The following is a 120,268-nucleotide window of genomic DNA, read 5'->3' on the forward strand; positions in this document are numbered from 1 at the left end:
GCCGATGGGTTCCTTAGAGTTTGCGTTCTCCCTGCAAAGCTCGACACACAAAGTTCTTGCTAAATATCTGGGTGCAGCCATCAGGATTCGAGTTCCTCTGCGCCGCAAATAGGGTCATAACAATACTATACGATCTTGAGCTACGAAGTATTCTAAGTGTTCCTAAATTCTATGCAATCTGAATACTCTAATATGTTTTATTACCTTTTCTTTTCTTATTGTTACTTTCCTTTTTTAAAATGTGATTTATTCAGATTATACTTTCACTTACACTAACACACAAGACAAACGGGTTAACGCAACCTCGTCCAGACCATTATAACACTGTTGAGCAGCCAAGGTTACTGAGAAGTTGTATATAGTTCATGATCATTTACACTGTTCATTGTAATATACCCGCTGGAGTTTATCAATTATAAAGTCATAATCATAGATATAAGAGAATAAGTTGTCAAAACAAACATCAGTTTTTCATGTTCATTACAAAGAGCGAAGATCCAAAATTGTTCAAAGTTAATGATTTTGTTCATGCGTTGACCAGCTGACAGATCAGCTTGAGGTCCTATTGTTTTGATGTTTTTAAATCCAACACTTTTTTTTTCCAGTAGAAGAGATTACGTAAGCAACAACACATAAGACAAAAAAGTTAGTTCCTAGTTTATTACACGAAAATAACACCCTTTAGTGCAAAGTGTACTTTCAAGCAAGTTTTGGAACTAAAAAACAAAATAGTGTCTACGGAATGTGAAATATGAAGATTTTGCGTGGCTCTCAGATTTCGCACTTTCACAGTTGAATCAAATCAATATTAAGATACGCAGGAAAAATCAATTTATGAACGATATCTAGGGGCCACAGGTTTCAGATACTTTCTTTTATTGTACAAATTTACAAATCTGTGAGCAGAAATAACTTGTTTCATTTCATGACTGTTGGGAAGGATGAATTTGAAAAAAAAAAAAAATTTAAAAACAATTGAAAAAGATGTAGATATTTTCAGAAAGCCTTTCAGTGTGTTTTGGAAAAGTAGGGAGACCAGACTTGCAACTTAAATTAATTGAGCTCCAAACTAATGAGACGTCAAACAAATTATTTACAAATATTCCAAAATTAGAGCTCTTCAAGGGAGTTAGTCGACTTACAGTTTTCCAAATCTAATATCTCGTGCAGAGAATTTGTACAATGTTTGCATCTTTATATTTTTATCAGCAGTTTTGAAAAATCTGTGGCAGAAATAGATTGGCGATGAATAGTTCAGTTTACTCTTTAGAATATCTATCTATTTCTCAATTTAAACTATTATCAAAACACTTGCAGCTTGAATTCATATATAACACTTGCTAAATCCTGATAGCTTTAGATTTACACAACTTCTGTATTTGCCTGTTCTAAAAATATTATGGCCCACCAACAATTTTCCTCAAAGTGTTTAGCCCGCTACTAAAAAAATGTTTTGCCCATCACTTGCTGTATAGCGTCGAACAATAATTCTGTTGAAGTCTTCTGCTAAAACAGGTCGGCCACACGACGTCTTGCTAAAATCGAAGACGATCTTACGATGATGACGCTAAATAAAAGTACGCCATACTGTTCCTCACACATGAGTATCGGGCCACACCCACCTTCACTTTATTGAAACTTAATTGGACTTGCACTTTTATAATTATTTTTTTTAGGTAGGATGAATAATGAGCTGTTGACGCCAGCTTAGAATGTCTGAAACCGGCTTGGTCATCGTATAGCGCCCCCCCAAGAAAATTTAGCTGTCGAAAGGAAATACGAAAAAATATATATTTATATCCTAAGTAGTTAAGTTCCCCATTCAGACCTTGCGATCTATAGGGCAGATGATGTTAGGCTTTTGCCAACGGTTAACGAGCAGGGTGTCATGTGGACAGGACAACGACCAACCGCCTTTTTTCCCCCAACTAATATCAGGTACCCATCAGGGCGCTCTATAAATCTCAAATTCAAAATCCCAGTCTTCACTGAGATTCGAACCCAGGACTCTAGGTTCAGGAGCCAAGCTATTAACCACTCAGCCACAGCACCCTCATATAAATGTATAATATATACACACACACACATTTTTATTCATCGTTAGGGTTTTTTAATGTTGAGATCCATCACAGTTATAGATCCGCTGTTGCGTATATGTGCCATTATATAAATCATAGTGATGTATAAATAGTACACATGCTGCAAGGGAAATATGTGGTAATAAAATAATGTGCTAGTCACTCTGGTAATGACAAGATAGTCATTACATGTTTGTAATTAAAAATGTCATGTACAAGAAGCAAGCTTCACTCTGTTTAGGAGATTATTAGGAGAACTTAAAGTGAGTTGTGTACAGTCCAAATGTGCACTTTATTGGAGCTCTGTGTTTTTATACTTTTAGAAAGCCAGAAAACATTATTTTATAGTCAAAGTTCTTTGGTTTTAAACACAGCAAACAATATGTCAACCATATTGATACATACGTTAAATTTTTAAAATCATATTTCAATAGTACTAAATATTATTTTTTAGTAATAATAATTGTATGGTATACTTAGTACTCTTTTTACAAAGCGTATGTCGCCTGACTCTGGTACACAATTTGAACACGTTATTTCTCACACTTTCCATCAAGTTGAAACTTTACAGAATTATTCATCATTCCGAACTTAACATGAACCCATCCAAACAATTATAAATTAGCTAACGAAATAGTGGTCATTTAATATTTTTAGTTCAGATCGAAAGGAAAATAAATCTTACAATATTGAGATGGCTGAAAATGTAAAGTTTTCTTAAATAAGTTTTTAGTATTTTTAAAAAATATTTTGCTTGACTCACGAGCTAGAACTTACAGTGGCTGTTTATCTCTTAGTGTTCGCTTATACCTGTGGTTCTCAACCTGTTGGTCGCGACCCCTTTGGGGGGTCGATTGACCATTTGCCAGGGGTGGCCTAAGACCATCAAAAATTTTGTTTTTTTTCGACTATTTTTTATTTGAAGTTGTTGTTTTTTTTTGTCTTACGATTTCTTAAGTGTTGTAACAGGCACTTTTGTACCATACATTAAAGATAATTTTTTTTTTTTTTGTAATTTAATAACACATTTATTTTATACTAAAAAAATTTACATATTGTAAAATTAGCAAAATCACATTTAGGGTCTATCTAGGCCTATGAACGAAATAAATTTTACTGTCGAGGGTCGATGCCTAGTGGAGATTCGTATAAGGGGTCGCCGAGCTAAAAAGGCTAAGAACCGCTGGCTTATACCTTTACACGAGTTTTTAGGATTACTTTATATACGGTCATTGGGCAGGGGTGCAAAAGGGGGTAGTTATAATGGTTTCTCACTATATTAAAGACACAGGCAAAGCAATAGTGGCTATTTGTATTGATTCTTACATGTATTGATCGCTACAACATTAAAATGTAAAGGGTTGTATTAGTTCTGAGTGTAACAAGTCTTGTGCTTTGGCTTGCGTTTATCTTACTTGCGAGATGTCTGATATTCAGACTTAGGTTTTGTCCTCGTGTGGACGGCTGCTTGGTCGTTTAATAATCGTTTTAAACTATTTTTGTTTTCCGTGGTACCTGGAACCATCCAAAGCCGCCCTGCTAGAGATTCGGGTTAAGATGTAATACTATTTAATTCTGAAGGACTGTCACCAAAGCTGGAAACGGAAACAAACAGATGTTAAGATTTAACTCACAAGTCTTCTAGACTGTACCATGGCTACATTAAGCTCCCTTTCTATTATAAATCTCTTCATCTATACATTATACTTTAAGTACATTGTACAAGTAATAGAAATTTAATAACTTTATAACCAGTTGCTTTTGCTTTATTTTTTATTATTATTTGCCTACTTTTAATTATTTTATTGTTATTAGTAATAGTATTACTCTTAGTGCTAAATAAGAAGAGATTTTTATCGCTTTGACGTGTAAAGTATCTTACATTCTCTATTACATTTAGTGGGAGTAAAATGTCTTTAGAGGATTTTGTAAATAGTTCAAGAAACAGGAGGAGTTTGACATTTGTTCAAGAAACAGGAGGAGTTTGACATTTGTTCAGGAAACAGGAGGAGTTTGACATTTGTTCAAGAAACAGGAGGAGTTTGACATTTGTTCAGGAAACAGGAGGAGTTTGACATTTGTTCAAGAAACAGGAGGAGTTTGACATTTGTTCAGGAAACAGGAGGAGTTTGACATTTGTTCAGGAAACAGGAGGAGTTTGACATTTGTTCAGGAAACAGGAGGAGTTTGACATTTGTTCAGGAAACGGATTTTTGTTTGGAAATAAAGTCAGACGACAGTTTGACACTTTTGGGTGTCTGGTCAGGTCACATTTTGAAAATGTGGCATTGACTGTGAGAACAGTGCCAGCTGTCATGAGAAAATGCGATTTTTCTTTTTTTTTAACGCTTTCTAGTCATCAATCAATAGTTCAGAAAGAAACGTCTTCAGCGGCGGCACCAATGCTTGACAAAAAAAAATGGTCTGGCCTATTTCTAAATGTTACCATTATATATATACATATACATACATACATATATATAACAAAATCCTATACAAATAAAAGAGTACAGAAATGTAATTGTGTTTCTCATTCGTATAATTTGTTTTATGTTGAGAAAAAAAAAAGCGCCCATTCATTCAGATCGTAATGTTGGTCCATGTCCAGCCCATCATTTCAAATACGTCATTTATTATTCTCGGATTCCGAACTTAGGGTACTGGATTCGAATCTCGGTGAAGGCTGGGATTTTTAATTTCGGGATTTGTATGGCGCCCCTGAGTCCATCCACTTACCTGAATTTAGTTGGGGAAAGTAAAGGCGGTTGGTCGTTGTGCTGGCCACATGACAACCTGCTCGTGAACTGTTAGCTATAGATCTTAATATTATCTGCCCTTTAGATCGCAAGGTCTGAAAGAGAAACTTGACTTGTACTTAAAGATATGTCCAATAGAGATAGGTAGAGACGTTCTAGAAACTCTGACCTTTGACCGCTCCCCACACCACGTCATAGCTATTTTTGTTGAGTCAAATCGAGTCTTTTCTCAATTTTGGAAGATGACTTCGCATGCATAAGTTGCTGTTTGGATAACGATTGATAAATAGGTGTATTTTTGTGTCAAGTACAATAGCTTGGCTTTTCCAAATAGGCCGCAACCTTTGGAAAATGCTCCCAACTTTTCCTGCTTGGCAGTCTTCGCCATGATAGGCATCCCAATCGTTTGTAATGATGCTGCCTAGATTATGTAAACTTAACCAACTCTTCAAGCTCTGACTCGCCAAGTCCGACCCTTTGCCTTGTACTCTACTAGCACAATTTTATTTTTAGCCAACATGATGCGGAGGCCTCTCTATCTAGGCACTAGTCATTGTATGCATTTACTTGTATGTACAATTAGTTGACCATTGAGTGTTTTTTTTTAATTTATTTTTTCTCGAAAATACAAGTGCCCGCATTAATTTCTAGAACACTGATCAAAACATGTTGTTGACTGCTTAGTGGTATACCTAAATGTTATAATGCGCCTAAATTGCGTCATACACAATGGCATACACGTGTAGAGGCAAACACATATTGCACCATAAATATCATGTCAGATATACACAAGACAATGTCATCCACATGTAGCGGCATTTATAGCACCATAAATATCATAAGTCATATATACAACTGATAGCACCACAGATTTCATAGTTCAGATATAATATAATACACCTGATAGCACCATAGATATCATAGGTCAGATATACACCTGATAGCACCATAGATATCATAGGCCAGATATACACTTGATAGCACCATAAACCAGAAATACACTAGAGAGCACATCTTATCAGACTTACATTTGAGAGAACTTCATACCATAAATACATAAGACAGCTCTTTATCTTAGATATAACTATAGAGCACTTCATACCAGATATACATTATAGCACTTTATATCAGATGTAAGTAGAGAGCACTTCATACTAGATATACATTATAAAGCACTTTTACTAGATATGCAGTACAAATATAGAGAACACCTTTACAAAATATACCTTTACAAAATATACACAAGAATGCAATTCATACCAGATGACGTCATTCCCTCTATATGCTCCAGAGTGCACTAGATAGCTATATTTACAGCGTCAATGTTTTGCCAATTTGGCGTCATCGCGACACACACTTTGACGCCTTCCAGACTGAACAGAAATGAATTAGTAATAAACTCTTCGCGATTCAGTTGGGCTCTGAATGGAGAAATAAAAGAAAATGTTCGATCAGTGCTAAGGTCTGTCGAGGTCTGAGGTCTTTGCATTTTGAAGCGTTAAGAGAAGGAAGATCGAGATGTAAATATTAGCTGGTGTTTTATAAGCAGATTTCAGCAAATAATGACGTTACAGTTACATTAACTTAAGCACTAGTATCTAAAATATTTTCAACTAGATTTAAAGGCATCCCATGTTATTATTATTATTATTGTAGAAATGAACTACTTTTCATTCTCTTGCACTGCCAGGGTCAAGCGTTGCTAGAGGGGAGAACATGTCATAGTAGTCTCTTTAACAGTGTCCACAGGTTTGCAGCAGTACTGCCCTCTGACTGGCATTGTCTCAGAGATGTTTCACGCCTCAAGTGATTTTGCGAAGTCAGTTGCCACTATCCCCTCGGTTGATATAATAATATGGCATATTGTTATCCTATACAACTTGCTTATTCGCTTGAGTTTTAGGATGTATCTTTCATAGTTTTTTAGTCCTAATAAACTCAGTCCGGCATAGCGGTGACAAAAAGCCTTCTATTTTAGGGTAAAGGTGCCCAGCTTCGAGCCATGCTATGGAACAAGCCTTGTCAATCTTGTCACCTTTTATCATAGCAAGAAATCTTCCGTGTATTGCGTTTTCTTCCCATTGGCTAATCTCATGCCATGTGACATTCAAACAAACATCAACATTAGAATGTTTCAGACTGAGTGGAGTCTCCTCAGTCGCACTTGCTAAAGGGGGAAATTAGTTCATTGCTTGAGACGTTGTTGTTTTTAATCTGCTTTTGACAACTTGCGTCTACACAGTTTGGTAAATGCTCTGCAGTCCACGGCCTCTATCTTTCATAGCCAAGTATAATTGTAAAATGAAAGACTTGGGCAGTAAACAGCGAAATTTCGTTAATAATTTCTTTGTCAATACCATGTAAGTGTTACTAAATTTAATGACACCGAAAGTATAAAGCAGAGCTGGTACAGGCGGTACGCCTAGGCTAATTATTACAGTGATGACGTTTTTACCAGACAATTTTCGTTTGAGTATCTTGGTTAGTCTATCCTTATATCTAGCATGAAGGTTCTCTTTAGTTTAGCTAGATACAAATTACCGATTTAACAACAAATAGTATATGATAAAAATATGATTAGAAAATGTATCAGGGACTATCTCAAACTAACAAGCATGTGTTAGTGTGACGTCATTAAGCATGGAAAAAAAACCTTATCCCATTGTTAGGCTACTGTTATTTTTAACCTTTTTTTACAACTGAAAAAAAAATTATTAATGAATGAAAAATATTAATTAATCAAAATCACTAATCATTTTTTTTTCTTGCTGATGGCTTTCTTGCATGGAGCAGCCGGACTCGAGGTCTTGCCGTCTCGTTCTATACTTCCATCAACGTAGACCATAAGGTCATATCATGTGTGTGAGAGTGAGAGAGGAAGATTGTGTGAGTGTGTGTATTTTGCACATGTGTGTGAGAGTGAGAGAGGACGATTGTGTGAGTGTGTGTATTTTGCACATACGTGTGAAAGTGCTATCCCCACACATCCAGTATCCATATATCGCTATTCCTCACACAAGATTGATCTCCTTGCCACCCAGTCTAAGGTTGATGTTTATTCGGAAGTGCCTATACAAGTTCTCAACAACTTAAAAAAAAACGTCTAAAAAGGAGAACAGCTGCTGCATCCCCCACTAAGCATTGATGGATACGGACTCTGAAAGAACGTCTCATAGCCCTCACGAAATATTTTCAATATTTGCTTTATTATTTTCTTCTGTGCGCTCTAAAAAAAAAAAAATTTTTTCTTGTTACAATTTCCAAGCCTTCAGTCGTTCACAAAAAGCTGCTTAAGTTTTTTTTTCTTTTTATTTCTTTCCCCTCCCTTCCCTTTATTTTAAATGTTTTGTTTTAATAGAAGGGAAAAAAAGGATTGTTTGATTTGGCTAATAAGTTGTTAGAGTGTAAAATAGATCTATTGTGCTGGATTAGGGGAGAAAAGATGTGTGCCCATCGGGCGATATAAGAAACACTACGTGGAGATGGGTTATATAGAGAATGGCCAGCGCTTTGACTCATCATCTTCTGGTTCATGCTGTTGTATCCGTGGATTGAATTGATCCGTGTGGATGGCAGCAGATCAACGCAGCATTAATATGGATACAGCCCACTATCTCCTGGTTATTAAAATAAATAAATAAAGAGTCTGTGAGCAGATCTACGGCCGATAACTCCTTTCTTATATTTTATCGAAGCTAAAGTTTTCATATGATTCATAAAGAAATGCCTGTTGATAAAAAACATTTTATTTGCATGATAAGTGTGGCGCTACTATCTTTGAGAGTTGGTTAATTGTATATTTGTATGTATATTATTTCTCAATAGAAAAGCAAATATGAGAGTTTCATAAATTAAACATTAGAAGTAACAGAAGTGTCATAAGTTACAAACTAATAACTGCTACTAGTAATCAAATATACAGATGGTAATTACTTTTAATCACATTTATAAACTCTCATAATTGCATGATTTTTCTGGCTGATTTAGGGAAGCTGTTCTATACAGTAATGTCACTAGGAGAAACCCGAACACTTTTTAAAATGTGTCCTAGCATATGTCCCTTTAACTTGGTATTTGAATAAGCCAGGGTTGGAATAGCAGCCGCCTTTGGCCTCTCATTGGTGGGGGCCAGGCACAAGACTAACACAAATTTAAGACAAAGTTTGCCAAACTTGGATCAGATCTCAAACTATGTAGAGAGCACTTTGACTCGATGTTGACTAGAGCACTTGGACTCGATGTTGACTAGAGCACTTTGACTCGATGTGGACTAGAGCACTTTGACTCGATGTGGACTAGAGCACTTTGACTCGATGTGGACTAGAGCACTTTGACTCGATGTGGACTAGAGCACTTTGACTCGATGTGGACTAGAGCACTTTGACTCGATGTGGACTAGAGCACTTTGACTCGATGTGGACTAGAGCACTTTGACTCGATGTGGACTAGAGCACTTTGACTCGATGTGGACTAGAGCACTTTGACTCGATGTGGACTAGAGCACTTTGACTCGATGTGGACTAGAGCACTTTGACTCGATGTGGACTAGAGCACTTGGACTCGATGTTGACTAGAGCACTTTGACTCGATGTGGACTAGAGCACTTTGACTCGATGTGGACTAGAGCACTTTGACTCGATGTGGACTAGAGCACTTTGACTCGATGTTGACTAGAGCACTTTGACTCGATGTGGACTAGAGCACTTTGACTCGATGTTGACTAGAGCACTTTGACTCGATGTGGACTAGAGCACTTGGACTCGATGTTGACTAGAGCACTTGGACTCGATGTTGACTAGAGCACTTTGACTCGATGTGGACTAGAGCACTTTGACTCGATGTGGACTAGAGCACTTTGACTCGATGTGGACTAGAGCACTTTGACTCTGTGTTGGCTGGTCTAACTCTGTCTCTACGACGGAAATTGCGAAATATGAATTTCAGTTATTTGTTCATTTAGATATAAACGGCAGGTTTTTAATAAATTGCGCAATTACATTTTTTCCTGTGCCTTTTTTATTAATATGAGACCACCAAATTTACTTCGCCCAGGGTCTCTAATTATCCAAGGCCGGCCCTGAATGAGAAATATGAAATTTAGTTCTGACACAAACTCAAGGAGATCAGATCTTTCCTAATGTAGGGAAGAGACAGAAAATTCATCAGCCTCATTATCACATGACATTATCTAAACCTCTCTGATTGGTCTGTTTAAATCACACGAGGTTCGGCAAGGGGATCAATCTCTGACCACGCCAAGTGGCATAAAAATATGTGTATGTAACAAAGAGAGATTTATTTCATTATTTGCTTTGAAAACCAGAGAGATGATGTTCTTTGAGACATGCTATGAGATGGCTGTATCCATGTTGTCTTGCATGGGGACTTCGGAATGTGATAATATGAGATGGCTGTATCCTTGTTGTCTTGCATGGGGACTTCGGAATGTGATAATATGAGATGACTGTATCCTTGTTGTGTTACATGAAGACTTCGGAATGTGATAATATGAGATGACTGTATCCATGTTGTCTTGCATGGGGACTTCGGAATGTGATAGTATGAGATGACTGTATTCATGTTGTCTTGCATGGGGACTTCGGAATGTGATAATATGAGATGACTGTATCCTTGTTGTGTTACATGAAGACTTCGGAATGTGATAATATGAGATGACTGTATTCATGTTGTCTTGCATGGAGACTTTGGAATGTGATACTATGAGATGACTGTAATCATGTTGACTTGCATGAAGACTTTGGAATGTGATAATATGAGATGACTGTATCCATATTGTGTTACATGGAGACTTTGGAATGTGATAATATGAGATGACTGTATTCATGTTGTCTTGCATGGAGACTTTGGAATATGATACTATGAGATGACTGTATTCATGTTGACTTGCATGAAGACTTTGGAATGTGATACTATGAGATGACTGTAATCATGTTGTCTTGCATGGTGACTTTGGAATGTGATGCTATGAGATGACTGTAATCATGTTGACTTGGGGAATGTGATCCTATGAAATGACTGTATCCATGTTGACTTGGGGAATGTGATGCTATGAAATGACTGTAATCATGTTGACTTGGGGAATGTGATCATATGAGATGACTATATCCATGTTGACTTGGGGAATGTGATCCTATGAGATGACTGTATCCATGTTGACTTCGGGAATGTGATCCTATGAGATGACTGTAATCATGTTGACTTGGGGAATGTGATCCTATGAGATGACTGTAATCATGTTGACTTGGGGAATGTGATGCTATGAGATGACTGTAATCATGTTGACTTGGGGAATGTGATCCTATGAGATGACTGTATTCATGTTGACGTGGGAAATGTAATGCTATGAGATGACTTTTTCCATGTTGTCCTTCTGTCTGTGAAAAGACAATCAAACGCCTTGGCTTTCAAATAGCTCGATGTTAATCATTAAAGCTGATTCCATTGTTAGACTCCTCGGTAACTAAAATTTAAGAGTCTATTGAGTCTGTCGAACCGTTTATTAACATGTTCGTATTCAATATTTATTTTTAGCATTAAATTGCCTTTATCCAAATCCTAGGCCTAACTAAATTACTCAAGGCCTACAAAAAACTTCCTATTGTTATTATTACACCTTTACACCTGTTACCAGGTTAACTGACAATGAATGAAGGTGTTGATACGAAGTTTGTACAGGTTTGGCTTAGTGGATCTAAATAATTTGTCCTGTGTTTTTCTAATGGTAAACTTAAAGCGACTTCAACACTAAAGACTACCGGGTTACTAGCCTAACCTTCAAACCTACTAGAAATGTCTAATTCTATTGCTAACTTTACCATTGTACAAATAAAATCAATCTTAATCTTTCCATATCTTATTATCTACAGTTCCCTTATGAAGAAAATAATTATACGCAGTATACATATAGCGTATGCCTCTATCTTCTATTGTCTATAAGCAAAGTGGTGAAAAAAAAGAAGAATCTTTACTATAGCAAAATATTATTACTCAGTAATATCTATAACATATAGGCCTACAATTTTGTAGAAAGTTTATTTTGTTGACTTGTGACATTTTTCGGATGTTCGTTCAAATTTTGGAGATTATTACATCCAAACCTCCCGCAGGAGGGCGAGGGATGGCGTCGGGCAGAGTTTGAACCCGGGAACATTGAAACCATTGATTAACAGTATAAAGCTCTTAATACAACCAGGTAGTAACCATCCAATACTTAGAGAATAGATTTATTATAGCATCCCGGTCACTTCATCCCCGGTCATTTCATCCCCTGGTCACTTCATCCCCGGTCACTTCATCCCCTGGTCACTTCATCCCCTGTCATTTCATCCCCTGGTCATTTCATCCCCTGGTCACTTCATCACCCAGTCACTTCATCCCCGGACACTTCATCCCCCGGTCACTTCATCCCCGGTCACTGCATACCCCGGTCACTTCATCCCCAGTCACTTCATCCCCCAGTCACTTCATCCCCGGTCACTTCATTCCCGGTCATTTCCTCCCCTGGTCACTTCATCCCCCGGTCACTTCATCCCCTGGTCATTTCATCCCCTGGTCAGTTCATCCCCCGTCATTTCGTCCCCTGATATTTTCATCATCTGATTATTTTAGCTAACAAATTGTAATTTTAAAAAGCATTAAATGAGTAATATTTATTAATGTATTCCTTTTTTATTTAAATGACAAAAGTGTAACACTTTAGATTAGAAAAAAATTAAAATTAAATGCCATTAAAAACTATAAAAATTTAGCATGTAAAAATAAAAAGGTAATGTAAAAAAAGTGTTTTTGTGTTCATCTGCATCAGTAAGATAGATAAGCTATCGATTGTAAGTACAGAAGACGATCCATCGATTCATATTGATGAAGAATGTTTGTTATTCTCTTAGCCAGTGTTGCATATTTCTTCCTTGGACGTTCTTCAGTGCCGGCGCTAGCCTGTAAAACTGATGCCTTGTGCAACTGACTATCCTTTCGTAGACCATCTAGAAACGTCCACATAGTTGGATGGTGGCATGAAAATAGAGATTAGAGAGCGTGATGCCAACCCTCCACAGCGTTATTCGTTCGCGCAACACCACTGATTACGTCCAGGTATTTATTCCATGTACTTGGAGGGAATAAAGCTGAAGCATAGTTATCTCCTCTGCCACGCTCGCTGTCTGCGACCACGTACATAGTTATCTCCTCTGCCATGCTGTCTGCGACCACGTACATGGGTATGCTCGAAGTAGGATAACAGTTCCGGCATCCGATCGTGTTGTGGCATGGAATCAGCGAGTAATTCAAAGGAATCACTAATGTGTTCTTCACGTACATAGGCCAAAGCCGAAAGACATCTTACCATGCCACGTAACTCGTTACAACCGTCATAGTCACTTTTCATGCCCAATTCATTGACTTTACGTAATACAGCTTGACAGAGGTGAAAATAACATCCCGATACTCTGCATGTCTGAAACTTCTCATTAAGAATACAAAGTGGAAGAGGAAACACCATAAACGCATTAGTAATATGTCATAAAATGTCATAAAGAAAGCATTCTACATAATCATATTTTTATATAAAATATTTAATTGGGGATGAAATGACCTGGGGATGAAGTGACCGGGTGATGAAGTGACCAGGGGATGAAATGACCAGGGGATGAAATGACCGGGGATGAAGTGACCGGGGATGAAGTGACCGGGAACCTAGCATCTCAATAAAGCTCACTTTTCGAGTTTATTAGGTCAAAAAATAATAGTAGATTTTAAACGTCTAAAATATAAATTCGATTTAAATGTGAAAGCAACAAATCCTACAATCTACATGAAAATAAAGCTCACAACATTTGTCTCTATCAAATATTGATGCTAGGATTTAACAGACAAACTATTCTAAACTGTAAGCAGCAACATAGTCAATGTACATAGCAACAAATTGCACAAAGACGATTTGGCGCGGTACAATTTGGCACTGAGGCTTTACAGTTGTTTAACAAAAAATTATTTGATCTTTTCATTCACTGCGGTACATCGGAACTTTGATTCCCACGTTTTTAGAAGTACAATCATTTTTAGCGGCCCCCGAAAGGGGAAAAGACGCTATTAGTTTTGTGCGAAATGTCTGTCCGTCTGTCCCGTTTAGATCTCGTAAACTAGAAGAGATATTGAAAATCCGACTTCACAATATTTTAGACCATTCAAAGTTCTGATGCAACGGCTACTTTTTTTTTTCCTGAAAGCGAAAATTCTAATTTTTAAAAATCAATTATGCAAGCAGTTTTTTATAAGAAAAAGCTAATTAGTATGCATTATATGTTATACCTAATTTAAGACGAATAGTAATCTTATAAATATCATTTTCGTGAACTTTTTTTTCTACATAGCGGAAATTTTTTTTTTTTTTTCTTTTTTTTTGAGAATTCGAAAATGAGATTGAGCCTTTTCAAAGAAATTAACTTATTTAGTTCGAACCGAGGGTCCCGGGTTCGAATCTTGGTGAAGACTGGGATTTTCAACTTCTGAGTCTACCCAGCTCTAATGGCTACCTGACATTAGTTGGGGAAAAGCAAAGGCGGTTGGTCGTTGTGCTGGCTACATGACACCCTCGTTAACCGTAGGCCACAACGACAGATGAACTTTACATCATCTGCCCTATAGACCACAAACTAGTTAGGCCAGGTTCACATCTAACTTTACATTCACTTTCACGTATCCTTTGATCTGCGGGACGGTTGGGGCACTACACAAGATCTGTTAACCTTCTTTCTCCATTCTTATCTCTCATTTGTCTTTGATATAATTTCATTAGGATGTTCTTTCTGAAAATATTGAAGCCTACCTGGGTGGACCACTGGTCGTGCGCGCTGGACTGTCGTTTGGATTTATCGACGATCGAAGGTTCAAACCCTGCCTGCTCCCATCCCCCGTCGTCCTGCGGGAGGTTTGGACTAGGAATTAAACTATCTTCAACTCTAAAGGATTATCCGAATTATGTAAAACATTTTACTTCGGGGGCCGATTTTGAGTTTGTGTTTCCACACAAACTGTCTTTTGTAACCTTGTTTTTTTAAAATAATATTTTCTTCCCTAATCTATATTTTAAATCTATATTTGTATCAATCACTCATCTACAAATAATTTAATAAAAAAAACGACTTACACTGAAAACGAAACTTAACTGTATTTCGGTATGTTATTTATTATTTCTGAAATATTTGTACATCATTAAAAGGGGAAAGTGGTGTGAGTGCTGGAACCAGTCCCAAATACCCCCGAAACATGAGGCGCCACTAATGCCATGTTGAAAAAAATGTTTTACATGTTTCGGATGTTCCTTCAAAGTTGAAGATAATTACTTCCTAGTCCAAACCTCCCGCAGGACGACGGGGGATGGGAGCGGGCAGGGTTTGAACCCTGGACCATCGATAAATCTGAACGACAGTCCAGCACGCAAACTGCACGACCAGGCAGCCATGGTGGAGGATACTACCATAGCACAGTTCAGGATGTGACACTGTTCCTAGAAGCCACAAGTTCTTGACCTATATGGTGACTATTGGTGACATGCATGCACTACGCATAACAGCAGGGTTTCTGTCCAGGACTTCAGAGAATGTCAGGCCCTCACTCAAATTGGATGATGATGATGTATTTGTACCTTTTTTAAAAAATATCTTTCCTCATGACAAAGAAAGAAAGCAGTAAATAGATATTTAAGTCGTGAGAAAATATAGTAAGTTTTGAAACGGAATTTTCCACCGCCTATCTTTTTCTTTCTGTTTTCAAACTATCTGTCTCTCTCTCTCTTTCTCTCTCTCTCTCTCTCTCTCTCTCTCTCTCTCTCTCTCACTTTACGTTCTCTCTCTACTTCATCTTTACTTTTGTGAGTGTGTGTTTCCGTCCCTCTCTTCATCCTCCCCCCCCCCTCATAGCTCTACAAATTTCCCTTTCTTACATTCACATTCCATCTATAAATCTGAAAGAAGAGTTTCCTGGACAGAATCTTTGCACGTTCTAGAAATTAGGTCACCCATCTTCGTAGCTTACAGCCTGACGTGATTTAATTTCAGCGCCATTTCTCTGACCTAAATCTGAAACTGGACATTCCCGGACGTCGCATTTTGTGGGGATGCAAGATGGCAAAAAATGTCTTAAATTATTCTGCACGAATATATTCTAGAAAGTATCTTTTTAGAATGAGATGTTTTAGAGGGCTAGTCTTGATCTCTTGATCAACGCAATGTATAGACAGAAGCTAGATATGTTTCTTACTTTGTTGCGCCCTGTAGGACAACATTTTCAACACAGTGAAATTGTGAGATGATACTTTTTAGCATATCGTAGGTATTGTAGGGTTTTAAAGTGGAAGCTTAGGTATCTAGAAATACCCCTGATTACTAAAATTCGCCAAAAGAGAACATGCCCTAAGAAGGGCTTTGTGTCATCCGTCCAGCAAACAACTGCTAAAATATAGTTTTCATGTGAAAATGTTGAGTTATCTGATCAGTACTGCAGCTTGAGGTGGCGTTTATTCAAGGTTGTTTTTGTGAAACCTGTGACTCAGAGACCTGAATATTTCTTAGAAAAAACAACAACTTTTCACTGATCAACGCACACTTGTGGCATAATGGACAAAATAAGATGTAATCTAAATCTACTTGCAGATGAAACCTAAATCTACTTGCAGATGAAACCTAAATTTAATTGCAGATGAAACCTAAATCTAATTGCAGATGAAACCTAAATCTACTTGCAGATGAAACCTAAATCTAATTGCAGATGAAACCTAAATCTACTTGCAGATGAAACCTAAATCTAATTGCAGATGAAACCTAAATCTACTTGCAGATGAAACCTAAATCTACTTGCAGATGAAACCTAAATCTAATTGCAGATGAAACCTAAATCTACTTGCAGATGAAACCTAAATCTACTTGTAGATGAAACCTAAATCTACTTGCAGATGAAATATAACTCTACTTGCAGATGAAACCTAAATGTACTTGTAGATGAAACCTAAATCTACTTGTAGATGAAATATAACTCTACTTGCAGATGAAACCTAAATCTACTTGTATATGAAACTAAATCTACTTGCAGATGAAACCTAAATCTACTTGCAGATGAAACATAATTGTACAAATAAAAAGGATACAGTGATATTTCTATCCATTTACTTTCTCTTTTCTTATATAAATATAAATAATTTTTATGCTATCGCGAATTGTGTGTGAGGTAACCTTCATTCTTATTCTTTCGGACGTTTTTTGTACCTTACAATAGATTCTTTCTTGGAGTTAGTGGAAAAAAAACGTACCATTGCCTACCATTATTTCCGGTATTTAAAACAAATAAAGTGTATATTCTAAGGTATCTACAATGCATTATCCTGCTACTCTTCTATTAAAAGTTCATAAACCAAATCTGCTTTTCGCTACACTTTATAAACGGAGCCTAGAGACTGGAAGAAATTGAAAACTACATTTTTGCTTTAGTTTATTTTAAGGAAAGGGGTAGCCACAAAATCCATTGTAGTTTTCCTTTTCCTTTTGTAGCAATGTGTGGGGAGGGGTAATTTTAAGAAGCCTCTTGGCTACACTCATGAAAGTTTGGTAAATATAGGTTGAGTTTTAACGAAAATGGAGTTTTATCGTCAAAACCATCTGTTGGGGAGTTTTAAACTAAAACCATCGGAGGTGGGGATTTAACTCAAAATCCCCTTAGCTACTCTCTTAGAATTTGGTGACAGTAGTTAATTCCTTTAGTTAAATATTGAAGAAAGGTTTTAAACCTCTGCATGGGGGTTTTAAACTTAAAAAACCCTTTATCTGCGTTCAAAGAATTTTGGGACAGAATTTTGCTTTAGTTTTCTATTAAAGAGGGGGTGGGTTTACCTCAAAAACCGCTGAAGGGGTTTCAAACTCAAAACACTCTGGAGGGGGTTTTAACAGCGTCTGGAAGGGGGTTAAACTCACCCCCCCCCCCTTTTGGCTACACACTAGGAATTTGTGACTGTCGTTTGCATCATTTTATGGAAGAGAGGTGGGGTTTAACTTCAAAACCGCCTGGAAGGAGATTTAAAAATCAAAAGACCCTTTGGAAGCGCTTAGGCAAGTGTGTTTTAACATTAAAATTTCAAGTACAATAAACAAATTAAAGCCAACAAGGTTACAAAGACAGTTTTTTTGGAAACCCAAACTCAAAATCGGCCCCAGAAGTGGTCCACCCAGGCAAGTAAAAAGGCAGGATTCAACATTTACAAGTAAAAAATTAGGTTTCATTATTTACAGGTAAAAGTGCAGGTTTCAATATTTTCAGAAAGAATTAGAGAATGAAATTCTATCAAAGAAAAAAAGAATGGAGAAAGAAGGTTGACAGATCTTGTGTGATGCCACAAAGGTCTAGCTGACAAAGGGATAGGTTAAAGTGAAGGAAAAGTTCGATGTGAGCTTGGCCTAACTGGTATCTTATAATGATTATCAAATTGATTAAGAAAAAAAATTTCTCCCCTTAGTTTAGTTTATTGTTCTATTTTACTCCTATCGCTCTGCAGTTCACGCGATAAAAGGAAAAACTACTTGATCATTGTTGTTTTAAATCATATTCCCTTTATATGCATATAAGTAGCCGTTGCATCAAAACTTTGAATGGTCTAAAATATTATGATGTCTAATTTTCACTATCTTTTCTAGTTGACGAGATCTATACGGGACGGATAGACAGACAGACAAGCCACAGAAAAATAATTGCGTCTTTCCCCTTTCAGTGGCCGCTGAAAAAACAGTACAGAAACCAAAATTTCAGCCCTTTACTGAGGAGAATGTGTAACCCCGAAGCCCCTCTCCGGCTACGTCCATGGCGGATTGGAATTAAAAAGAAAAGACAAAATAATGAAAATTATAAAAAATAAAAAAAATGGAGTACATAGTGTTAAAAACAAAGACTTAGATATTTAAGTGCTCGTCAGGACGGCTGAGTTGGTTTTTATTGTTGTTTTGTTTTAAAAAAGTGCGCATCTTTTTCTTGCACACCGCAATTTAGAGGTTTTCTTTGAAGTTCTCAGAAGACTTTATTTTAATGCGACTCGCTCTGTTTAGTAGTGTGAGGGTCAGAAAGGCAAATGTATGCAACCTTTCTGGAAGATTGTTTTCCAACTATTATATAACCAAAATATCTACTTGAGTAGACATAGAGTTTTATAGATATAGCTCAAATTTACAGAGTAAGACTTGAATTTTTTTTTTCAGAATCCGGATTTTTGTGTAAGCAAGATCATTGGAACAAATGATTTGCAGACAGTGGCATCATTTTAGGGCCACAAACCCTAACCCTAAAAAAAAATCTTAAAAGTTAAAAAAATAATAATTGAGCGCATTGTCAAATGAAATTCTAGTCTAAATGTATGGTGTAATATAGTAAAAGTAAGTAATATCACGTTTTGTCGCACATTTTTGGGCGCGACCGTTTTAGCGCGAGACTTTATATCTCTTTTTTTAAAATAACTTGGCCACAAACCCTAACCATAAGCCTAAAACAAAATTAGGTTACAAAGACGGTTTGTGTGGAAACATAAACTCAAAATTAGCCCCCGAAGTGGTTCAGGTTTCAATATTTTCAGAAATGAAATGAAATTCTATCAAAGGCAAAAAAGAGAAAAGAATGGAGAAAGAAGGTTGACAGATATTGAATGGTACCACAACGTTCCAGCAGACCAAGGGATAGGTGAACGTCAATGTCAAGTTGGTTTTGAAACTAACCTGATATCTGATAATGATTATCTAATTGATCTAATTGTTTTGTAAATGGTAATGCTCTTATTCAAAGCTTCAAGAAAAAAAAATTTCCGTAAGAAAAAAAAAATCCATTTAGTTGAGAGTTCAATGGATATCCTGTCGCTGTGTATTTCACTTGTGCTATAATATGAAAAACTATTTATTAATTTAGTTTTAAATTATGTTCCACCTATATGCATGCTAATAAATTGTTTCTCTTAAAAAACAACAAACATTCTTTTTGTAATATATAACAGAACTTACTTACGAATAAAATTGTAAAAAATAAAATTTGACACAAAATCTAAAACTGTTTGCATAAATGTGTTGAAAATATGGTTTGTACCTTTCTCCGTTACTAGACAGCCTCCCGTGTTTGTTATTATTAATAGTGAATAGTAAAAATGGTGTATTTTTGTGAAAAAACTGCTTGCATACTTGATTTAAAAAATTAGATTTTTCACTTTCAGAAAAGAAAATAGTAGCCGTTGCATCAAAACTTAAATGGTCTAAAATATTGTTATGACTCTACATTACGCACTGTCATTTGGCGCGACATTGTGTACCAGAGGACACGATAGAGAACAGAGGAAGGAAGATGGCCGATGATTAGAGATGTAAACAAGAAGGCCTGAGATGTGATTCTGGGTTTGGCTCTAGATCCAGTTTATAATTGATTATTACACGTTTTATTTTATATTACTTTCGTTGAGGTTGATTGCTAAGTTATAGCAATTGGTGTCAGAAGTGGGATTCTCAACGAAAGTGGGAACAAGGTCTTTGTACACGACCGTTACATCATTTTCTTTTCGGATAACCCAACGTAAGTTTTGGTAGGCCAACGTGAGAAAGATACGGGATGGCGTCAACGAAAACACTTGGTCAGATTTCATTGATAGAACTTAGACGAGAACTCAGATGCAGAGAGCTGAAGGTAAGCGGCAACAAAGAGGCGCTCATGGAGCGTCTGAAGCAAAGCATTATAGATGATGAACAGGATCCGGACACCTATTTATTTGAAATAGAACCCGATACGGCGGAGATTTGGAAATCGATGAAAGAGCATATAAAGGAAGATCTGAAATTGGTGAAGGATGAACTTAAAAATGAATTAGGTAATAAACTTAGCTCTATAAAATCCGTTGTGTTTGTATTGAAAAAGGATATGAACGATTACAAACAACGGAATTATTGGGGGGATACAGTTCCGATAACTCTCAAAACGACCACGTTATAAAACAACGGGAGATAATCTAGTCAAAAATGCAATACTGATTTCTATCTTATAGCGACCCTTTTAGGGAAAATCCAAAACTGGTTTTGTCCTAATAGGGTATCCGACTCAAGTTTTAAAATACATTAGCTATTTCTAGCTAGGTCGGTAAAGTTTTCAATTGCATGTATGATTTAAAAAGTGCAAACACCGCTTTATATTGATTGTCTTTGAAGTTCTCGGAAGATTTTATTTTAATGCAACTAACTTTTTTTGTAGGTGTAAGGGTCAGAAGGACAAATGTAACTAACCTTACTGGAAGATTGTTTTCTGATTATTATATAACCACAACATTTAGATCTAGATCTACTTGAGGAGATATAGAACAGTATAGATCCAGCTCAGATTGTACAGTACTCTTTCACTTTTTATATATCTGTTGATGAGACATTTATTTCTATTTCAGAATCCAGCTTTTATGCCATCAAAATCATAGAAATAAATGCTTTGCAGAGAGTGACATCATCTTAGGACAACAACTAAAAAGAAAAGAGAAAATGCATGAACATTTTAAAAAAAAATGGAGTACATAGTGTTAAAAACAAAGACTTAGATATTTAAGTGCTCGTCAGGACGGCTAAGTTGGTTTTTATCATCTTTTTTTTTTCTTGCACACCGCAATATAGAGGTTTTCTTTGAAGTTCTCGGAAGACTTTATTTTAATGCGATCGCTATATTTCGTAGTGTGAGGGTCAGAAAGGCAAATGTATGCAACCTTTCTGGAAGATTGTTTTTTTAACTATTATATAACCAAAATATCTACTTGAGTAGAAACAGTATCATACAGATATAGCTTAAATTTTAAAGAGTAAGACTTAAACGTTCTCAGAATCTGGATTTTCGGTAAGAAAGATCATTGGAAAAATTGCTTTTCAGACAGTGGCATGATTTTAGTGCCACAAACCCTAACCCTATAAAAAAATATAAAAATTAAAAATAATAGTTGAGCGCATTTACAAAATTCTAGATGCTCTGTATGATGTAATAGAGAATAAGCTGAATGTGACGTTTGGCGCTCATTTTTGGGCGCGACCGTTTTGGCGCAAGATTTTATACAAATCTTTTTTTTTTAATTTACGTCTTTTATATATAAGATGATAAGTTAAGATTACTGCTAATTAGTTACCTATACGCTACGTTTTAAAGTAAGTTTTAAGTCAGAGAGGGAAAGCGAAAGTAATAAAATTAGGCCTACTTTGTGCTACGAACGGAAGAACTTAAGTCACTGATTAGCATGCATGACTAGATTGGCATATGAAATGCGTAGTAGGCCTACGTAATTATCTTCTTTTTTGAAGTAACGTATTGCAATAACGATATAGATGTTTCTTTACACGGGGACATCACAAACAAATACATAGAACAACATCTGCCTTGAGCAAAGCCTCTTCATAAGTGCTAGACTTGGGAGGAATTTATCATTATCTTCTTTCTGTCACAAACCGCTGTGAGCCCACAACCGTTTGTGTGTGTGTAGCAGAACAACCGCAGTCCACTACCATGGCCTTAGTTATTTTGGAAAGTTTTAAGTTTGTTTACTGTTATTTATATTTTAGATCTAATGTCATTATTTATGTTTTAATATATTGTTATGACTCTACATTGCACGTTGTCATTAGGTGTGAGACTGCGCACCATGAGACACGGGACAGAGACAGGAAATAAGTGTGGGAGTCAAAAGATGGCTGATGTAAACAAGTGTTGTTATTATTCGAATGTGTAATTGTTATCCGACTATTAGTCTATTATTAAATTGCTGTTTTTACCTATCACTTTCGTTGAGGTTCTTTGGGCTCGCTGTAGGCAGAGTTACAGCAATTGGTATCAGAAGTGGGATTCTCAACGAAAGTGGGAACAAGGTCATTGTACACGACCGTTACAACATTTTTTTCTCGGATAACCCAACGTAAATTTTGGTAGGCCAACGTAAGAAAGATACTGGATGGCGTCAACGAAAACACTTGGTAAGCTTTCATTGATAGAACTTAGACGAGAACTCAGATGCAGAGAGCTGAAGGTAAGCGGCAACAAAGAGGCGCTCACGGAGCGTCTGAAGCAAAGCATCATAGATGATGAACAGGATCCGGACACCTATTTATTTGAAATAGAACCCGATACGGCGGAGATTTGGAAATCGATGAAAGAGCATATAAAGGAAGATCTGAAATTGGTGAAGGATGAACTTAAAAATGAATTAGGTAATAAACTTAGCTCTATAGAATCCGTTGTGTTTGTATTGAAAAAGGATATGGACGATTACAAACAACGGAATTATTGGGGGGATACAGTTCCGATAACTCTCAAAACGACCACGTTATAAAACAACGGGAGATAATCTAGTCAAAAATGCAATACTGATTTCTATCTTATAGCGACCCTTTTAGGGAAAATCCAAAACTGGTTTTGTCCTAATAGGGTATCCGACTCAAGTTTTAAAATACATTAGCTATTTCTAGCTAGGTCGGTAAAGTTTTCAATTGCATGTATGATTTAAAAAGTGCAAACACCGCTTTATATTGATTGTCTTTGAAGTTCTCGGAAGATTTTATTTTAATGCAACTAACTTTTTTTGTAGGTGTAAGGGTCAGAAGGACAAATGTAACCAACCTTACTGGAAGATTGTTTTCTGATTATTATATAACCACAACATTTAGATCTAGATCTACTTGAGGAGATATAGAACAGTATAGATCCAGCTCAGATTGTACAGTACTCTTTCACTTTTTATATATCTGTTGATGAGACATTTATTTCTATTTCAGAATCCAGCTTTTATGCCATCAAAATCATAGAAATAAATGCTTTGCAGAGAGTGACATCATCTTAGGACAACAACTAAAAAGAAAAGAGAAAATGCATGAACATTTTAAAAAAAAATGGAGTACATAGTGTTAAAAACAAAGACTTAGATATTTAAGTGCTCGTCAGGACGGCTAAGTTGGTTTTTATCATATTTTTTTTTTTCTTGCACACCGCAATATAGAGGTTTTCTTTGAAGTTCTCGGAAGACTTTATTTTAATGCGATCGCTATATTTCGTAGTGTGAGGGTCAGAAAGGCAAATGTATGCAACCTTTCTGGAAGATTGTTTTTTTAACTATTATATAACCAAAATATCTACTTGAGTAGAAACAGTATCATACAGATATAGCTTAAATTTTAAAGAGTAAGACTTAAACGTTCTCAGAATCTGGATTTTCGGTAAGAAAGATCATTGGAAAAATTGCTTTTCAGACAGTGGCATGATTTTAGTGCCACAAACCCTAACCCTATAAAAAAATATAAAAATTAAAAATAATAGTTGAGCGCATTTACAAAATTCTAGATGCTCTGTATGATGTAATAGAGAATAAGCTGAATGTGACGTTTGGCGCTCATTTTTGGGCGCGACCGTTTTGGCGCAAGATTTTATACAAATCTTTTTTTTTTAATTTACGTCTTTTATATATAAGATGATAAGTTAAGATTACTGCTAATTAGTTACCTATACGCTACGTTTTAAAGTAAGTTTTAAGTCAGAGAGGGAAAGCGAAAGTAATAAAATTAGGCCTACTTTGTGCTACGAACGGAAGAACTTAAGTCACTGATTAGCATGCATGACTAGATTGGCATATGAAATGCGTAGTAGGCCTACGTAATTATCTTCTTTTTTGAAGTAACGTATTGCAATAACGATATAGATGTTTCTTTACACGGGGACATCACAAACAAATACATAGAACAACATCTGCCTTGAGCAAAGCCTCTTCATAAGTGCTAGACTTGGGAGGAATTTATCATTATCTTCTTTCTGTCACAAACCGCTGTGAGCCCACAACCGTTTGTGTGTGTGTAGCAGAACAACCGCAGTCCACTACCATGGCCTTAGTTATTTTGGAAAGTTTTAAGTTTGTTTACTGTTATTTATATTTTAGATCTAATGTCATTATTTATGTTTTAATATATTGTTATGACTCTACATTGCACGTTGTCATTAGGTGTGAGACTGCGCACCATGAGACACGGGACAGAGACAGGAAATAAGTGTGGGAGTCAAAAGATGGCTGATGTAAACAAGTGTTGTTATTATTCGAATGTGTAATTGTTATCCGACTATTAGTCTATTATTAAATTGCTGTTTTACCTATCACTTTCGTTGAGGTTCTTTGGGCTCGCTGTAGGCAGAGTTACAGCAATTGGTATCAGAAGTGGGATTCTCAACGAAAGTGGGAACAAGGTCATTGTACACGACCGTTACAACATTTTTTTCTCGGATAACCCAACGTAAATTTTGGTAGGCCAACGTAAGAAAGATACTGGATGGCGTCATTATAAATAGTGTCAAAAATTTCAGACATTAAAAACTTGAAAAAATTGTTCAGAAACAGTGCGGATTGGGTGTTAAAATCGGCGAGGGCATTTTTATACAATGCTGCCCACAAATTGTATGCCATATGATGATGATATCTGTCCTGCAAAGCATTTTGTACTATTTGATAATGTATCGAAAGTATTTTGCTATTTGAATAATTTATTAGATGAATAAAGTATAACACCTGGAATAGTGAATCTCTTATTATGAAAAAAATTCTGCAACCTTAAACATTAACATATACATTTAGATGTACTTGACATTCAATTTCAAGGCATTCAAAGCTGATTCAGCCATATTGTTAGACACGACTTGCTGTCAAAATCATCTATAATAAAGGTACAAAAGTAATAAACTTACAAAGAAAAGCTAGATGATCGACGCTAAACAATGGACCTACCTTTGTATTGATTACTGCTAAGGATAGATTCTAATTATAAAGAGTGAAGAAATTTTGTTACGTTAACCGATACTGCATTCCGGAGACACCATTCCAGGGACAGATGATGATGAAAACATAGTAAAAAACATATATTGAAATGACTATGTTCTGTAGTGACCCCATAGCTGCGCACCAGCGCACGAGAATGGACTAAATGAATGAGGAGACAGGAAGAGGAACTGCGATGAGATTGAGATCAGCCCATAGACTTGTATATTATACTAGACTGGAGAACGGAAATAAATTCTTAACCGCGATTGATTTCTCGGATATTCACGCAAATATATGAAACAAAGCCATTTCTTGTTTGTTTCCCTTGAGATAATGTTTCAAAAATCCTAGATCGAAATAGTTCATGTTGATTTAAATCATCTTATGTACATTAAAATAAATTGATTACCTAGATCTTTCTAGATAATGTATCTAAAAATTGCAAAATAATAATTATGAGACGAGAGTTCTCTTATTTTTGATGTTCAATTACTAGATCTAGATCTAAAAATTAAATTATATGTTACATAGGTTAGGGTTGTAAAAAAAAAACACAGAATAACTTTACTTCTTTTAACTAATTTACAAAACAACGCCTTGATCCAACTTTTTGTAGTGTTAAAAAATCTCCATGTCCAGTCTAGAGTAGTATATATAAGTCTATGGATCAGCCTTGTTTTTTTTTTTTTTTTTTGTGATCTATTTTATTAAACTTTGTATTGTCTTTGTTCCCTCACCGTTGGGTGTCTTCCTTTAAATGTTATAACATTGGTGTCAGAAGTGGGATTATAGGCGACTCAACGAATGGGAGGTAGGCTCGTAATGGCTTCTCCTATTATGAAACAACTAGACCAACTCTTGATTAAAGAACTAAAACAATAACTTCGGTATCAAGGTCTAAAGCTTATAGTATTTTTTTTTTTTACATTTATTAGTCCGAGTGGCATATTACTAAAATGTTTTATAAATTAATCATTATACAAAAATTGTGTAAGAAAAAAAAATCTCTTTATTGTAATAAAATTTTGATTTTGTGGTTGTGGTACATTTCTAGTGTAAACCAATATTACTGTTAATATTTTATTTATATAAATAGATAAACAAGGTAAATTTAAATAGACAAAGTGGTATGCTATAATTCTTATTCATTTTATTTGTGAGGCCTATTTAATTGCAACTCTATATTTTATGTAGATTATGCATATATCTAAGAATTAGCAGTTTAAATTGTATGCTCTTCATGCAGTTCGGAATGCAATTTGTACATTAAATTTTGAATTTCGGTATTTTAGGGCGCCCCTGATTCCACCCAACTATAACGGGTACCTGACTTGAGTTGGGGAAAGCAAAGGCTGTTGGTGGTCGTGCTGCTCGTTAACCGTTGGCCAAAGAAACATCTTAACATCATCTGCCCTATAGATCGCAATGTCTGAAAGGGGCATTTTACTCACAAGGTCAGATACTGCTTTCTCAATCACTTGGAAACCCAGTTTGAATGTCTGCATCTTAGGGCTGGCTACCAGTGACATAGCAATCATGGCGCGAAGGGGTTCAATGAACCCGGGCCCACGGCCATTTAGGGGCCCACACTCGATGGCGTAACAAACATGGGGCCAAAGCCAGAATTATATGTATGCAACATAAGCTATAGGGTTGGGGTTGGAAAAAATAATGGCAATTTTGTAAAAAAAAAAAAAAATTTTAGAAAAATTAAAAATCAAAAGTTTGCTTAAACTATCCTACACGTCCTATTAAACTTTATGAACTTCAAAACATTAACTCGTGTTTTCACCTAGAGTCTGTACACAAGCCGCTTGGACGGTTTGGATTAGAGATGGGAAACGAACCGAACCCGAACCGAACGAACCGAACTCGAACCTCACTTATGACCGAACCGAACCGAACCCGAACTTTGAAACTGCTTGGTACGAACCGAACCGAACGAACCCTCCTTTTCTTAACCGAACTAATTTTGCAATTTTTACATCCCTTTTTATATTTTGTGTTTAAAAAAAAAACTTAAATATTTTATTTAAATTCTAATGATTCCATTATACTTTGAAAACTTGGGAGGGGGTGGTGGTGGTATTTTGAAAAAAAAAAAAGCGGCTCGCTTTGATTCCTATGGGTTTTTCCGTACGTGCCGACTCTCCCCTAACCTTGAATTTTCGCGGGCTGTTTGCAATATTGGTTTTGAGTCGAATAGGCGCCCTCTAATTAGATCTAGATCTAGATTCAAGTTCCTAGTAAGTAGAAAGTTGACATTAAAATATTGTCACTTTTATTTGAGATGGCTGTTAGTTGAGAGTAGAATATTTTTTGCCGATTAGAGAGTGTAGATATAAATAAGTTCATTTGTGTTCTAGTTTAAAATAAATTTTAATTATCTTCTATTAAGTGATTTATTTTTACAAAATTGTGAAGTATTCTATATTGGAATATTATCAGTGGCGTAGCAAGGAAGGGGGAGGAGGGTGAGAAATGTAAAATCCCCCCGGGCCCCCAAAGAGGTCCAGCCCCTCCCGGGCCCCCAAATGATGAAAAATTCCAATCTACGCCCCTGAATATTTTTTACTATTATTCTGTTTTGCATTATTGATCATCAGTATTTTTAATGCAGCGTTTCAAAAACTTTGGGTCCTCTCCCGTGGGTGGGGATGGTTAGTACCATGAATTGGGGGATGGGGAGACGCAACTTCTTGACAAAAAGTGTGTGTTTTTTCTGGTGGCGGTAAGAAGAGGTTAAGCGATTGATTGGTGTTTATGCATTAAGGATGATGAAATTAGCGTAATGCAAATGTGAAACGGCAGACAATCTTAAGACATGAAAGAGTAAAGACGTTGTTTTGTGGTGACCTAGATTTTGTTTAAATATCAGTATATTTCATTAATATTACAACTCTATCTCAAGTTAAATATGTGAATATTGTAATAACAGTTAGGCTATATTGAGTTGTTCACATAAGAACTTTATTTTAAAGTTTATTAAGTTTATATATTATTATAAGGCTTGTCTTCGAGCCCGAAGATTAGTGAGGAATGCAGTTTTTCCCATGGCTGCGCAGGCCCAGCTGTGACCTACATATTTTGCCACATCCAGGGCAAGCATAACCACTGTTCGCAGGTGGTCGATTTAGTTTTTCTTTTCGCGTCTGCGTTTGTCCTCGGCAGCGGATTTTCTTTTGGTCTCAAATGTGTATCCCGCGGCCTTCGGGAGTGAACTCCAACTGACTCGTTCTAAGGCCGCATGCAACCAGCTGCTCTCTTCTATGTCAGCTAAGCAAAGTTGACGCCTAAGCTGGTCTTTGAAGCGTTTTCGTGGGGCGCCTCTGTAACGTCGACCATCTTTTAGCTCACCAAAAAAAAAAGACTGCCTTTGGCATACGTTCGTCTCCCATACGGGATACGTGCCCTGCCCAGCGTAACTGTCGGACCATAAGAAGTCCATCTATACTATCCTTACCGGTAAAAATATAAAACGTTCAATTGTACTAGCTGTTTGTAAGCGACAAACCAGCAACCAACTAACAAAGAGAGGAGGCATCGAAAAAAAAAGTTTTATTTTTATTGTAACTTATCTGAATATTAGTATAATTACATGTTAAAAATTAAAATATATTAAGTGGAGATGTCATTTTATCTTCTAATAAGAGCTTGTCAACTGTAGACTGCTTTTTGCGAGGCGCGTATGCACAATATGGGTCAAAACGTTTTGAAGAAAACATTTTAAAACATCTCCACTAGTGTGATTCTTCTGCATTTTTTTTTTGTCTCAGAATAGTCGAATTTCTTCCGTATATTGCAATTTATAATAGTGACGACTTATGTGTGAAAAAAAAATCCTCGATAGAGACGTCTTTACACCAAGAATATTTCTTTAAAAAGATCACGCCCATTATAGAAGTACGTGCGCAATATGTAGGCCTACCTAGAATGTCCCTTGCATAATTCTATTGGCCAGGTCTGCCTCTTTATTATTAGATTTAATATGGCCCTCGACTTTTTTTTTATTATGATGAATAGTGCGTTCTGAAAGAAAGCACATCGATATTAGCCTTTTTAAAAAATTCGCTTAGCGCCGAGTCACGCCCTGAATTAAACCACTTGCCGACTTGAGCGAAAACCTGCCGCATCTTCATTTCTATCTCCATTAAGAAATTTTTACAACGCTTTAAATGTATGTAGGCAACATTATTTTGGCAAAAGTATTGCCCATAGGCCTATTATATATTGCAAAGTATTTGTTTTATGTAAAAATTCAAATAAAAAAGTTTTAACTAATAAATATAAACCTTATAACTTAATTTTGCTATTACACAATTTCATAACATCGAACCGAGCCGAACCCGAACTTTAGACCTGACCGAACCGAACCGAACCCGAACTATACTCGTCATCGAACCGAACCGAACTCGAACTTAAATCTGACCGAACCGAACCGAACCCGAACTTTAGCAGTCATGTTCGATTCCCATCTCTAGTTTGGATGTAAGGAACTGCTTTCATCAGGTTTATTGTAACGATGTGACGGTGTGTTGGTGATGACGTTTGGCTCCCATTTTTTTGGTTATTTCCCCTATATGTTAATGAAACACATTTGAAACCAAAAGTAAAATCCGCTGTCGAGGACAGTCGGTGAAAAGAAAATCTAAATCGACCACCTGCGGACAATGGTTATGCCCTGGATGTGGCAAAATATTGTTATAACCCTATTCGCGACGCAAATGGGTTAACTGTGTGTGATTAGCTGACATATGTGACACAGGCCAGTAATACAGTTTAGAGTGCTAAATTGAAAGGCAAGTGACAGTACTGGCATGAACTTTGCACGTGAATAGCGCCCGTGTTATGGTCATCTGATCATAGGCCTGCGCAGACCAGAAAGACAGTGTGTAAGAAAGCGGCAGTTCAAGATAGGACACGGAGGAGACCGAGACTGTTAGTCAGCCATGAAGTCGGTCCTGGTGCAGTCCTCTAGTGAAACGTACAAGTCCAGGAAGAGACAGTAGAGTTTATGAGTTTAGTACAGTGATATATTGTCTAACGTTGTAGTAGTTGATTGTGTTGCCAATTGTGTCGTATTGGCTGTTTTATTTGACCCTTTTTAAAGTACCAGATTATGTGGAGCTATTGTTGTCAAGTTCTTGATCCTTTACATGTGTTTAGCAGTGTTTACAGAAGGCCCTATTAGGAGAGAGAATCGTAACAATATGTAGGTCACAGCTGAAGCTGCGCAGCCACGGAAAATATTGCATTCTTCACTAACCTTCGGACAAGTCGTATTTGTTTATAATTAAACCGTTGATAGTATTTCCTTTTTTCTGCTATTTTTTTTTTTAATAAAAAATAAGCCTTTTTTCCTATCACCAGAAATGTATATTAGATATTAAACAAGCTTAGGAAATGTTACTTAGGAAATCGTTAAAGATGTTGACTATTTGTGTTACTTATCTTGGATGATTTGGGGAGGAGATTTATAAAAAAAAAATTAAAGATAGAGCGATAATTACATTTATCATGGAATAGTGACTTATGTTGTTTGTTTTCCAACCGAATTGTTTTAAAAAAAAAAAAAAAACATGATAAGCCTAATAATGACTTAGCTTCATCAACAAGATTGTCAAAACGTACAGACACCACGAACGACTGAGAACGGTGGATGATGTCAACAAGGAGTACATTGAAAAAGTTGACAATTACGGACGGAGATTTTATCGCTTAGTGAATGTTAATTTGTTTACTTTAGCATGCATCAACCTTTCATTTAGCGGTCATCGCGAAGTGTATCGTTTAGGTAACACGAGTAACAACGACAATGTCTTAGCAGTACATGCATTCTTAAGAAAACAAAAACAACAACAAAAAAAAACCCAATCTATTACCTCATCCCCACAGATTCAATGCGATATAAAAGACCTGTTGGACAATGCAGTTTTACACACACACACAAATACTAAAAGAGATCCAATCTGCGCCATTGAGAACCAGAAGTCTGCAACATTGGCTGAACCAATACTCCAAGAAATACAAAACTACCATCTTTCTTTACATTAGGACTTTTAGGTCTTGCGAGGCCAAGACAATAATGGATTTCCAATATGAGCAGACAGTACAGTTGCCTTCTGGCATTGTTTCAACAAAAGCAGCCGCTTGCGCTTATGTTCATTGTGCTAAACAGTACTTCAAGAAGGACTATTTATCTTACATAATACAGACGTTCCTTTAAAAGAAGATGATTACGTCATAAGTGTCATGCATTTAGTCATGCATATTAACCAATGACCTAAATGCTGCTAAGTCACTGGTCTTCCTGGCTATAGTTATAGCTCAGGCAACCCATTCCATGCTCTAATAGCACTGGGGAAGAAGGAGCATTTGTACAAATTTGTCCTAGCATATGGGACGAGGTATGTGTCTTTATCGTTGTGTATTTTATTAGATTTTGTTTTTGTATTGTTCAGTGTTTTATGTATAATTGCTACTTTCCTGAAGGCTTTCTAAATTTAGTGATTTTACTAAAGGTGTTACTCTAGTCAAATGTGAATATTCGTTAAATTTGTTATGAATCTCACTGCTCTATTTTGTGTCTTCAGTGATTCTGTTGGCTGTGTTGTATAAGAATGTCTTTAAGTAAATGTACGATACACACAAACTACTCGATTTTTTTTTGGTCACACAAAATTTCAAAATTTGTCATATTGAGGAGAGGGGGCCAATCAACATTTTCTTGAACCCGGGCCCACGGGTACCTTTCTACGCCACTGCTGGCTACACACACAGCAGAACATTAAGTCCATTTGTTTGACGGTAATTTAATATCCTTTCGTTCGGTAAAACCAATGCTGTCAAGATTATTTCATATTTTTTGCAAACCCTCAATTGGGTATCGGTCCACCGGGAATTTGTTTGAATGCCCATACACGTAGGCCAGTCCTATAGCCAGTCCGCTCATGTTCAGAAATATTATTCCAAGATTATTACTTACTACAATCCTTAAATCATGGAATTAGAACTAGTAGATCTATACTATAGATCTAGAATCTCTTTCACGATTAAAAAAAATATCCTCACTTGAACCTAAAACTTAGCCGCTAACACGTATGATATAGAATCTAGATCTAGAATCTAGATTAATTAAATTAATATAAAATATCAGGTGACCGAGCCTCGCTCGGATTAATAATTTGTTAAGGAAGGATATATACCCGAAGTCATTTTGAGAATATTTTTGTACCAGGTGGCCGAACCTCGCTCTGTTAAATAATTTCGGAAGGATATATACCCGAAGTTATTTTGAGAATATTTTTGTACCAGGTGGCCGAACCTCGCTCTGTTAAATAATTTCGGAAGGATATATACCCGAAGTCATTTTGAGAATATTCTTGTAATTACGAAAATGAACGATCGGATAAAGATTACTAATCTGAAGAGTTGTTTTAGTGTTCTGTTAGTTCTAATTGTAGGCCTAATTGAACATGTCGATTAAATTTAAAGTCTTTTAAGTCCTCCTACAGTCTAGCAGTGATTCCCAAAGTGGTCTATATAGACTCCCAGGGGTCTATGAAGACTTCCAAGGGGTCTACGAAAGTTAAAAAGGGAATTGGGGGTCTATGAGATGTCCACGGGGGTCTACGGTAAAGAATCTCATTTCAGCATGTCGTGACTTTAATTTTGACAATTGGATTTTTTTTTCATACACACCATTTATGATTTGTAACTTAGAAAATCCTTAAAATTTTTATCCTGTTGATTGAATGAAAAATTGTTTAATTTAATAACTAGATCTATATTTAAATAGTGTAGTTTTGTCTAGTTATAACTTTAACAAAAAGAAATGTAGACTGTACAGTGTTAAGTATTTGAAATTGAACCTCATTACTTCCTTGTCAAACAAACGAGTGTTAATGTGCCATTTTTTTATGATGGTATGAAACCACTTAAGCTGGAGGATCATTTGATATGATGCCACCCTGATAGAAAGATAGATGTTTGCAAAACTTTCAAACACTCAAAGATAAAGTTCAGAATACACCCACAAAATCTCTCTTTGACCTGACATTGAGAAGATGATTAGTGAGTGCTTTACTTTATCTCTTTACTTATATTAAAATACTGAAAACCTAACACGATATGCAAATTATTGATTTTACCAGCCGTTGAAGAAATTGTAAAAACTCTTACACAAACTTATATCATTAAAAGAATTTCATGTTTGGGTTTTGTGGCCGATGTCTTTTTTTGCACCTCTTGATGAAGAATGCAATTGTGAAGACATGGTCGGCATTCCCTGGTGACACTCCAAAAAGGAAAATTTCAATGGTCCCAATTTTGAGCTTCCGGAACATATGTTTTCTGATTATGATGTGAAAAATTATAGGTGGTCCTATCGGGATAGTTTATAATAGGTGTCATCTTTCTTGCATATCAAATGAGTCCTTGTCTTCATTTCTTCCTGATAGAGTGCGATGTTCAAGTGTGTATTTGTTTTTTCACATTAGGCAAGTGTGTCAGCCTTCTATTTCAACATTGGAGAACAGCTCTTGCTGTTGCTGTTGAGTTTTACAAGGTCACACAATGTTTTGTACAAAATCTTTTGGATGTTCCTTCAGATTATGTGGATAATTACAGCCTAGCCCAAACCTCCTGACGGGAAATTCGAGCAGGCAAGGTGACCACCGAAATTCAGTCCAGGCCTCATGAGTTGTTTTATTTAGGAGGCATCAGATTTTGTCAAGCTTTGAAGGACTATTTTTATATTGGTCAGGAAAAAAAAAATTAACTTTGTCAAACTTGGCTGATTCGCTAGCATGGTAGCTGTTAGCTCCATTGCTCCTATTTCTTCTCTGTGGTTGTCATAGAGCTCATTAGTTACAATGAACTTTATTTTGAAATTATTTTTTTTTCTCCATTGGGCCATTCATCGAGTATTCCAGTTTCTCCGTTTGTGGTGGCTTTCTGAGAACCATCCATACAAACTCTGACCCATTGGTTGTTAGGGCAATGGATTTGTAGAAGAGTTTACTAAATTCTTGAGCTCTGTTGGAATATAGTCAAATATTTCTTCTTCTTAAATGTAAGTCTTTGCAAAAGCATATTTCTGCAAATAACTTATTTCTCTATACAGCTGGCTGAGTCAACCTTGTCTGGTAATGATTTTTTTTTTATTCAAATAATAATTATGGCTCAATAAATCCACGAAAAACTGCTTTTTGTGAAAACTTTTACTAAGATACTTAAGATACATTAATATTTAATGTTTTGAGGAACTAATTCAGAAAACAAGAAATCCCTATGTGAATTATTATCTCTGTAGCAACGGATGGTGAGCTTGTTAACCTTTAAAAACAAAAAGTTCCCAATGTGTTTAGTGATTGTATGCTATACGTATTAACTGTAATATAATGGGTTTAAATTTGAATTTTGTTAATAAATTTATTTTAAAAATAGATTCAACTAAAAATGTAGTTTTAAATTACTTTTTCACTCCTCGTGTCAGTGGTTATAAATTATTTTAAACAAAATGTGTAATTTGAAACTGATGAATTTTAAAAAAATCAATATAACTTAAGCAGGGGGTCTACGGAAAACCAGAAAACATGGCAAGGGGTCTATGAGACAAAAAAGTTTGGGAACCACTGGTCTAGACAAACTACAGCTCAAGTCCGTCTTAAAGTTTTGCAATCCATCTTTTGCGTAATTGTATTGTAGGCTTACTATTATTGGCTTGGAAGAAAGTCTTTGCAGTGTAACTTCTCTACGTTATAGGGTAAAACATGCACTTAGTGACAAAGTAAAATGGCTCATTTTTTCTTATTAGACTTAAATCATTGCATTAGTTTTCTAAAGAAACGTTTCCGTAGGGCACCTCTGTTACGCCGAATAATATGCTCGTTACCCATACGGCATACGTGCCCTGCCCAGCCTGACTGTCGGACTATAAGAAGTTCATACCGGCTTTTGCCATCCATCCATCCTAGTGGTGCTATGACCTGCTTTTACACATCCCTCCATTCAGATCTCTCCTGGGCTTTCCGTCAACACGCCCTAACTCCAAGCTTTTTACCGAGGTTTATAGTTAAATCAAAAGAGGCTGCAGCGTACGCAAACTCGTTGACCGCTAGATGGATATCATGTTTAGTGTGAGCAAGTCTGTGGCATTTTACGTCTCGAGAGACGATCTTTTCCCTTTGCAACTTCTTGTGTGACTAAAGAGGCCAATCCTTGATACACAGCTGCGATCGCAGGTTGGGCATATATAATCACCAGGCGCCGTTGCATTTTCACCCTTCTTTCTGCTTCTGTTGTGTATGACATCTGCAATCTGTGACCCTTCCTTTATGCGCTCTTTCCATGTGGATCTGTCCAGTGCCACCTCTTCCCAGTTGCCAGTGTCGATTTTGAAGAGCTTCATGTCGCGTTTGCATACATCCGTATAACGTAAGAGTGGGCGACCAGCGGCTCTCCTGCTTTCTATTAGATCGCCATACAGGATGTCCTGTGGAAGTCGACCTACTGGCATTCTACGAACGTGGCCAAGCCAGCCAAGGCGTCTGCTGCTGATAACAGAGCGGATGTCCTGGCATCCTGCTCTATGTAGCACTTCCTCATTGGTTATCTTATCTTGCCACCTAATTTTAAAGATCCGCCTTAGGCATCGGAGGTGAAAGACATTCAGCTTTTTTTCCTGCCATGAGTAGGTTGACCATGTTTCACTTCCGTACAGCAAGGTGCTCAACACACAGGTCCGGTAGACTAGGGCTTTAGTACTGCTAGTCAGCAATATGTTGTCCCAGACTCTTTTCTGCAACCGTGACATGGTGGCCATTGCCTTGGCTACCCTGTTGTTTATGTCTTTATCCAGTAGAGTGTTGTTGGATATGATGGAGCCGAGGTAACAAAAGTGAGCAAGTAAGGCGTAGAGAAGCTGTGTTATGACCATTTCCTTTGTTTTGGTACAGGACAGTAGACACCGAAGCATGAACACATGGTAATAATTCACCAGCAAAATAATAATAATAATAATAAGGCTTGTCTTAGAGTCCGAAAATTAATGAGGATTGCAGCTGTGACCTACATATCTTGCCACATCCAAGGCAAGCATAACCATTGTCCGCGGTGCTCGATTAAGATTTTTTTTTAGCGTCTGCGTCTGTCCTCGCAGCAAATTTTCTTTTGGTGTCAAATGTGTATCCGCGGCCTCTGTATAGAGGGAATTCTTTAAGTCCGACAGTTACGCTGGACAGAGCAGTATCCTGTATGGGAGACGAATCTCAGACGAACGCATGTCAAAGTCAGTCTTTTTTGGTGAGCTAAAAAGTGGTCGACGTAACACCGAAACGCTTAAAACACCAGCTTATGGCGCAAACTTGACTTAGCTGACATAGAAGAGAGCACATGGTTGCATGCAACCTCAGAACGAGACAGCTGGAGGGCACCAGCTAAATAAACAACAAAGTAAAAGGTATCTACACCGCTCTACACAATTAAAGTGTAAACAACTTATTAAGCACTTAAAACACAATAACTAATCATACATCGGCACCAGTGGCGTAGCTAGAGTATATGATGCCTGGTGCGGTACCTCATCTTGATGCCCCCCCCCCCCCCAAAAAAAAAAACAACAACAAAACACAAAACAACTAACTAATTAATAACATTGCAAAACCTTACTTTTTTTTTCAAAATAATATGTAGGCCTATTCATTAATCAAATATTGTTAATTCTTTTACGACCTTAATGACCTTTCATGACCGCAGCATTATCATAGCCTTTGTGTCGATGAAGTCAACAAAAGACTCACAAACCTGCACCCTGTCATTCTCCATGACAACATACCGTATAATTTGGTAAATTTAATCCAGCTTTGAGATGTCAGGTGTACTGTCAAAAATAATAGAGAAATATTTGGCTTGTTTTACTTGCTGTATGATTTGTTTTTTTAGCGTGATCCCCCAATATTGTAATAAATTCTTTTTTGTATTTGTGGAGACATGTATGTATTCGATATGGAACAAAGCTTAGTTCGAAGCACATGCTCCCTCAAGAGTGGATCGTACTTTGATAGTAATTTTACTAACTCTCCAGGTTTTCGTCTCTTGTATAATCAAATCTTGGGCCTTGTTGTCAATATTGTTCCCTACTCTCAGGCAAACTTCAAGTTCCCTCCAAGCAAGCGATGACTGAATGTGAGCTCTGCTGGTCTCATGTTTTTCTATTTTCGGGGATAACCTCCATCACTCATTGAATCCATCTTTGGATTTAAATGAAGATTTGGTACTTGATCTTGTTGAGAAGAGCATGCAGGGGAAGCAAAATAATATTATTTTTTTTTTGGCGAATAACACATCCACTTTCTAAGAACTTTCTCGCCGTTTGACATTTGCCGGAAAAACCAAGCCTTTGAAAGCTTTCTAGCCTTTCCTTTTGCTGATTCTTGATGTCTATACGCCTCTCTGAATTGACTGTCCATACGCTGAACTGTTTCAGATCCTTGAGTAAAAGGTGTATGCGAATATTATCTGTGATGACATCAGGCCAATCTCCAATGTCGTTCAGTCTAGAGTTTATTATCCTGCTTTCTGTATTGTTTACACTGTCTGATGGTTCAGCTTCTTCAGTATGAATTTTTGAGGACATGCTTGTGTGCTGTCCTTTAGTCTCTAGAACCTGCGGTATTGAAGTATTTTCTTCTTTTCACGATGTCGGCCTCATCCTTTTTTTCTGAATTCAATGATAATCGTCTCATCTTGCTTTGTTGCTTTTAATTGTTCAGTTAATTCATACCCATTAACAGCTCGCCTATAGTCGGTGGACTCTGGCAATGATGTGACTTGAAATTGTCTCGATGCTTCTTTAGACTTAAGAAATTTAAGAAACGCACCTCACTGCGGTCAAAGAAACTGCTTTATGCGGATGACTTTGTCCTCTGGTCAACCGGCAAGAAAGCCTATCAAATACAGGCGGCATTACAAGCAGACCTCCAAACCATCTCCTCGTATTGCGACAAATGACAGATTCAGATAAACATTGCCAAAACGACCTGGTCCCTGTTCAGCCTATGGATCGACATTCTTAAGGCTCCATTCGAGCTTCAACTTAGTGGGCTGCGACTCCAACGTGAAAACACGCCAAAATATCTAGGGGTGACCCTGGATAGAAAGTTGTCAATGCTCCAGCACGTCCAGGAAGTTGAAAGAAAAGCCTCAGAGAAGTTAGTGTTACTAAGAAAGCTGGCCAGCACAAAGTGGGGTGCCAAAGCTTACATGCTACGCACATTGTACTTAGGGGCAGTCAGATCACACATTGAGTACAGCTCAAGTATATGCTAGTAAAACTGCCCTCGAATCATTCGACCGAGTACAATCACAGGCACTAAGGTTCATTTGTGGCACCTTTCGGACAAGCCCAACAAACGCTGCTGAAATCTTAACAAACGAGGCCCCTTTACATTTAAAGAGGGAGAGGGCGGTACTTACAGCCTATGAGCGCTATAAAAGGGGCGACAACATGTACCGTGTGTCCGAAAGAAATCTAGTAAATTAGAGTCAAACTGTTCTATAGCTTACATTGTATGGAAGAAATAGTCAAGGAGATGAAACAAAATAGCGACATGACTAGTTTATAAATCGTTAGTTCATATTTAAAATACAGTAGTTTAAGTTTGTTCGTGTCCATACAATTAGTCGTTTTTACTGAAAAGCTCACGGAAATAGGAAATTAATACACACTGGGGGAATCTTGGTGTCCCTCTCCACTTGGTGCCCTGTGCGGCCCGCACCACCCGCACATTGGTAGCTACGCCACTGAATTCGGCACATTTAATTTCATTACTTTTATTTCATATTTCTATAATAAATCAATCTACAGTAAGATGGTGCGCAAATGTTTAATTAGGTCTATTGATTCTTTAAAACTCGCTCTTGTTTGCAAAGAAATAATTTAGTGTACTGCGGTAAGCCTAGTGACGTAAGCAGCGTTTTTCCCGTTTACGTCATGGAAAATTTTCATTCATAAAACATTCTAGCCAAAATTAATTTTTCGATAATGAGGCATTTTCAAACCGATATAACGGTCGATCTCGAGTTTTCTCGATGTGGCCAATGAGTTGAGAATTTTTTTCTCACTATTATGCACATACCGTGAACTTTTAAAGAAAATCGTTAGAGCCGTTTTCGAAATAAAATTTATAAATATATATACATACATACATACATACAAGAATTGCTCGCTTAAGAGTATAGGATACCGTGAACTTTTAAAGAAAATCGTTAGAGCCAGTTTCGAAATAAAATTTATAAATATATATACATACATACATACATACAAGAATTGCTCGCTTAAGAGTATAGGATATGATACACAAACCTATATAATATTTCGTTATAATCTATATAAATCTATATAGGCCTGTGAATGAGCCTCTAAAATTAATTGTCACATGACTTAAACGAAGATAAACATTCGCACCTTAACTTGTGATCCACTATACTATATCTAGATCTAGGTAAATAGACTAGTCACTAGTAGATAATAAGTCTAAGATACAGTTAGATATCTATACTCATATATACTGTCTTTAGATCTGTCAATCAATATAGATCTAGATTGACCTAGATCTAGATGATAGTCTAGATCTATCAATCATAATCTATGTTATAGACAATATAGTTAAAACCAAGGAAATGACCGACAAGTCACAAAGTGTCACAAAGTCAGTGCAATGGCATGGGCCTCAATGAGAGTCAATGACTCAATGGCATACAATTGTCGAATTAGACTAATTGAGTGATACTAATGATACTCTGAAACTCTGATAGTGGATAGTGATACATATTAACATAATTATCATAATAGATAGTAAATAATACATCATCATGATCATACACTGATTGAATGCACTGATATTTTCATTTTGACTAATACAGCATAACTGAGCATATATAGCCATAGCCATAGGCCCTATTCAATAGGCTATTGATATATCATATACTGATATAGGCATAGCTAGAGAACTAGAGTAGAATACTCTTCTTATCTTATCTTATATAATACAGACGTTACTTCAAAAAAGAAGATGATTACGTCCTACGCGTCATGCATTTAGTCATGCATATTAACCAATGACTTAAATTCTGCCAAGTCACTGGTTTTCCTGGCTAGCTCAGGCAACCCATTCCATGCTCTAATAGCACTAGGGAAGAAGGAGTATTTGTACAAATTTGTCCTAGCATATGGGACGAGGAATGTGCCTTTATCTTTGTGTCTTTCAGAGTATTTTATTAAATTTTGTTTTTGTATTTGAAGATTATGGTTCAGTGTTTTATGTATTATTGCTACTTTACTTTTGAGCCTTCTGTCCTGAAGGCTTTCTAAATTAAGTGATTTTACTAAAGGTGTTACTCTAGTCAAATGTGAATATTCGTTTGTTATGAATCGCACTGCTCTATTTTGTGTCTGTTCTAGTTTCTTAATGTTTTCTTGAGTTGAGGGGTCCCAAACAGAGGATGCATATTCTATTATTGGCCTAACCAAGGTTAAATAACATTTTAGTTTTATGTTCTTATTTGATTTATAGAAATTTCTTTTAATAAATCCTAATGCTTTGTTTGATTTTTTTGTAGTTTCATCAATATGTGGATTCCATGACAGTTTTTCATTTATTATAACACCTAGGTATTTTGCGTTTTTAGTCTGTGTTACTGGTTTGCCATGAATAAGATAAGTGGAATTAATTTGTTTTAGTTTTTTTGTTACTCTTAACAACTGACATTTTTCTGGGTGGAAAGACATGCTCCAATTTGATTCCCATTTCTGTAATTCATCTAATTCTCTTTGTAAAATATCTGTGTCTTGTGTTGTTTTTATTGTTCTATATATTATGCAATCATCTGCAAATAATCTGACTTTTGTTCCTGAAGTAATGCAATTTGGTAAATCATTTATGTAAATTAAAAATAGTAGTGGACCCAAGACTGTTCCTTGAGGTACACCTGAGTTTACTGTTATCGGTGTTGATTTAGAGCCATTTATTATTACAGTTTGTTTTCTCCCTATCAGAAAGTCTTTAATCCACTGACGCAGTGGACCATTAATGCCGAAATATTTTAATTTTTTAAGCAAACTATGGTGGTGAACTTTGTCAAAAGCCTTAGAAAAATCTAGTAAGATAGCATCTATTTGTTCACTATTATCTAAACCTTTTGAGAAATCATCAATTAGTCCTATTAGTTGTGTTTCACATGATCTATATTTCCTAAAGCCATGTTGGTATGGTGTGAGGACATTATGTTTGTCTAAGTGGTTTATGATGTTGCTACATATTATGTGTTCTAGGATTTTACATGTGATGCTGGTAAGTGATACTGGTCTGTAGTTTCCTGGGTCAGATTTTTCTCCTCTTAGTCTCTTACTCTTAGTCTTAGATGTCTTAGTATCTCTAGACGTCTGACTCTATAGTTGTAGTACCAAGTCGTCCAAATTGAATTTAGGTGTGTGACAGTGTGTGATTGTCTGATGCATTAGGTTTATATGACATTTAATTTAATGTCTTCATCTGTTCCACCTGATACACTGACTACACTCCCAAGGTATATAAAACTTATCTACTTCGTTTATGGTCTAACAATCCAGTTCTATCTCTTCATTTTGTTTGTTGTTTACTTTAAGTACTTTTGATTTTTGGTAGTTTATTTTAAGGCCTACTCTTTTTCCTACTTCACTTAATTAAAGCTTTGACCTTTTCTTCTAGTCTGTGTGATAATAAGGCTTTGTCATCTGTAAATTCCAGATCCTCCAGCTTTTGTGTGAAAGTCCATTGGATTCCTTTCCCTGAATTAGAAAAAAGCTTTTTTTGTGAGCTAATCCAATACTAGAAGAAACAGCTAGGAGAAGTGAAAGAAGATATCCTGTTTGACTCCAGATGTGACTGGGAATTCCTCTGCGGTTTGCCACTGTGGGCTACTTGGCAGGTGAAACCATCATAAAATGTTTTTTGTTTTTACAATAATCTTGCAGAAGCATATGATATGGTGCAGACAATTACACTGTTGAAGTCGATTGAAAAACAGAGGTAGAAACAAGATGGTTGACTGTTGATTCCGGCTGTGGGAAGCATGGTCGAGAGGCCAAGTGCGCTTGAACTTGGCTTGGCTTGGCTACCTAGAAGGGGGCTCGAGGTTCGACACCCAACTCGGGCAGAGTTGTGTTTACTGAGCGCCTAAAGGTAGCACGGAAAACCAACTCCTAGATACCCCCTCCCCCCAACTGGTCAACAAATGAGATTGGACCAAAAGCACTCTGAGCATGCTATAAGCATGAAAGTAGCGCTATATAAAAGCTATAATAATAAGTAGATGGAGAAACAGAACTAGAGATAGGTTAGAACTGCCTAAGTTGTAGAAGGGATCATTGCCAGTGTGGTAGGCAGTTAAGAAACAGTGTAAGTTGTCTGGTCAGATTGTGAGGAAACTGTGGAAAGGGTCATTCCTGTTAGTGGAAGACATTCCGACATTCCATTTAGTTTATGTAGACTATTGTTCCTGAGACAACAATAAGATAGCGAGTAACATGTACTGTGACCTGTGTCAGTGACAAGATAATGAACCCTTTAGGAATTTTGAACTTTACTAATACCCTTTTAATATTGTCTTTGATTTTTTTTCTTTATTAACAAACTGCATTTCTTTTCAGCATGGTGAAATAAACAAGCTTGAAAACAACATTTGTAAAAAATGGCGCAGGATTCTGCTTCATTGCTACCTCATGTCTCAAGTGTTAAGGTCTGAATGTTTTACTTTTAAAATGTTTGTATGTTATTCAATTAACTTATTTATAATTTTTTATATTTTAGATAATTTAAATAGAATGGCTGCCTCATCTTGTAAAATGCACTTTGAATATTGTCATGATAGTCTTTGGTTCAAATCATGCACACAGCTATCTCCTGATCTTCTTACAAGAGGTTTGGGCTAGGACCTTATATTCTAACTTCTTTATTTTTGAAAGAACATCTGGAACTTAACAAGTCAAGATTGAGGCATTAATTTTATGCAGCCTGATAGGGGAAAAGACACTATTAGTTTTGTGTGAAATGTCTGTCCGCCCGTCCCATTTAGATCTCGTAAACTAGAAAAGATAGTGAAAATCCAACATCATAATATTTTAGTCCATTCAAAGTTCTGATGCACTGGCTACTTTTTTCTTTTCTAAAAGCAAAAAATCTAATTTTTAAAATCACTTATGCAAGCAGTTTTTTCATAAAAATATACCACTTTTACAACTATTCACTATTAATAGTAACAAACACTGGAGACTCTTTAGTATGGGAGATGTCCATTTTCCATATTTTTAACACATTTATGCAAATGGTTTTAGATTTTTTGTCAAAAAAATATTTTTTTAACATTTCTATTGCTACGTTATGTAAGTTCTTTCCTACTAATTACTACATTTACCTAAAAATAAATGTTTACTTTTTTTTTAAGAGAAAGAATCTTTTTAGTATACATATAAGTTGGACATAATTTAAAAAAACAATTAATAAGTAGTTTTTCACATTATCACGTGAACTGCATCGCTGATAGGATTTGAATAAGAGATTTGACCCTTTACAAAACAATTAGATCAATTAGATATTCATTATAAGACATCTGTTAGGCCTTGTTCGCATCTAACTTCACATTCACTTTCACTTATCCTTTGGCTTGTTGGATGGACCACTGGGGCACCACACAAGATCTGTCAACCTTCTTTCTCCATTTTTCTCTGTCATTTGTCTTTGATAGAATTTCATTCTGATGTACTTTCTGAAAATATTGAAACCTGCCTTTTTACCTGCTTGGGTGGACCACTTCAGGGGCCAATTTTGAGTTTGTGTTTCCACACAAACTGTCTTTGTTACCTTGTTTTTACTTTGTTCTAAAAAAGTCTACTTTAGAGTATGAGGTTTATGCCAAAGTCTCAGGGTTATTGATAAAATGGGAACACTGCACAAAAGTCCAGAGCGAGCATAAAATTATCTTTAAAGGTAGTTTATGGATTATAACTTGACAGTAAAACAAGAAACAAGGCAATTTTTTCTTCTCATAGTTTACTGTTTGTAATGTCTTGTTTAGAAGTTTGAATTTCTGTGGAGTCACTAATAAATGAAATGAGACTTTATGTAGGAAAACATTTTTTTTTTTTTTTAAATATATATTTCTAGATAAGTGGCTGAGTGGTTTAAACTGCTTGGCTACTTATCGAGGAGGCTCGAGTTTGTATCCTAATTCAAGCAGAGTTGTGTTTGCTGAACACATAAAGGCAGCATGGAAACCTTCTCCAGATACCCCTCTCCCCACTAGTCCTCATAGGCAATTGGACCAAGGAGCAATGAACCTGTTATAGCATGAACTATGCACTATTTAAAAGCCATTTTATTTAAAACAAAAAAAAACCTTTCTTGTTTTGTGAAATGAATGCAACAACTAAATTTAGATGTTTTTTACTTTTAGGGTGAAATAGGTCTCTATGGTCACCACACTCATGGCCTGACAGTGTTAACTACAGCTGTATTTGCTGTGGGTGAGATGGCAGGGTCTGGTGTTTTGGCCTTACCTGCAGCTCTTAATGGCACTGGTAAGTAAACTCCAAGGACTCTCAAATTAGCTCATACGTATTTGTATGGTGCAATGAAGCATGTAACATTTAATTTACAAACTATAAGCAAAAGGAACACATTCAACAATTTTTATTTTTCTTAATTAAATTGAGAAAAAAAATTTTTTTTAAAGGCAGCCATAATAATTTAGTATTTAGAGCTTAAACATTTTTTAAAGTAATACTTCATAATAATAATATTCAAGTTCAAAGATAAAGCAGCAGACTCAGCATAGTTTATCACATCTAATGCAGATGCTATTGTTTTTAAGGGTTTTTAAGTGACTAAAATATTTAAAGAAGTAAATACTGCCAAAGCCTCAGGACCCGACATTAAGTGGAAAACTTGTAAAGCTATGTTCTGAACAACTGGCTATCTTTTGTGCTATATTCAACAAGTCCTCGCAAACACACAAAATACCTTCCATTTGGAAGACGTCTGAAATTATTCCAATACCCAAAAAGAAGATCATTGCTTCCAACAATGATCTACGTCCCATAGCACTTCATTCCAATGAAGTGCTTGGAGAAAATGATTTTAAAACATCTACTGAAAGAAGTCGAAGCACGTCTTGAGCTGCACCAGTTTGCTTACAAACCATCATGAAGTACAGAAGATGCAATACTATTTATGCTGAATTGTCTATACCATCATCTTGATACCCAGAGACACTACGCCAGAGTATTATTCGTAGATTTTTCATCCACATTCAACACCATCCAACCACATCGCATGATACAAAAACTATCTGAATAGAACGTTAGCAAAAACATGCAGGCTTGGATTCTAAACTTTCTTATCAAACGCCCACAATATGTAAAAAGTGAACAGGCATGTGTCAGGCACAAGAGCACTTAGCACTGGAGCCCCGCAGGGGTTTGTCCTGTCACCAGTATTGTATACCATATACACAAATGACATTCAGAGCCTATCAGCTGACACTTCCATCATAAAATTTGCTGACGACACAGCAATCATTATTACAGGTGACAAAAATATGTACTATTCAACAATTAACACTTTTTACCAATGGAGTATAGATAACTTTCTAATTTTAAATGTTCAGAAAACTAAAGAAATGATAATAGATTTTAGGAAACATAAATGCCATCTTGCTGAAATTCAGATAAATAACCAAACTGCAAAACAAGTGCAAGAATATAAAACCTTTACACCATTAGCAGTCTAATTAACTTTGCCATCACCTGCTAGTATGGTAATACTTCACTGGCACAAAGACAGACTAAATAGACTAATTAAAAAAGCATCGTATATATCTCGAACACAGCTACCATCTCTTGAAGAGCTTTTTCATGAAAGATGCCTTTCCAAAACACTCACCATTCTTAAAAGAAAACCTACACCCATTAAACCACTGTTACATAAGATCAGTGGAAGGCGTGGTAGAGACTAAGTGTGCTTGAACTTGGCTTGGCTTGACTACCTATGAAGGGGGCTCGAGGTTCGACACCCGACTCGATAGAGTTGTGTTTACTGAGCGCCTGAAGGCAGCATAGAAAAACTTTCTCCTAGATACCCCTCACTGTCCACAACTGAGATTGGACCAAAGCACTCTGAGCATGAAAGTATGAAAGTAGCGCTATATAAAAGCTATAAGTATTATTAAATATATATAAAAAAAAGGAAAGCTAGATAATTACTTACATTCTAATATTAAGTTAAAAAACAGTGTTGTAAATCTATGGGAAGAAACTTTACCTCAAGGAAAAGAAGTAACATAAAATTATATTTTTTTTAAAAGACAATTTCTCCTTTATTGAACTGAAGACATTTTGTAAGAGTGATTACTGTGGTCTTTTGTAAGAACAATTACTTTGGTCTTTATAAAAATAATAATTAATGAATAATTAAGAAAGAAAATACCCCTCCCCCCTAAACTCCTGAAAATAAGCATTGGTGCAGGACAAATTTACAATAATCTATTTAAAAAAAGAAATGACATATGGCTATAGTAAAGACTTTGATTTTATTTTTATTTCACATTGATTTTAAAAGAAATAGCCACATATTAAGTCATTCTTTTCTAATTACTTTTTTTTTTGGATTGTGTTTAAATTCTAAATACTAGGAGTCAAAATGCTATGAATGTTTTGTTCTAGTCTCTTGAGTATTTTGGTTGAGTGTTGTTCATATTGATTTATTCATACATTCTGCTCAGGTTTAAAAAACCTGTGCACCCCTGGCTGAGAGATTTAAATAAGTAATATCAAATTATTTTGTTCTATTTATTTATTCAGCTCCTTACTGAATACAAAGAAACATTTGAGTCAGGTGTGGGAATACCAGCTGAAAGCATGTTTGAAATAGCCAAATTTAATTTTAAGATGATTATATTTTGAAAACTTATAATGGTTTACTAGAGTTTTCCCTGTATGACCCATTTGATAGTAATTTGTTTTTCCTAAGATAAACTGTCTAATTTCTAGGGAGATCGTTAGAGCCACTTTTGAAACCTGTGTCCACCCACCCATGAAGAGTATGCAATTTAATGAGAAGAATTGTAATACAGATACCTTTATATATTGTTACACTACATAATAGATAACACATTTATAGACAATGTTTTTGTTTTTTTAAATATTGAACTAAAAGTACTCATATAATTAAAACATTACTCTCTTTTTATTATTGTAGGTTATATTGGCATCTTACTGAATGTCATGTGTGCCATAGTATCTGCATACACTGGCATGTTGTTGGGCAGATGTTGGCTGATGGTACTTCACAGATACTCAGAATACCAAGAACATTCTAGATATCCTTATCCAGCTATTGGGCAAGTCACCTTTGGAAAACCTGGAAGGTGATTGTTAATTGTGATTATATCTCTACCACTGTTGTTATAATTTTAAGTTAAGAATAAATACATTTTAACTTTAAAAAATTAATATTGTTTAGAAACATAATTGAATATATCAACTCACTCTGTCTGTCTGGTAAAATGTTTGTACATGATATTTTTTGGAAACCCAATCTTGGATCAAGCTGAAATTTGCACTATTATTTCTTTTACCTGATAAAACAAGGATCAATAAGAAAAAAATTAACCAATTAGTTAATTAACTATTGTTAATTCATTATTTTGTTTGGTATCAAACAAGGGAAAGAAATTTTACTTGACTGATGTGGTGGTATAGACTGAATTAATCCCCTTTATAGTCACGGCTTTAAAGTTTGAAACTAACAATAGATAACCATAAAACCTTCTATTTTCATAAGCACTTCACTAGCACAGTGGTTTTGAGGAGGTTTGAGCCCTGACGTTCAAATTCAAGGCGTTGCTCTTTTTTTATAAATGCATTTAAAAGCAATTACATTAAAATTTACAAGATACCTCCTTCTTTCTACCTTCACCCCTTTCCCAATTGGTCCAGACAAGTGAGAGGATCATAGGGTACAAAAAAAAAGTGAAATTCCCCTTTTGGACCTTGTGATCTATAGGGCAGATGATGGAAAGGTCATCTGTTTCTGAGGCCTACAGTTAACAAGGGTGTCATGTGGCCAGCACAACGACCAACCGCCTTTACTTTTCCCCAACTAATGTCAGGTACCTATTGCAGCTGGGTGGGCTCAGAGGTGCCCAAAGATCCCGAAATTAAAAATTCGAACCCAGGTGCCCAATTCGGAAGCCAAATGCTTTACTGCTCAGCCACCACGACTCCCACATTCTGATAACTTGTGACTAAATGTTTCAACTCAATTCACAGTTAGTTTAAGAACAACATCCAATGAAACAATGTACAAATCACTGTAAATGATGATGATGAAGACTGAATTATCTATCAAATGACAGACCTATAGAACAGCTGACTTAATCTAAAGCTACTATTTCCTAAGTCACTCTACTAGAAGATTTTATTTTGCTCACCAGTCATATTTGTTTACATATTCTGATAGGGTCAAGGTTTTCCCCTGAAGTTGTCTATACATGTCTCAAATAGTATTGAAACAAACCCCTCTTATTGATCAAGTGTGTAACACTATTCTAAAAAAATTGCAAGGTCCTCTTCTTTTGCTTAAAATAATGATAATTATTGCAATAAATTTAAAGGATTTTCATATGTAAAAAAAATTTAATGCATGTTTCTTCTGTTTGTACCTAGACTTATAGTATCTTGTGCTATCAACTTCACATTATTTGGTGTCTCTGTGGTTTTTTTACTGCTGGCCTCTGAGAACATCCAGTCACTGATTCAAGATGCTGGTGCCAACATTTCTTTCTGCTACTGGCTTTTGATTGTTGCAGGATGTCTCCTTCCAATAACATGGCTTGGCACACCCAAAGACTTTTGGTAAGCTACATTAGTGTTTAAAGTCCAGATAACTTAAAAATCATAGTCTTGCTTATTTAAAAAAAAAAGCTTTTAAAATTATGTCTATTTATTTCTTTATTTCTAAGATTTTTGTCTGTGCAGTTTTAATTTGCCAAACATTATTATAAAATAAAAACTGAAACTTTTTCATCATAAAATGTGTTCTAGTTATTGTTTATAACCTAGAAAAAATATTTTTTTTTTAAACTCAACTTTTGTCTGTCTCTCTTTCAGTGGCTTAATTGTATCAAATGAATAAACAGCTTCATTATAATATAAAGTTATTTTCATGATCAAAGCCTTTATTTAGAGGGGTTAAATATTTGCGTGGTCCCCTAACTTTTTATTTTCCCAAACTGGGTGCAGTTTTGTTTAATAATATTTCATAGTGTCCATTTAATGTTGTTCTTAGATTATCTTGAAAGTCAAGTTAATTTTATTTTCTAGAAAATAAACAAATGACAAAAAAATTATATGTATATAATTTTATATAAAAACACAATGAAATCATTCTCTCTTTCACTTTCATCTTGCATTCTAACGTCCTTGCTAAACTTTTCTCACTCCATATGAAAACAGAAATTGTTTTCAAACTGTTGTAGGTCCCTATGTGACCACAAGTGTTATTTCATTACATTCTTGTCACAAAATGAAATAAAATAAAAATAAAATTATATTATATAGGATACAGTATCTTATAATTTTTTACCTTGATATATCTGAATAACTCTGTAAAATATTGTCTGTGTTATTCCTAGGCCCATAGCAGTGGGGGCAGTGGTAGCTACAAGTGTGGCCTGCTGTGTCATCCTGGCCAATATTGCTGAGGATTCTAAAACTTTACCTCCAGCTTTTTATCCCAAGATTGACTTCAAAGGATTCTTCTTTGCTTTTGGAACTATTTGTTTTGCATTTGGTGGACATCCAGCATTCCCAACCTTTCAAGCTGATATGAGAAATCCAGAAAAGTTTGGAAAAGCAATATTCATAGCATACATGAGTAAGTTGTATTATATCTAAGCATCATGTCTTGCTATTAACGTTTGTTTCAAAGTCATTTTTTGTCAAAGTTTAATTTTGTAAAATAATATGGGCGTAGTTCCCATAATTCTTTTATGCTATGTCACATTTTTTACTCTTATCTTAACTCAATACATTTTTGGTTTAAGACTTTCATTTTACATCATATTAATAATTATAAGGCTTAAATCTGAGTTCCTCAACTCAAGAAAACATTAAAAAACTGGAACAGACAAAAAATAGAGCAGTGAGATTCATAAGAAATGAATATTTACATTTTAGTAGAGTAACACCTTTAGTAAAATCACTAAATTTATTCACATTTTAGTAGAGTAACACCTTTAGTAAAATCACTAAATTTAGAAACCCTTCAGGATAGAATACTTAAAAGTAAAGTAGCAATTATACATAAAACACTAAACCATAATCTTCAAATACAAAAACAAAATTTAATAAAATACTCAGAAAGACACTAAAATAAAGGGACATTTCTCGTTCCATATGCTAGGACAAATTTATGGTTACATGTATATTACTTTGTTATTCTACTGTGTCATCTTTTAGTTGTTCTACTTATGTACCTTCCTGTGGCTATCAGCGGTTATGTGGTTTACGGCAGCCATGCTCAGGACAACATACTTCAGAGTGTTTCAGCGGGCCCAATGAGATATACAGTAGAGATTCTTATCACTCTTCATCTCATTTGTAGTTTTATCATTGTGATCAACCCTGTGTGTCAGGAGGGGGAACAACTACTACATATACCGACAAGTAAGAGTTTCCTTTTTATATTTTCAGATGCTCCCATTTTCACTCTTTCTTTCTCAGAATTGAAATGGTCAACTCTCTTTGACTACCCAGCTCCTTATGATCTCATTTAATTAATATATGTTCCCTCTCCTGATACAAGTTTTTCAATCTGTGGATCATGAACACCCAAAGGGATTAAATGACGATTTGCCAGTGTTTGTATATAATCATAAAAAATAACCATTTTATTGTCTAATCTAATATGTAAAACTAGACAATGTATAAGGTTTTTCAATTGGGATTTGTTTTTTTTTCATTGTCATTTGAGGATAGATGTTACAGACAAGGGATTAAAAATGATTTTAAACATTTTTTTTTGTTGCAACATAAATATTTTTATCAGTTTAAATTATTGTAAATTAATGCATAATACAATATTACACCATTGCGAAATCATAGATTTGTTGACATTGTGAAAAAATTGAAATGGAATTTTATTTCTAGTTAATAATTCACCATCGTGTTAAAGTCCATGATATTGAAGGTTATATTGGCATTATTAGTTGTTATTGCTAAGCACCTAAAGACAGGACGAAATCCTTCTCTTAGATACCCCCTTCCATCACTGGTCCACAAAAGGTATTGGACAATAGCATGCTATGAGTAAAAAATAAAAACTTTAAAAATATTTTTCTGCACACAATATGCCATATACCATGTATATGAAAAATGGTATGCTAGTCTAGTAGATTAAGAACTTCAGCCCTGTTATCTTATATCTAATATATAATTGAGTGTAATGTATATGTATGTATGTATATATGTGTGTCACGCATAGAAATCAAAGCCGTTTGACCTATCCTGATAAAAATTATCATAAATGTTCCTCAGATCACGGCGGAGACCATAGTATATGTTTAATGTCCCTCCCACAACCAGAGTGCCTTAAATTTAAAAATAACTGGGTAAACCTGTTTTGTTATTATTTTATATTTCAAATGAAATATGTCTAAATGGGGAAACCCGCTAGCTCTGGGCCATATATGCTCAGTATAATTATAAATCTTTATGCTGAATTTTTTTTCTATCTTTAGGTTTCAGCTACAAGCGAGTTATATTTAGGACAGCAATGATGGCAGTAATTTTGTTTGTAGCAGAGTCCATCCCTCACTTTGGTGCCATACTTTCACTAGTTGGAGGATCTACCACCACATTGTTGGCTTACATCCTTCCTCCTGTTTTCTACCTCAAGCTCTGTTCTATGGAGGGAAGCTGGGAAAAAGTGTAGGAATAATTTTTTAAAAATAAATACTATGGAGGCCAGTGTTTATACAAGTTTTAGATTATTAGCTAATTTGTGGTTTTCTTAACATCTGATCCCTGCCTAATTGAATTAAATTTTAATAATAAATTAAAAGAAAAAGATTTTAGTTACAAACACAATTTTCCTTAAATTTTATTAATCAATTTGCTTCAAATTAGTAGTAGTAAGCATTTAAAGTTTGCAGCTGTAAATCAAATTGAAAAACTAACTATAAATATTGAATGTAGGGTAGGGATAAATGTCTTAAAACATTATATTTCAATATTCCCTTTTTTAAAAGAGTTCCACACACATTTTATAATACTTTAATAAGTTATTTTATGGGGCTCCGCAGATTTAAAGACTTATAAATTTAATGATTTTTTGTTTGGTTGGAAACAGCAACAAAATAAATATATCCTAATTTTTTTTTTCCGAAGTGTTGCTTCTCAAATTCTTTCTTTTTGTTTAAAGGTTTGTATTTTCTCACAGATGATGTTGAGCATAACATGTTCACAGTAGAAGCACTTATCAATGCACAGCTACCCTTATATTAGTCACTTGTAATAAATACAATGATCCAATTCAAAAACAACAACCCAAAAAACTGTACTAAGTGCCCTAACATTTACAGTTGTTGAGTTATGTGACCTAGACATGTGCAGATAAATATAAGGATATTACATTATACAAGATTAATAGACGAAGAATCAGCATTGTTTTCTTTTATTTAATTAGATGTAACAAGTATACCTTTAACAAATTTATTTCAAACAGCAACGTTGAACATTTACACTGTAATCCTCTATATTTATAACTTCTTTTTTATTTTTCATAGGACGGCTTCCCTTCATGAGAAAGTTGCTTGTGCTGAGATTATCGCCATAGGGGCTGTAGCTGGCATTGCTTCCACTTACTCCGCTATCTCAGACTTGGCCACTAGTAGCTTCTCTAAGCCCTGTTATGTCTAGTCTTAGGCTACCAACTATTATTTCCCATGATTATTAGTGGTGATGGTATAAAAAAATTGTAATATTGGTAAATTTTATATTTGTTAAGAATTATGTAAGGTATGATTTTGATTTTGTAAATGTAAATAATTATTGCATCTGTTCAATGTCTTTGTTTTTCATCATTATTATAACTCTCTTCAAAACAGCGTCTTCTATTTTCACATTGTTTGCCCAATTTTACCTTGTAAAAAATACATTATCATAGTAGTAAAACAGAATTTTACAGAATTTTAAATGATTTTTGTGCCAGCATCACGCTTCTGTCATTGAATTTTTGTATAGTTATAGAGTGACATTGACATTGTTATATTGTTGTTTTATTTTTACATAAAATGCCTTGTGTTGTGTTTGTATTGAAAAGGTGTCTGATCATATTTTCAATTGAGTTTTTTAAATATTTATTTGTCAAAGTTATTGGAGTATATTTTATGATTCCATGTAAGAACAATTTTTTTATTTACAGATTATACAATTTATTTAAAAAAGTAGTATTAATATTTTCTGTCTATATTAAGTTAATTTTTACATTGCCCTAAATTTTATAAATCTCTAGTAACTCTATGTGATAGACTTGTCTTTGGCATTCATTGTTCTGAGACACAAGCTTAACTCATATGGCTGATGTGGGAAATCAAAGAGGCACAGAAAGTCTATTAACACCATTGTAGGCTATTGGATTTGGCTTCCTGAATGACAGTCTGGAGCTTTTAATAACTGTGTCTCTGAGTTGATTTCCTTATTTTTAGTTTTTTATATTTTACAAAGTGTATAGTCTTGGTAAAGAAATGGCATTTTTTATCTACCATATACACAATAAAAATATAAATAAATAAAACAATAACTATAACCAAGTAAATTAATATTAGGATACTATTTTTATTAAATGGATTGTTCAAGAAATATTAGTTTCTTGTATGTATCTCAGAGCAAAGGTGTAATGAATCTATGCTACCAAACCTTTTCATTTTTATATAGGTTTTACTTATAGAATGGTTAATGTTTGAAATCCAGTCATTGAAATTCTAATGTATCTTTCTGAAGACTTTTGCTATTTAATGAAATAATATACTGATAATAGTGTGTAACTTAGCACATTAATTTATTTAAATACTATGTATGTCAGTAATTTGTAATTATTTTTTTTAATTGTTCTAGTTTTTGAACTTGTAATTTTATCAGTCTTTTTTTTTTCACATAGCTTTTTAAAACTGAAATATTTGTGCAACATTTTTTTTTAGATTATCTCCCTTGTTCCTATATCATGTCCCTTTTTTCTGCTGTAATGAACATTATACCATTATTATAATTGCTTTATAATATGTTAACTTGGAAAAATGTGATGTAAAAAGTATGTTATAAGAAAAGCAACTAAGACTACTTGAATGCTTTCACCAAAGATGCTTGCGCTCCATCATGGACATATGGTGGCAAGACGCACTACAAACAGCGATGTCCTTGCAAACGCTGGTATGGACAGTATAGAGAGACTTCTAATGGTCGGACAGTTACGCTTGAATGTATGCCAAAAGCTGTCTTTTTTGGTGAGCTAATAGGTGGTTGACGTAACAGAGGTGCCCAATACTTGCTGTATTGGTTTCATTTAAAAAAATAAATACATAAATTTTATAGCTTGCATATTCAGGTTGAAACATTTGATGACTAATTAAATAATTTTTATAGATTTGATATTCAATATAACAAAAATAAGAATTTAATTCAATCTTTTAATTTTGATTAATATTCTGTGGGCTTATTTTTTTTATCATTTTAAAAATGTATTAACCCAAAAGTAAACACAAAAGTATTTTTTTTATTAAAAAATGACTGTTGTTGCTGAGAAACATATATGCTTAATATCTTGTGTGTGTAACCTATGATAGAAATGATATCTTGAATGCGAAATTTTAAAGATAAAAATGGACAGCAAAATTTTGATAATTTTTATATAATATTCTTTATCCTTGGAAAGAAAAGGTCTTGTATGTTAACTTGAACAATAGAAGGCTATAAATATTTATTTGCTAATATTAACTCAATTTTGAATATATATATATATATATATATATATATATATATATATATATATATATATATACATGAGTTGAAATAGAATATTGTAAGTCAGGTCAGATACATTTGTTTTTATTCAGATGATTATGACCTAAGGATTCTATGACAAATTGAAATCCTTAAAATGGTAGAACCCCAGGAATATTGTTCAATGTTCTTGTTGACACAAGTATTTATCAGCTTGTTTCATCATTGAAGTTATTTATGGCAACTGATCAATTTTCATTTTGGTCTAATCCACAAACAATATTTAGATTAAATATTGATTTCTTAGAAAAAACACTTTCTACACCTTTTTTTTATGCAGTTTTATTTTTCTGTTTGGAAAAATACTGGATTCTTTAATTATCTTTCCTTCCTATTGACTTTCTCTTCTGCTTTCTTTTTTCTTTTTTAACCAACAGTATTTGTTTGTTAATATTGATCCAATTTTGGATTCAGTAGACTGTTCTTGAAACTTCATAAAATCAAATAGTAATTATACTTGTATTAAAAATTATATTTGTCTCTAGCATTGTTCTCATAAATATTTTTAGTCTTTAAATGATTTTTATTTAAATTCCCCTTCAGAGAAGTTTTTTGGTATTAATTTTTTTAAGCTTTGCTTATTACTGAGGTTATTTTAGTGTCATTTGTTAATGTCATGATGGACAAAGTAATAAACTCTATGTTGTGTAGAAATTAGTTTTAATTCATTTGTGTTTACTAATATTTGATTATTATTTTCGCTCAGTTTAAATTGTATTAGTGAATAGTGCTGTTGTTTGTTGGAGACGTTTTTCTGCTCTTACTTCTCTTAACGAAGGGGTCATAGGTCTGGCACAATGACCTTCACCTTCCATCACTAACGTCAGGCGTCCTTTATAAAGTGGGGGGGGGGGGGAAGTACTGAGTGACAATGTTATACTCTTCCTCATTTTCAATAGTTTTCCACAAGAACGAACAGAATTCAGCCTTCATTGATGTAGCGAGTAGAATTCAGCCTTCATTGATGTAGCGAACAGAAATAGCTGTGAAAGAAAGGGAAGTAAAAGCTTGACTGGGTCATGAGTCCGACTAGAAAGATAGATATGTCTGTAAACGTCATTGTAGACTGCTGCCATCTAGTAGGCCAGTATAAAAGGAACTACTTTTGAGACCAATCAAGGTTACAGTACATGAAGCAATAAGACTTATGGGATTTGCTTCCTTCTATTTTCTACATTTCATTTTTTTAAAATATTTTCTTGAAATAAAAAAAAAATAGAAAGTCTAGTTCATATTGAAGAATGTAATATCTTCAGAAATAGTAAGCATTTAGTGTATTTGGTGTACAAAATACGGAACTATTGATAAGCGAAGAAATCTAAGAAACAAATAATTTGTGAGCGTTTTTCAGCACATAGCAGAATCGAATCAGTAAGTTCTTTGGCTTTGGTAGAAAGTAGTTTTTATTCTTTACTTGGCGGGATCTTTTAATATGGCGTCCCTCGCCTTGGCTTTTTTTTGTGTGTCTATTTCAAAATCTCTCCTAGTTTTATTATTGAACATTTTTCACATCCCCACCACATTTCTTCATAACTTTTTGTCTTCTTTTTCTATTTTCTATCTTACTCTAGTTTATTGTTTGAAGAACGTAAACTGGCTCTGAAAATCAAAGTGTAAAAAAAAAGACATTACTGGGAAATTTAGTGGAAACATTTCCAATATTCAAACCATTTTTTTGGGGGGAGGGGGGATGTTTTGCTGTTGAGTTGGTTTACCTCCTTACTGTTAATATAGTTGACCTAACTCACTATTGTTTTTTATTTGTCAATGAATTCTCTAGTTTAGTTTGGGGAATAGTCTTTATCTGCAGTTCAAAAAATCACAAATAATCTTCATTTCTTTTCAATGTCTCACTGGAATCTCAAATTCGCTTCTGACCATATTGTGTTTTCTTAGACCTTCAATCACTTGTAAGACAAACTACACCCTGTAGCACCTAAGGCTTAGCACCTCGCATGTCAGCATGTCAAACTGCAGCAATGTCAGCATGTCAAACTGCAGCAATGTTAGCATGTCAAACTGCAGCAATGTCAGCATGTCAAACTGCAGCAATGTCAGCATGTCAAACTGCAGCAATGTCAGCATGTCAAACTGCAGTCATGTCAAACTACAGCCAAACATAGTTATCAAATACTGTTTTATTTTTTTAAAACTCCGCCCACAATTGTTATCACAACATTTACCCTGGCGATAATGCAATAGTTAATCATGACAATAAATTCATTAAATAATCTTCACAAAATAAAGTAGACCTAGTCCTTATAGTGATTTAGCAATATTTTTTTTTTACCTGGGTTAATAAAGCTTGCACAAAGCCTGCATCCGAGTGAATGATTCAGACATAAATGTAGTTTTGAACTATAACTCCTAGTTTAGTTGACGTCTCTTCATTATAGGCCTACATCAATGAAGTAGTCTCACTTGGTGTGACTTATTCACTAGATTTAGACAAATTATCAAAACCTAGTCTTCGTTCCTTTAACAAGAGAGAGAGAATCACTTATGTGATGGCTTTGTTGTTAAATTTATATTATGTCTCTTCATTTTAGCCTCCCCCTCTCCCTTTTGTAATAAAATCATTGCTAAAATATCTCTGAGTGTTGTGTTTTCATTACTGAAACCGTTACATCGGAAATGAAGTTAGGGGTGTTTAAGCTATAACACCATTCACATCCGGGCACCGTTCTAGAGTTTTAGAAAATCATATCTACAGCGCCACGTAATAGATGAGTTTCGGGGCCATCGAGGTCAAGACACCGTACACACAGGGTTGGTCCAATAAAAATGTGAAGAGGCTCTAGTATCAACATTTAATGCGCGGTTGCTGAGTTGTTAAGCGCTAGGACTCCGAACCAGGCGTCCTAGGTTCGAATCTCGGTGAAGACCGTGATTTTGAATTTCGGGATTCTAAGGGCGTCCCTTAGTCTACCCAACTCTAATGGGTACCTGACTTCAGTTAGGGAAAGTAAAGCAGGTTGGTTGTTGTGCTGGCCACATGACACCCTGCGCGTTAATTTTTGATCAAAGAAACAGATGATCTTAACATCATCTGCTCCATATATCGTTAGGTCTGAAAGTGGAACTTTACTTAGAAGTAATCTATCTATCTATCTATCTATCTATCTATCTATCTGTCTATCTGTCTGTCTGTCTGTCTGTCCGTCCGTCCATCCTTCTATCTATCTATCTATCTATCTATCTATCTATCTATCTATCTGTCTATCTGTCTGTCTGTCTGTCTGTCCGTCCGTCCATCCTTCTATCTATCTATCTATCTATCTATCTATCTATCTATCTATCTATCTATCTATCTATCTATCTATCTATCTATCTATCTATCTGTCTATCTGTCTGTCTGTCTGTCCGTCCGTCCATCCTTCTATCTATCTATCTATCTATCTATCTATCTATCTATCTATCTATCTATCTATCTATCTGTCTATCTGTCTGTCTGTCTGTCTGTCCGTCCGTCCGTCCATCCTTCTATCTATCTATCTATCTATCTATCTATCTATCTATCTATCTATCTATTCTTACTGCCTACCTAACGATAAGAGAGAGATGGAGCTAGAATAGAGAAACCAAAAAAACAGAGAGACAGAGTGAGACATTGGAAACAAAAAGATAGAAAATAAAGACAGAAGAAATTAAAAATTAGAAAAACATGGAGTAACGAAGCGAGAGAGAAATAAAGATACTGGTATAAAGAACGACATAGAGAGACAAAGATTGAGAGAGAAGAAGGAAAAGAGAAAGGAGAGGTTAAATAAAACAGAATGATAAAACAACAACATCCAAATACAACAACATCCAAATACAAGAGGTGACAACTCTACAAGGAAAGAAAGGGAGTTGTCTTGAGCCAGAATGACCTAGAATGACTTAGATGCTATGTATATATATATTGAACTAATATTTTTGAACTAGTGATATCATCATATGACAACGACAATTATCAGCTTCATTACACTTCTAAAAAATGGGAAAATAATGACACAGTCTCTCTAAGTGTATCATATTATGTGAGAGTGTATGTATGTGTCAGTGACAGATAACCACTTGTGTTCTCGGATCATACATGATTACCTTCTGATATGTGCTGCATTGGATATAACGTCATTCCCGAAACGGTGATAAGAAGAAAAAAAAAGTAAGCTAATGATTAAATGAACCATTTATCGACTAGAGATCTGTTACATCCAAAACCACTCCATTCAGTAGACTAATGTAAGTTATTTACTTATCACGGTTACTCAAAGTGATGTGGTTCATGTGAGATGTGTTTTCCTGTAGGATGAGTTCAAGTGTTTTTTAACTATCATCAGTGTAATTGAATATGTGGCTTTAAAATTCTATTACTTGATATGGTTTACTACATCAGTAAGTAGTGAGAGTAGATAATTAAGGGAGTCTAAGTTACAGACAAACTTGTAGGTGGCCCCCGTGACTTATACGTACTCATAAATTAGGTTAGTGACGTTAGAGTTGGGAATAATGAAAATATCGTAAAACTAATTTGATGATCGCAATCGACCTTGTGAAGTCTGAATCTTGACTTGAAAAACAGTGCATGAATATCAATGAAAATAGGCGGCTACTTAGTTTTAAGCACAAAGACTTTCGGATAAACTAGATGTCGCACATATGAGCATACACACCACAAAGTTACAGTGATCCATTCAATCTTTTAATTTCATTGTGTTTGTATCCCTTTTGTTTGGTAATGTTTTCAGTTGTTGTTTTTTTCTTTAATTAGTTTAAAAAAAAAACTACTACTAAACAGTCATAACAAGGAGAATGTTGACATTAGGTCACTAGTCTTCATGGTACAATTTTGGCTCAAAGTTATTGCCTTCTTTAAGAACTATGGAAACGTATCATAGAGAACCTTCGAGCAGGGCAGGCCTAGGGTAACTGGAAGTCTAGTCCTAGGCGAAATGAATTTGATGCCCCAGATTTAAAAAAAAAAAAAAAAAGAAACAGCTAATAATTAAAAGTACGCAATTTATTAAAAACCTTCCCTTCTATATCTGAATCGAAAATAACTGAAATTCATGTGTAGCAATGTCCATAGTAGAGACAGAGTTAGACTGATAAAACATGGTACTCGAATATGTCCATAGTAGAGACAGAGTTAGACTGATAAAACATGGTACTCGAATATGTTTAAGATAGGATTTCAAGTTTGGAAATTTTTTCTATATTTTTTTTTAGTCCTGTGTGAGGCCCTCCCCAAATAGAGACCCTAGGAGGCTGCCTAGTTTGCCTATGCCTCTGCTTCGAGCTTCAGTTCTTTAAAGCTTTTTTTTTCATACAATATTAAAACATTTAGAGATTACGATTAAAAGGTACTGTTAGTGTGTACGACATGAAAGACTTTATGAAATGGGTCACTATGGGAAATTAGGTTCTTTTTTGGTTTCTCAAGGACTACTAATGTTGTCAGTATAGAGTTAGTTTGAATTTCTTTTTATGTGCCTCTACTTAATAACAACAAAATGTGATACACGTGGAGAAAAGGGGGGAAGAGTTACATTTGAGTTGATTCACAAAATAAGACATTTTATTGAGAACAATAGCACTTGGTTCCACAATGAGATGTGTAGGCCAGTGGTGAATCATCAAAGTGGTCACGTGTTTATCTGGGACCAAATTTAAAGTTAAAATTAGTTAAAAAGTGACATTCTAATCGTGTCTTCTTTACAAACGATGTTACCAGTGTACAAGGGGGAAATAACTTTCATTTTAAAAGTAATGCAATAAGACTTTGGAATTTAGACAAATATATGCGGCACTTCAAATGCAACATTTAATCATATTGTCACTTTTTTGACATGTTTTTAAAAATTGTTCTATGTAATTTAAGTCTTAAACCAACGATTCCAAGTGAAAGGGAAATCAATATAGCCAGATTTACATGTGATATTTGTAACTAAAGAGGACATTCACCAACCCAAAGGAAAGATTCCCCCTACACATCACAATCAAATAAGCATAACTACGGTAGTGGGCGAAATCACAAAAGAGTTCGCAATTAGTCATGACCCACGAAAAGTGCTCTTGTTGTATCAAGCTGTTTACTATCACATTAGAGAAAGCAATAGCTTTGTCAGCATTGCAAAATTTATAGCTTAAAGTTGGGTCTGCGTAAAAACCACACTACTTTTATTCTTGGTACCGGAAGTCAAACCGTATTGTTAGAGAATATCACATGAAAAAGTTAAAACTGACATCAAGGAAACAATGCCAAGGTAGTTTCTAGCTGAGTGTGAAGGACACAATAGACGTTAGCAGTGGCGTAGCTAGCAATGTGCGGGTGGTGCGGGCCGCACAGGGTATCAAGTGGTGGCGGGCATCAAACTGAGGATAAACTTTCTCAGTGTGTAAAACTACTCATTGTAACTACATAAATAAAAAACAAAAACATTTTTTTGGGTATTTTATTATGTCCAATATTCTTTCTTTAAATAAACTTAAGCTGTAGACTAGTCTGAATCAAACTATATCAGATTTCTTTAGGTCTCTAAAAAACGCACTTGTATACTTTTAAAGGCTTACATCATGTTACTTCATAGCTCAATGCGCTTGCTATGGAGAATTTTATAATGGTAGTGTTTTTTTTTAATTACTAATTAGTAATGTTCCAATCTCTTTTGTGCACCAATGGGGGAGGGTGCATTTGGGAGAAGATTTTCCAACCGCTCATTAAACACAACCCTGCTAGAGGCCAAGCCGCAACCGAGCGATTTTAGCCTCTCAGCTACACATCACTTGCTTGGAGGGAACTTGAAGTCTGTGACTAGGTAACAATAATGACAGCAAGGCTCAAGATTTAAATAATCAAGAGGGAAAAATGTAAAGAGATTATCTGTAGAGAATCTTGGACATCATGCGTTTTCTCTTAAAGCAGAATCTGGCACTCCGTGGGCATCGCGAGCAAGTTGAAGAAGAATCGGTAGTACAAAATCAAAGAAATATCCTGGAGTGAAATGACTATCCATTCGATCCACCGAATACGTAAATGTCCCAACAAAATAAAAACGAATTAATTGAAATATAAGTGCTCACGAAAACACACACACACACACAATCGTTCAGAAAGTTTAAAAGCGAATATATTTCGTGTTTAATTTCCATAGTACACCTAAAATCTGGATCAAAATTTTATGGTACATTGTTATGCAGAGCCTCAGAGACGTATTGGCCACAAGAAAAAATTGCCAAGCCAAAAAAGATGAAGATAGATTTTCTATCAAGACACAAGAAAGAGCTTCTGATGGAAATACCTTCCTTGGACCGTAGTGGTCATGAAATAATAACACCACAACAACAACGTCATGATATGGCTGATAAGTAGGACATTTAGACGCCATTATTGAATCCTCAGATGGAGATCAATCTCGATGGTTCTCCCAGCGACATAGACAAAACGAATTTTGTCTTGAGCTTCAGGTAATTGTCGCAGTTTCTCCAGAAATCTCCGAACTTGCAAAACAAAAATCTATTAAGCTATAGTGGTTTTAAAAATGTCAGTTTCCGAATATTGCTATCTTGATTCACATTTTTTTTTCACTATTGTGGTAAGTGTGGCTACATGCAAGCGAAGTTTTTCCAAACTTACTTTGATGAAGAAATACTTACAATCAACGATGACGAATTTACGACTCACTAATTTGGCAATTTTGTCTATTGAACAAGACATAGTGGAAAAAATTATTTTTTGCGAAATAGCGAAATAGCAATGCTTACATAATGAATACACTTTATTACGAAATTAGAAACTTTTCACTGTTTTAAACTTTTTTTTTGGAGGGCATCATGAGGAACTGCCGCACATGGCATCATGAGGAACTGCCGCACAGGGCATCATGAGGAACTGCCGCACAGGGCATCATGAGGAACTGCCGCACAGGGCATCATGAGGAACTGCCGCACAGGGCATCATGAGGAACTGCCGCACAGGGCATCATGAGGAACTGCCGCACAGGGCATCATATACCCTAGCTACGCCACTGTACGTTAGTGTCAGCCACAATAATGTTTAGCTGATTCAGATTTTACAGCAACAGTAGGCAATACTTAGAATAAATACATCACATTTGCATTTTAAAACCAATTAGATACTATGGAATCTAAGGATACCTGAATACATAGAACTGCTACTAGAAATGTCTGAGAATAGAAGCAGGCAACGAGTCACATTACAGCAAGCTAATGAAACATACTTTGTCTCCATGACTTGATTACAGTATACGACTTGATGACTTGAAAGTTTTGAACTTTCTCTCTGAAGATTATCCTAGACCACAACTCCTTGGGGGAGTGGGCGGCAGGGGTAGGCGTAGGGCGGGGGTCGAACCAGAGAGAATCGAGATGACAATCCAAGCGACCAACACTTGAGGACTAGAAGTAGAGACACACACTAATGACATTGTTGGTATCTAGAAGTAGAGACACACACTAATGACATTGTTGGTATCTAAAAGTAGGGACACATACTAATGACATTGTTGGTATCTAAAAGTAGGGACACACACTAATGACATTGTTGGTATCTAAAAGTAGGGACACATACTAATGACATTGTTGGTATTTAAAAGTAGGGACACATACTAATGACATTGTTGGTATCTTTGTCACGGAATTTGTCATCATTTAGTGATACATGGGACCAGAACATTGAGTCAAGCAAGTGGTCGAAAACTTATTATAAATAAATATAGTTAATTAAAAGAAATAGATATATTTTTTTTTAAATCCATGTTAAATTGTATAATATATAAAAAATAAAACATTTTTATGTAATAAAAATCCCTTTATATATATATATTACATAAAAATGTTATATATATATATATATCATGGGCGTAGCCAGGATTTTTTTTCGGGGGGGGGGTTGGGGGGGGATTATTTTTTCTCCCCCCCCCCGATACCCCCCCCCCCCCCCCGCGAAAACAAAATTATATGTATTTATGTGTGTGTGTATATAATCTTTATTACATTCTGACCCTTCATTCTTTCGGAAGACGTTTATTGTGCCCTAAAAAAGGTTCTTCCTGGAGTTAGTGGAAAAATTGTAGATTCCCTGCCATTGTTAGCAAGGGGGTCTGGGGGAGCGCTAGGAGCTCACCCTAGAGCGGGGCGGAGTCCCACCGCCAATCACTATTTCTGGTATTTAAAGCAATCAAAATGCATATTGTGAGGTATCTACAGTGCATTTTCCTGCTATTAACAAGTTTATTTTCAAAAACCTAATGTGCTATTCTTACTGACTTAGAGCCTCCCGCGCCGTTCGGCGAATTTGCCGTCAATCTGTTTCCATAAAAATCTGTCACTGGTAATGTCTGAAGCCTCTTCCCACCTGCTCTGAGGACCTCCATGAATGTGTGGAGCCAAGTTGTACTTCATAGAATGCCATCGCAACCCTTAATATGCGTGATTCATTTTAACGGACAACATACCCCACAAACCTCATGCGACGCTCTGTAACAATCTTACTAAGGGGTCGACTTCCAGTTCGGCAGAGGATTTCCTTGATTGAGACCCGATCTCTATAACTGACTCCTAAAATCTGTCTTAGCCATGTTTGTTGAGACACATTTAGTGTTTTTCAATTTCGGCAGATGACTATTTACTTCACTTTATTAATGGAGCCCCGCCACTGGTAGAAATGTGTAACCTATCTTGAATACGCTCTTGGAATTAAGGATTGTAGTTTGCTTTAGATTTTATATCGAAAAGGGAAGGTTTATCGCCAAAATCATCTGTTGGGGTTTTAAACTAAAAAAACTCTCGAGTTGTTTGTTTTTTTTTAATTCAAAACCCTATTTAGCTACGGTAATAGAACTTAATAACTGTAGTTTGCTTTAGAATAATATTGAAGATATAGGTTTTCCACCTCAAAACACTCTGTTGGGGAATTTTAAACTCAAAACCATCTGGATGGGTTTTAAAGTTTAAAAAAAGCCATCTGTATAAGAGGGGTTTAAACTCAAAAACCCCAATAGGATTGGCTACGCTCAAATAATTTTGGTGTGTACTTTGCTTTTTTTATATTGAAGAGGTATTTTTTAGCATCAAACCACTCTGAAGGGGGGCTTAAACTCAAAACCCCTTTTGGCAACGCTCATTGCATTTTGAGTGCGTAATTTGCTTTTTTTCTTACACTGAAGATGTATTTTTTAGCTTCAAACCCCGCTGGAGGGGGTTTAAACTGAAAACCCCTTTGAGTACACTCATAACATTTTGAGTGTATAATTTGCTTTGTTTTTATTATTAAAGAGGTATTTTTTACCTTCAAACCCCGCTGAAGGGGGGGGGGGGTTTAAACTTAAACTCAAAACTGAGTAAAAACCCATTTAGCTACGCTCATAACATTTTGAGAGCGTAATTAGCTTTTTTTATATTGAAGATGTATTTTTTAGCTTCAAACCCTACTGAAGAGAGAGGGGAGGGGGTAATCTCAAAACCCCTTTGGCTACGCTTATAGAATTTTGAGTGTATAATTTGCTCTTTTTGATATTGAAGAGGGGGTTTTTCGTAAATTTTGGAAGGGGTTTTAAAATCAAAATCTTCCTTAACTGTGATCTTGGAATTTTGGGATTGTCGTTTGCATTTTTTTTTTGTTTTGTTTTATAGAAGAGGGGGATTTAACTGTAAAAACCCCTGGTAGGGGGTTTTAAACTCGAAACCCCCCCCCCCCCCCGTAGGGGGTTTTAAACTCAAAACCGCCTTGGTTGTGCTGGGACAAGTGATGGTTTAGTATTAAAATCTCACCAAAAATAAACAAAATCAAAGCAAAAAATCAGTCACTAAATTACGAATTTCATTTCCGAGGGGGGGCGGGGGTTGAACCCCTGGCTACGCCCATGATATATATATATAATTATAGGTCTATTTATGTGAGACCCCTTGGCTGGAGCAACTTATAGTATGAAATTAAGATGAAGATTAAGATTAAGATTAAGATATTTACTTACACTGCCTCAGTTTAGGCTAAAAGACGTGCAGAATCCTAATATTATTTTGTTCTTTGTTTCACGTAGAGCTGGACAGTATGCAGGAAAATATAGGTCAGTTAAGTCATATATCAAGTGTCAAGGTCAGTCTTAAATCCAATCTCTATGCTCTAGTATAGTTGAGTAATGTTATTTTTGTCACTTCCCTTTTAGAACACAGGCCGTTAGAGGCGAATGAAACGGGCTTGCAACTTTGTTGACCGTTTCATAGGAGAAATACAATTTTAAAATAACATTGGTAAAATTGCCAGTGCTGACTTCGTGACCAATGAGAACTTTGTATTTTACTGATGTCAATGATGTTACCAGACTGGCCAGACTTTTTTTTTGCACGCTTTAGTATGTTTTTAAATAATACCTTAAGAAGCCCATCTTTTAAAATTTTTATAGTAAGATTATGTATATTTTTTTAAATAAAAATTATTTTTTTTCTTAGCTAATAAGAGTGTAACTAGCTTTCATCATAGTTCTTTGAATAATTACATGAAATTAAAGGAATGAAATAATTAGTCGCGATGACCATTAAGGTATAAAATATTAGAAAATCTCTGGGACTTTGAAAAGTACATTACATAGTCAATGCTAACAAAAATAGAGGTTCACAATGCTATTCTCTTTCTTACGACTGGGTTGTTTTTTTCACGGAAAGTTTATACCCTGAGAAAACACGTCGCTCTTCGAACTGTAAGCCTCATTGATTCTATGTCATTAATAGCCTGAGAAGCTCAAAACACGTCGCTCTTCGAACTGTAAGCCTCATTGATTCTATGTCATTAATAGCCTGAGATTCGCTGACGACTGTAAGCCTCATTGATTCTATGTCATTAATAGCCTGAGATTCGCTGACGACTGTAAGCCTCATTGATTCTATGTCATTAATAGCCTGAGATTCGCTGACGACTGTAAGCCTCATTGATTCTATGTCATTAATAGCCTGAGATTCGCTGACGACTGTAAGCCTCATTGATTCTATGTCATTAATAGCCTGAGATTCGCTGACGACTGTAAGCCTCATTGATTCTATGTCATTAATAGCCTGAGATTCGCTGACGACTGTAAGCCTCATTGATTCTATGTCATTAATAGCCTGAGATTCGCTGACGACTGTTCCCTTGAACATTTTTTTCAGTTCGCTCAATTTTTTTTATTTTATTTTGGTGGGGGGGGGGCATCTTGGCACATGTTCAACTGTTTGCGAATGGCATGGTTATATTTGGTCTCTAAGTCTACTCATAATATTTCACAACAACATCAAGCTTTCAATCTGTATTAAAAAAACAACTGACTGACTGACTGATTGATTGATGTACCAATCAAGAAATCTTTTAAACTACCAAACGTATTCCCATGAAATTACATACATACGTTCCTTTTACAACTTAGGTGCTAACTAAGACGCCCGGTGTTCACAGATTCGGAGCCTGAACACCTTAATTTTCCGAAATACAGCAAACTTTTTATTAAACTTGTGTATTGTATTACGGTAATTCCTCCAAAAAGACACCTTCTATATATTAAGCTTAAATACAAATAATATAATAAATAAAATTTTGTCTTCGAGTTTGAAAAATTAAGGAAGAATGCAGACCAGCTGTTAGTACATATTTCGCTATATCCTACACAGACAAAGCCATTGTCTACTAAAGAGTGATTTTAATTCCAATTTTCGTTATTTATGGTGTCTTTGGCGGTAGCTTTCTAGCACCACTTTTTTTTATAATGCTTGTCTTCGAGTCCGAAGTGAGGAGTGCAGTATTTCCCGTGGCTGCGCAGCCCCATCTGTGACCTACATATTTTGCCACATTAAGGGCATAACCATTGTCCGCATAATAAAGCTAGTAAATCGTAAAACGTTGCAAAAACACGAACGAAAAATTTGAACTGGCAATGTTGTTTAAAGTTTTATTTATATTTTTGTTTTAAATAATAGGCCTAATTTTTTGTTAGTGTTCGTATGACAGTATCTGTCTACACGTTTTGTTTACCTTGTTAGCTAGTGACACAACAATGCGCATCGTTGAAAATATGCCTTAATGTGCACCATTGCCAATACAGGGCCTAATTCAACTTTACCGATGTATACAAGTCTTTGTAGGGTGTGAAGAGAGAGATAATTGAGATATTGTAGACTAAACTTATAATAAACTGATGGATGGAAGATCCTCAAGAATGGCTGCGTCCTTCAGCGATCTTTGTCAAATTATAAAAATGACTACGCTCTTATCAATCTATTAGAATGACTATGTCCTGATAAACTATTTCCAGGGCGAGATTGGACTGCTGGGCCATCACAAGCATGGTCTCACAGTCGTCACTACCACAGTGTTTGCCGTGGGAGAGATGGCAGGTTCCGGTGTGCTAGCTCTGCCTGGAGCTCTACTTGGAACAGGTTGGACTTTATTTATACATATCTATTTCAGATTCTGAAGTTCAAACTTAATTGTAATCATTTTCAAGGGTTAACGACTTCTTTAAATTTTCATTTAAAATTAAAACTTTTTTTTTCGCAGCATAAAAAATGAAAACAAAAATATGTTAACTCACTCTGTCTGTCTATCTGTCTGTCTCTCTGTCTGTCTGATAAAAAGTGTGTACATGTTATTTCTCTCACACCCACTCTTGGATCAAATTGAAACTTTGCAAAATTATTCATTTGCATGGACAATCAAAAAAAAAGTAGCATATTAGTTAATTAATTACTGGTAATTACTTATTGTACCTAACAAAACACAAACCGATAAAAAAAAACAACCTGTTAGTCAATTAATTATTGGAAATGAATTATTTTGGTTGATAAACGTTATCCACGTAATGAAACGCTAGATACTGAAAAGATTTCCTTTTCCGTAATGGTCAAGTCTTTGTATTGCTGAGGGACGCCTTTAGTCGTATAAATAACTCATCTACTGGATCATTTCTTATCGTGGCTGTAAAGCTCTATTTTGAGATGTATTCTCGTCAGCACATGTCAGAGTGTGCCTTGTAGGAGCCAGTTTTTATCCCGTTTGGCTCATTTGTCTGTGTCCTCTGAGTAGATTGCTTCTTCGCTGTTCATTGCTTGCCTTAGGTCACGTGTTTATTATGTTTGTAAGACTTGAAGATCTTGATGAGATAAGCTTGTGACATGCAAGTTCGGAGGTGCCGTAACTTTGGTTTAAACACTTTAATAATCAATGAAATAATAAAGCGCTGATATGCTTTTCTACAGTTTTAATTATTTTAAACTTGACCTTGAAACAATAAATGTATGTACAGTAGATATATAAAACAGATACAGGATTCAGTAAAAAAGATCAATAAAATGAGTATTTACTTTGAAACTAGCGACTTCTAAGTCTAACTTTCTAGCTCTCTCTCCCTCTCGTCCCAAGCTACTACTTCTCCTTTGATATCTCTCCTTAGAATCAAGAATCGTGACATCTCAATGCCCATCCTTGACCCATTAACATTTCATTTTCTTTTTAATTGTTTTTAATTTAACCTACGTTAATTATATTTCCCTGTTCTAGCCTTGAACTAAGTTTTAGTCAGCGTCTCTCTGGCATCTAAGCGAGGTAACGCCTGACCTAATCTGAGATTAGATTTTGTTCATTTTGGGAACAATGAGGTGTCACCATGAACGTGACACTTCTTACCGTTCCTGTTCACATGGTGCAGTTTAATGCTAAGTCTTCCTGAACGTTGGTATCTATGTCCACACCTCCTTAAGGTGGATGTAGTCAATGTTCAAATGTATGCTAGAGGGAATGTCAGATTTTGTAATGCCGTTTTGATCATGCACTTTTTCTTGTGTTTCCTCTAGGCTACATCGGCATCCTGTTGAACGTTGTGTGTGCCCTGGTGTCTGCATACACCGGGATGCTGCTGGGCAAGTGTTGGCTGATGGTCATGAACAGATATGAAGAGTACCAAGTCCATACGCGCTACCCTTACCCAGCTATTGGTCAAGTCACCTTCGGTAAGCCAGGGAGGTATGTTCAGGTCACGATGTAAATTTAATTGCCTAAAATATGGTATTCCTTTAGTAATCTAAATCTATAAATATTGTGGGGAAAATAGTTTAGTGCTTTGCAGATAGACATGCAAATTAGAAATGTTTTTTTTCTTCTTGATCATACAAAATAATTGTATAAAAGTGAATTACCACGTTCAGACTTGGCGGTCTATTGGGCAGATGATGTAAAGGTCATCTGTGTCTAAGGTCAACTGTTAAAAGAGTTCGTCATGTGGTCAGCACAACGATCAACCGTTTTGCTTTCACCAATTAGTGTCAGGTAGCCATTAGAGTTGGGTGGACTCATGGGTGCCCTAAAAATTCCGAAATTAAAAATCCCAGTCTTTATTCGAGATTCGAACCCGAAAACCATCGGTTCTAAAGCCACGCGCTTTACCTACCACCCGGCCACCCGCTCTTCATACAAATCATAAAGTAACGTAATAACAGATTGTACCTATACATCATATTATTTAAAATACTACTCATATAAAGTATAATCTAGATCTTAATCATAATGTTTCAAAAGATGCATATATTACAGATTCACTAATCGTTGTATGTGTCGCATGTATCGAAAACATTATTTCTCCTTGGACACAGACTTTTGTACTAACAATGTCATAATCAGATAATATAATGACCTGAAAATATATTCTATCTTATAAAGTACGGTCCATTACGTCCTACGTCTATTTGTGTTTTAACGTAACCATTCATGTTCATTATCGATTCAAACTCTACTGGCTGACCCAATGTCATCAGCTCCGTGCTCTAATGGCACTAAGTGAGAATGAGTAATTTTCTGAATTCGTAATAGAATATGGAATTTGAAACAAAAACATTTTTTTTCGTGTCTTTTTAAGTATTTGTACAAAGCCTATATCATCTCACTACCCATTCACGGATCAGGTTGAAATCTCGCATAATTATTCATAGTCAATGCCAATACATGAATCAATCACAAAGTAATCAATTTGTTAATCTGTTAGTGGTAATTAATTAATTTTGCTTTTTATAGAAAAAGAGACCTTATTCGTACAGTATTGAGATGAATGCAATGATTTTCGCGGTTCTTTCCCTTTGATAAACATTGTGGGGGTTTTTAAACGCTTTTTTTTTTGGTTTGTGTATGATTGAAATATTGTCAATCTGCTACGGCGAATGTAATCAATGACATCCATTTACACTGGAAAATTATTTTACTGTTCACTATTTGGTAACTTCATCGATATTTATTCCTTCTTGTAATATGACCACCTGATTTATAGCCTCTTTTAGAAGGTATTGCTAACTCCTGCTGTTATCTATACAGTACAATGCTTACGTTCTATGTCTTCAGATTGCTGGTCTCCTGTGCCATTAACTTCACGATGTTCGGGGCTGCTGTTGTGTTTCTATTGCTGGCTTCAGAGAATCTCCAGTCGCTGGTCAAAAACGTTGGGAAGGAGATCTCCTTCTGTTACTGGCTGCTTATTGTAACCGCTGTCCTCATTCCGATCAGTTGGCTGGGAACACCAAAAGATTTCTGGTAACTATGTCTTCTTCATTAATCAAGGATGTGAGACTCACTGGTTATCTAACAAGAGTTCGAATCTCAATGCGGATCAGGAATTTCTCTATAGGATTCGATTCGAGCGTAGTTGTTGCTGATGAGTCCCTAAAGGCAGCGAGGCTTCTTCCAGACACTTTCTTTCCACAAATAAGATAGAAACAGAGCACTCTGAGCATGGTCTACTGTAAGAGAAGCGCTAGATACGCACAATAATAATCAATAAAATAAATCAATATAAAGTTGAATGTTTAAATGTTATTCGATTGTTGTATTAAAATGTTTATTATTGGAGATTTTTACACTATTTAAACAATGTCAAAAACGCTCGATTGAACTTTTTGTAAAAAAAAGAAAGAATTGAGCTATAATCTTAACAAAATCTCAATGCGTGACAGTTGATCTTCGTAGCAAATCTCCTTTATTGCCGCTAGTTAGTTGCACATTTGTTTTGAAATTTTTAAAGTCACTGAGTGGAAATCTAATGCTTTCTTCATAGTGAGATTTATTTTGTGCTACAAACGGATTCTTCAGTGATAAAAAGTACACAATTATCACCTTCACCTATTACTTAGTCTATTGGACCGATGGGGCACTACATAAGATTTGTCGACCTTCTATCTTTATTCCTCTCTGTCATTTGCCTTGGATAGAACCTCTTTCAATGGCCTTCCCGTCCATTCAATTATATTGTCTTACTCTGTCTGCCTCTTCATTTTCCTGGTACTGTTCCCTGAAGGAAGGTTTCTGCAAGCCCCGTAGACCTTGTAATATGGCCATAGAGTTTTAGTTTCCGTTTTTTTAACACTAGTTATCAGGTCATCGTGGGGTCATGTGGATGCAGTAACCCTGTCTCTAATCTCTTCGTTTGTGATGTGGTCTTTAAATGTAATATTAGGATTCTTCTGTATCATTTCAATTTCATTGCTAGGGTCCTCCTCTCTAGCTCTGCAGTCAGCGTCCAAGACTCGCAAGCCTATAAGAATGTGCTGATGACCATGGAGCTGGTCAGTCTGACTTTGGTGTCAGATACAAAACATAAACCTATCCACACTTCCTTTCTACACCGGAGACACCAATAGGCTGTAGCCAAGTTTAGATTTGTCGCCATGTATGGAACTCTCCATTTAATAAGTATACTTATCTAGAAAGAACGAAAAACAATTAGTGGAAAAAAAATGTAATGCATCTTTGTCTAATCGACTTTGATGTCTAGTTTGTGCAAGTTTGATTTGGTTTCTTCTTTTCATATGCTCAACATCATCTTTCAGGCCAATAGCCATTGGGGCAACTGTGGCAACCAGTATTGCCTGTTGTGTGGTCATCGCCAATGTGGTCATTGACAGCAAAACTCTGCCCGAAGCCTATCACCCCAACGTGGAGTTCAAAACATTTGCCTTCGCCCTGGGCACCATCTGTTTCGCTTATGGCGGGCACCCTGCTTTCCCCACATTTCAGGCGGACATGAGAAACCCAGAAAAATTTGGTCTGGCAATTTTTATTTCTTACATGAGTAAGTAACCCATTTGGTTTGAAGAGAATGTCAAGTACATGAGTAAGTAACCCATTTGGTTTGAAGAGAATGTCAAGTACATGAGTAAGTAACCCATTAGGTTTGAAGAGAATGTCAAGTACATGAGTAAGTAACCCATTAGGTTTGAAGAGAATGTCAAGTACATGAGTAAGTAACCCATTAGGTTTGAAGAGAATGTCAAGTACATGAGTAAGTAACCCATTAGGTTTGAAGAGAATGTCAAGTACATGAGTAAGTAACCCATTAGGTTTGAAGAGAATGTCAAGTACATGAGTAAGTAACCCATTAGGTTTGAAGAGAATGTCAAGTACATGAGTAAGTAACCCATTAGGTTTGAAGAGAATGTCAAGTACATGAGTAAGTAACCCATTAGGTTTGAAGAGAATGTCAAGTACATGAGTAAGTAACCCATTAGGTTTGAAGAGAATGTCAAGTACATGAGTAAGTAACCCATTAGGTTTGAAGAGAATGTCAAGTACATGAGTAAGTAACCCATTAGGTTTGAAGAGAATGTCAAGTAAATGTATTAACAGTATTTGAAACATACAATTCTGAGTGATGATAGCGATGTATTCTTCTCATACACATTTTGAATGTTCCAGATTCATTGCAACTTATACATAATCTGTTAACAGTACAGCGAAGGTCATTAAATCTATTTATATGAAATCGGATCACTGGGATAGTAGACCTCAATTGTTCTTGAAGGATAGATAAAAACTTTTTTTTAAGAATATCTAAAGAAGATAGTAGTCATTAAAAGAAAAATATATAATCGTAAAGAGATATACAAATAGGTACTTAATAACGAAATGATATATACACAGTTAACAAGCAAAATATAAAAAATCCTTTCATCTCAAGGGGAAGAGCTCCGCCCTTAAAACTTTATCAATAATGTACACATTATTTTCCTTATTTGATATAATAAATTTGATATCAAATAAAATAATTAATTACCAATAATTTTTGTTTATTGATTCGTGTTTTGTTCTAAATAATAACTGTTTAAAGTATCAACTTGATCGGAGAATACTTGAGGGAGAAATAGCGTTAACAATTATTTAAGGGGACTAAACCCAACACATTTAACCATATCAGTGAATACTGAAGAATAAGTTTCCCTTGTTTGGTATCAAACAAAATAATTAATTACCAGTAATTAATTGTCTAATTGGTTACCCTTTTTTTTTATTGATTCATCTCTTGTCTATGCCAATGAATAATTTTGCGAAGTTTCAACTTGATCCGAGAATGGGTGTGGGAGAAAGAACGTGTACACACTTTTTTACCAGACAGACAGACTCAGTTGATATAAGCTTTGTAAAAAGCAAACGTGACTCCCTAAAGATATATAGTCCATGTAGTTAAGAGCAGACCCACAGAACACAAACATACAGGACAAACTATACAGCAGAGGTGGGAAACGTATATCAAAGCCAACCTGTCTACCATCGGAAGATGTCTTGTTAACAGCAAACATTTTATTATTTCTTTTTTTTAATATTTACATCTATAATCAGCAGGAAAGCTTAACAACTTACAGCAAGACTGTACGATTTATCATGATTAATTTTACATCCCATTAATTATTTAGGCCTAAACTAGCCATTTGGGGCGCGGTAGCTGAGTGGTTAAGCGTTTGGCTGCCGAACCCGGGGTCCTGGGCTCGAATCTCGGTGAAAACTGGGAACAAAATGCAAGTAGAAGTTTAGTTCAAAGAAATGTTATAGACATTGCGATATGTTCAAATTCCTAGACTATTAAATTATTATTTTTTCTTTTGTGAGCATTTTGTGTCGATCATTCTGCAGAAAGTAGGACGCAATTGTGTATTATTATATATACATATATATATATCTACCAATCCACAGTTGTACTTTTCATGTACCTCCCAGTGGCCATCATTGGCTACTACGTGTACGGGTCTCACACCAAGGACAACATCCTTCAGTCCATGTCAACTGGTCCCATGCAGTACACTGTGGAGGTACTAATAACAATGCACATCTTCTGTAGTTTCATTATAGTCATCAACCCAGTGTGCCAGGAACTGGAAGAACTTTTAAGGATACCAACACGTGAGTTACCTTGTGGTCCAGTGAATGTACAGACATCATTCTAGAGAGTTCATTGTCTTTCATTCTCAAGTTTATCGATAGCGTGTGACGTGTTCAGTAGAAAGTCAAAAAACGACATTTATTTTAGTAACGCAACTACAAACATTGAAGTAATTTATTTGACTTTAAATTGAAACACGAGAAATATCATGTCACTTCATAGTTTTTCATCCATTTCATTTTTTTTTAAATCTCCCAGAACAGTTAACATAGTTATGTACCTTTATAATAGCCGATGTATATCATGGAACTAACTGAATAGGGACAAAAAAATGCCATTGTTTATGGAGTTTTTACACCAATTATTTTCGTTTGTTGCTTGTATTCAGAATTCCAATTGTCAGGTTGGTCTATGTCATAAAATACAGACGTTACTTTAAAAAAGATAAATACTTTTTTCGCGTGTTCCTATGTCAATCTAGTCATGCATGTTAATAAATGACTTTAACTCTGTTTTCCTGGCTGATTCAGGCAACCCATTCCATGCTCTAATAGAACTAGGGAAGAAAGAGTATTAGTACAAATGTATTCTTGAATAAGGAAAACGAAATGTGCCTTTATCTACAGTCTCTATAAATTATTTCATTCCTCATTAATCTTCGGACTCAAAGACAAGCCTTATTGTTATTTTTATAAAATGTATTTATTTTTGCATAACTTTAAGTTAACCCCTCCCCCCTACACATATTCATTAGATATATATATTTGAAGCATTGTTATCTAGTTAACTGCATGTATGAAGACCATTACATTTTATCAACATAAAATGTCAAACAGTAAGTCTATACTACTTTGTTTTCAAAATCAATATAAAAAAAACAACAACATTTGAACAATTCTAACAGTTACTGTATGAAAGAATGAAAGGTTCATTTATTGACTATACTATTGACTAACCTACCTTCCAGCAGGTATGTAGGCCTATATTTGAACACAGGACTAACAAACTCACTTCTATCACAGATTTCGGTCCTAAACGAGTTATATTCCGAACAATAATGATGGGAGTGGTTCTGTTTGTGGCCGAGTCTGTGCCTCACTTTGGCGCCATCTTGTCACTCATTGGGGGTTCAACTTTGACCTTGCTGGCTTACATCCTGCCTCCAATCTTCTACCTCAAACTCTGCTCCATGGAGGGGGCCTGGGAGAAAATGTAAGTACAAGTTACAGTTCAAGCCAATGTTACAGAAAGTAGAGCACATCTCCCCCACCCCATTCTCTCTCTTCTATGACACTCGTTTCTCTATGTTCAAAGTCCTAAAATCTTAAATTAGAATCTTTTTTTTTAAAGACAAAAGAAATAAAAACTATAATGTTTTCTGCAAACGCTTAAATCCAACCTGTAAGGCCCCTCACAAATGATGCTAATTTAATGTTCGCTAAAATGTCTCTTTCTAAACTGGGATAATTGTCGTGAACTTCCCCCTCTCTTTCCCTTCTCCCTCTCTTTCCCTTCTCCCTCTCTTTCCCTTCTCCCTCTCTTTCCCTTCTCCCTCTCTTTCCCATCTCCCTCTCTTTCCCTTCTCCCTCTGTTTCCCTTCTCCCTCTGTTTCCCTTCTCCCTCTGTTTCCCTTCTCCCTCTCTTTCCCTTCTCCCTTTCTTTCCCTTCTCCCTCTGTTTCCCTTCTCCCTCTGTTTCCCTTCTCCCTCTCTTTCCCTTCTCCCTCTCTTTCCCTTCTCCCTTTCTTTCCCTTCTCCATCTCTTTCCCTTCTCCCTCTCTTTCCCTTCTCCCTCTGTTTCCCTTCTCCCTCTGTTTCCCTTCTCCCTCTGTTTTCCTTCTCCCTCTGTTTCCCTTCTCCCTCTCTTTCCCTTCTCCCTCTCTTTCCCTTCTCCCTCTCTTTCCCTTCTCCCTTTCTTTCCCTTCTCCCTTTCTTTCCCTTCTCCCTCTGTTTCCCTTCTCCCTCTGTTTCCCTTCTCCCTCTCTTTCCCTTCTCCCTCTCTATCCCTTCTCCCTTTCTTTCCCTTCTCCCTCTGTTTCCCTTCTCCCTCTGTTTCCCTTCTCCCTCTGTTTCCCTTCTCCCTCTGTTTCCCTTCTCCCTCTGTTTCCCTTCTCCCTCTGTTTCCCTTCTCCCTCTGTTTCCCTTCTCCCTCTGTTTCCCTTCTCCCTCTGTTTCCCTTCTCCCTCTCTATCCCTTCTCCCTTTCTTTCCCTTCTCCCTCTGTTTCCCTTCTCCCTCTCTATCCCTTCTCCCTTTCTTTCCCTTCTCCCTCTGTTTCCCTTCTCCCTCTGTTTCCCTTCTCCCTCTGTTTCCCTTCTCCCTCTCTATCCCTTCTCCCTTTCTTTCCCTTCTCCCTCTGTTTCCCTTCTCCCTCTGTTTCCCTTCTCCCTCTGTTTCCCTTCTCCCTCTGTTTCCCTTCTCCCTCTGTTTCCCTTCTCCCTCTGTTTCCCTTCTCCCTCTCTTTCCCTTCTTCCTCTGTTTCCCTTCTCCCTCTGTTTCCCTTCTCCCTCTCTTTCCCTTCTCCCTCTGTTTCCCTTCTCCCTCTGTTTCCCTTCTCCCTCTCTTTCCCTTCTCCCTCTCTTTCCCTTCTCCCTCTGTTTCCCTTCTCCCTCTCTTTCCCTTCTCCCTTTCTTTCCCTTCTCCATCTCTTTCCCTTCTCCCTCTCTTTCCCTTCTCCCTCTGTTTCCCTTCTCCCTCTCTTTCCCTTCTACCTTTCTTTCCCTTCTCCCTCTCTTTCTCTTCTCCCTTTCTTTCCCTTCTCCATCTCTTTCCCTTCTCCCTCTCTTTCCCTTCTCCCTCTGTTTCCCTTCTCCCTCTCTTTCCCTTCTACCTTTCTTTCCCTTCTCCCTCTCTTTCCCTTCTACCTTTCTTTCCCTTCTCCATCTCTTTCCCTTCTCCCTCTCTTTCCCTTCTACCTTTCTTTCCCTTCTCCCTTTCTTTCCCTTCTCCCTCTCTTTCCCTTCTACCTTTCTTTCCCTTCTCCATCTCTTTCCCTTCTACCTTTCTTTCCCTTCTCCCTCTCTTTCCCTTCTCCCTCTGTTTCCCTTCTCCCTCTCTTTCCCTTCTCCCTATCTTTCCCTTCTCCCTCTCTATCCCTTCTCCCTCTCTTTCCCTTCTCCCTCTCTTTCCCTTCTACCTTTCTTTCCCTTCTCCATCTCTTTCCCTTCTCCATCTCTTTCCCTTCTCCCTTTCTTTCCCTTCTCCCTCTCTTTCCCTTCTACCTCTCTTTCCCTTCTACCTTTCTTTCCCTTCTCCCTTTCTTTCCCTTCTCCCTCTCTTTCCCTTCTACCTTTCTTTCCCTTCTCCATCTCTTTCCCTTCTACCTTTCTTTCCCTTCTCCCTCTCTTTCCCTTCTCCCTCTGTTTCCCTTCTCCCTCTCTTTCCCTTCTCCCTATCTTTCCCTTCTCCCTCTCTATCCCTTCTCCCTCTCTTTCCCTTCTCCCTCTCTTTCCCTTCTACCTTTCTTTCCCTTCTCCATCTCTTTCCCTTCTCCATCTCTTTCCCTTCTCCCTTTCTTTCCCTTCTCCCTCTCTTTCCCTTCTCCCTCTGTTTCCCTTCTCCCTCTGTTTCCCTTCTCCCTATCTTTCCCTTCTCCCTCTCTTTCCCTTCTCCCTCTCTTTCCCTTCTCCCTCTCTTTCCCTTCTCCCTCTCTTTCCCTTCTACCTTTCTTTCCCTTCTCCCTATCTTTCCCTTCTCCCTCTCTTTCCCTTCTCCCTCTCTTTCCCTTCTCCCTCTGTTTCCCTTCTCCTCTCTTTCCTTCTCCACCTCTTTTCCTTCTCCTCTCTTTCCCTTCCCACTCTCTTCTTTATCCACACACTAAAACACACACACCATGCAGAATTTTTTAAAATTTAATATTTTACTAATCTTCATATAAGGTTTAAATGTTATATTGTGGGAGTTTGTAGAAAATGACAAGATGGTTTAGCATAAGTATTTGGCAGTTTGTCAGAAGAGTCACTGATGTTAACCTATTGCACTGATATTGAGACAGTTTAAGTAAGGATTCTTAATGTCATTTTGATATTCTATTGCAGAATTCTAGGTATTCTTTTAACAGTGGCCTAGCTAGGAATTTGTCATCATTTGGAGGCCCAGGGGCTTGACCTTTTTGGGGGTATTTATTTTGCGTAATAATAAATGTAAAAAAAACAACACTTATTTGGGGGCCCTTCTTAACTGGGGCCAGGGGGATTTTCACATTCTCCCCTCCCTCTCCCACCCTAGCTACGCCACTGTCTTTTATAACACTTCTTGATTTCAAAGAGCTACACTTCGTCTATCAATAAAAATCACTTTAAAAAGAGAACTCATTGAAATGTTGTTGTGTCTATTTCAGTGTTGTGCCGCTGCACACCAAAGTTGCATGTATTGAAATTCTCTGCGTTGGACTCATCGTCGGCGTGGCAGCTACCTACTCGGCTGTCACAGACCTTGTCTCCAGCAGCTTCTCTAAGCCATGCTACATCAGTGTTGATACCGTCCAGTGAAAAGATACGCAGCTGCCTACATTGTGTGATGCTTTATTTTTAAATCTGGAAGTGAAATGATATATAATAGAATGTATAATAGTTGGACTTTGTTGTTTATTTCATTAAAACGTTTTAAACACTCATTATTGATACTTGACAATTACATTTATTTTACTGGAGTTTTCTTTTCACCAGACGTGATGAATAACATTCAGAAGTATTCATTATGTTCACCAATGAGTCCATACATATGCGTCTAGGAAATCCTGAAACTCTTCTGTCTTCCGTGGCATAGCTATAATGCACAGGCATCAATGTCAATGTAACAGCTTAGAGATGGACTTAATAACAATTTAAAACAAGCAAAGTTTAGATTTAGGTGTAAAGGTCACTATATTATTTAAAATAAGTGGTTTAGTTTCAAAAATCTCATCTTTAAATTCTTGATATTGTTAGAAACATCCTAAGACAAAGTTGTTTCGAAATGACCATGGGCGTAGCCAGGGGGGGTTCTTGAGGTTAAACCCCTCCCCCCCCCCCGAAATGAAATCCCCGGATTTTATTGACTGATTTTTAGCTTTGATTTTGTTTTTCTTAGGTGAGATTTTAATACTAAACCATCACTTGCCCCAGCACAACTAAGGCCTACCAGGGGGTTTTGAGTTTAAAACCCCCTACTGGGGGGGTTTCGAGTTTTAAACCTCCTACCAGGGGGTTTGAGTTTAAAACCCCCTACAAAGGGGTTTTTACAGTTAAATCCCCCTCTTCTATAAAAAAAAAAACAAAAAAAATGCAAACTACAATCCCCAAATTCCAAGAGCACAGTTAAGGAAGATTTTGATTTTAAAACCCCTCCAAAATTTACGATAAACCCCTTCTTCAATATAAAAAAAAACAAATTACTCACTCAAAATTCAATGATAGTAGCCAAAGGGGTTTTTAGTTTACCCGTCCCCCCCCCCCTCTTTAGTAGGGTTTGAAGCTCAAAATTACCTCTTCAATATAAAAAAAGGAAATTACGCACTCAAAATGTTATGAGCGTAGTCAAAGGGGTTTTAAGTTTAAACTCCCCTCCAGTGAAGATTGAAGTTAAAAAATACCTCTTCATTATATAAAAAAAAAGCAAATTACTCACTCTAAAATCTATGAGCGTAGCGAAAGGGGTTTTTAGTTTAATCCCCCGCCAGCGGGGTTTGAAGCTAAAAAATACATCTTCAGTGTAAGAAAAAAGCAAATTAATCACTCAAAATGCTATGAGTGTTGCTAAAAGGGGTTTTGAGTTTAAACCCCCCCTTCAGAGTGGTTTGATGCTAAAAAAATACCTCTTCAATATAAAAAAAGCAAATTACATACTAAAATTATTTGAGAGTAGCCAATCCAATTGGGGGTTTTGAGTTTAAACCCTCTCCTACAGATGGCTTTTTTTTAAAGTTTAAAATCCCGCCAGATGGTTCTGAGTTTAAGATCCCCCTACAGAGCATTTTGAGGGGGGAAAACCTCTATCTTCAATATTATTCTAAAGCTAACTTCAGAGATTTTTTAGTTTAAAACCCCCAACAGATGATTTTGACGATAAAAGTTCCCTTTTCGATATAAAATCTAAAGCAAACTACAGTCACTTAATTCCAAGAGCGTATTCAAGAGAGGTTACACATTTCTACCAGTGGCGGGGCTCCATTAATAAAGTGAAGTGAATAGTCAGTCATCTGCCGAAATTGAAAAACACTAAATGTGTCTCAACAAACATGGCTAAGACAGATTTTAGGAGTCAGTTATAGAGATCGGGTCTCAATCAAGGAAATCCTCTGCCGAACTGGAAGTCGACCCCTTAGTAAGATTGTGACAGAGCGTCGCATGAGGTTTGTGGGGTATGTTGTCCGTTAAAATGAATCACGCATATTAAGGGTTGCGATGACATTCTATGAAGTACAACTTGGCGCCACACATTCATGGAGGTCCTCAGAGCAGGTGGGAAGAGGCTTCAGAAATTACCAATGACAGATTTTTATGGAAACAGATGGACGGCTAATTCGCCGAAAGGCGCGGGAGGGTCTAAGTCAGTAAGAACAGCACATTAGGTTTTTGAAATAAAACTTTTTAATAACAGGAAAATGCACTGTAGATACCTCAGAATATGCATTTCGTTGGCTTTCAATACCAGAAATAGTGCTTGGCGGCGGGACTCCGCCCGCGATTGGGGAGCTCCTAGCGCTCCCCCAGACCCCCTTGCTAACAATGGCAGGGAATCTACAATTTTTCCACTAACTCCAGAAAGAATCTATTTTAGGGCACAATAAACGTCTTCCGAAAGAATGAAGGGTCAGAATGTAAAAAAAGATTATATACACACACACATATAAATACATATAATTTTGTTTTCGCGGGGGGGGGGGGGAAGGGTATCGGGGGTGGGGGGAGGAATAAAATATAAAATATAAAATCTAAAGCAATCTACAGTCACCTAAATCCAAGAGCGTATTCAAGAGAGTTTACACAGTGGCGGGGCTCCATTAATAAAGTGCAGTGAATAGTCATCTGCCAAAATTGAAAAACACTAAATGTGGCTCAACAAAGATGGCTAAGACAAATTTTAGGAGTCAGTTATAGAGATCGGGTCTCAATCAAGGAAATCCTTTGCCGAACTGGGAGTCGAACCCTTAGTAAGATTGTGAAAGAGCGTCGCATGAGGTTTGCGGGACTTGTTCTCCGACAAAATGAATTAGGCATAAGAAGAGTTGCGATGACATCCTAGTACAATTTGACGCCACACATTCATGGAGGTCCTCAGAGCAGGTGGGAAGAGGCTTCAGACATTACCAGTGAGTCAGTGACAGATTTTTATGGAAACAGCTTGACGGCAAATGCACCGAACGGCGCGGGAGGGTCAGTAAGAAAAGCACATTAGGTTTTTGAAATAAAACTTTTTAATAGCAGGAAAATGCACTGCAGATACCTAAGAATATGCATTTTGTTGGCTTTCAATACCAGAAATAGTGCTTGGCGGCGGGTCTCCGCCCCACGCTAGGGGAGCTCCTAGCTCTCCCCCAGACCCCCTTGCTAGTAATGGCGGGGAATCTACACCTTTTCCACTAACTCCAGGAAAAACCTATTTTAGGGCACAGTAAACGTCTTCCGAAAGAATGAAGGGTCAGTATGTAATAAAGATTATGTACACACACACATATAAATACATTTTTAAAAAATTTCGCGTGGAGGGGGGGCCGAGGCCCTCCAAAACCCTCCCCGAAAAAAAATCCTGGCTACGCCCATGGAAATGACATTTTGTATACATCGTTTATATTAAATCCCTCTGTATATATAATGTCTGCTTTTTGCAACCACTTCTACTCATTCGATAAACATCAAAGTTGGCATACAGGCTCAAGTTCGATGACAACATACGAAACACAAGAATGAACCATTTAGTGAATCAATTCGTGGTAATTCAATTATGTTTTTAAGAGAAAATATGCTGTGTTAAGGGGAGATAAATCTTGTGTAGAGAATTAGAGTCCTCTCTAAGATTTTCAAAGTAACAAAAGACTAAAAAAAAATTTTTATAACTAATTGGATAGCTCAGTGGCTAACTAGTCGGTTTTCCACCCGGAAAGCTCGGGTTGAAATTCAGGTACAAACAACTTTAAAAAAAAAATGGCTTGTACCAAAGTACACTAAGAACTGTCGGAAATAAAACTACTACCATTTGCTTCAGTAGAATCGATAGGAAGAGTCATACAAATTATTTAAAGGCTCGTTTAGATATAATATCAAAGACTGTATGTATATTAATCAATAAAAAAAAGCATTTGGTAAATGGCATTGTCTTAATTATTATTTTCACAAATGATTTTCCTTCTACAAAAATAGAGTGACTAAAATATATCAGCGGTCGCATATAGCAGTGCACAAAGTATTTTTAAAACATTAACTACTTGTAAACTAAAACGCACTAAGTAGTAGAAAATAAACACAAAAAGGGTGAGTATGACTTTCACTGTAACTCTAACGAAACAAATCCAATACCCTTTTTCTCTACTTTTTAATGAGGTCATTAAGTTCATGTAGGCATTTGTTGTTGTTTTGTTTTTTCATTTGTTTTTTTTGACTGTTATTATTTTAAAGTCAGTTTAAAACCAAAAGAAAAGAGTCAAAACAGATCGTGTTTTTAGAAAGAAAACAACAACATGTATTTCTGTCGTCTATATCCAAATGTTTTGTCTTGGCAAACTGAAGACAAAGCTGAAGAACAGGACAAAGGACGTTTCCGAATCATCTTCCATTCATGTACCACCAAGTCTGGGCAGCAATGAAAAGATGAATCAACGACATTTTGTGAGTAACAGTTTGCAAGATGGAAAGGAATTTCTCTTAAAGCCGCCAAGTGCAAAAACATTAAGGTCATAAAGGTAACCCTTTAGAATCGTAGTCGTAACAAACATACCTGTTTTGAGCCATAACAATGTTTATTACTAGGTCGTGTATATGGAGGAAACAGAGATCTATAGCGATATTATAAATTACGAAAACAAATTCCAGAACGAGGCTCAGTCCTTGACTTGGATATTCAGAATAACAAAGAAGAAAATCTTTATAATATACTTAAGATAGTGTAAGTTCCAATAGCTATATGATGTGTATTGTCTTTGAACTACCTATACTAAAATACATAAAATATAGCCCTATACGCTAGATAGTAGAGTGAGTAATTTAAATGTGAATACTCATATTTTGAGAGCCTCAAAGTAGAATCAATTACTTTAGATCAAAAGATGACACAGGTGATACAAACACATTACAGGTGATACAAACACATTACAGGTGATACAAACACATTACGCACAACAACATGGTTGATGTTTAGGAGCTTCTCTCAAGCAGTCAATCCAATGGAGTTTGATGAAGAGTATAAAACTCCTCTTTAAAATTGACCAACTTGCAAATACTTTACATCCTTTGATGTTGTTTTTACGCTGTACAGATGGATGAAAAGAGACCCACCTACACACTAACTACCTCAAGCCCATCCCATGTTTCAAGACCGTAAACAAGTTCAGATGCACTGCTTTTGAAAAACAACAACAACAAACGATTAGATCTAGATGTGTTCAAGCTGACACAAACTGTTTTTGTCCAACATGTCGGTCTCGCAAGTCTTCATGTCGTACTTCGAGTTAGTCTCCAATTCTTTGAACCAGGAGACCAAGTTAAAGAACTAAAACCTTCAAACAAATGTAACGAGAAATGCTTTACTTACAATACTTAATCTCCATTTAAATATCAATTTGTGAAGTACATTTTTGTAACGGTCATGGCATGTGATCATCCACAAAAGATGGTCTCCAGAGACCCTATATAAGGAGCGTGTAAATATTTTATGCTTAAAACTGACAAATAATTCTATGTGACAGAAGGAATATTGTTTAATTAGAATGTACCTGCCCAAGCTCTTCAGTCCTACTGAATAGCCCTAACCTCATAAGAAAAGATAGGATAATTTTTTGTTTATTAATCCCTACCAATGGACATTCAGTTTGACTACAATTGCCCGCCGCCTTAGCGTTATAATAACAAAATAGATGCAAACACGAACATTCCCACCAAATGCTAATACAGAACCAGCTCTTCTGTCAGGGGCGGATTGGCTATATAGGCATTCTGATCAATGCCCGGTGTGCAGTTCGCAATATGACCAAGGAGCGTATCAGTCTGATTTTAGTGTCGATGATTATACCTTTGTCTATCCAGATTGTTTTTGAATTTTGCAAATGCTCCTTTGGACTGTGCAATTCTGGCCAGTAGTTCAGCTTTTTATTCCTTCATCATAAACGATAGCTCCAAGGTATTTAAAAAAACAACAACAACATCTGACACATGTCATCTTCTCGTCTCCAATACTGATGTCCCCTTAAAGACCTATGGTCTATTGTTCATAATTTGTGTGGGGTTTTTTCGCCATTGATTAGCATACCATATGCTACGGAAGTCTTGTCGCATCACCAAGCCAGCTAATTGTTCTTCTGTCCTAGCCAGACCATCTATGCCGTCCACTTAACCCAGCGGTTCTCAACCTTTTGTTCTCGGCGACTCCTTTTTACAATCCTCCAGTCTGCCGCGACCCCCTCCCCCGCATACACACACGGCAATAGAAGAGTAGACAAAAACAATCCATTTTTTCAATGGTCTTTGGCGACCCCTGGCAAATCGTCAATCGACCCCCAAGGGGGTCGCGACCCACAGGTTGAGAACCCCTGACCCAAGCTAGTAATTCTTCTTCCTCCAAGTGAGGCGGCACGCGATACTCCAAGAAGTCTTCACCAACCATTAGTCAAAGTAAGACCTTTCGTGTATCTGCATAGGCCTATATTTATTTGTGGTACAGAGAGAATATATTTCTTATAAAGATTAGGCCATCGATCTTTTGAACACAAAGGGACAGAAAAATAACACAACATTCACTCTTGTGCAAACTAAATTTAAAAAAAAAGATGTTTATCAAAAGCTACTCATGTGTGACGGTAGAATGCTCCAACCCAGTCACCTTCACCTTAAAAGTGATACCTGTGTTACCACGTGACAAGCTGGCTAAACGAGACCACGTCTGATTGTAACAGTGGCAGTCACTGACGTAATCTATTCATAGACAAAAAGGCTGCACTCCTCGAAATCAACGAAGCATGGAATCGATTCTGGATAAACCTTGGTTTTATATTTGGCCTCTAAGTTTTGATTCACATGAATGCTTATGACACTCCATAACATGCCCTATATTTTTTTAAAAGAAAAACAATAGTCAGACGTAAAATCTAAAGTACAGTTGTGAAGATGTTGCATTAGATCTATGTAACTTGTAAGTAATATAAGCAACTGTAAAATATTTAAGCTAATAGACTAATAGTTACTACGTAGTCATGGTATAGAAATGATGATACTGTACGTAAAATGTTCGCAGTTAATCCAGTTGTAGGTCTGTGTATGTCTAAAGCTATTGTCGGGATCACGAATTTATGTCTGACTTAAATCAAGTTTTACGTAAGCGTAATAAGTCTATAATTTCATCGTAAATTTGGACGATGATTATTTTAGTTTTCAATAATAACCAACAACAAAGTTTTGAATCGATATATCCATGAATTCTTTCATTGCACGTTTACACGCAGATACACACTAAGTAATATAATAACTACTTATGAGCTTACAGATAAAATTAAAATAGGAAATATTATGATCTGTTTAAGAAAAGACAAAAGATTAAACAAACCATTGCAGTAAACGAATGCTTAAGTTTAGCATAACATTAAAAAAATAGACATTCATCTCAGATAAATGTGAATACATTGTATAACAAAGTAAACGTGAATTGAATTTATCTATAAAACTAAAATAATATGACGTGAATTTTACTATATAGCCAGGGGACTCCATAAGAAAAGGCGCCCCTACAATACAGAACAAAATCCACATTTCGATGGATCATCAACTTTACGGGGGGAGGGGGGGGGGTATTTATACATTATCTTCGCATTTTTTTACCAACAATACTTTAAATCTTACAGTTGGCAACATTGTCGTGGTTCAAAAGTGTCCGCTTATAATGTGCTCTTAGTACACAAACGTAGCACCAGATTTACTACAGTGAGTAACTCCTACAAATTTACTTTTTTTGTTACTAAAATTTGCATATTCAATCACGTAATTTTTTTAAATGAAGAAAAATTAAGCCTAATTAAATTTACAAGTAATCTCCTTCTTTTAAAATTTGACATGCTTTTAGATGTTAGTTTTTTTTTATCAATAAGTGGATTTGTATTAAAACTGTTGAAAAAGTGTAGTGGCCTCCGAAAACATTCTGCCACATGTCTCCACATACTTAAATCCGGCCCTGCATTTAGATTCAGTAAAACGCTGACCAAACCAAACGATTCAAAACTAGGTTTACAGTTAGCATTTAATAATTTACGGAGATGTACGTGTGAAATGAAAATGCAGACAAAATTCACACACACACATTCAACAAGGCTGCATCAATAGCATACAATACTAACACTCACAGCTAATTGGTCCCACGAGTTTCTCCCCTTCAATACAAGTAACAGACACGTAGGCTACAATTGGCCCTAGATGAAAGGTCTAGTTTTTTGATGTGTTCAAACCATGCAGGTCTAAGATTAACCCTCTTATTAACAGTCACTTTGATGATGGTGTTGTTGGAGATCCTCTATTCCACCATCCGATAGTTACGACTATAAAATAAACCAGGCCACCAAGTGTTGGGTGTCAGCTGCTGGATGAATGGTCCCCATGAGCAGCCACAATTATCGCGCACTTAACACTAGTTACTTGTTACAATATTTCACAACATAAAGTACGTATCATTGAAGTCTCCAAAAGTTATACTCAATATATACGACTTTAATTATTTCTTCCATTACCTAGCCCTCTTCCAGCTCCCTCTTTCTGAGACGTCACTCACTCTTAACGCACATTTAGTTTTTACAAAGCTAATATCAACTCATTCTGTCTATCTGTCTGTGTCTGTCTGTCTGGCCAAAAATGTGTACACATTATCTCTCCGACACCACAAAATACAAAAGCACAGATCTGAAAGAGAATGTTCAGTATCAGGTTTCTTTTGAAGCAAATTGAATATACGAACATCTGTTCATTACGGAGGCTGTCAATAAAAAAAAACTTGACTTATCATTTTTTCACAAGCTTATATCAACTCACTCTTTCAGTCTGTTTGTCTGTCTTTCTGTCTGGTCAAAAGTTTGTACACGTTATTTCTCCGACAACCAGTCTTGGATCAAGCTGAAATTTTGCACTATTATTTCTTTTACTTGACAACACAAGCATCAATTAAAAACCTAACCAATTAGTTAATTAACTATTGGTAATAAATTACTTCGTTTGGTATCTCAAAAAAGGAAAAGAAATAGTACTTGATTGAAGTGGTGGTATAAGCTGAATTAGTCCCCTTTATAGATTGTCATCTGAGGCTTATTACATATTTAATGACATGACTGATGCAAACTAATTGATACACTGAACATAAGCTTTGTTGTTGTTTTAAGTATTATTTTTTTCTATTTTGTTTCTTACTGGCACTGAACGTACTTATTGTCTACACAAACTTTAGTGCCTAGACAAACATTTTCACTCACCCGCACACCCACAAAAAAAAACGCGCTCACACGCGTTCACAAAGGTGATGTGAATTCTATTTCGCACACATTGCACATTTTAAAAGCCATTCGACAGCCACACTCTCTCCCAAAACTTGGTGTTAGTAGAGTTATTAATTATCATGTTAATGACAACAGTCTTGCATTTTTAGTGAATCAAAGACCTATAGTATACTTTCAAACTCATGGCTGTACTTCACGATTTGGTTTTTCATCGTGTGTCATAATTACAATTACATCACTTCTATCTACTCTGTTTGTCTGTCTGTCTGTCTGTCTAGTACAATATTTGTACACGTTATTTCACCCATACCCATTCTCGAATCAAGTGTTCAAGCTTTACATATGAGTGTATTGTAGGTAACAAAACATGAATCAATTTAAAATAAAATGTCAATGAATTTGTGGCAATTAATTATCTGAATTGATATCGAAAAAAGATTTGTTTAAAATTAAAGTATTTTTATATTTTCCTTGCTTGTTGTATGTTCACACTTCAAGGAATGAATTTGCTGAAAAAAAAGCACTACATCTGTTTAGCCTACGTTATATGTATTTTAGTCATTTCAAATTTGTTATGGTATTTTTTAGTGTAGCTATTAGTGAGTGGCTAACATAAAGGGGATCAAACATTTATAATGTCAGAATTTATTTGAAACCCTCTATAAGCTTAGTTTATTCTCCTCTTGATTCGGAACAAATCTCTATGACCCACACATTAACACATTGAACACGTAGTGAGAAGATCTTCAGTACAAATAACGGAAGATAATGTATTAGGAGTCCAAACTTCAATAAGTTATTAGGCGGAGATTTTGTTGAACCGGTAGATTTGAAACTGTACTACAATGAAACTCTACAAACCTATTGATCTACCACTTACTACCACACGTCTCTATCTCTAGTACACACACACACACACACACCAATTAATCTTCAACATGTTAAACAATTCCTAAAACTCATGCACCAATGATAGAAACCATATTAAAGAAATCGGAGCTGGAAGCCCGAAGCTTACTGGTTACTCGCCTTAGCCCTTTCTCCTGTTAGTGAAAACAGTTCCGCCGGACTCAAAAACTGAGCCACACGTGAAGACCAGGAGCTGGACTAGTTATCAAGACTATTTTATACGCATGCCATTAGGAAGTATTTTATAGCTAATGGAGTGCTTCTAATTCTATCCATTACCACTTCGGCAATGGCAACCTTGCGGAACTGCAACTGTAACATTTAAAGTATTGCAAAAAAAATGTTGTTTTTAAAAAACGTAAGGCTGCCAACCCGTCGAAATATGTTGTTGTTTTTTTATCGTGGGGGCCCACATTTCTTGAGGAGGCTCCTGGACTGTAGCCCCGCCAACCCTCCCCTAAATCCTGCCCTGGTTCAACTATCTCCAGCAGCAAGACGACAAGAGATCATCGAAAGTGGACAGGCCAGTGGAAAGGGGAGAGACCAGTAGAGGTCTGCTTTCTGTGGGGTTGTTAAGCAGTTGTGAAGCAGTGGAAGGTTGCTCCTGAGCAGTGGAAAACATTCCTGGTGTTTTTGGATAACAACAGTTCCTTGGAGGAGAACAGCGCGACAAGAAGAGACTGCTGTTTATGTGTGCTGCAGCGTCCTACAATCACTGCAAATAAACATCATTGTTTCTGACCCCCTTTTTTCGAGTTGCTTACCATAGTTTTACAACACTAGAAAGAAAGAGGCGCATATTCTTTTTTGCGCTATGATACGACAAACAGACAAAATACGTAATGATCCTATCACTTATAAGGACCAGTTTTTACCTGTAAAAATAGTTTGACTTTAGTCTTCACATAAAAAAATCTGGAATATTAATTTACTTTGATAACAAGAGATCTAATATGAAAATTTTCATGTATAAAGGCGAATGTCTTACAGCCCGAGGATCTATCAAATGTACAGTGCATCATGAGACTACGGAGACCCAGCTGTGACCCACATTATTGTCATAAAAATCACAGGAAATGCCGTTGTCTCCCAGTAGTCTAGTTAAAGGTCGCGTGTCAATGTCTGAGTCTTGTGAAATGTGAACCTAACAGCAGACGTAGATTAAGATTTAACTTCAGAGAATGGTGTCCCTTTTACCACTAACATTATTCCAGTGTGAAATTGTGATTGTCTCTCTTAGAATGATTGTGTTTAGCTGGGTGAGAAAAGCTCATAGAACGCTGTTTACATACAAATAAATTCAGTGATTGTGTGTTGATAGGGAAACGGTAATATTACACATGACAACACAACAACGTTACAGCACATCCATACCAGCACACACTTAAACATCATACATGTTGTAATCAAAAAGTTAAGGTAAGTATTTCTTCGCATCTTTTTCTAACAACGGAAAATAACATGCTTTTAATTCTACTCGAATTCATATGTCAAACGTATAATTATACAAACTGGATATTTAGACTGAACAGGATTTACCTGGCAACCCATCCCTCGCTCACATATAGCCTACACTTTCTTTTAACTTTTATATCTGATTGTTATCGTCGAGATGTCGAGGGCATGTGTGTCAAGTCAAGATGTCCCCGTCCAAGTTGTGCACATGAGACGCATTTCAAATCAATTGAAACACCAAATGTACGTGAATGATGCCTACACGTGACTTACAGAATGTACATGAATGATGTCTACACGTGACCTATAGAATGTACATGAATGATGTCTACACGTGACCTATAGAATGTACATGAATGATGTCTACACGTGACCTATAGAATGTACATGAATCATGTCTACACGTGACCTATAGAATGTACACGAATCATGTCTACACGTGACCTATAGAATGTACACGAATGATGTCTACACGTGACCTATAGAATGTACATGAATGATGTCTACACGTGACCTATAGAATGTACATGAATCATGTCTACACGTGACCTATAGAATGTACATGAATGATGTCTACACGTGACCTATAGAATGTACATGAATCATGTCTACACGTGACCTATAGAATGTACATGAATGATGTCTACACGTGACCTATAGAATGTACATGAATCATGTCTACACGTGACCTATAGAATGTACATGAATCATGTCTACACGTGACCTATAAAATGTACATGAATGATGTCTACACGTGACCTATAGAATGTACATGAATGATGTCTACACGTGACCTATAGAATGTACATGAATGATGTCTACACGTGACCTATAGAATGTACATGAATGATGTCTACACGTGACCTATAGAATGTACATGAATCATGTCTACACGTGACCTATAGAATGTACATGAATGATGTCTACACGTGACCTATAGAATGTACATGAATCATGTCTACACGTGACCTATAGAATGTACACGAATCATGTCTACACGTGACCTATAGAATGTACACGAATGATGTCTACACGTGACCTATAGAATGTACATGAATGATGTCTACACGTGACCTATAGAATGTACATGAATCATGTCTACACGTGACCTATAGAATGTACATGAATGATGTCTACACGTGACCTATAGAATGTACATGAATCATGTCTACACGTGACCTATAGAATGTACACGAATCATGTCTACACGTGACCTATAGAATGTACACGAATGATGTCTACACGTGACCTATAGAATGTACATGAATGATGTCTACACGTGACCTATAGAATGTACATGAATCATGTCTACACGTGACCTATAGAATGTACATGAATGATGTCTACACGTGACCTATAAAATGTACATGAATGATGTCTACACGTGACCTATAGAATGTACATGAATCATGTCTACACGTGACCTATAGAATGTACATGAATGATGTCTACACGTGACCTATAGAATGTACATGAATGATGTCTACACGTGACCTATAGAATGTACATGAATGATGTCTACACGTGACCTATAGAATGTACATGAATGATGTCTACATGTGACATATAGAATGTACATGAATCATGTCTACATGTGACCTATAGAATGTACATGAATGATGTCTACATGTGACCTATAGAATGTACATGAATGATGCCTTAAGGTCAAGCTAAGCAATCTACTTGACTCTAATCTAGTTCTGAGTAATAAGTTGTACAACTTCAGATCCAATGTCTTCTAAACCAGAGACATGTTATGTTCCAATAAGACTTGATCTCGTCCTTAAACCTTCTTATAATTCCTCGAATCAACTTGAACATTTGTCAAAAAACAAAACAAAAACCTATGTGAGTGGATCTCGAAAACGGTTCTAGATTTTCCTTTAAATTCGACAGTTTATGTCTGGAGAAATGTATTTTTCAAAATATAATAATATAATAATTAAATTTGGTCTGGAGGTCTAGACACTCTCTATCTTGAACACTATAGGTCAGCAGGTACTCCCGCATGTATTCAGGGTTAAATAGATGCCCATGAACATTTTGCGCATTGTCTTGAAGTCTTGATCTTTAGGTGTATCACCAAACTAGAATCTTCTATACCATAGAACTAGTCTAGACTACTGCATAATTAAGAGCCAAGTAATCACCCTTACAAAAAAAGCCATCTTTTGACAAACTTGTTAATGCTACTTGTTATAATGTACTTGGTATTCCATATTGAAATGAAACTTGGAAGTAACCAAGCCATGTACAGATGTGTACTTACATAGAGACGTATTAGTTCTTTCTTCCTACTTGCTTTTATACAGTTTTATAATTAAGGTTATGATTGAATGATTTATAACTTTGCTTAATAAGTCGGTTTTTTTACGTTTAGCGATGTGTAAACTTGTTAATTGTTTCTTTTCAATAATGCCATCTAAATCCTAAATTTACTGTATTCATTTTGCAGTTTAAAAAAAAATCAAATATCATTACTGTCAGCGTGTATTTGAGAGACCCTGAAGCCTCATGGCTATTCGGATTCTTGTCGTGGGAGATTCCAAAGTTGGCAAAACAGGTAAAAGCATTTCGATTTTCTTACAAGACTTTGCTTTACTGGACAATGACTTTGCATTACTGGACAATGACTTTGCTTTACTGGACAATGACTTTGCATTACTGGACAATGGCTTTGCATTACTAGACAATGACTTTGCATTTCTAGACAATGACTTTGATTTACTGGACAATGACTTTGCTTTACTGGACAATGACTTTTCTTTCTTTGGCCAGAACAACAAGCAAACACTTCCTTTCCTACACGGCTGTTGGGTTGAAACTCCAGACAGACTAATTGCTAGAGCAAGTAAATGAAACTACAAGTGAAATAGTAACTTGACCAACTTTTTAACAAAATAACAACTCACTCTTACAACTACATTTCTCACTGTCACTCGTCTGTCAACTTGCCCTCCCCTATTTATAAGTACATCTCTGATGGACTTACAGCTCTGGTTGCATCAGAATTTGTTCAGTCAATACAAGCCAATTATCCGTCATAGTTTTGACTCATGGCTACATCAACATCAATTCATGTTTGTTTGTTTTTTTTACATGTTTCGGATGTTCCTTCAGAGTTGAAGATAGTTTACTTCCTAGTCCAAACCTCCCGCAGGACGACGGGGGATGGGAGCGGGCAGGATTTGAACCCTCGACCATCGATAAATCCGAACGACAGTCCAGCGCGCAAACCTCACGACCAGGCAGCCATCCCGACCACACACACATACACACACACAACGTACATAAAACTTTTCTCTTTCTCACTCTCTCTGTTTCTCTCTCTCTTTCTCTGTTTCTCTTTCCCTTTTCTTTTTCTCTCCCTTTTCTCTCTCTCTCTTTTTCTCTCACTCTCCTCTCCTAATCCTCTCTCTCTCTATTCCCTCTCTCCCCTAATTTTTTTTTGCTGTATATTTTGTTTGTACTTATTTTCTAAATGTTTCTGTTGTAGTTTGTATTTTTTTAAGACAACTTTTTATTAGTACTAAAGATTGTGGCTTGATATGTACTCTCAATTTATTATTTACACTAGTTAAAGTATTATATGTGGGGAAGCTAAACTCCAAAGCGCATAGCCCTAGGCCTCTCGGTCATTTCTATGTACTTTGGGTCACATTTCCAGAAGGTATAATCTAACGTAAATGCATATTGTTCCCACTTGGTGTGGTCTGAATCCATCTAACACACATATTTTTTGTTCCCACTTGGTGTGGTCTAAATCCATCTAACACACATATTTTTTGTTCCCACTTGGTGTGGTCTAAATCCATCTAACACATATATTTTTGTTCCCAGATGGTGTAGTCTAAATCCATCTAACACAGATATTTTTTGTTCCCAGTTGGTGTGGTCTAAATCCATCTAACACAGATATTTTTTGTTCCCAGATGGTGTGGTCTAAATCCATCTAACACAGATATTTTTGTTCCCAGATGGTGTGGTCTAAATCCATCACTAATATTTTAGTTCCCTTATTACTACCAGGAGTTTCAAAATCAATTATTTGAGTCGATTATGCCCCCTTTTCTTTTAACACGTTTATTTTTTCATGTTGTTTCCCTCCCCTGATCATCCACAGCACTGACCGTCAGGCTGCTGACAAGACGTTACATTGGCGAGTATAGCTCTTCCACAGGTGAGGAAAGTTTAATAGCTAACGTTTGTTGCTCGTCATCAGGGCTCGAAAACTAACACATAAGGTATATCACGTGACGTGGGTGTGAACGGAATCATATCTGTCCCACCCCACCCCAGGCTTTTGTCCTATTGAAGAAGAGAGGGGGTGGAGGATAAAACTGGGCTTTTTCTTATTACTGTTTGATTTAGAGATTGTGTCAATAATTAATTACACGTGAAGCTAGACCTTCTTGGGTTTTGGTTAGATCATTGTAAGAACTCGATCAACAATCAACAAGTACAGTTATGTTTCTCCTAATGTTTCTGTTATAATTTGCGTCTGAACATTACACAGACGTGTACGAGGTGGGGTGAAGCCAATGGATGTTTTATGTGATTGTCGTTTGCATTTTTTTTTATTTTGTTTTATAGAAGAGAGGGGTTTAACTGCAAAACCCCTTAGTAGGGGGGTTAAACTCAAAACCCCCTTGGCTACACTGGGGCAAGTGATGGTTTACTATTAAAATCTCATCTAAAATAAAGAAGATCAAAGTAAAAAATCAGTCCCTAAATTCCGACCAGGGGGGGATTTCATTTACGGAGGGGGGGGGGTTGAACCCCACCTCCTGACTACGCCCATGATTAGGTGAAGGCATTTATATTCATTCAAATCTAAAAGTAGAAACTAAATAACCCAACGGTATTTAGAGTTATACTCCCTCCAAACCCTATCAAGTTATGTCGGGGATACAGAGCAGACACAACACAATAATGTTTGTTGATCCATTTTTTTAATTTTTCGTTGTTTCAAAATGTATCTTTTTTTTTTTGTCAGTTGTTTGAAACAAACTTGTTCCCTAATGCCAGTAGTCACAGAAATAGATCTATCACGGCCTAGTTATCCTATTTGTTTAGACTATGTATTGTTTGTGTACGCCTGAGACTTGAGATGTAAAAAACGTCTTCTAGCTTTCTGAATGATCTGTTACAAATTCACAATGTCTTTTTGAAAGATTTGTTACAAGTTCACATTGTCTTTCTGAATGATCTGTTACAAATTCACAATGTCTTTTTGAATGATTTGTTACAAGTTCACATTGTCTTTTTGAATGATTTGTTACAAGTTCACATTGTCTTTTTGAATGATTTGTTACAAGTTCATATTGTCTTTTTGAATGATTTGTTACAAGTTTACATTGTCTTTTTGAATGATTTGTTACAAGTTCACATTGTCTTTTTGAATGATTTGTTACAAGTTCACAATGTTCAGGCCCCACGTTCAGCTTTTCCTTCCCTTCAACATAGTTCATACCAATTATGTTCACGAGCCAAATGTTTTTAAAAGCAAAAAAAGTTTGTTTTTTTTTAATTCCTAACTGTTCTTGACACCTCGACGTGTTAAATAGATTTTCGATTGTTATTTATATATTTATTCATTATTTCCAATGCCTTGTCGGAATGCAAAGCGTGTGGACTGTGTTACGTTGTTATTAAGATTGAATGTTAGAAGGCAAGCCCTAGTAGAGTACAGGAAGGGCGTACAGAAAACTTAAATAGATCCCCCGCGGCATCGACTATATCAGATCAGATGTGAAAAAAATGTGCAAATGAGCTGAGAAATAACCTTTTTTTTTAAAAAAAAAAAAAAAAAAAAAAAGGAAACCTCAGAATTTGCGCTATTCAATTTTAGCTTTATCATCATAGGAATCCTTGGGCCTTAGGCCTCTTTTGTTTGCCTTAACATACCAAATATATCAACACCAAGCAATGTAACCTTAATACGAAATATAAAAAAGACATTTCACTTCCAGCCATCAAAAGATGATTTCAACTTTATAATTAGTTTGAAAAACAAATACATAAACAATGGCAATACTTCGTCTAGTACGACGATTGAATGCAATAAATGTCTATTTATCAAAAAAACTAAAAACTTTTATTTTTCTATCTAATAAACTAGAAACATTCCTTGAACTAAAATTTATCCTACCCGTACCCATGAGGAACTCAAAACAAAAATTGAATGATAATGATGGCGGCCACCTCTAGTGAGACCGATGTTAAATAGCATTTCGGTTCACTTTATTTAGCTCCTCTACGCGTTATACATCACTAGAAACGAATAAGAGCTAGAACTCATTGTAATTTTTTGTTTCAGTTCCTACTTTCGACCTATTAGTTTACAGTTAGTCCAAATTTAGACTAACTTCACAACTTTTCTTTGTCGAGCTGAAGTTTGCACATTTAATCTTGCTACGTGAAATTTTATTCAAATTCTAGAAAGATCACTTCATTAATTATTGAATTAATTTCTAAAACATTCGTTGTATGGACAGATGTATAACAAAACAAAACCAAAAAAAAAAAAGCGGTTATTCTATTTTCTATCCAATGAGATGTTACATATATGGTAGATTCTTATAACTGAACACCGACTTTCGGGAACTAGGTCAATTTTTTATGTTATTTTTTTATTTGGTGAAGGTTTAACTTACAAAAAAACTGAAAGCAGATTCTTATTCTGCAACTAAAGGACTATAAAAATAGCTGTGTTCCTTTGTATTACCACCCATAGTCAAGATTTTATTTTAAAATAAATTAGGTCACCTCATGCTCCTATTTTGAACGCAGTTTTTGGGCTTTCTCCTTTATTTGAACAGTGAGCACCGGTGTTGAACACCACTATGTAATTGCTAATAAATTATATCTGTGTTACTTAAAAATTATTTAGATTGTAGTAAAAGAAGTAGATTCACTTTTGCAATATGTATTTATAGTCTATTTCCTCATATACACTCTCTCTCTCTCTCTCTCTCTCTCTCTCTATAAATATATATATATATATATATATATATATATATATATATATATATATATATATTGTTACGAATCTCACTATCCAGGCTCTCTGCAAACTGCACCATACACCACCAACTTAAAGAACTTGACAACTCAGGGCTCCAAAGCAACGTAACACTTTAATAGTTGAATAAATAACAGCCAATACTGTACAATTGGCAACACGTACACTGTACAAATATCTCTCCGATAACACCGTTCCGCAGTATCAACTCTTGCACTGGCCTCTCCGTCTCGTTCCGGGCTTGCACTGGGTTCAACAGTTCAGGACTGACTTCACACACTAGGCTCGTTGTGTCGGACTCGATCGCAGACCAAGATCAAGACGCCAGCCGTCTCAACTGTACTTGACAGTACTCCGCACTGAACCGTCGTAATGCTCCGTACAGAACCACACCGCTGAACTGTGCTGTAGTCGACCGGACTGTAGTGAACCGGGCTCTGAACCCCTGCCGTGAACCGTCTCTCGTGAACCTTGCTGTAATGAGCCCCTTTTCTCGACCGTCTTGACTGCGATACCTCCGCTCTTATATAGGGTCCCTACTGGCCTTCTCGAACCGGACAGAACGCCGCTCGACGTTTCCAGGTGGTCAGATGACTACAACTCTCGTGACGCTCCTGAGCTCTGTTCACGAACCGCCGTCGATCCTTCCCGAACCGCCGTGTTGACACTCGACTCGGCTGACCATCGTAACTCGTCACGGTTGACCGCTCGTCTAGCGCTGGCCTGGGGCGATTTGCGTCGGCTGACTACACTCACACCACTACCCCCATCTGTGCCACCACCAGGTTTATAACAATATATATATATATAGATATATATATCGTATATAGTTTATTTATTTAAATACCTATATAATCTATGTGTAGAAACAGACAGAACTAAATTTATATAGATTATAGAGCTATACATTAATTATTTTAATTTAATAAACATGATATTTTCTACTAGGCTACTTGTTTTTCTCTCTGTCTTTCTTTTAACTCCCATCCAAGGACCCTCTTCTTGTTTTCATAATTTGGATGTTCGTTTTATGAAACCTTAACATCCCCTCCCTCCCATAGATGCTTATAATTCTTTTCATGACTCTCTCCCCCTTCCCTCCACTGCCTGTTGGATAGTTTGTGACACTACTCGCTGATTGTATACCTCTCCTCACCGCCAGCTTATCTTGCGTGATCACATGCAGTGGGCATGGTCTCTGGCTTCAAATTAGCAGCCCACACTTTTTCTTTCATTCATAAGTTATATATTCTTGATATCTCTATCTAGGTCATGTTTATTCATTGAAAAAATCATAGATTTATTAATCCCAATAATATTTCATAATACGATTTTGCTGTGTTCAAAAAGGAGAATGAGCTGAATTCATTATTATTTGTTTGGACACCCCCTTTTTAAATTTTATTTAACAGCTAACGGTATAAATGTGATTGGAATGTCTTTCTAAAGATGTTTGAAAGCTTATTTTGATATGCCCATCAGCCTACGATCAAACAGGCTCATAATATAGCCTTCATCCCTTATATGGGTATGAATTGCCGGGGGAGGTTATAACAACAGCTTTACATACATGGTTACCGCGAATCTAAATAACTGCCACCTGCTTTGGAAAAACGGAACAAAATTACCGGAACTTATCTAAAATTGGACATGCGCAGTCCCGAAACGTTGTTTTTAGCTCCAAACATAAAAAAAAATTAATTACAAACAAAAAAAAGCGACCCGTTCAAAAAGGAGAATTCGATGGGGTGTTCAAACTACAAGAGCATCCTCTACATCTAGATCTATGTATGTAGGTTTGACATTTTGTATTATGACCTTTTAACCTTGCGCGAAAAAACGAGATCGTAGGTTCGATCCCCATACTAGTCAATTTTTTTTTCTGTATTTTTCAATGACTAATAAAATATTTGCTTAGTTAACTCTATTATTTGAAAAAAAAATGATATAGATTTTTAAAAATATATATCACTTGTTGTAATTTCAGCACCTAAATCTAGATTTTTTAAATTATAGAAACTTCGAAACAAATCACAATTCCATTCTTGCCTCGTGTATCTCTCAACCTTTATACTGAGTCTAGGAAATTATTTGTGACAATGGGATGTTACTAACGATTAGTGAGTTTTTAGGATGCTAGGTTGAGCTGATTACCAGTACTGGATTTACCCTAGGCTAGCTAAGCTACAGCTTACCCTCTCTCCTATTCATTGGGGGCCCACTAAATAAATGTCCGATTGTAAATTGTCACATATTCTGAAATGCGTATATTATCGATCTTTTTATTTTTAATCAGATGCCCAGAATTCCGGTAATTTTATTATTTTATAATAGAAGAAAGAGCGTGTAATAACTTTTTTTTTTCTAAACACGGGGATTCCCCATGTATTCCCCTGTGTTGCTCTGTTACACTCTAGCATGCACAGGATCCTTGGACATATAATAGGTCCCATATCTCAAAAAGCTTAAGACCATATCGAGTCTAAATCCGGCCCTGTTGGTTACTAAGATATGTTGGTTACTATAGAGATCGATTGTGTTGCTAGGGTACATTTCTTTCAACCCAAAAAAAATCTTTCATAAAATCTTTACTTACCAATGTTATGTTAGGTACATTATAATGCCTTCACTGATATTATGTCAAGGCCTTAAATGTTCTAAAGATATTTCCTTTGTACTATTTGAGTATTTTGAAGTAAGCTACTTTTTGAGCGGGTGGTTGTAGTGATTCCATTTGGCAGCCAGCTGTTTAAAATACTAAGTTGTCGTATTTTTATCTTCCACCAAACAGACTCTATGTATAAGTGTACTATAGAGGTTGACAATGTCTCCACACGGGTAGAAGTACTGGACACAATTAACAGGCCTGTATGTACTTTTTGTTACTAACACCTAAAAATAACAAGATAAAAACGTGATAGAGAGAAAGAGAGTATATTATTCTCAAACTCGTTGGCAGGCCCTGCGAGTCAGTTGTAGAGTCACACTGTCGGTGTGCTCACACACTTAGATTTAAATAGCAGTCACGCCCGCGCCATCGAATGAAACGTTAGGGAATATTGTTACCTTTTGGCTACGGAGCCTACGGCTCCCTACCTATGACTTTGTTCAGCAAGGCAGCAAGTGTTGTTCCACACCCCCAAATCCATATTATGTAATCTTCTTGAAGGGCGTTGAGCTATCCACCTTTACAGAGATGTACCTTTTGTCATCAACAGCCTCCTAGTCCTAAAGATATTTACAGTTAAGATAAGCCTCCTTCATTTTACCCGCTCTCACTGTTAATACGCCCACACGTAAAAATTGGTAAATGTTTAGTTTATTCAAATAAGCGATACCTAATTTGCAACATTTAGCAATGGAAGTGTGAAAACTGCAATTAACTTTTAAATATTTACACAGGAGAACATTCAAAAAAAAATTTAACTGAAAAGATAAATGTAACAGTGTAATTAGCATTAGCTTCCCTTGACAGTGACATATTGTAGTTAATTATTTACAAATGAGACAGTCAGAAGGCATATATAAATTGTCGAACAAAAAAACAACAACACACACACACACAAAACAGTGGCGTTGAATGTAATACCAATTAGTTACCACGTATCTAATTTAGATTTTTGAAACTCCTTTTGGATTTACGTTAATGTTGTATTTTTTAAAGCATGTTTCTCCTCTGTTGTCACTAGTGACAATGGGATGTTGCTGACGATGAGTGTGTTATTAAGATGCTAGGTTGAGCTGATTACCAGTGCTGGATTTACGTATAAAACTACGTATAAAACTACGTTTTAAGTGCTTGTGGCACAAAATATTGCCGTTTAATTTTTAATAAAATTATAATTTAGAAATTATAATTTAGAGATTTTGTAACACTTCAAAAAAAAATGACGTGAAAAATTTTAATAAAGCTGAAACAAGGCGTTATTTTGTAAAGTAGTTATAAGAAGTAAAGTGTTTGTTCAAGCCTAACCTATGTAACATATCATTTAATGTTGAGATCTAGATCTAGTAAGTGACCACCGAAAACAATAGCACTCTCGTCTCATAATTATTATTTTGCAATAATTTTTAGATACATAATCTAGAAAGATCTAGGTATCAATCTATTTAAATTTACATAAGATTATTAAAATCAACAGAGGTTAATTATTTCGATCTTGGATTTTGAAACATTATCTCAATGGAAACTAACAGGAAATGGCTTTGTTTTATTTATTTTCGTGACTATATAGTTCTGTGATTAATAGCCTATTCTATTAAAAAATCATCAAAATGGTATTGCATTATTTCTAAACTTTGAAAACTAAAGATCATTACTTTTCTTAGACAGAAAAGATCGATTTTCCTAGATTGGGGGCGACTTCCCTTACAGCTTGAAAAAAAGTTACGTACATAAAAATCTATTTATATAGGTCTGTGAATCGATCAATCACGGATACGAATTTGTTTTCGATTTCCAGTCTATATATATATTGGTCTATGGTAGCCACATTACTAAATGTTACACATCCTTAAAGGGAAACTCCGATGGTTTTGACAATGTTGACAATTTTTGATGTAATATGTGTTTTGATTTACAGAAAATGAATATATTAATCTTTTTATTTTATTTTCAATAATAACTTAGTAATTGATGTTTTTCTGACGTAATTTTTTCTGCGCATTCAAAACGGTCAGATTTTCACCGGGTTTTTCTATGCGACGTCTATATGACGTCACACAAACCTACTAATTTAATCTATTGGCTTACTGTATAACGGAAAACCATACAGTAAAGTTTACAATCTTGCAACAATAGACAGTTAGATCTAGATCTTGCAAGCAATGAAAGAAAAATACATGTTAAGAGTAGATCTACATGCTTGACTAACAACGGCAGTGTGCATATCCTCTCCTGACCAATCAGAAAACAACAGACACTATCGCTTGTTGTCTTGTCATGACCGACTTCACTTAGCCTAGGCTAGCCTTACACTGACCAGTTTGTTAGAAATAGTTAGAATCAGTCAGACACACGATGCATTTACTTTATGGGACAGGAAGGAGTTTAGATGAAAAGTGACTATGGCCTAACCTAATAACAAAATCTCAAAAGAACCCTGTTTATTTTTTTTTTAGTTTGTTTTTTTGCGGGGGGGGGGGGTCAAGAATTTACTACCTAATTTATTAAATATAAATGTTTCTATGCATTTAAATTTAAAAAATGGTAAAATGCTTACTATTACAATTTTTTACGCAGAATTGAAATATGTCAATAACTCACATTTGAAAAACCATCGGAGTTTCTTAGGAAGTTTCTTTACAATATCATTACAGGTGTCGTAGTCATGTGTTTGTTAGTGCCCTTTAACCTGTCCCATGACTATGTCTCACTAGTGCATGATCTGAACTCATGCTGTTGACTTAATATTAGCACATTTTTTTTTCATCTTGCTTTGTTTGCTTTGAATACCAAAGGGAAATCATTCGGCATTGTGAAAACAAGTGCCTTCACTAATTACAAATGACTGGACAAGTGTTTACGTTTGGGATAAACAAGCCCACAGTGACCCGTACTTGATTCTCAAATACAATTGAAAAAAACAACTAATGAATAGTTTAGAAACAGGATTAGTACAGTAATTGGACCACAGGATGAACTGCTAACCACTGTCAAAAGACGCAAACTTAAACACTAAGGCCACATCACAAAGTCTTCCTTCAGGGAACAGTACCAGGAAAAAGAATAGGCAGACAGAGAAAGCGAGTCAACATAAAAGAATGATGAGACCTGTCTTTGAATGAAATTCTATCCAAGGCAAAAGACAGAGAGGAATGAAGGAAGACGAACAACAGATCTTGCGTGGTGCCCAACGGGTTCAACAGACTAAGGGATAGGTGAAGGTCAAGGAATCCGGTGTAATGTTTCTCAGCATGTTCTTGATCTACAGAGCGCTCTTAACTATTTGCTGTATTTTTACAAAGCCTAACCCCAACTCGCTATGTCTATCTGTCTGTTTGGTAAAAAGTGTGTACACTTTATTTCTCAAGCTGAAACTTCGCAAAATCATTAATAGGCATAGACAAGACATGAATCAATAAAAAATTTAACCAATTAGTCAATTAATTACCGGTAATTGATTATTATGCTTCATACCAACAAGGGAAACTAATACTTAAGTATTCTCAGACATGGCTAAATTTTTTGGGTTTAGTCCCCTTGAATAATTGTTAACGCTATTTCTCCTTCAGACATTCTCCGACTAAGTTTATACTTTAAAAATTATTTATTGCACCTAACAAAACATGAATTAATAAAAAGAATATCTAATTAGTCAATTAATTATCGGTAATTATTTGTTTTGATATAGAATAATGGAAATAGCTTGTACATTATTGATAGATATAGTTTTAAGTTTTTTTTTCCCTTTAGATAAGCCTTTTTTTTTAAATAGAAAAAAAAAAATAGACAAATACTATTAAATATAAGAAAGTATTTTTACACAGATTATATCAACTCACTCTCCGTGTCTGTCTGATAAAAAGATAGTTCATGTTAATTCAGCCACACCCATTCTCGGATCAAGTTGAAACTTTGCACAATTATTCTTTGGGATAGAGGTAGACAAGACACGGATCATTAAACAAAAAATAACCAATTAGTCAATTAATTACTGTTTATTAATTATCAACAAGAAAAATTAACCCTTCAGTATTAATAGATAAGGTTGAATATGTCGGGTTTTGTCCCCTTTAACAATGGTACATTATATTTCTCCCACACCCATTATAGGATCAACTGGAAACTCTATACAATTATTTATTGTACCGAAGAAAAAAACATTAATAGATTTAAAAATTAAACAATTAGTTAATTAATTATCAATAAATAATTATTTGTTTGATATCGAAAAAGGAAAATAACTTCTACATTATTGACAGATCTAGTTGCAAGTGTGGCGTTCTTCCCTTTACATAAACTTTTTTTAAAAAATATTTTTTTAAATAATTTGCTTATTTTAATTTCTTGATATTGATGCTTTATTAAAATTATACTGCAATCCTTCCTACAGGGTCAACCTCCAGATGTAGACGAGAACCAAGTAATGTGGGCCGGGGCCCATGTCGTTGTCTACAGTGTCCTGAGCAGAGAGTCGTTTCTTCGTGCTGCCTCCTTAGCCAGCGCCATCAACGCACTGAAGACTTCTTCCACGCCGCTGCTTCTGTTAGGTAACAAGGTTGACCTTGACCCTGGGCGCGAGGTTGGAGTTCAAGAAGGTCGACAGGTAGAAGACTTGTGTTTACATTCTTTGTTGTTGAAAACGAATGACATGTCACTTAGCAACAAGTAAACAAATTCCTTTCAGTGTAAAAATGCTAATTCATTATTTCTTATGTCTTTCTCTCTTCATGACCTAGATGTCCATTATTTCTTAAGTCTCTCTCTCTTCATGACCTAGATGTCCAGAGAACTCGGCTGCATTCATGACGAAGTTTCAGCCGCCGAAGACTTGGCTGGCACTCTTCAGGCGTTCCATACCTTAATCAAAGAGGTCCAGCTAGCTCAACCTTCAAGGTTATCCTCCAGAAAACGGAACAAGAATCCACTGGACAACGTCTCCAAGAAGCTTGGTGCCATATTTGGAAAGAAAGAGACAAACGTGTCCAACAACAATGAGGCAACAGGAATGAGCTAAAAGCAAGGACACTGACTGAAAGGTGTTTAAGCAAGGACACTGACTGAAAGGTGTTTAAGTAAGGACACTGACTGAAAGGTGTTTAAGTAAGGACACTGACTGAAAGGTGTTTAAGTAAGGACACTGACTGAAAGGTGTTTAAGTAAGGACACTGACTGAAAGGTGTTTCAGTCACTGACTGAAAGGTGTTTAAGTAAGGACACTGACTGAAAGGTGTTTAAGTAAGGACACTGACTGAAAGGTGTTTAAGTAAGGACACTGACTGAAAGGTGTTTAAGCAAGGACACTGACTGAAAGGTGTTTAAGCAAGGACAATGACTGAAAGGTGTTTAAGCAAGGACAATGACTGAAAGGTGTTTAAGCAAGGACACTGACTGAAAGGTGTTTAAGCAAGGACACTGACTGAAAGGTGTTTAAGCAAGGACAATGTCTGAAAGGTGTTTAAGCAAGGACAATGACTGAAAGGTGTTTAAGCAAGGACAATGACTGAAAAGTGAAAGGGACGAAACGGTGGGAAGAACTGGAAATAGAAGCTTTATCGAATTATCTGTGTGCAGACTTCTTTTCAGTTTTGTTTTTAAAAAATCATATCCTAACTATGTGCAACAAAATATGCATACATATCACATATATAAAGACAGCACTAGAGACCAAACTTTTAAGGAGAAAAAAAAATGATGATTTGAAAGAATGTATTATACTGAAATATAGGAGAAATTAATTAATAACAAGTGACCGCTGACCACTGGATAGCAAGTGCATGCCTACAAACGCTACTGATCAGAAATATTTTTGGGGGAGATCTGGATGGTGTAGTGGTTTGCTTGCTTTGCTGCTAGGCAGAGTTGTTGAATCAGATGGTCCATACTATAGTTTGTGTTCTGGTCAGTACAGTATCATATTTATATTTTAAGTCACCATTTCTCTTATTAACTAATGCATGTTAGAGAAAGAATCCTAGTGAAGATATATTCCATGATAGGTCTTTAGATCGTGACGTAGAAGGCGAGCTGCACAATGGATCTGAGCATTAATTTATTCAGCGGAAATACCCGAAGACGTCACAGCTCATGGAAATTATTTTCTCATTCTCTAGCAAAATTTAAAGTTATTTCTTTTTTTTTTTTACTTTGTAAAATAATTATGACAGTCAAACTAGAGTTTTACCAGTGTGTCCAACGAGCTTCTTTTCCCAACGATATAAAGCAATTTTCGCATTTCTTGAAAAATTGTTAGAGCCGTTTTCGAGATCCGTGTTCAGATTTTACCCCCCACCCCCACCCAGAAGTTCCAGGTTCCATGAAGTTATGAACAAAGGTATTGTAAAAATGGGTCATTAAAAGGAAAGGATGTCATTTGATAGCTGCCAGGCAGTATGATAATTGGTATGTACTTCGCACTGTCGACACGATGGTTTCAAGATGAAACTCTGCCCACTGTCCTACTCTGTCCTCATGTTTGAGCCCAGATGTAACAATAGTCATTTCTAAAGGAATATCAGAATCTTGTAAAAGAAATTTAGTAATCCCGATGTGATTTCTTGGGAACATGGGCGTTTAGTCATAGATGGGGACCAGAATACAAAGTTTAGAGAGTACTAAGTTATTAGAATGCATTAACCTGAGACTATTTCAGTCAGTTCAAGTTTTTAAAACAACTAAGATTTCAATGAGTAAAAGCTAGAAAACACGTAGACGGACTTTATTCACAATTCTTGGTATTTTAGGTCAAATTGTTTTGTTTCCTTGGTTTGTTTCTTTTTTAAGAGTGACCTCACTGTTAAAAATTAAAGAAAAAAACGAAACGAAACATAGACACATTTAGTCTGACTTTGTTACAATAATTTATCAGAGAGCTCACCTGGCGGTCAGAAGCTGAGGGGGGTGGGACAGTGGCCACAACTCTGTGTTTACTTGACATTTGTATGTCGACTACTTAGCGTGAATCAGTTAATTATGTCGGCTGATTTAATTATGCTATGCTAATTGTGTCAACATAACACTGTAAAGTATTTACTAAACTAGAGATTGGACAAAAAGAAAGATGAGGCCCGCACCTAAAAGAAAAAAGAAATTCTAGAAATGAGTTTGCTACGACGGCAAATTTTTAAATTATATTTATTATTGCTGTGGTATATTTTTTGTTCTAATTAATTTTTTCTACATTTATTTTTACTTTATTTCTGATCAGAAATTTAAAAGAAAACTTTCCCTGGTGAAACTATTTCACTTGACGTTTTCCCCCTAAAAAATAAAGGGTATATATTTACTATTTTGTCCTTTTAGTAAAATATACAAAAGTTTATTAAATAAACACACTTTGAATTTTCACATGTGATAGTTTACAAATAAAAAACAAATTCTATGAATAAAATAATATAAGATACTATAAGATCGAGTCACATTTCTTCTTCTTCTTCTTCTTCTTCTTCTTCTTATATAGTACAGACGTTACTTCAAAAAAGAATTTTCTTATTCTATTCGATAGGACTATTTCATAGTTCCAACAGAAATGGAATGGTTCGTCTGAATCAGTAAAAAAAAGTAAGGACTGGAGTCAAAGTCTCTAATTTACATGCACTACTATCTGAATACGTGTAGAATGGTATTGTGTTAGAGTTTGAAGGAACGTCTGTAATTAACAAAACATATATCAAAAGTTTAATATACCACTGACTGACAGATTCATGCATGCAGTTATGTGTGTATAGAGAGATCTCAGAACGGGTGTGTTTAGAATTTCGTACACAAGTTCTTTTTATCTCTTAGAGGTCCTTGCTGAGAAGCCGTTTTGACAGATTCGAAGGCTGAACACCGCAATTCGCGAAAAAATGTAAGCTTTCTATTATACAAGTGGGTAATGCTAGTATAACTCTCTGATGAAAACTTTTAAATTAAATAATTAGAATAAGTCATTTGACAAGTAGTGTTTAATTTCTTTGATTTTGACAAAAATAAAATATATTTTATGAGTATATAAAAGACAAGACTATACAATCATTAGAAAAGTCTATTGTTAATAGGATCGAGGCAAATTATATCTTTTTTTATTAATCAACTTTTAACTCCTTTTAAATCCTTTTTAACTCTTTCTCTCCTAATTGAGGATGTCAACGTTGATTAAACCCCCATTAAACTAAATTATTTTTTTGGATTTATAAACTTTAATTTGTGTTGTGTAAGGACATGCATTCTCCTATAATTTGATACCAAATATAACATTTCCTGATAACTAGCAACAAATTTATTGAAGTTTAATCATAACAGGATAGTGAAATACAAATGAGCAAAACGAATAATACTATCGAAAAGAGGAAAAATAATTTCAGAGAGAAAGGGTGACCTACTGTAATATAAAAGAACAATCGACCACATTAACAGAGATGATTTTGCTGACCAAATTCCTTATGAGGTGTAACGCATCCCTAGAGTTACTTGGAAGAATCTTTAGCAAGTACTTCTGTTTTCTAGACTTGTTCGGGAGAATCTCTAACAAGTAGACATAGTTCCATTTCCCTAGAGATACATGTAAGAAGGGAAAGATCTCTAAAGTGTGGAGAGACCTGGTGGATTTTTTTTTCGAACCCATGGAATGCAACCTTACAAAGCTTATATCAAGTTCAACTCACTCTGTCTGTTTGGTAAAAAGTTTGTACACGTTTTTTCTCTAACACCCATTCTCGGATTAAGCTGAAACTTTGCCGGCCTAATAAGGTAGTTGCCGCTTGGATCATGGTTGGCTTACTGTTGACTCAACACATTCATTGTTGAGAATTTATCATTCTCTTTTTTTTAAAACTGGCACAGAAATATAGTTTAAACTCTGCTTGTAAATCAATAACAATGTTTTCATTTTCTATGGAGACATAAATATTAATTCGCTTTAATGGTAAATGCATAACATAGTGTAAAAGTAAATTACCCACTTCAGACCTTGGGTTCTATAGAGCAGATGATGTAAAGGTCATCTGTTCCTATGGCCGACAGTCAACAAGGGTGTCATGTGACCAGCACAAGAACCAATCGCCTTTACTTTCTCAACTAAAGTCAAGTATCCATTAGATTTGTGTGGACTTAAAAGGCGTTCAAAAATTGAACATAGAGCTGATTAATTAAACATTAGATACTAATTAATACAATCATTAAAACTAGTTGGTAACTGCTAATATAGTAAAGAAGAGAGCCCACTCTAGAGAGATCAATATTAACATAGAACACTAGAACAGTGTTTCTCAAACTTTGTTATTTAACGGAACACAGCCCATTTTTCAGACAATGTAGAAAACCCTTCACTTTTTTTTTCTAGGTATGATCATTTCCCATTTGTTTTAATAAAGAATAACTATAGTTAAACAATATTGTTAATTGTTAATAAAATATACATAAATAAGCATAAAAAATGAAGGTTTAATGACTTTGAGGGAGTTGTGTTCTTAAAGAGCTTGACTTCTTGATATCAGGCACGAGATTGATAAACCCAGTTCTAATATCTGACGGGACCTCAAGCCGCCTGTTTATATTTTAAGTCCTGCTTCTCACAAACTGGATGTTAGAAACAGACGTAAAATAACATTTGATTATTTTGAACTATTGAGGAACTCTTTATCATTTAAAGGTTAATCTTTTTATCTTTGATTCCATTATAGAGTCAGAATCTAGATCATATCAATTGTTCTTTTCTGTATACTTCAGAATCAGTCACGTGGTGGCCTGCTAGTTAACTGTACAAATAGCTCATGGAACACCTTTTCAAGCCTCGCGCAACCCTAGTGTTCCGTGGAGCACAGTTTGGGAAACACTGAGACCGAACAAACCTGAGAAAATCATTGCGTTATATCAGAACACATTATCATTTAATAAATGCTTGTCATTACAAATAAATACAAAGAATAATATCAATCAAAAAGGAATTCAGCTCGCTATGCATGCTAAGTTAATGTATTGGACAAGCCTTGCAAGAGATAGTCTGTGAGCAAAGTAACAAATAACATGTCGAAAATCTCATATAACAAATGAGAGTATTCTGTGTATGAAAAGAATAACATTATATAATGCATTAATTAGTAATTCGTAGTCAATGATAATCAATGGAAAGGATGCAAAAGTTTGAAGTTATTGAAGTTTAGTGGAAGATTTTTTCGCCTTTGCTTCTGGCAGTGACACGCCCAAAAAGAAAGCCACGGCGGCGGCTGCGGCACCACTCATCATCACGTAGGCCCAGCCGACAGACTTGATCAGTGCCGGCGCTATGACTGGACCAACAAAAAATGTAATCCACTGTGAGGAAGACATGAGTCCCACGTTGGTGGCGAAGTGGGTGGGGCCGAACATAATCATGGGCGCCATGTAATAGAACACCTTCACGGCGGAGACGGCGTAAAACTCCAGACCAACAAACACAATGTACATGGGCGGAAAGGTGTACAGAGAGATGGTCATCATGGTCATGAAGACGTTGGCGCATGCGCAGGTGATGACTAGAATGGGCTTCATCCCGAACTTGTCGGACATGATGCCCACCACAGGACGAAAGAGCATGAGGACGAAGGAGCTGATGGTGCCGGCCATAACGAGCAGGTTGTCGTCGTTAATGACCGTCAGTCCAAACTGCTTGTAAAGGTTCAGGTGGATGAAGAAAGTATGGCCCAACAGGGCGAAGATCAACCAAGTTTTCCAGAAGGAACATGACATGAGCATTTCTTTGGTAGTAAAGTCTTTAGGTTCGTCCACTTCTTCGTCTGAAGATTCCTCTCCCTCGACGATAACGCCATTGCCTGCTTGAGAACAATCGCTCTCTTTGATCGATGATATCTGACACTCTTCCTTTAAGACGTCTTCTGTTTTATCCATCTCAATGCTATGTGTTGACTTTTCACACGTCACTAAATACTCCGTTTTCTTTACATTCACACAACTTTTAGAATTCGTCAATTCACAGCAACTGTCATTAGAAACAGTTTTGGAGTCATTCTTTTTACAATCATCAGTTGAGTCTGATTTGTCAAGCAACACTGTAGACTGGCTGTTCTCCTTTGATAAATCATGTCTTTGAAGAAGAATCAAAAGAAATCCTACAACTTGCAGAGCTGTCGTAAATAATCCGATTTTAAAGAAAAAAGATGGCACCCTGTTGATAAGATCAGCATCAGTAAAATAGCGAATGTTCCCTATCTCAACATCAGTGGCCTTGTTGTCTGGGTTGATCAGATAATAAGACAAAACCATATGCAGCAAAGGGAAACTACCTGGTCCTGTAGATAGTATACCAAACGCTAAACCTCTTTTTTCAGGAAAAACCTGCGATGCCTTCTTATATGGCAGCGCTAGTAAAATTCCTCCTGCTATACCTTGAAGGATGCCGAAAGTCATCAGCAGTGCTAAAGGTTCAGCAATCGCCCAGTAGCTTAGGACCACGGATGAGCTCTGCAAGAGAGCTCCCAAAGCGATGCCGGTGTTCAAATTTTTGGTTCTCTTTTCTACGAAACCAGCAAGCACCATGCCGATGGGTTGTAGGATTTTGAAAGCGGACGACAGCCACAAAGGGTCAATCCAAACAGTCACTTTGGAGGCATTGACGTAATAATACGAAGAAATATAGATGTAGAAATTGCCGAAATAAACCGACACCGACACGGGCATGATAAGAAGAACACAGCCAATCAGAACGAAGTATTTTCTCACCATGTCCGGCAACCGGAAGTCAAATCCCAGGATACCCACTGCAATAAATATATAAATATATATATATTACAATAATAATTAATAAAAATCGAATTACACAGACAAGAGAGAGAGAGAGAGAGAGATTTAGGGTAGCGACTCAACCAAAGCCTCAAAGTATTCTTTTTTGCACTAAAATATGTCTATTAAATGTTTTTAATGAAGGAAAATGATATAAAATTTACAAGTACTCTATATCATTCTTCTAAAAATATAAAAAGTTTTTAAGATGTCGGTCTAAGCATTATTATTAATTGAATTTTTTAATAACTTTTCGAAACCAAAAAGTATGGGGAATCAACTTATTTGAATCCGGCCCTGATCAGACATATCCCAACACCTGCAGCTATTAGACATTTTCAGATAAACTAAACAATCTCAAGGACTCTAAATTGAATGTCACTATTGTCGTCTTGCCTCCAAATAAAATGATAAAATATCAAATAATTGAATGTAATGGTGGTTTAAAATGTACATGGATATTTGTTTTTAATTTGAAACTGGGCTTTTTAGCGGCCCCCATAAGGGGAAAAAGCCGCTATTAGGTTTGTGCAAAATGTCCGTCTGTCCGTCGAAAACTAGAAGAGATATGAAAAATATTATTTCATCAATAAATGCGGCTTGAAAAGTTTAGGTGCAACGGCTACTTTTGGTTTTCTAAAAGCAAACCGTTTAATTTATAAAATTAATTATGCAAGCGATTTTTTCATAAAAATACACCAATTCTAAAACAATTACGTAAATGTAAGGGAGGCAATGTTAGAATATGCTAACAAAGATGACCAATTTTCGTGTATTTTCAGTATCACTAAGTCAAATATATTTTTAAAATGTACAGGAAATGTTTACAACAAATATAAATAATAGTTAAAGATGTTTTTTCTGGTCAACTAGCTGCTAAAATTAAAAGAAAACATTTCTGTTTGTTTATAAAGGCTAATAATGCATTTTGTATGTAAATATCACGCACATTTTTTTTTAATGGACTTTTTATGCAGCGATTTTCGTGCAGTAGCGTAACGTCGCTCCATGATCAGGTGCTAAACCAATTCCTTAAACTTTTTTAAAAAATCAGATTTTATTTATTTTTTGTTTAGTGCCCCCATCCGAATAAAAGAAGATTATTTTTGTGCGTTTTGTCTGTTGGTCAGTCTGTCCGTCACGATTAGATTAAAAAAACTAGAACTCTAAAAGCTATTGAAAATCTGATTTACACTTTAATGTTCCTCCCGTAACATCTCAATAGTTTTAAGTATCTAAAAATTAATTGTTCCGGATTTTTTTGTGCAAAACTAATCAACCCCAACAAATGTTTGTTTGCTCTTCTAATTTATATTACATTCAATTTCCATGCTTAAACGTTGCAAAAACACATTATCAATAATATGTTGTTCCGTTTTTTATGTAAATAGCATATTAATGCTAAATCAAAATCTCTATACTGATTTATATTTCATTAAGTGTAAAAATGTTCCGGATATTGTTTTATAAAACATGAATTATGCCTAATGATTGTTTGAAATCGCATAATTTACTAATATTACACTTATATTATTTGACAATGCGTCACTATAATTTGGTTATCAATATCAAATTGTTCCGTATTTTCATCTTTAAAAAAAAAATTAAAATATCGACAATAGGTTGTTCGGGGCTTTAAAAAAAAAGTAATTTACTAGAATTGATTACTGAAAATTACTTTTTAGACATTTAATTTTCTTGTTAAAACATAACATAGAAGTTTTGTAATCGATAAAGAAAGTTCCGGATTTTGTTTCTTACAAATCGTCGCCAGAAATTTCCGAATTTATTTAAAAATCTACTAACGCCAAATAATTGTTTGAACTCCCTCTTCTAATTAATAAACAAATAATCTTCTCATTTACGAAATAATGTTTTTACGGATTTTTATGAAAAATATTTTAACTCACTACTCTCTTACAGTACATTTATCTTTCTACCTAAAACATTAAAAAATCTTATTATCGTTAATATTATGTTCCGATTTTTAAGGAAAACAGAATCCAAACACCAAAGTAAGGTATGAAAATCTCTCCACGTGGCTGTAGTACATCTAATTTTTATACGAGACCATCCAAAAAATTTAATTAACAGTATTACATTTATCTGAAATTCTCTTTTTCTTTTACTTTTTATACAAACATCCGGAACAATCTATTATATAAACTTTTCAATTGTGTTCATACCTAAAAATTATTGCCATGTTTTGAAACCTAAAATAAAGGTTAATCAATTTTTAATAACTTTTAGTTGTCTTTTTTATATCAAGATGACGGACAGACCGACTGACAGACAAAACGCAAAAACAATGCGGCTTTGATCCTTTTTAAATAAATTCTATTAGAACTCAGTGCACCAATGTCTATGAACCCTCGTTAAATATCTCGTGTAAATAAAGACATTTTTTTTTATGGTACCGGTACTAGCCTATTGTGAGGTAATGGAATTTTTTTTCTTTGACGTCATATGAATGGACTCTTTAAATGTAATGTTAAAAGAACGCACTCGGTGCACCAATGTCTATTAACCCTCGAAAAAATTGCTTGTATTAATGAAAACATATTTTAGTCTAACTAAGCCGTGTGACGTAGTGTTTTGTTTTTTCCTTTGACGTCACATGGAATGACTTCTTTAAATGAAATGCTAAAAGAACGCACTCGGTGCACCAATGTCTATGAACACTCGAGAAATAGCTCGTGTTGATGAAGGTGATTTTTAGTCTAGCTAGGCCTTGTGACGTAGTGTTTTTTTTTTCCTTTGACGTCATATGGAATGAATTCTTTAAAATAAATGCTAAAAGAACGCACTCGGTGCACCAATGTCTATGAACACTCGATAAAAGGCTCGTAATGATGAAGGCGATTTTTATTCTAGCTAGGCCGTGTGACGTAGTGTTTTTTTTTTCCTTTGACGTCATATGGAATGAATTCTTTAAATGAAATGCTTAAAGAACGCACTCGGTGCACCAAAGTCTATGAACACTCGATAAATGGCTCTTATAGATGAAGGCGATTTTTATTCTAGCTAGGCCGTGTGACGTAGTGTTTTTTTTCCCTCTGACGTTATATGGAATTAATTCTTCAAACGAAATGAAAAAAGAACTCGGCATAGTAATGTTTATGAAGCCTCGTTATGTGACTCGCGTTTAAAAAAGGAATGATATCTTGATTTAGATCTAATCTAGATTTTTTAAACTAGATCTAGAGTTTTATTACAGTATATCTTGATCTGGATTTATATTCTAATTAAAATTATTTTAGAGTTTAGACTAAAATAGACTAGATTAATATGTAGAATTTCAATTTCTAAACTTAAAGTGTAAAAAAAGTGTAGATTTTCATTTCCAAACGTTTTGATCAATATTGTAATGTTTTAATATACTAAAACTAATCTACTATTTTTTTTATTAAATTCAAATTTAAATTTACGGCAAATGAATCTTTGAAACATTATTACTTTTGACCATCGGATGGCTGCCTGGTCGTGCGGTTTGCGCGCTGGACTGTCGTTCAGATTTATGGATGGCCCAGGGTTCAAACCCTGCCCGCTCCCATCCCCCGTCGTCCTGCGGGAGGTTTGGACTAGGAAGTAATTATCTTCAACTCTGAAGGAACATCCGAAACGTGTAAAACATTTTACATCAAAATTAAATCACCTCTTGAATATTATTTGCGAATATGCAGATCCGACAGGGATCCGACTTCGACGGGGGCCGCCTCTGAGTTTGTGTAACACAAACTCTCTTTGCAATCTTGTTTTTTTTTAATTTCGTTGGTCCATTATATGAAATCTTGTTTTCTTTGTTAATACGTTCCAATAAGTGTTAAAACAATGAATGGGACTCTTAAAGCACGCAATTGTAGACACTTTATAACATTAAATTAACTTAGTTTTTCCCCCTCCAAATACAAAACAAATGTAAAAAAAAACATTTCACAGACAGGGTCGGATTTAAGTATGTGGAGGCCCCTACATTTTTTCAAACGCTATAATACAGTCCCATTTATGATGAAAATATTTGTACCGGGTATTTTAAAGCATGGCAAATACAGTATAAATAAAGTAGAGTTCTATTAAATATAATATCTCTTTCCTTTTAAAAAAAATAATATGCATATTTTAGTTGTAAAGAAAGTGTATACTGTGGAGGGTAAGGCCCTTGATAAACGCACTGTCGTAAATTCTGGGACTGCAATTACCTATTCAGACCCGTCTACATCCCAATATATTTTCATCTCTCTTGTTGAGGCCCCCTTCTTTTGGAGTCCCCGGAGCTGTATCTCCGCCGATCCTCCCTTAACTCCGGCCCTGATAATAGACTAAGAAGTTTATGTAGCATGAGAAAGGGATTGTCGTACAGTAGGTGAAGAGTAGTTAGGACTATTTGTATCTGCGAGGAAGAGGACATGCAAACTAGAATTCACAAATCATAAGTATGTGTGGTGGTTCTTTGAAATGCGGCCCGTTTTTTATAAGATGAAAAAATAAATTGCCTCAGCAAAAATAATTAAACATATAGGGGCCTAGTCTATCATCTATTGCAACGTAACGAAGCACAGCTATCAGTGCAATATAATAAAAATGTGAACGAAATTATGGCCCAAGTCCAAGTGTACAAATCTACAAGCCACGGTCACAACAGATTTAAGTCTTTCTATAATTAGTGGTAGACTTTGTTGTAGACCTAGTTCCTTACAGTTCAGACTACCTAATGAAGAAAAGATTGGAGGTTGAACAACTGGATTCGTTCCACACACACAAATCTGTGTTAACATGGAAGTACGTCATTGTGCTATGTAGTGAAGCCAGTTCGATGGCCGTGTGATGTGTTTCGGAGTGGATTAGGAGTGGACCAGGGAAAAATACGCTACAAAACATTTGTTTTATTTTTGTGATAGATGAACTGACAACTACTGCTATTTCCAAACGTCCAAATTGCAGAGAGATTTTGCATGTTTGTCGTAAAGAACGTAATAAGAAAAAACAAATACTGATAGATTATTTACTTGTCTAATTTTGAGCAGCCCCCTAAAGGAATAGCCGCTATTAGTTTTGTGTGGTCTGTCTGTCCGTCCGTTCCGTTTATATCTTGTAAACTAGAAAAGATTGATAATCCGACATCATGATATTTTAGATCTTTCAAAGTTCTGATGCAACGGCTACTTTTGTTTTTTCAGAAAGCGATAAATTTAATTTTTAAAATAAACTATTCAAACATCAAACATTTTTTTTTCGTAAAAATACACCATTTTTACACATATTCACTATTTATAGAACAAACAAAAGAACACAGAAGATGATTTAGGGAAGCAAATTGATAAATATTACTGCAACACATTTATACGACCGGTTTTCGATTTTTGGATTTTAAAATTAAAAAAAAACAAACTATTAAAGTAATTACTCTCTGTCATACTAGCTACTTATACTTCAAACAAAATGTTTACTTTTTAAAGGGAAAAAATTAATTTAGTTTGCCTACAAGTCGAATATAATTTAAAAGAACAATCAATTAGAAATTTCATATCAATCACATTAAGCGAAGTATACAAATACAATAGAATAACACCAAATTATATGTAAAGTTTTTTTGATGAGGCTTTGAATGTGAGATTGATATTTTACAAAACAATGAAAACAATTATTCAATAACATCCGTTGGGCCAGGTTCACATTGAACTTAACCTTCATTTTGTATCGATGGAGATAGGGTTGTAGTTTGTTAGAGTCTTTCTGAAAATAGTGAAACCTGCCGTTCTAACTGCCTAACTAGACCACTTCGGGGGCCGATATTGAGTTTGCGTTTCTACACTATCTGTCTTTGTAACCTTGTTTATTTTCAGGTTTACGTTTTAGTATTTTGTAAATATTGGTCTTAGTTTGATTAGTATGAATTTTAATGTCATTTTTGTTTGTTTGTTTGTTTTGTATCCTTTTTGTTCCGAAGACAAGATGTTATCGAGTTTCAAATTGCCTTATGTCATTAGTCCATAATCAGAAACACAAATTGTGTAACATTATTATCAATCCTTCACTAGTGTCCTATTAACGCGTTAGGTTTTAATGGGACTTCGAAAACTGAATCCAAACCTGGATGTACGTAACGCCTTGTAAACCTATATTTAAGCTATATACTGGGTTTGAACTTCAGAGAAGGTTTAGGTTACATTAAAACGGAAAAGCTGTTTATTCGGCGACAGACCCACCGACCCGTTTGGGTGCCGCCACACCAAATGTCCACAAGGCGATACAAGTACCACTCCTGAAAAGTGGTCTAACTCCCACAAGCGCACATTTGAAAATATATATTACTCACTTTAGGATTCACAATCTCCGAGTAGGCGTGAAATTATCCTCTTCTACGTGGCATTTTCATTATAGACATGTAGTGACATTTCTTGACTGAAAGGTATGTCCCTTCTCTGAAGGACTCCCAAAGGAAACACTCAGTAAGTCTAGTACAGGGCAAGGGTTTATAGCATGCGACGTCCACGTACAGATACATGAGGGTCTAATCATTGGCTAGTTAAAGCACAACATACTTTAATGAGCGGAGAGAGAGAGGGAGAGAGAGAGAGAGGGAGAGAGAGAGAGAGAGAGAGAGTTAAAAATAATCTGAAATCGATTACTATAGGACATCGTTAATGCCATATGTGGATTGCGGTGACGGCGGTGGGGGGTGGGATTAAAAACCTGTGCAGTGCGCGATGTTTGGGGGGAACGCGGGGGCTCGGAGAGACACTTGTCTCGTGTCTGAGCGTGCGTGCACTCTACGGTGTAAAAGAAAACGGAGAAGTCATAACCACGTGACACAACTTGTGCTGAGG

The 120,268-nt window shown here is 35.9% G+C and overlaps 4 protein-coding genes across 11 annotated transcripts; 3 read left to right on the forward strand and 1 right to left on the reverse strand.

The window, feature by feature from the left end:
- The first annotated feature begins 40,090 nt into the window (after positions 1 to 40,090).
- Positions 40,091 to 56,475, forward strand: LOC106050588 (uncharacterized). Of its 3 annotated transcripts, none has more exons than XM_056033168.1 (10): positions 40,091 to 40,171; positions 42,455 to 42,635; positions 43,357 to 43,445; positions 45,159 to 45,282; positions 47,960 to 48,128; positions 49,429 to 49,617; positions 50,397 to 50,638; positions 51,223 to 51,429; positions 52,503 to 52,692; positions 53,550 to 56,475. In XM_056033168.1, exons 3-10 carry the CDS (start codon positions 43,398 to 43,400, stop codon positions 53,680 to 53,682), a joined length of 1,302 nt encoding a protein of 433 aa, XP_055889143.1. In that variant the 5' UTR covers positions 40,091 to 40,171; positions 42,455 to 42,635; positions 43,357 to 43,397; the 3' UTR covers positions 53,683 to 56,475. The 3 variants fall into 3 exon arrangements, with proteins under 3 accessions (XP_055889143.1, XP_055889144.1, XP_055889142.1); XM_056033167.1 differs by lacking the exon at positions 40,091 to 40,171 and adding an exon at positions 42,173 to 42,254; XM_056033169.1 differs by lacking the exons at positions 40,091 to 40,171; positions 51,223 to 51,429 and adding an exon at positions 42,167 to 42,254.
- A 3,434-nt stretch (positions 56,476 to 59,909) lies between these two features.
- On the forward strand, positions 59,910 to 80,592 carry LOC106050587 (uncharacterized). 3 transcript variants are annotated; one of them, XM_056033525.1, is made up of 9 exons: positions 59,910 to 60,048; positions 66,867 to 66,922; positions 69,105 to 69,228; positions 70,642 to 70,810; positions 72,176 to 72,364; positions 73,657 to 73,898; positions 75,794 to 76,000; positions 77,003 to 77,192; positions 80,317 to 80,592. In XM_056033525.1, the coding sequence occupies exons 2-9, from the start codon at positions 66,878 to 66,880 to the stop codon at positions 80,465 to 80,467; spliced, it is 1,317 nt and encodes a 438-aa protein (XP_055889500.1). In that variant the 5' UTR covers positions 59,910 to 60,048; positions 66,867 to 66,877; the 3' UTR covers positions 80,468 to 80,592. The 3 variants fall into 3 exon arrangements, with proteins under 3 accessions (XP_055889500.1, XP_055889499.1, XP_055889501.1); XM_056033524.1 differs by lacking the exon at positions 59,910 to 60,048 and adding an exon at positions 60,055 to 60,201; XM_056033526.1 differs by lacking the exons at positions 59,910 to 60,048; positions 77,003 to 77,192 and adding an exon at positions 60,055 to 60,201.
- Positions 80,593 to 87,168: 6,576 nt separating this feature from the next.
- LOC106050586 (ras-related and estrogen-regulated growth inhibitor-like protein) lies at positions 87,169 to 107,251 on the forward strand. 4 transcript variants are annotated; one of them, XM_056033219.1, is made up of 7 exons: positions 87,169 to 87,296; positions 88,003 to 88,081; positions 94,454 to 94,561; positions 96,122 to 96,178; positions 101,814 to 101,890; positions 106,078 to 106,290; positions 106,465 to 107,251. In XM_056033219.1, exons 3-7 carry the CDS (start codon positions 94,513 to 94,515, stop codon positions 106,699 to 106,701), a joined length of 633 nt encoding a protein of 210 aa, XP_055889194.1. In that variant the 5' UTR covers positions 87,169 to 87,296; positions 88,003 to 88,081; positions 94,454 to 94,512; the 3' UTR covers positions 106,702 to 107,251. The 4 variants fall into 4 exon arrangements, with proteins under 4 accessions (XP_055889194.1, XP_055889195.1, XP_055889196.1 ...); XM_056033220.1 differs by lacking the exon at positions 88,003 to 88,081 and having other exon boundaries at positions 87,171 to 87,296; positions 106,465 to 106,723; positions 107,055 to 107,251; XM_056033221.1 differs by lacking the exon at positions 88,003 to 88,081 and having other exon boundaries at positions 87,171 to 87,296; positions 106,465 to 106,723; positions 107,167 to 107,251.
- A 4,275-nt stretch (positions 107,252 to 111,526) lies between these two features.
- On the reverse strand, positions 111,527 to 119,981 carry LOC106050597 (uncharacterized). The gene is made up of 2 exons (XM_013205612.2): positions 119,758 to 119,981; positions 111,527 to 113,419 (listed from the first exon to the last, which is right to left on the reverse strand). Coding segments are annotated over exons 1-2 (1,608 nt in total). The 5' UTR covers positions 119,759 to 119,981; the 3' UTR covers positions 111,527 to 111,812.
- Positions 119,982 to 120,268: the final 287 nt, after the last annotated feature.

The sequence above is a fragment of the Biomphalaria glabrata genome, chromosome 6 (assembly GCF_947242115.1).
Source record: "Biomphalaria glabrata chromosome 6, xgBioGlab47.1, whole genome shotgun sequence".
Classification (NCBI taxonomy): domain Eukaryota; kingdom Metazoa; phylum Mollusca; class Gastropoda; family Planorbidae; genus Biomphalaria; species Biomphalaria glabrata.

Excerpts from the sequence above, each read along its gene's own strand:
- LOC106050586 (XM_056033219.1), top strand. The coding sequence starts at position 94,513 with ATGGCTATTCGGATTCTTGTCGTGGGAGATTCCAAAGTTGGCAAAACA. Across the intron at positions 94,562-96,121 it reads TTCCAAAGTTGGCAAAACAG|CACTGACCGTCAGGCTGCTG; the intron begins GTAAAAGCATTT and ends GATCATCCACAG. Across the intron at positions 101,891-106,077 it reads TGGACACAATTAACAGGCCT|GGTCAACCTCCAGATGTAGA; the intron begins GTATGTACTTTT and ends TCCTTCCTACAG.
- LOC106050588 (XM_056033168.1), top strand. The coding sequence starts at position 43,398 with ATGGCGCAGGATTCTGCTTCATTGCTACCTCATGTCTCAAGTGTTAAG. Across the intron at positions 48,129-49,428 it reads ACCTTTGGAAAACCTGGAAG|ACTTATAGTATCTTGTGCTA; the intron begins GTGATTGTTAAT and ends GTTTGTACCTAG. Across the intron at positions 49,618-50,396 it reads GGCACACCCAAAGACTTTTG|GCCCATAGCAGTGGGGGCAG; the intron begins GTAAGCTACATT and ends TGTTATTCCTAG.
- LOC106050587 (XM_056033524.1), top strand. Across the intron at positions 66,923-69,104 it reads GTCATATATCAAGTGTCAAG|GGCGAGATTGGACTGCTGGG; the intron begins GTCAGTCTTAAA and ends AACTATTTCCAG. Across the intron at positions 70,811-72,175 it reads ACCTTCGGTAAGCCAGGGAG|ATTGCTGGTCTCCTGTGCCA; the intron begins GTATGTTCAGGT and ends CTATGTCTTCAG.